General features: G+C 41.3%; 2 protein-coding genes and 1 long non-coding RNA gene across 3 annotated transcripts; all 3 read right to left on the bottom strand.

Moving 5' to 3' along the window:
• Positions 1-17,992: 17,992 nt before the first annotated feature.
• Positions 17,993-28,978, bottom strand: LOC127020313 (uncharacterized). Its single transcript, XR_007767054.1, has 3 exons — positions 28,940-28,978; positions 18,972-19,043; positions 17,993-18,566 (listed from the first exon to the last, which is right to left on the bottom strand). It is a non-coding gene; the product is annotated as an uncharacterized LOC127020313 (long non-coding RNA).
• A 14,711-nt stretch (positions 28,979-43,689) lies between these two features.
• Positions 43,690-45,237, bottom strand: KCNE4 (potassium voltage-gated channel subfamily E regulatory subunit 4). Its single transcript, XM_050902568.1, has 2 exons — positions 45,210-45,237; positions 43,690-44,785 (listed from the first exon to the last, which is right to left on the bottom strand). The coding sequence occupies exon 2, from the start codon at positions 44,757-44,759 to the stop codon at positions 44,271-44,273; it is 489 nt and encodes a 162-aa protein (XP_050758525.1). The 5' UTR covers positions 44,760-44,785; positions 45,210-45,237; the 3' UTR covers positions 43,690-44,270.
• A 31,510-nt stretch (positions 45,238-76,747) lies between these two features.
• ACSL3 (acyl-CoA synthetase long chain family member 3) lies at positions 76,748-128,527 on the bottom strand. Its single transcript, XM_050902409.1, has 16 exons — positions 128,470-128,527; positions 112,311-112,414; positions 108,280-108,701; positions 101,628-101,805; positions 95,346-95,455; positions 93,946-94,084; positions 91,916-92,066; positions 91,188-91,311; positions 90,836-90,907; positions 90,185-90,324; positions 89,276-89,448; positions 88,103-88,177; positions 86,873-87,064; positions 85,472-85,586; positions 80,606-80,763; positions 76,748-78,316 (listed from the first exon to the last, which is right to left on the bottom strand). The coding sequence occupies exons 3-16, from the start codon at positions 108,670-108,672 to the stop codon at positions 78,153-78,155; spliced, it is 2,184 nt and encodes a 727-aa protein (XP_050758366.1). The 5' UTR covers positions 108,673-108,701; positions 112,311-112,414; positions 128,470-128,527; the 3' UTR covers positions 76,748-78,152.
• Positions 128,528-144,179: the final 15,652 nt, after the last annotated feature.

The raw sequence follows: 144,179 nt of genomic DNA, 5'->3' as shown, positions 1-144,179 counted from the left end.
CCACTCAGTGGATAAGGAATTGGCTGGAAGGGTCGCACTCCAAGAGTTGCAGTCAATGGCTCGATATCCAAGTGGAGACCCGCGACGAGTGGCATTCCTCAGGGGTCGGCATTGGGACCGGCACTGTTTAACAATTTTGTCAGAGACATGGACAGTGGGAATAAGTGCACCCTCAGCAAGTTTGCTGATGACACCAAGCTGTGTGGTGCAGTCGACACGCTGGAGGGAAGGGATACCATCCAGAGGGACCTTGACAGGCTTGAGAGGTGGGCCCATGTGAACCTCATGAAGTTCAACAAGGCCAAGTGCAAGGTCCTGCACATGGGTCGGGGCAATCCCAAGCACAAATGCAGGCTGGGCAATGAGTGGATTGAGAGCAGCCCTGCGGAAAAGAACTTGGGGGTGTTGGTTGACAAGAAGCTCAACATGACCCAGCAATGTGCGCCTGCAGCCCAGAAAGCCAACTGTATCCTGGGCTGCATCAAAAGAAGCGTGACCAGCAGGTCAAGGGAGGTGATTCTCCCCCTCTACTCCACTCTTGTGAGACCCCACCTGCAGTACTGCATTCAGCTCTGGGGCCCCCAATATAAGAAGGACATGGACCTGTTGGAGTGAGTCCAGAGGAGGGCCATGAAGATAATCAGAGGGCTGGAGAACCTCTCCTATGAAGACAGGCTGATAGAGTTGGGGTTGTTCAGCCTGGAGAAGGGAAGGTTCCAGGGAGACCTTATAGCAGCCTTCCAGTACTTAAAGGGGGCCTACAAGAAAGCTGGAGAGGGACTTTTTACAAGGGCATGTAGTGATAGGACAAGGGGTAACGGTTTTAAACTGAAAGAGGGTAGATTTAGATTAGATATTAGGAAGAAATTCTTCACTGTGAGGGTGGTGAGGCACTGGAACAGGTTGCGCAGAGAGGTTGTGGATGCCCCCTCCCTGGAAGTGTTCAAGGCCAGGTTGGATGGGGCTTTGAGCAACCTGGTCTAGTGGAAGGTGTCCCTGCCCATGGCAGGGGGGTTGGAACGGGATGATCTTTAAGGTCCCTTCCAACCCAAACCATCCTATGATTCTATGAATTGGTTGCAAGCAAAATAACCAGTTATTGTTACTAAAGGCAAGGACAACAGAATTAATGACTAGAACTTCATAGAGAAAGACCACATGGAGCCAGTGACGTCCCCAATTAAAAGTAAAGGATAGGATAGCTGGAGAAATTGGGAGCCACTCTAAGGTAATTTTCAGTTTGCCTTTAAACAGATAGAAGTGGATAATAAAGCGCTTGTTCAGATAAGCTTGAGCCTCTTTTCACAATTCAATTCCAATTAAAAACATACAAGGAAGGACAACCCTTAACTAACATGGAATGACGCATGGTACCTTGAGGGGCAGGGAAAGCAACACAGGTACTGTAATAATAGAAATCCTTAATCCCCCCCCTCCTCCAATCAATGAAAATTCACAATTTAAAAAACCCCTCTATACTGCACCATGTCACTGTGTAGTTATTAAAAGCTTGATGCACCAATGTTTCTTAACTTTTGGAATAATTAATTCCTCTGTGAAAGGGGTCTGAGGCACAATTAAATTCCAAACTGAAGTCGACTCAGGCTTACTAGAATAGCCTGAACTTTTTCCAAGTTTCAAAATTTAGGGAAAAACTTATCAAATCCTTCTACTTAATTCATAAGCTGTGCATTTTTCCTCCTCTTTCTCAGACTGGTTTTGTTAGAGTTGTGCTCTACTACGATATTTTACTCCAGTTGCTGAGTAGCAATAACTTATATTGATCTTTCAGGCAAGGCTCTGGCTCTATTGATTTTGTAAGAACTCACAAACCCAGAGATCAAGCCTTTGCCTTGGCATAAGAGCTGGAGGGCTTTTGTTTATTTAAGAAGTATTAGTACTAGTTGCTGCTGGCCAAGGGATACACAAGACCGCCCACCTTTGCTGTATTCTTTTAGACTTAGTTCTCTTGCAAAACTTCACCAGTATTCAGATTCCTAATTCAAGGAAGACTTGTAAACAACTCCTCCTATCAGCATCTTTTCTAGGTCACAGTCAGGCTTTCACAGACATCTTCCTGGAGGGGGATGTGTTGTTGCCATGGCCTTTCCTTAGAATATCACTTATATAACAGCGCGATCTCTGCAGTGACGCAAGCCTCTCGCATTCCCGGCCACAGCAGGACAGTGTGTGAAATGTGCACCCTCCAGGAAATAACAGTTCAAGTTATGATAATGCTCCACTTGGGATCTCAGTCTGGAGATGGGCCTGAGCTAAAACAGCAGACGGATGCATGTAGTCTCTGAAGATCATGCTCATTTGTATGTACACAAAGAATTGCCAGGGTTACTCCAAGGTTTTTCTTCTACTTCCAAAACAATCTGCTCCCAGTTTGACAGAATCCATTTCTGTGCCATGGTTTAGGCTGATCAGCCTTGAAAGCCAGAACTTTTCCATTAGTACAAATTTATCTGTCCTTCAGGTTGGTCATGGGGAAGGGCTGGAACGGTAGAGACAGAAATGTCTCTGGTCCATTATTTCACTGTCAAATTGTTTAGGAACCAATAAATATGGATTCTGTTCCTGCCTCCTAGCATTCAAAAAAAAGTTAAACTATTTAAAATAAATTAACAAGAAGGAGGAAAATAGAGGCAACTCCTTCCCATTCTAGAAGCTAGCTAACAGACAAGCTCACATTGTGCTTACTGTGACTAAAAGGTATGGTTTCTGTCTCCTTTGTATAAACATTAATAGTCTTGAGCAGAACAAAAAAAAAAAAGAGGTTCAAGAAACTATCATGTTTACCAAGAGCAAGGCATTTTGGTATAAAGTATGTTGATTTTGATAAACAGAGTAGTTTCAATAAACTCCAACATTATATAGAAGCTTTTCTTTTCTGATTTTTTTTAAAAATTATGATTTACAGCACTCTACATAGTCATATTATAGCACTGTATGCTATGGTTTAATAGACATCAAATTTAAGGAAGATAAATTTGTGTTTGTTAAGCTATGGATGGGCTCATCCACATTAGGCAGGATTCTCTAAATCTTGTCCGATTTTAGGAGTTTTATAATATTTGGCTGGGAGACTCCTAAAATCCTGGGTACCCTATGCACAAGCCAAGCAGGTCAGCAGTTGGCAAACATAAGACCACAGGAGTCAGATGAGCTGGTAAACTCCACTCTGCCTCACTGCCAATCCTCAGCTAATGGATGGGGGCGGGTGGGGAAGGAGAAGGGAAAAAACAGTGAATAAAGGAATGTGTTAATTATACAGACCAGATAAAAAAAAAAAAAAAGATGTTTGTGGTGTGACATCAGAGACACAGAAATGATACTTAACACTCTGTGGGAATTTCTTGTCTTCGCATAAAGGATTAATTCTGGCTCCCAGTTTACCCATTAGGAGCCTTTGGGGATATTATTAGCTGCAGTTTTGAGGGAGTTGGTTTGGTTTTTTAAAAATTCTGATGCATCTTTACAATTTCTATTAGATGATATGAAGAAAAAGCAGAACAAGAAAAAGGAAACTAGAGAAATGTTAGACTAAGAGTACAAAATGGTGCTATATCAGAGAAATGATTTATCTTCATCTGATGGAATAAGTTATTCCCATTTAGCTTGAAGATAATTTTCCTCCTAGTTCTGCATAAAAGAGCTGAACTACATTTTAGGTGACTATTCCAGGGCAGATTGACATAGTTTTTAGGCACAACAAAAGAGAGAATGACAATTCTGTTCTATTCAGGCATGAAAAAGTTAGAAAATTAAATCCACTAAAAATTTACAATTCACTATATAAGATGAATAAACCACTAAGTAAAGTAACATGAAGACAGATCTATTATTCTTCCAGGGCAAATTTGGAGCAACTTCAATGACTTTTTACTGAGGAAAAGGAAGCTTTTTGCAATACAGCCTTGCATGGCGGGCCATTTCTATTCTACTCCACAGATTTCTATAAGAAATAAGTGAAGCTGCAACAGGTTTTCTCCAGTACAATGGAGAGCAGAACCTGTCCTGACTGTTTTTGCTATTCTGTTCATTAGCTTTATATTAATTTTATTTCAGAAGTGACAAACAGCCTTTAAGACTTTCACATAGGCAATGCATAGCTGGTACCTCATTCCATTTTGTAATGGGGCGGCTCAAGTTTTCACATATGTATGTTTGAATGTGCCCTGCTTACACATAGGCATTGAGTTTTGAACATAATTCTTATCACATACAAGCCAAGAGACCCTTTTTAGGGGTCTGCAAGCTACAGAATCCAAAGAACGTTTGAAAATCCAAATTGCAGTGTTTCTCTTCTGGTTCTGAAAATGAGTTTTTAAAACTAGGCAGTATAGAGAACATACAAGTGGTTGGTTTTCCCAGCACTTGCCAGTTCACAAGAGGGAGCATGATGCAAAGGAAGCCTTCCTCATAGGCCTGTATGGAGATAAAGTGAGGTATTGACTCCAGGTGATCTAGAGAGGCATCTTCCCATCTAAGGTTTATTACAACTAATGAGAAGGATTGCATGGCCACAGAAACAACCAAAGGCATTCTGCATTAATCTGCAAAGCCTCCCTCAAGAGAGACCTTCCTCTGGTCTTAAGTTTCCCTCTCATGATCTCCTTCTCCACAGCAAGATTACAGAGCTCCCCACTAGAGGGTCTCACAAAAATTTGTTCCTAGGACTACAGCCCACCATAAACTTGCCTATGTTGAGTGACTTTGATGACTGATAAAGCCAGGAAAAATGGAATAAATCACTATGATGACTTGCCATCCTCTTTTAGTAACAAAGAACCAGAGATTTTACTTTGTTGAGTAGCTAACGTGAGAACTGGCAACCGAGATGCAGTGGCCCTTGAAACCCTCTCTAGATAAACTGGGCCCCACTGTGACGGGCATGGTCAATAGAGAAGGCTGTAGAAACCACAATGAGAAACTCTTCTGGAAAGTTCAAGTTACAGCAAATATGGGAGCCCAGGGAACTCTTACTACATTGCCAAAGCTGTAATTTAATGTTCAGACTGAAGTCATTGCACTGTGCATTGGGGAGACAATGTGGTCTGGAGGTTACAGAAGAGGGCTGGGAACCACAAGTATCCTCTTGGGATCCTATCCAAAATGAGTTGCTCACTGCGTGACATGAAGGAAGTCACTTAATCTGATTTCTGTATGCCTTAGTCAATTTACATATGAAACTGGACAGAAAGCAGAACAAAGTTAAATTTCCTGGTGCTGCAGTCAGACCTTATCTATGCAGAATAAGTCCTTTTGACACAATTCATTATGGGAGGGAATATCAGAGAAGGGGACCCAGAAACAGTCTGGTTTCTTAACAAGAAGCAAAACCAGGCACAAAGAGTAGCAGCGTTTTCAAATATCGAAGAAATGTACACAAATAGTACAGGAAACACTACAATGCTCACAGTGCGTGGCTTTCTAGAGAGAGGAAAAAAGTCTCAGAAGTCTTATTGGCATCATATCACCCATTCATTAAAAAGATGATATCTGAGTGATCAGATTGGCTTTGCTGGTGCCAAGATGAGGGTGCACATTTGGAGTAATTTGATCAACAGTTTGCAGTATCCACTTGTGAGAGAGAAGCAGAGAACATCAAAGCTGTAAGTAGATGTGCTACTCCACTGATGATCTATGGAAATGGACAGAATAGTCCTACAGGGTCATATGCCTACACAGTATCCAAAGCCACTTTGCAGCTAAGTGAAGTGGATCTCTTTTTACACTACTGCCAGTTTGAATGTCCAGGATTTTCTTACTATAGTTGGAATCAGATTATTAGAGGTCTGGATTTACCACACTCAGGGCTTCCTGGAAGCTGTTAGTCTGTTTCAGCTCTGAACTTAGAAGATCATGAAAGAAAAGTGGTCTCCCCTCAAGATGGAGGGAGAGCTAGATAACTGTATGATTTTAAAGCAAACAAACAAAGCAACCAACCCCGACTACCCACAAAGTGGCCTACATACTGAAACTTCAGGTCTGGATCCACATCTCAAAATATTCTGAAAGTTTAAAGGGTTTTGGACTGGAAAACTACTGACAAGAGACACATGTGGAGCCATCACTCCAAATACAAATTCAAGAAGTGGAGTCAAGCAGAGGAATTTGATTCAGGTCCCTATTTTGTACAGGAAGCATTCTGAACACAAAGTATACCAACAGCTCATCATCATATGGAGATTTTAGCCCCTGGAGTTTCAGTTATGCTATATTCTAGCCCCATTTTCTTTCTCCTGAGGACAGGCTCCTCAGCAGAGTAACATGTGCCTGCAAACAGAGAACATTACAGGAAAGCTGTTGTGACTGGCAGGGAGATGTTCAATTTGGAAGGTGTGCAGGAGCCCAGGCATCATCCAAGGAAATTTTACTCGAGTAAAGAATCCTAGACAGAGCTTGAAACACACCAAACCATTCAGTTAATCTAGCCCAACATTCTCCGAGAGCTGCACCAAGATCCAACCAAATTGACTATACATTGAGCCAAAGAAAGGAAAGTCTTAGCTACAGCAAGATTGTCCCCTCTCAGTTTAATATGTAACATATCGTCACCTAAGAAAAGTGTATAATATATTTTAATTGCATTTTTATTATTTCTATGTTATTTTAATTTCTTTAAAGCATACTTTTTAGTATTTCCTTTAAAAGTTGTGTCAAACAAATACGACAGGAAAACATTCTGCAATAAGTATGCGTTCTCCCTCTGCTCACAAATGGCTTATAAAATTCAACAGTAACATTTTGGCAATCAGAACTATTTACATAGGAGACATGACTAGGCATGGGAAAGCAGCCTTTTGTTCACATCAAAGGATCACATACAAATTCTCACATGGTACATATACTCATTTTTATTTACAGAGAAGAAAGATTGAGCAACTTGATACAAGCATGAATGGTGAGAAGTACAGTAGGTTGAAAGGGAGAGAATGCTGCATTACTTGCACAGCATAAGGAAAAGTTGTCTTATTGCATCATATAGGAAAGTGTTGGCTCAGAGTTCAGCCTGGAGGCACAAAAGCATGGCTCCTGCACCCTCTGCTCTCTTTAAATGTCCTGCAGCAAAAAGGAAGTTGCTAAGTGACATTTCTCACTTCAACTACCTCAAAAATAGGTCCTACTATACTATTAAGGATTTCAGAACAAAACAATAAACCAAAGAGCCTGAAACAGGAGACTGGCTACAGCTATCTCCTATAAATGCTGCCTCATATCAATCACCTTTCTCATTACAAAAAGCCAGTTCGTTCAAGCAACAAAATTTGGCCTAGAAACCCACTTTTAAAGGTTTGGAAAGAGGTATCTCAACAGGGTATATTGTGTTTAAGAACTGAATTCTGCAGCAGCACTGAGCACAGCAAGCTAGCAGCTCCAAACTTACTAGTTCATACCTCCAAGGCAACCTCACCTTGACTGAAGAATTTTTAGGAGTCTGGTTATAAATAAATACATGTTGTAGCACAGAAGTGCTTTTAGTGATCAATAAAAGGACCAATAACATACTACCTGATAACACAATACTGTACACGGTACTCATCATTACTAATACTACTACTTTTTTTTTTTAACTCTGCCATTTTTTTCCCCCCCTCCCCTCAAATGGTTGCTGTTGCTTTTGACTAAATTTGACCCTCTCGCCTCCAAGAATTGCATCAATTTCTAAACAGCTAAACAATTCTTTCATGGCAACAGAATGTAATATGAACATATTTGTTGGTCACCAATTGTGAACCACTGAAAGTTACACTGGCAATTAGCAAGCAATGACAGTTCAAAATCCATAGTATTTCAACAGTAAACTATCACCTCTGCATGTGCATGCATGTACACATTAGTGTGATGTTTAACTGAGAAACAGGCATTGGAGGTCTTATGGTCTCAATACTCGCCTTCAGACCATCCACAGCTTATGCCTAGAACGTCTAGAAGGTTATTTAGCTCTTGTAAGAAGGACTGGGGTCAACATATTCATTCCTCAGGCGTGGTGGAGCTTTATACAGTAAAGGCTAGAGTTCATCTTCTCTGGAGTCAGAAGTCTGTCAGGGACAGTCAGTGACCATGGAGAAAATTGCCCTAGGAATGCAGGATCATCACAAGGCTCACTCCTTCCTATTTTGACTACTTTTCTCATTGTTCCTTTTTTAACACAAATATGTAGCAATGTGTATTTAATAAGGACAAACACAACCAAGACACTTCACTTCATAGATGTCTCCCTTTAGGAAGAGGATAACGGACACACTATGGTGTGGCAGAAGGTAGTCATTATTTAACATGAGATATTCGTACATGTGGTAGGATAAGCTATGAAGGGAAGTGTTACTACCATGTGAAATGAGAGAGGCAGACACCATTACTTCCTGCAAGACCATTCATTTTTTCCTCCCTAGATCTGGTGTATTCCCATGGGCTTTTCTCTACTGACAAACCAGCACACATCAACCCCAGTCTGGAGAACTGACTTTAAGGGAGTGACAGTTCAGACTTCTTGCCCACTGAATTGCCAAATTCTCTGTGGCCATTATTTGCCTGGCGTAGATCTTTCCCAGCTACTCGAGCATAGTCTGAGACTACTGAACTCCAGACAGGTACGCAGTCTGCTTGATGACAGCATTTCTAATTACTGACCATCTGCTGTACGCAGACTACAGAGCTACAGCTTGTTTTCTAACTCATTGGCAATAGTAATTTTTACCTATTATTTTACCAACTGTAAACCAGCTTCTCAAAATAAGGTTAAAAGTAACCTGTGGCTTTAAATTCCACGTAGATAATACGTCAGTATTGTTTCAGATAGTTTGACCTTCTCTGATCAGGGATGAGTGACTTGTGGATGGGAGGAGCATTTTAAAGCTAAACATGCATTTAGAAGTAATTCATACAAATTGTTTACCAACGGAATAGATGTGTTTACTCTACAGTCAATACTACTTGATCTTCTTAGAAAAAAACAGCTCGTAAGGAAGGAGATTAAATGACTCATTAAAAGTTGCAATATGCATTTTTTTTTCCTATTCCCAGGGAATAAAAGTTTCTCTTATTTTATGACTGATACACAAAGTTCTGGACACGCATACTTCTTTCTTTGTTGCTAAACTTTTTTTTTTTTAAATGCAGGCTACTGATCTGGGAAATGAACTTTCTATCTTTACTGCATAGATATAAGTATCTGGAAACAGTCAAACACTATCTCAATTTCTGACAAAGAAAACCCTCAAAACTAGAGCTTTTTTCCAGGTATCAATTGCAGTAATAAGGTACAACCGTTGCTATAGAATCTTTTATCAGATAGAAGATGCTGCTTTATATGCAGGTCACTTATTTGCAGAACAGTTTTGACTGGAAAAATGTTTGGAGAAGGTGGAATGCTAAACTTACTTTTTTCACATTTGTGATGGCTGGAAGTCCAAGGATTAGCTAGACCATTCTGCCACCTTATAAGGGACCCGTGTTTAACTTCTTCAGCTGACTAAGGGGATATGAACTTCCAAAAAAGTTTCCCAAACATTACAAGGTGTTCTACACTTCCTTCAGCCCTTCCTGTAGGAGCCATGTTGGTTTGCATAACATACTTAGAAAAACAAAGAGCATAATCCTCTTGGTGGTCAAGGAGGTGCGATGTATGATTTGAGCTCAACTCCTTCAGAACAGTTGTGAACTGAACTTGAGTGGTTTGGACAAAAAGGGAATAGCAGCTCTTTTTCAGATCTCTGCAACCATCACAGGGAGACAATTATCTTAACTTAGTCCTTATTTCAGAAACATTTTCATTTGAGACCTTTCATTCAAAAGGAAAAATTTTCATTATTGCTTTGGCAAATAAAAATCAAGATATTTTAAATCTAATTTGATCTGTATAAGAATTCTTTCCAGCTGTCAAACATCAATTATTGTTAACACAAACAAGAATGTCCTTTACCCTTTTGAGATTGTCTTGCTACTGGGGCAGTCCAGGCACATGTTAAACAAACTTTTCTTAGGTCTCAGCAGTTGTTCAACACAAGTAAGTTAGCCTTTCCTCTAGCTTTACAAGTTAGTAAGTTTTAAGTCCACAAATAACGCCTAATGAAATTTGAAACTGAGGAGTTATGACTCAGTGCATACTGAGAAAAAAAATGATTTGGAGATGCATCCAAATTTAGTGTGGGAGGATGATTAGGTCCAAGATTCTTGTTTTCCCTAAAAATCTCATAAACCTCTCAGCTTTTGGCATGACACTTCAGTAGTGCAGTGCTTCAGCCTGCTTGCCCTAAGTAACTCCACTGGCATCCACACAGGTGGAGTAAGGTACTTTTTGGCAGCAGAAACATTTTCCTGGCTGAGAAAGACAAGTTTATGACAAAGCAATCTTCTCTTCTTTACCTTTTTTTTAAAGGAGTTGTATGTAACAAATTACAATGCAAACATTTTCCTAAACAGAGAGAAAGGTTTCACAATTTTGACACTGAAAAATAGTATCACTTACTTTCTCTTGCTCAGTGAAAACATTTTATGCAAGAACCAATCAAAATAAAAAACTACAGTCAGGAAATCAAATGTTAAATTATGGTGACAATTTAGTCAATTTTACATATGTTCACTGAAAACAAAGACACTAGCTACTTATTTAACTCTACTTAAAAATATATTAGTATGCTAAATAAAAAATGCAGCCTAAGATATAAAGAGAATTCTAGGATAGCCCAGCCATTTTTTGCATCATTTAGTATTTTTATTGATTTTGGTTTTTTCCTGCCAGCTATTTAGTTCTGTTGTTTCTTCAGACAAACACTTCTTTCTTACTTTCTTCTTCAGAAGAAACACTTCTCCCTTAGGTAATTGCAAATAGGAATTTGAAGAAATCTGCTGACAATCAGATACCAGTAGACCTTATGTGAAAATCTTTACTCACTTCTGCCTTAAAAAATATAAAATAATGTGAAAACTTGTATGTACTTGATCAAGAAACATGGAAGTCGAACCCTGTTATTGATTCAGAGTTGGACAGTAGTGCAGTGTTCTTGCCTCAACGGTATTTAATACTAGTTTTAGCTAAGCCTGAAAGCCCAGATAATGTGAATATATAACAAGCGCTGTTTCCGTAGTGCTACCCCACGCAACCATTCCCCTTAGTTAAATTCTCTCTTTCACACACCCAAGCCCATGCACTGTTGCCAAAGAAAATATTCAGAAATCAGCTGGAGTAATTTCTTAATGGAGGTAAAGTTTCCTTAACTGGTTGAGCAGTGAAGTTTTGCTATTTTCTCCTTAATTTTTAGATATTGTCCATGTCTATATTATAGAAAAAAAGATATAAAAAAGGCTATATCATCCTAGTTAGCTCCTCTGAATATACAGTAAGCCAACTAGCTCAAGTTAAATATTAGCTAAGACAAAATACATGAGTTAGTGGATTGCATTCAAGGTAAGAGGGAGGCAGATTTTAAACACAGGCAATCTTGTCTCCTCTGCTAGTTTATCAAAGGCTTTTTCCTCTGTGCAGTGTGGATATACCTTTTCATTCAGATTCCAGGCCAACAGAGAATATGCAAATTCATTCACTGTGGGCCAGCTTTTTTTACATTTTTTAATTTTATTACTAATTAAGCTTAGGGTCTAGTCCTAGACCATGACTCCAGATGGGTTAGCTACCACTGACTAGAAAAAATAAGCCTACCTGAAGTGTTCCAAATTGACGAGCAAGTTAAGATCCAACAGCAGGGTCCAGAGAACCAAGCACAGAGCAACAACTGAACAGCTTTGGGAAGGACATCCACAGGCAATCATAAGCCACCAAAAACAGAAGAGAAGGCATGTGCAAAACAACTGGTTTCCAAGTCTACAGACTATATTGATCTCCTGCCATACAGAGGTTTGATGACTAGTCTAATTCAAAATAATATAAAAATAATTCTGCTTTCCTGCAGTGTGGCAGATTAGCTCATTTCACTCCCACCTTTCTCCCATTTCCAGGTGTACATAACATGTGCTCACCACAATTCACAACCTGATTAGGTTGTGTTGCTGACCTGCCAGATCAAGTTTAAATCTGGTACACAGGCTGACCCCCAAGGAATGCCCAACACAGTACCAGGGCAATCGCTGCAAACGCACAGAAGAGTTGTAAGTAGTCAGAATGACAGTGTGTCAGTCTTGGGGTAACCATGGTTATGCAACACTTTCTGAATGCATAGAAGGTGCTTATCTTGATTCCTATTCCAACTTCACCTTGAGTATGTGCATTCAGCCTCCATAACACCTCTCTGCTGTTGAATTTTAGGACTCTAGTCATTCTAGTCATGGATTTAGCCATACTGCTGAGAGGCTACAGTTTTGGAAAATAAATCTCAGGGTTTTCCTCCATAGATTAAACAAAAGGAAGCTGTTCTTCACATGAAGAATAGTTAAGCTGAGGAACTCCACTGTGGGATATAGTGGATGCTAAAAGTTTGCAAGCGTTTAAGGGAAAACAGGACATGTTCATGAGAGAGATTTATTGAATGTTACTAAATACATAGAAGCTCTGTCTGGCTCAGGAAGTCTCTGAGCTGAAAATGGTGGGAGCCTGGGAGAGCACTTGCAGGGAAATTGTACACGTTCATTTTGCTCCCACACTCTTCCCTAGAAAGTCATCCATTTTCAGTCATTGTCAGAGACAAAATGCTGTGCTGGATAGGTCTTTGGAATGAAGTGAAGGTTCTTATGTTCTTGTTTCTTGTAGACTGGGATTTCTTCACCTACTGTCTTCTTAAGCTGTTGTTTACTGCCATTATATACTGTTTCAAAAACTACGTTCCTCTCAGAGGCTTTGTGTTTAACTGTTGAATATATGATGACCATTGGGTATATAACGACTACAGTATATTATCAAACTATTTTACAGACCTATACGCAAGTCCTGATCAGGAAATAATGAAAAGCAGTATCTGCAGATGTTATTCCTGGACTCCACTTCAGACAGTATACACAATACAAAATTATGCATGTGCCTTTCCAAGACAGCAGAAAATTGAGCTAGCTAATAATGAACAATTCAGCTACACAATGTCTACCATAAAAAAGCTAGACGTATTTCATGTTTTGCACAGTTATGTAATTTTCATTACCATCACTGTAATTCTGCCTGAGAAGTGTCAAAGTTCAGTCTAGTTATCCCTGGCAAAAGACACTGTTCAATTCATTTCACAACAACAATTGTTTATTTCTCCTTCTTCCTAATAACATCAGCTGCTTTCAGCTCTGTTGAATGATGTAAATTAGTTATTCTATGCTAGAAAGTCAGTGAGCAAATTGGCCTTTGTTTGCGACGGCCTCTCCAGCAGGAACCATTTGCCGGAGATCATAAGATGAGCAGCTAATTGTGGCTTTCTAAAATGCCTTTCATTATCTCCACTACAGAAGTTCTATTTCTGCTTTATTTAACTGATAAACACTAGCAGAACTGTCCCTGTGGAGATGGGTTGAGCTTCAATGCATTGATCTGAGCTTTCTCAAAAGCTCAGGCATTTTCCAGTCTGAGATTTTGGGTTTTTTCCTTTGCAGATATTGAAGTCAGCTTCAAAACATCAAACCTGATATGTAATATTTATCATATTTAAAGCAGGGCATTATATTTCAGAAGCATTTTGGGATACTATGATATCAAGTAACATGTTTTCTAAGGATGACAACAAATATTCCTAGTGGAGGAGGTCACAGTATATTTTAAACAGTTACAGAAATCAAAGAAAATGGATGCTTAATGCCACAGGGTATCTCTTGTTTGAAACACTATTCCTATATAGACTTTGCCTACAGTATCCAACTAAAGTATAGGTGAAACCCAGTCAGGATGGCAAAAGTGACCACAGAACGGTGCTGAGCATTAGAGAGGCCACAAAGACTGACAAGATCGGGAAACTTCAGCTACCTCCATACTGACTGGATGAAACTCATGTGGTGGCATGATTCAGAGCTTTAAATAAGCATAGAAATAACCTTTTAAATAACCTCAGAAAACTCATAAAAAGTGATTCTCAAATCAGCACAATATCTAGTTCAAGCTGAATCACAGAAAAATTGCTGTTTGATGACCACAATATAGTCAATTCTGATAACATTATAAGAGAGAAAACACTTAAGAATTCCACCACAGGAATATTAAATTTTATAAAGGAAGTTACAGAAAAATGAAAATCATAGTTAAAAGAAAATTCAAAAGATCAGCTACAAGAGTAGGGTGATTGCATGCAGCAGAGAGGCTATTCAAAAGTATTACATAAAGGCTCTCAGCTCACAGCCACCTGACAGAAAAAGACTCTGAAAGTAGCAATAAGAAGAAAGACAGTGTGGTTAACCATCTGAGTAAAGACTGCTATTAGAAGTAAAAAAGACATTTCAAAATGTGGAAGATAGGGCCGGATGGACAACACAGAAAAAAGAATTAATTCTGTCAAGTTAAAAGTAAAAGCATATTAAAAAAAATCTTTTCCTCATTGGCATAAAGTACAACTTGCTATAGGTATAAAGACTACTAATAAAAACTTTTCAAAATACTGGAAGCCAGAAGCCTACCAGAAAGTTTCTGAAACCAACAGATCATAAAGATATAAACACTTAAGAAGATAAGCCCATTTCAGAAAAGCTAACGAATTCTTTCCATTTGTGTGCAGTACAGAGGAGGTCAGGCAGGTTCACCCACTAAGCCAGTCTGCCCGAGGAATGAGTCTAAGGAACTGCCTTAAATTGAAGTGTTAAAGAGGCGGCTTTTTCCCATCTCTGTAAAATGAACAGCCATAAATTGCCAAGACCAGAGAGTATTCACCCAGGAGTTCTAAGGGAACTCTAATATGAAATTCCACCGAGCTACTATGGTGCGTAACTTGTCACGTAAATCTCCCTCACTTGCAGAGGAGTGCAGCACGCAAATGTCTCACAAATCTTGTAAAATGGCTCAAGGGTATTCGTGCAATTAACAGCCCAAGGAATTTAACTTCTGCTTATGTGGGCCAGTAAAATATACAGTAAAGGTCAGAATCAATAGATACTTGGATAAATATGATTTAATGAAGAAGAGTCAATGAGCTTTCCAAACACAAAGTGATGCCTAGTAAATCTTTCAGAATGTTTTGAAGAATTCGTCAGTGTGTTAATAAAGGTAACCCACAGTATATGGTGTACTAGGATTTTCCCCCAAAGATGCTGACTTAGATTTCTGAATGGCTTTCACAGCCACTACCTTTCTCTGGGCTCTCTGACTTCGCTATTATGATAAAGCGGTGTCTTTCAAGAATTAATAAGCTGTTAAATGACAGAAACAAAGATTTAGTTTTCAGATTGAAAGAAGTTATAAGAGGGGTCCTCCAAGAATCTACACTAGGACCTCTGCTACTCAACGTTCTCTTAAACAATCTGAAAAGATGAAATGGGGAGAGAAACAGAGCAAGAGAGTTTGCTGATCATAAAAAAAAGAAGAAATTCTCATTCTGGATAGTTAAAACCTAAGCCCAATTATGAAGGATCACAAATTTCCCTGTGTTAGATAACTAGGTCATTAAATGGAAAATAGAATTTATTGTCAATAAAAAGAAAGTAATGCACATGGGGAAAAGCAGCCTTAACTGTTCCTGTGCAGTGAAGATCTTGCTTTTTGCTCTTAGTATTCACATCCGTTATCCAAGTCTTGCTGCAGGTAACACCTAAAATAGCAGATAGATTGTCAGAAAGTAGCTAAAATACCCATTCAAGTGTTAGGAATTTTTTTGACATAAAGAGGTAGAAAATGTGTTCTATTCAAAACCCACTGTTCACATGTTGCACATCATATTTAATTTGGTATTCTCTTTCCTTTTTACTCTCCCCTATCTCAAAAAGGAGACAGAAAAATTGGAAAAGGAATAGGAGAGCATGTCACATGAAGGATCACCCAATGTATGCCTTGGGGGGGGGCAGGGTTGGTTTGGTTTTGTTGTTGTTTTGGGGTTTGGATTTTGTTGTTGATTTGGTATTTTTTTAACTACTACTTCCACAGACATTTATGCACTCCAGTCAGAGGATACCAGGCAATGGAGACTGGTTCTGGTTCTTCGTGGCAGTTCCTATGCCCTGCTTTTAGTTTTCTGGATCATGCACACAGGTATGGCTGGGTCCACAGCCCTAGTTTGGCCAAATACATCTTCCAGGGGGAGGTGGGAGGTGTCAAAAAAGGAATTCCACCTTTTTCCTTTTATTAATGCATCTTTGTTATTTATCAAATTCTTATGTTAAGGGTGGCTGAGAAAACCGAAATATGAGTTTCGGTACAAGGCCTCTCTCTGATTCAATGCACTTTTGAGCAAATAAATATGCCTCATCTACTATGACATTAATAGACTCCACTTGCACTGCATTTAAGTAGGTACTCACTGCTTTTTGATATAATCTGGGAATTTGATTATTTCTCAAAAAAAGGCAAGAGATGAATTCTCTCATCATATATTAAGTTTGTACAGGTTCTAAAAGCCTCTTTTCACCATACCAAAATGTTACTTATGACTAGGGCAGACAGCCAGAATCTGTATCCTTGTGAAAACATCTCGTAACATCTTTCTGTGGTGGCTGCACTGTTGACTTCACTGGGACTCAGATTTTTTGCGAGAGGAGTGGGGGCGTAGATGTCTTTATATATAAACAAAGATTTTCTGAGAGGTCCTCAGCAATATCAAAACCAGTGCATTTCAAAGGTTACCATCTTTTATACACAAACTGCAACTCATACAGCACAGAGACAAAGGGAGTTGCCACCATCTCTGTGGGGAGTTGCCATCTGTGGGAGCAGTTGCCACCATCTCTGTGGGAGCAGTTGCCACCATCTCTGTGGGAGCAGTTGCCACCATCTCTGTGGGAGCAGTTGCCACCATCTCTGTGGGAGCAGTTGCCACCATCTCTGTGGGAGCAGTTGCCACCATCTCTGTGGGAGCAGTTGCCACCATCTCTGTGGGAGCAGTTGCCACCATCTCTGTGGGAGCAGTTGCCACCATCTCTGTGGAGCAGTTGCCACCATCTCTGTGGGAGCAGTTGCCACCATCTCTGTGGGAGCAGTTGCCACCATCTCTGTGGGAGCAGTTGCCACCATCTCTGTGGGAGCAGTTGCCACCATCTCTGTGGGAGCAGTTGCCACCATCTCTGTGGGAGCAGTTGCCACCATCTCTGTGGGAGCAGTTGCCACCATCTCTGTGGGAGCAGTTGCCACCATCTCTGTGGGAGCAGTTGCCACCATCTCTGTGGGAGCAGTTGCCACCATCTCTGTGGGAGCAGTTGCCACCATCTCTGTGGGAGCAGTTGCCACCATCTCTGTGGGAGCAGTTGCCACCATCTCTGTGGGAGCAGTTGCCACCATCTCTGTGGGAGCAGTTGCCACCATCTCTGTGGGAGCAGTTGCCACCATCTCTGTGGGAGCAGTTGCCACCATCTCTGTGGGAGCAGTTGCCACCATCTCTGTGGGAGCAGTTGCCACCATCTCTGTGGGAGCAGTTGCCACCATCTCTGTGGGAGCAGTTGCCACCATCTCTGTGGGAGCAGTTGCCACCATCTCTGTGGGAGCAGTTGCCACCATCTCTGTGGGAGCAGTTGCCACCATCTCTGTGGGAGCAGTTGCCACCATCTCTGTGGGAGCAGTTGCCACCATCTCTGTGGGAGCAGTTGCCACCATCTCTGTGGGAGCAGTTGCCACCATCTCTGTGGGAGCAGTTGCCACCATCTCTGTGGGAGCAGTTGCCACCATCTCTGTGGGAGCAGTTGCCACCATCTCTGTGGGAGCAGTTGCCACCATCTCTGTGGGAGCAGTTGCCACCATCTCTGTGGGAGCAGTTGCCACCATCTCCAAACAAACCAACTCCTGGAGCATTTTGGTGTAAACAAAGCAGTGCAAGATACCAGCCAAAAAATCTTGGAAGTCACAAGAGCACTGTCCACAAAAGCTCTAGTTCCCTGAATGAGCTCAGCGTTTCTAATTCATAAGCATCTTTGGACAAGGAACAAACAAGAAAATCTTAAGTAGGGGAAAGGGAACACAGCCTTAATTTTGGAAAACCACAGCAGTACAGCAGATACACAGATAGCTTGCACTTTCCTCAAATAACTTGGCAGCAGGCTTTCTAGCTGTCCACAAGCAACTACCCCGAGCCACATCACACAGCCCCACCAAATCCCACTTAGAGAAGTACCAATCCAAGCAATTCTTCCCAGACTCTAGACAGCTGTTTGACCACCACCAAACCTAGCTGAGAAAAATCAGGTTTATTATGGTCCTCGGAGACAATTACAGCTTGATTCCTGCCCTGTGAGCTCTCTCATACTGGAGAGCTCAGAAGTTTGAGCAAAACCTCAAGTGCTTGGAGCCAAGTCCTTTCTTCTTCTGAGTCGCTTGGTAAGCTCCCAGCTCAGCTGGGTCCAAGCCGCAGCACAGGTACAGCCACTGTGAGTGACAGTTCCTCTTCAAATGAAGTTCTGTAAAGCATCACCTTTCCACACCACCAGTAGAGTGAGTCAAAATACACCAGAGCTTCTCAAGTGAATCCTTTTGCCAGACTGCATTTTGATTTAATCTGTGAATACTAATATAACAGAGATACAGTAACACGGAATATATCCAGCTTAGCTCCCTCCCCCTGCACACCAAAAACAAGAGCAAAAGAGATGGCAAATACAAGTCTTACTGCTAAAATACACCTCAGAGCACTCAAAGCCATGAGGACTGGGATATAAAAGTCAGAATGATTTGAAACATGAACCTTTGTGTTCAGGCATCTCATCAAGGGTCTGATACGACAGCACGTGAGATGGATGGGAAGGGAGTAACACACAATGACAGGTTTTTGCTGGGAAACTTTTGTTCACCTTTCGCACAATCCCTAGATCTGGGGGACTGAAAATAGCCTTTTGGCAGCTCTTTTGCATAGTTGTGTTTACCTACTGCCCAAACGTGATTACAGCCAGCTCTCTTGCACCACCATGCTTACCTACTGGCAAAGCGAGATTACAGATCAGTCACCTCTCGCATCCTTTGGAGAGGCACTTGCTGCCCCTCGCACCTAGCCAAATGCAGGAGGGAGAGCTATGAAGCAGCAGCAGCAGCAAGCCAGGGCCCACAGCTCTTGAATTTAAGACACACAAATATAAAATGGGAGTGCCTGACAAACAAGGGAGACCAGTATCTTTTCCCTTTACCTTTCAGCATGCAGGTAGGAAGACGGACATAAGGAATGTGAAGCCATCCATTTTCCCCCAAGGCACACTTTGTATGCAGACTGTGTGTCAGGGTACAGCAGAAGTTTCATGCCATAAATATACCTCACTAGGGAAAACAACCTGCAATTTAGATATCTTCTTAAATAAGCGTCATTCTTTACAAAACCTTGTCAAATAATCAGTGAGGAAATCTCTCTTAGAGATGCTGTATAAACAAACTATACAAAGTAAAAACTTTTAAAGTTTGTTTTGCTTCCAAAAGAAAACCTTGCTCTGATTGATTCATTTCCCCTTAAGCTCCAAAACCACGATATTTATAATTTCAGTTAGAAACCAGCACGTAGAGCCTTTCACTGCTAAGTCAGTTAATTTCTGTGGTGGGTGGCACAGTCAGGCTTCCTAGTTTACACCTGCCCAGAGTTTCCACAGCCTCCCACTCAAGAGGTGCACACAGCACATACAGCTTAGCCTGCCCGTTCCAGCTCAAGACCCCAACCACAGAACTGGCCTTTTGCAGGAAGAGCAACACAGCTTCCAGGCAACAGCACCTGAAAGCTGCCATCTGAAGGTGCAGTCACATACTGAGCTAGTCCACACAGACAATCAAAAAGATATTCTCTTCCTGTCAGCTAATATTCTTTGGAAATTTGAGGTATTTGCCCAGGGGAACTTCAGAAAGAAGAGTGGTAGTACAGATTTCCTCAGCCCGACTCCAACCAGAGTATCAAAGACTACTTGGGAGGGCTGCGACCCGCCTGGAGAGGTAGCACAACTACCACACTCGTTAAAACTCCTGCTCATTGTCTTAGCTGCATTCCCATCAACGTCATGCTGAGCATTCAAATGTATGGTAAATTAAAAGTGTATTGGATTCTGTTCCCAAAGATAGCAGATCCAATTACTCATCTGTTTTTGATTTCCAGAGCCATTCATCAAGTTTCTAACCAGAGCACAGATGAATTTTAAGCTACCAATTTAAACATTTTCCATATGGTATTCAACTACGCAGCTTGGATTCTTTTCGTTTGAAGCTGGAATATTTGAGTATTATTAGGGCTTTTTAGGAATAGCACATAGGAAATAAAAGCTAATTTCCTCAAAAGTCAGGGACAAAAAGCAGTCTGAGTCACCTGCCTCAACGAATCTGCATAACTAATTATCACTAGTGTTCATGAAAACATTAAAAGTAACTGACTCTCAGAAGTCCCCACTGTGCTACATGCTGTTATCATATATATAAACACACCATTACTGTATGAAGATTCCAAAATCCCTGTGTTCACCCATGCTTAACTTTGCTCAAATGACCTTTTTTGCTGAAATTTTCCATTTTTGGATAGAGGCAGAACTTTTTCTGGAAAGTCTGAGAAAACTCCTTTCAGCTGTTTCAGAAACATGTGGGAATTAAATTCCCCTGTTTAAAAAAAAAAGGGGGGGAACCCCAAAACCAAGAACACCCACACACACTCAACCACCCACAAAAATACCTGTTTTAAATTATGCTAGATACAACAGCAGCACCATAACTGAAAAATCTTGCATATCCTTCAGTTAATAGTTTAATTTTATTAATAAGACAGATAATAAGCTTTTGGCATGTTTGTTGTGCTGAGCATCACTCCTAGGATATGTGTCTCAGAACCTATAATTTGGGGATAAATGAAAAATGAGCTGGCAGCATACTCTCTCTTAAAAGGGTACGTTACTGCAGTAAGCAAACCTGCTGCAGGAGCAAACTGAGAAGCAAACAGTTTTGCTCTGCAGCTACTGGACTAAGGGAAATTCCACCAGGCTTAGTCTATTTTATCACGTTGCATTAAGAAACCAAGAGGTGATATGAGCTGCCTTCTTTTGTCCTGATGTGTGAGGAGACCTGGCAGGGGACACTGAAAATCTCTTGCAGGAAATAAGAAAATCGCTTTTACTTTCTTGTCTTTACATACATCTACAGGAGCCAGACTTTCACAGGGCAGAAATCTGGAGGAGGACAGGGGCTTCCTTGGAATATACCAGGGAGATTCCCCAGCAGCACTGCACGTACAGGGTCAGGTCAAAGATCCATCTAATCTGCTGATTTTCCCCCGCCACAGCTGGGATGCCTAGAGAAAGTAGCACAAGTATAAAATAATATTTCCCTAGCGTATCCTCCCAGCTCTGAACTTCCTCAACCAGAGACTGTATCTACTGTTCAGGAGCCCTTCACGGATTTTTTTCTTCCATTGATTTGTATAATCATGGTTTGAATCATTTGGCCTTCAAAACATCCTGTGGCAAGGCATGCCATTGTTTAATTATGTTTCTATAGAAAAAAGGGGGGTTTGTTTGTTTTGAACTTGTCAGCTGGTTATTTCATTATACACTTACAGTCCTCGTGTCATGAGAAATATTGAGTGTGCCTTCACTAGTCACCTTTTCCATACCTCCTCTGATTTTATAAAATGCTATGATCTGCCTTTCCCACCCTCTAACTCACATCATATCTTCCAAGTTTAAGAATTGCATGTCTCCACTTCCTACATCTTCACGTAAACTTCTGAACACTGTGAGAGGACCAAAACCACACAGACTAAACAAGACAAGAACAAACTATGAAGTTAGTGGTATGATGATGCTTTCTCTTTTATTTTTGTAGTACTTTTCTTAATTTTATTTTTTGCAAATTTTATTACTGCCAACCACTCCACCATGAAAAACTAATGCTTTACTCCCAACTCAATCTCAGTGAGGAATTTGTTTTGGGGCTTTTTGTATGTTTGTTTGGGGTTTTGTTTTTTTAAGAAGTTCTAGTACTCTAACATGAGACAGACAGACTTAGCCACTTAATTATTGAGACCTTACAAAAATATGATAGATGTGAGGCATGGCTTCTTTGTCTAATGGCTGTGTGAACCTCTCCTCTTCAGTGTATCCGTATGTCTACTAATTCTGTTATTTATTATAATTGCCTAATAGTTTTCCTCTGTAGAAAGTCATCCTTACCCATCTTAAGCTTCCCAGATCCCCTAAACAACTGGCATCCATTTGCTATCTGCTATTCCTTTGGCACCAAGGCTAATTGAAGTCATATATTACGCACCACAGTTAACAGCTCAGTAATTTCATATTTGAATTCCTTCAAAACACCTGGGTTATACCATTTGGCCTTGACAATTTGTTACTACTCGTTTTTATGGATTTCTTCCAAAAACTTCTACTGACATCACAATTTGAAAGCATCACAAAACCTCTGTGAGAAATAGTTCAAGTCAGTTAGACCATGTCACACCAGCACACACGCAAGAAAGAGCGGAGACTGTCCCACAGAAAAGGATGTGGGGAGGGTTTGGAGCCATCATGATGTATTATGCAATTAAAAGACAACATTAACCTTAGAAGTGTAAATGCCAAATTTGGAAAGAGTCAAGATCTTTCCCTTCACCCATGCAAATATTAATGCTGACACCATTTATAACTCACCAGAGGAAGTTTCCAAGCTGGCTGGTAAAACTTGTTGCTAGTCCTACATGCTATAAAAGTTTGAAGACTAAGCATTACATTTAGCTATAAGCAATACCTAGTAGGATCACATTACTTGCGGCTAGGGAAAGTACAGAACATCAAGATTGATGCAATACCTTTCCAAAGGTAAGCAAACAACTGGTTTGTCTTCGGGGTTTTTTTTTCAGTTTTTTTAAAAGGTTGCTAAGCTTAAATGGTGCGTTACCTAAAACAATGTAGCAAAGCCAAAGACCACACATTTCCAGGTCTAAGTTTATGTTGTAATGTATGTGTCTTATAATATGAAAGCAAAGTTTCTTAAGGTTATATAATGAAGGTTATTTCAGACAGAAAAAAAAAAATTGAGCTCTGTTCCCATAGGCATCCTTCTTTTCCTCACACCCCATTCTTTCCACCTCCCCCTATTTCTTATTTAAGTTCCTTCTGCTTACAAACACATCTCAAGATTGTTTCTTTTGCTTAGTCATGGGGTTTGGATAGAAAGAACCAGCACAAGCAGAGCAACAGCTATGCTTATTGCAGAGTTTTAGCTAATGGAACAGTTCCTGTTAGAGCCTCTGTTTTCCCAACAGATCCTGGAGTTTAACACTCCAGTTTAGTGTTGTTGCTGCTGTTTAACTGATGTTTTAGTCACTTACTAAAACTGATGTTGTAGTTACTTACTCTGGTAGCTATCATGCCCCTCCTGGACAGGCATGGCTCTTAGCTCTGTCTTTGTATGAGACTAAGGAAAAAAAACTGAGGACAACCTAGCTATGAGATAATACTTCAGTATCTAGAAGCAAAAAGAACAGTGGGATTTATCCCTTATCCTACATATTTGTTCTCCAAATGCCATAGTATCCCTGCATGAAGTAAAACCACTTTCAAGCACTGCCCCTCTGCCTGATCCCATGGCCAGTGATGCCTAGTCTTCAGAGGAAGGTGACTGCCAGGAAGGGCAGGGAAGAATGAGTTGCCAGCACTGAATAATCCCTTTTTAATACATTACCTCAAGGATCACAAGTAGATCCATGCAAGAAAAACAAAAAACCCCACACAAACAAACACCAAAACTATCTCCACATGCAAAAAAATTGTGTAATTTCACTAAATCTAAAAGTCTCAATCCTTAGCAAAATAACTTTTCACTAAGGTGAAATGACATTTGTTTGCCCACAGAGGGGGCTGGGAAAAGAGAGGATTTCGCATCCTCTGACTTATTTTGTCAGGTTGAATTTGATCTTACCCACATCATCAATTCAGACAGTGAACACTGAGAGCTCCAAGGAAAAGGGAGCCGAACAGTTCATGAGAAGAAAAAGGATCTTTTAAACATGAATATCACTGAATATCCCATCCTATCAGGCATGTACATATGCTAAAGGTATTTACCATCCTCAGCCTGATGTAGCTTCCTCTAAATTGCTGCTGCTTAAAGAGCACCATCTCCTCCCCTGGTTCATACACTGTCATTGTCTTCCCCAGTGGGTTTCTAAAACCTAGAGCCCCAAATAAACTGCTTCATATAAGGATTCACAGAACCCAGAGCTAAAGCTACAGCAACTCAACACGAACCAACATCCCATCCCCAAAAAGAATCCATCTCCTCTATCAGAAGGACTGTAAAAGACAACAACCAGGGAGTACAGAGTGCAACAAACCCACCAGACTTATTCCTTCTCGTTGCACTGATGTACCAGGCCTGGCAAGTAGAAGGCTCAAATTTGACTCTATGAGCATTACGACAACCTAAAGAGCTGCCATCTTACAGCTCTACAGGGACTAGCTGGCAGTGAATGGGTGATCAGGCCATTGTTTCAGCAATGTGCATTCCCATGACATGCACAACGCACTTCTCTATCCCTCCCTCGGGAATTCAGCAGTCAGGCCAGGAACTGAGCGAGCAAGGGAAAACCAAAAATACCTTTCTGTTCCAACCTGGAGATAAAAAAGTATCATCCAGCTCCTTTCATTAGCACTAAGACTCAGACCTTCAAATATGTTAGTGTGCTTAATTCCTGTTGAATTCTTTATAGGTCAGGCATTTAAATACCTACAATCCAGTCTTGATTGGCTGAAGTGATCTATAGGTTTTCTTTAGACATTTAATCAAGTCTCTGAGTCATAATACGATAGAATAAAGAAAGAAAAACAGAGCCACTCTTGTCAGGCCCAGCAAATTGAATTCTTCAGGACTGCTGCACACAAGTAGAGCAATTCCACAAACACTGGCTTTGGGGCAATTTTAGAAGTACTAAACCAGTACACCAGGGACCTATAGCACAAGCTTTAAGTTACTATTAATGAATACCACTTTGAGTAGCCCTTCCCCAATTCTGCCTTGTGCTTACACAGTGCACAGTCAGTGCATCCTGCTTGCTTGGCATCGTTTATACCCACAGAACAATAAACTGTTGGAGTTATCCAGAGCTTGGAGAGGTCATGGCCACCTAAATTCAGCCCCTTTACTCACCTGAGAGCCTTCACAGAGGACCACAAGGAACCTCTCTCAGCATGCTATGATTTGCAATGGTGCCAGGACACACCAAGCACTTGGCAAACAGACCCAGACAACATGAAAGCTGTGACAGAGGGCACATTTTAGCAGTACTCATTGCTATGGTAGTCTCAGCATGCCAAGATCATCTAAAAATAACTTGATCAGAAATTTCAGAGTTTTTGTGGAGGCAGAGCTCCTTAAATTCTGTCCTTAAGCAGACCTGAAGGCTTTGACTGTGGTGATATAAACCCCTTTTATAGCAAAGACAAATATCTAGGTCCTTTATTTACACGCACGTGATAGACAAACCCAAACAATCCTCCTTCTTCACTTTTAAACAATGATTTCAGTCACACTGAGGGCAATATGCTTCAGCTACTCCTTATGACTTGCATCTCTACGAACTGACCTATTTTTGAAGGTGGCACATCACAAGGAACCGCATCCCTTTTTGGAAACAAATGACTAAAAAAGGAACTTAACAGTTTAGGCAATCTTCATAATATAGACAAACTGAAAATCAGTTCTTAATTCAGACAGTACTCTTCCCACCTCTAAAGCTCTTTATCTAAAAAAAACCTTTATCCACAGGCTTACTAGTGGGCTAAACTCTAGCAGTGTCATGGACTACCTGCTTTCACTACAAGTGTGACTAGCTTTTTTCTCCCCATGACCTGTTTTTTGTTGCATCTGCATTTCTGTATACCTGCAAAAGGTCAAACTGTTTGAAAGTCATGGCTTACTCACATAAGCATTTATTTGCAAAGCCGGTAACAGCTTGCAAGTCTCTGGCTCATGCACAGCAGTGCTTGCAGGAGCTACTTTCTTCTCACGTAGATACAATTTTACTGCCTCATGTGCTGAGCCTTCAGCCTTTTTGAGAGTGACTCAGAAGGTCATCATTCTGTGTTTCCATGCATATCAGCTCGAGAATTTCAGCCACCAAGTTCTGCTCAGCTTAGCAGTACAACATGAAGAATAAATGTTTCCTTCCACTTTTGCAGAATACAAGGATGCAAACTGCACTAGCGGAGAATAATCCCTTAAGTCTAAGTGTAATACCATAATGTGATTATCCCAGAAATTTTAGCAGCTTACAACATCAATAACACAATATCTCAGTCCATTATTGTAACTACTTTAATAAGCTTTTTCTGTGTAAGTAGCTCCCCCCCCCCCCCCCCCCCCCCCCCCAGATAAGGTATATCTGTAAAGGTTAGGAAGATAAAAATGGCTATTACTTGATAGACCAGAAGAGCCATCTAGCACAATATCTCCAAGAATACTCTATAATGGGTGCCTATGGAAGAGAATAAAAGCATGGGAAGCACAGAATAATACTTGCCCAGAATAGTCCCTCAGCATCCTGACATTTGTTGCTTAGCACCTTTCTCAGCCAGAAACCACAGTGGTCAGTTTAATAACTTCAAACCTTAATAAAAATCTGCTTACAAGAATAAAAACAGGGAATGTGCCCCTAGCAAAGTGGGATTTCAGCTGTGATTATGGTTCCCAAAAACTATGCAGTGCTTGAAAACAAGAGGAAAACTAAGAATACAAGTCAGGAGGAGCACCAGCACCTGCCTCTGTGAGAAGCAGTAGTTTCCCAGACTACAAAAATCTTGGCAGCAACTCCTACTTCAGACAGGGACAAAATGCCAGCCAGGGCTGTGCTGCCATTACACAGTGAAAGGGGCAGGGAACAGAGAGGTTACAACAGCAATAGCCAATTTTACTGAATCATCTCTAGCACATCTTGATGCCAGCTTATACCTGCATGAAACAGCAGCTCTCCTATCTGCAAGGGACTCGGGGAGAACATGGTGGCACTATGCTCGCTCACATCAGCAAGGGCAGTACAGCATATTCCTTTTATCTCCACATACTGCTCCGGTGCTATGGCAACACAAACAACAAATTAAAGAGCAAGACAATATGAACTTTGAGCAGAATTTGCTATTTTCATAGCTTCTGATGAAAAATATCTTTGGGAAATTTTTAGTGATCTTCCACATTTCCTTGAGCCTCTTTTGCCAGTAATTCAATAGATCCTGAGACTTGGTCTCTGCCTACACATTGCTTGTCATGGGCAGATCCCCAGGTAATAATTGTGCTTTGGCAGTTTTTTCCAGGGAACTTTTCATGTGTCTTTTACAAAAACAGTGCCCAAAGGCCAATCCACTGGTGATGACTGTTCTTTGCAATTTCTGCCTCCAGTTCCAGGTGGCAGCTGCTGCCCTGAGACAGCAAGCAACACAAAAGCCTGGGAAACAAAGCAACAGGAAGGACCCATTAATATGCCCCGTAGCTTCCAAGAAACAGATACTTGAAAATAAAGCTATGTATTCTTTCCACCTTCAGTTTGCCACGTCTCGGGGTGTCTGCTTATTGTGCTCCAGAAGACTTTTGCTTCCAACACCTCCCAAAGGCAGCATGTACTAGAGATTCAAGAAATTTGTTCTCTGCCACAGAACTACCATTCTCACAGACATTGATGTTCCATATGAAACATCAGAACACAGCAGCATACTTAAATTGCCACCTTGGTTCTCAAATCACCCTTCAGCTTTTTGCTGTAACCTTCCCCACTATCAGAGGTTTTGTTCTTGCACCATATGTCCATACATGCATATAGACGAGTGCATACACATGCATGTGCAAACACATATAAGCCAAATCTACTGAAGAATCTGAAATCCAACTGTAACACCTTTCACTGACTTTTCTGCTTAGAACATTTAAAGTCCTTTTAAAGACTAGTGAAATATTTATCCACAAAGCATCTCCCCAGGTTTAGTGATGATAGCAGGGACTGTCAGTGAAAGGGAACTCCTGCCAGTGAGTCTACATGTCTTTCTGGCTTTCCAGGAAAAAAAACCACAAAAAAAGTCACCAAAAAAACCCCACTACGGTTTATCTTTGATTTCTGGAAGCTGGACTTAACCTAGTGCAGTTGTGGCAGCAGGGTTATTGTGTCTGTGTTGTGGTATCTGCCAGTCTGCCTCCTGCTCCCTCTTTCCCTGCACTTCACTACTCAACTGAAGCAAACCTCAGAACTTTGAGTGCACCACCATGGGACGTTTTGGCCAAATCAAGGATTGAAGCAGTGAGCCACAAAGCTCAAAAGCATGAACTCTTCCTGCTAAAACACCAGGCTCTCAAGCAAATGTGTCCCATATGCACGGCATCCTCTGTGAACTGGGCACAGCTGGGGATACACACCACATAACACGCCCACACACTGGTCTGTAGGTCACTCAATAAATATGTGGGACAAACAACTGAAAGCAATGTTTGAATGCAGTGAGTCATATCACAGTTTTCAAACCATGGGTTTGCAGTGCAAAGAACACATCGCCATGCAAAACACTAGAAAATTCCCAGCCACCCCAGACAAACCAGCAGCAGAATTCAAGTTCCATGATCTCCTAGGCTTGACTCACCCTAAAGAAGCTACCAGGGTTACCCCTTCCACCCCCTCCAAGCAGCCCATGAGATGGAAGGCATGTTTTCCTGATGTGTCACAGTCATCTACAGAGAAACATCCCTAAAGCTGAGCAGGACTAGGAATCTGTAAAGCTCTTGTCCCATAGAGATGGGTTATTTACCTGCCAAGATACCACAATATATCTCACCACACTTCCAAATTCCTCCACCAGAAGACCCTGACTGCTTTCTTACTGCAACAGGATATTCCAGTCCACATAAGATAAAAAAAAAATTGCAAATGTAGGATACAAGAAAGAACCCAAAACACACCTTGTAGCCACAGAAGCAGTACCTAAAGCAACACCTTCCTCCCTTCCATCGTCTGAGAGCAAACAGGAGAGCCGTGGGAGAAGATCTTAAAGCCCTGAGGGCACTAATAAGCCTTAATTGCCCTGACCAGCCTCACCTGGGGCCTCACCCACACCTGCGTCTATGGCCCAGGAGCTCCCTCGCAGCCTAGGTTGGGGCCAACAGTCCCTGAGCACACCGCAGGGACAAGCCCCCACAGTTGGCCTGGGCTGTCCCAGGCCCTGAGCCCAGCGCCCACAGCCTGGCCCAGAGCTGTGCAGGGACTGGTGGTCCCAGCCAGGGCTGCACTAGGGGGGGTCCTGGGCAGAGGTGGGGGGGAAGGCCCCCAGGGAGGCTGGCTGGGGAGATTAAGGGTGATAAGTGCCCTGGGGCCCTGGAAGGAGAAAAGCAGCTGTGGCCTCTGGAAGACAAAAAGGAAAGGATCTCATCTGTTGATAATTGTCCCTGAGCCATGTGTCTTAGTTAAACTCCCCTTTGACTAACTTGTTATTCTAGGCTTCTCTTGAATTAAAAAAAAAAAAAAAAAAAATTAAAAAAAAATCCTGTGCAGTCTTTGTGATGCACCTGTAAATGACTTGTCCAACGGGGTTTGTACTTTTAATCAGACAGGAATATTAGCTACACAGTGCTAGCAGGTAAATGCATTTAGTGAACTTTGACACTTCTGCGGTGCCATAGGATTGGGGATGTCAGTGGTCTGGCAGCTAACAAGGCAAATCCTGTGCATTTACTCACTGAATTTATAAGAACATCTCCACTGCAAGCTGCTGCTTTTCTCTTGCCTATATTTGTTTACAGAGAAATTCTGGAACTGCTGATTATGCTGGCTCCTGAATTCTTTCTGTCAACCAGCAACTAAAGCAAGCCACGCATTCATTTATAGATGCAAAGCCAGAATATTACACATTCCCCTTCAAACACCAGCACATCCTAACATACACAGGAATTAAAGTTCAATGGCTGGGCATTAACCTGCAACAAATCTGAGATAGCAAATAGTAGATATCAATTACTATGCAAAATTCAGGCAGACACCGGTGTGCACATGGGGAATGATTAGGCACCGGCTACTTCCACTAAGGCTGAAACTGTTTAATAGTTTCCTTGAAGACATTCACATGCAAAATGTCCAAGCTGATGAGCTCTGGACCATTAGTATCTCAATGAACTCTTTGTGTCAGATACAGACCTGTTACTGTACGCAGTGGGGCTAAGATGGTTCTGTTCCTGACATGTACAGATGACCTCTGTTTCTTGTTAACTATCAAGGACAGAGCAGGGGCTGGTTGTGTAAACTGGTCTACTTCTGTTGGCTCTGGTTCACCTTCCTGGTTTCTCTAGTGATCAGACTTGACTTTGATGAAAGACTGAGATGTTTCAAAGTCTCAACCCAAGACGTCCAAACCAAGAAGACACCTTTTTGTCCTGATCACTACAGCTTCATCAAGCTAGAAGGGGTCAGCACTTTTATAGGAGACCTCAAAATGAAGCAGTGTGTTGTAAAATGAGAGCAGATTTCCTAACTACTTAGCTCACACTTCTGCTTTTGTGTTATGCCCCGCCACCAATTCACAGCCATGGGGTCCACCTCCTCACAGGTCACAGACGCCCAATCTTCTTTCAAGACCTGGCAGCTCAGACCAGCATCTTCCTTTCTATCCCATGATGAGACTGAGTGTCTTTGTCCTTCATACAGGGATTCAGAGTATATAACCCACCATACAGTGTCCTGTTTGCTTTGCCACCACACTCTGGGCCATTCTGCCTCTTCTTCCCAGTATGATAGTGTGCAGGCAGACCCTGCAGGGATGCAAAATCTGCTTGTGAAGTTTCTGTTCAGTCTCTACCACACCTTCCATGGGGCAACTTTTCAGCTGTTTGCTGCAGGGGTCAGACTGGACAGGGGAGAAAAGTACGAACACTTTGAGATGTTACTGCAGCACGATGAGCTGGCCCCATTAGCTAACTGGAAACACCTGTAAAGGCACAGCTGAAATTCAAGCCTTCTTATAGGTTATGCCCAGTATTTTCATCCTTCCTGACTTTGAAAGGAATTTTATTTTGCCCAGTAAAAACAGATGTATAAGGAAATGAGCAAAACTGCAGAGACCTTTGTGAGCAATCTCTCTTTCTCAAACTGGTCCAAAGGCCTGTGCTTAACAGTTGGTGTTTCATAGGATTTTTCCCCTGACACTCTGTCCACTGCACCTTCCTCAGTACTAGCAGCTACTAAGAAAAAGACAGGACATATTCTCATCAAAACTCTTAGGTCTGTTTCCAGTTAAGGGTGCAGTAAAATAATATGTCATTTATAAAATCAGATGGAAAAACCCAAAGAACAATTTAAAGACAGGCTGGTTTCTTCTCAGAAAAATAAATGTCAGCCTAGCCCCACCTTTTCTTCTATACACGGGACAGACTGAGAAGAAAAGAGGTCAAATGGTTCTTTCTGTCTCATGAGCTGAATATTTCCCTTATGCTTGCACTATAAAAGTTTATAGTGGCTTTAACAAGGACTTTGAAGCAGTGAGTGAGATCCAATTATTGTCTTCAGGTTGTTTTTAAATATTAACACAGTTGCCAAATGACTAATACCTGCCTATAGTCCATTGCCCACATGACCCATGTCACCCAAACTGCATACCAGATTACTTTGTCTCATCTCTGTTTACCACATCTCCTCTCCTACACTGCAAGCTCTGTGAATTGTGCTGCTTTTTTTTATCCCTTCCTTTAGCAGCTAGGAAATGAGGCCCCACCTTGACAGATTCATGAGAGTAACTGCTTTTAGTCAAAAAGATGATTTACAAATTTAAATAAGTTGATGTTTCTTCACCAAAGTGAGCAAAACCAACATGGCTTTGACTTGAAACCCAGTTGTTTCAACAAAACATTTGCTTCTTATAAATTGCAAAAGAAAAGAGAGGGTAGGGTATTTAATTCCCTGGTTAAATCCAAGAAGCAATGGATGCAGGCTGATTTCTACCCAGACCCTGAGGGAATCCACATCTCATACGAGAGCACTGTGGCTGCCAGGCTACAGGATAGCCAAATCTTAGTGTCATGATGTTCTCGTACAATTTTATACAAGTTATAGTCACCAGAGCAGGGACTGAAATCCAGTGTATTCTTGCCTCTGTGTATTGGCTAACCACTGGGCTAGGGAGTATTTGTCATTTCTTTTTCTCTAGATCAGGAAATACATATTTTATACTGTGGGGACACAGGTCCAATGGGAGAAACTGCGGCTGTACTGCCCTTTCTTCCTAATATACTCAAAAGTGCTGGTAATTCAGTGGGACTGGATTATCCAGCTCCACCCAAGCACAGACTGGAACTGGCTGAGGGATTCCCAGTTTCTGGGCAAATGCATTAACCCCTGAGTTAAGTAAAAGGGAAGAATGACTGTGAAGAAAAATCCATTCCTGGAAAAAAAAAAAAAATCCCAGGAGCAACTAGTTAGAGAATTTGACCTGAATCATAAATAGTTTTCTGATTTCCTAAATATCATATTCCCAACAAACTTACTATTCACCAGAAATTTTTCTTCTGATTTTGCAGGCCAGTTGGCTCATTTGGGGTACCTCACTATAGGCATTAAATAACAGTAAACTCAAGAAGGTAAGGTTTTCTTTTTATACAGCTTGGATAGAAAGGAACTCACTATGAGCTTCCTTACTCCACACTTAGAACGCTGTAGTCTGGTTTTCTAGAGTGGCCATCATCACAAAATTATCACTGCGAGGAACACAGCAGACAAAATGACCAGAGTCATCCTCAAGAACAACATTCTCCCAAATTAAAGGTCACAAAATGCCTGACAGAATTGCCCTTTTCATAAGTCACTGGAAATATTAGAACTCCTGAGAAAAGAGGACGACACGGTATCATCCTCAGACACAAAGCAAAATGAAAGGGCACCTAATTAGAGGTTTCACAAATATCAACAAAGCAAAGTTGAAGCAGACCTCAGTCTGTGGGAAGGAATTGCTTTTCGATTACCCCGTGATTGAGACCACGGCTGTGATCGCCACTGCCACCACAGACTGGCCACGTCCTTCCTCCACCTCCATGAGCACAGCCACCAGGCGGTACAACCCCAGTAACAGGAGGAGGCATTCACCAAACTTCTCCACACTCGTTTTTATCCTTCAAAAAGGAGCTTTGTAAAGGACAAGTAGATGTCAGAGCTATCTGTATTAAAGATGCAGCAAAGATAAAATATCCATTGGAGAAACTCGGCGCATCTTTCACCAGGCTTTTCAGAGCTGGAAGGCAAATGCTATCGGTTAATAGGGCTTGACAAGCCTAGCAACCGGAGATGTTACTCAGACTGGGGATATGTAATTAAGCAATAAAGTGTACTGTGCCACGGCTGCTGGGGAGTAATAACGTGCCTGAGGGGGTATGAAAGAGCATAAAGCTGTGAGCAATGGCACCTGAGAGGTGCAATTATGGAGAAAATCCCAGGATTTGTTATTCTTCTTGTGAGCCTGGCAGCTGTTGGGCCCACGTGGTGCCCTCCACCCCGGCCTGGCCCAGCGGGACCTTCCCTCAGCCCCATGGGGAGGCTGTCACCACTGCCCCTTGCCATGGTCTTGGGCCCACCACCATCCCCAGGCTCCCCCAGTGCAAATGGCCTCGGGTGGAGACATTGGGCTGCTGTGGGACTGAAAAACCACTGGCTCAGGCTTGCCCCCACAAAAACCTCTCAGAGATCCCCCATGGGGGGCTGCAAGCCCTCTGCAGCACTCACAGCCCCTCATTGAGCTGCACGCCACTCGCCACCCTTGCTCTGAGGCAGTAATTCTCATTTTACGGCTTTTATCACCTGACAGTTTCTTCTGAGAGTCTATCGGCGTAATTAAGAGAGAGTTTTTCAATAACTTCCAGTTGCTTCATGCACATAAACAAAATAGCTGGCGGGCAGCACAGAAACACTGTGCGAAGGCAACCGCGTGGCCATGACAAGTGTCTGCCCTGTCTCTGTAATGGTTTTCTTCATCCCTGACAGATTCATCCCCCATGGTGTGTGGAAGGGGGTGTTGGGCCACCCCAGGGCCACCAGCCTGCCCCGCATGGGGCAGGGCTCTGGTGTCAGGGCAGCCCGATCCCTGCCCTGCTGAGCCAGGGTCTGGTGGGGAGAAAAGTGCAAAAAAAGGCATCTGTGAAAGGCAGGTTAAAGGCAGGCTGCAGCTTAACCCACCTTCGGGGACATCTGTGACTGAAGGCAAGGAAACTGGTGTGAATTGGACAAAAAAACCCCGAGGTTCAGTGTGAGGAGACTCCATCGGCATGCCTGAAATGCTGGGGGGGGTCCAGGGCCACTGGAGCTTTTTAGGGCCATTCATAGGGGAACCCCCTCCAGCAAGATGCGCGAAGAGCAAACGTGCTCCTTTATCAACTTGACAAGAACTATACGAAGCTAAAGAAATAGGTTTTATTTTACTACTTTAATTTTACTTCTACTGTTATATACAGAAAGAGACCCATGGTGCTGGGGGGGGGCGAGGGAGCCCATGGAAACTGGAGTACTGGGGGGAAGATGCTGGATCGAAGGTAACGGAGCGAATGGTTATGTGTGTGAGGATGAGCTGTCCTAACAAATCTTCAGAGCTTCTATTTTAAACCCTTAACCGAAGAAACCCATTCCTAAACAAGCAAGCTGTGGCATTACAACTCTAGCATTCATTTTTCAGCTCTGTCTGTGCTTTAACATGCAGGTCCCGCAATTGCATGGGGAAATAGTGAACTTCAGCCAATTTTCAATAATTAGGGGAACAATGACAGTAACTGTGCATGTTAGCTGCATAGCTAACCTCACAACACTTGGGGTATAGACGAAGTCATTATTTCCACACACAAAAAATATCACCAATAACGGATCTCATGATAAAGATCAGGAGAGCAAGGGGGAAAAAGGCTGAGGGGGGTAGCTGACGTTAGAGCAGGGTGCTGTTTTCACTGTGTCACGGCTCAGCTGGCTGTTTGCAACCCAGTCTTTCCCTAGGGCTTTGTAGCACAGCCACTTTTATGGACCTGTGCTTAAATGGAACAGTTTGGCCTTCAGATGCAACAATAGCTTACGTGCAGGACTCCCTAAAAGCGCAGGTCCCTGGAGAGGAACATGAGGATGTCTACAGGAATGAGCTGGCTGTGGCCCGAAGCGGCAGAGCAGATTTGTGTAATCCTATCCCTTATAGACCAAAGAGAGGAGTTAATCATTTTCCAGGCAATGCTTCAAATTGGATCACTAGGGATATCTGTGAGGATTCCAAAAGAAATGTTCCTGACGGCCATTAATGTGTTCCCAGTGACGTACAACATGCACACACATACACACACACACGCACAAACAAAGCAGCAGCTAGCCTGGAAAAAAAATCAACTTGTGTGCGAAGGTGCACTTAAAGCAAATCATATCACAAGGGACTCATTAATTTCCAGGCCAAATAATGACTCCCACTGCCCTTCCACGTGTGCTCCCAGCAAAGGGGTGCAGGAGCTGCATGCAGGGCATGTGTATAGCCCAGCTTCCACCCTTGAAAACTCCAAGGGGCCACGCTCTGTTTCCATAACACTTTTTACATGCTTACTTTTATGGGTCTCTTGATGACAACCTAAATCCTGCCTGTTCTTCAATAAACCATTAATCTTCCAGATAGAGTTCAGGGAAGTTGCTGTGTAGCAATAAAGTGCATGTTTCCAGAGTCCAGAGGGAACAAAACAAAAAAAAAAAAAGTGAAAGGGAGTGACATTGTTTTTGAAAGGCAACTTCCTGGCTCGGAGGGGTTGGGGGGCATGCAGGGTTATCTCCCCAAATCCCACCTGGAGCCTGCCCCTCCCCTCACCAAACCCTGATGCCACTTTGCCTGTAACATTTGTGAGAAGAAGGTCCACCCCTCCAAAATCAGGGTCAGCATCAGAAAGGGGCTGGTCACCCCCTGTACCTTCCACCCTGATGGCCCAGGAGCCTTTTGTGAGTGGTGCCAGCTGGGACTGTGCTTTGGTGAGCAGATACCAGCAGGGGAGAATCAGTGCTCATCACCGCTCCCCTCAGCCAGCCAGGCCTGGCTTGGAGGTCAGTGGGGAGTGGGGTCCACTGGTTCCCCACCAGCCAGCGATTTCAGTAGCTAACTCATATCACCCAATTTACAGGCTTGCTGCTGCTTTTGCAGAGTGAAGCATAAAATGTCTCCTCTTTGGCTTCAAACGACTTCCTTTCGGTGTGCTGAGGGTACCAGTCTCACAGAGCCAGTGTCGCAAAAGCCATCAAATCCCCACACCAAGCTTGGCTAGTCCTGTCCTGGGTTTGCATTTGAACTGGTGACCCACAGTAGAAGTAACAAATTCTGTTCCCCACTTTATAACAGGAAAAATTAACACAATCCCTTGCACTTCCAGGCCCCTATAAAATTGATGCTAACCATATGTCAGTGTGTGAATTGTGTATAGCTGTTAGGAAAGCACGTACTGCGCTACTCAAAAGAGATGGTAGCAGTCAGCATTAGAAAGTGCCAAGGAATAGAAAAAATCATGTTCAACCTGACTTAAGTGCCCTAAGCTATGTCTTTTATGCAGAAAGGAAAAAGAAGATAGGGAGAGGCCTGAAAAAATAAATTCCCTGGGCTACAGTCCTATAGAAAAATGGTAGTGAGGGGGAAAAAAATAGGCACATCAGGAACATACATACAGATAGAAGTCCATTTATTGGACTCCCTCAGTTCAAACTGGCACAGCTCTCAACAGAAAAATGAGGGAAAATTCACTGTCTGTCTAGACATCATAAATACAAGGACTCAAAGGGTCTAGTACTTTTACTCTTAACTCCTGGGTCTGTGATCCTTCTCTGGCACACATGAATCTCACTAATATTCCTTTACAGGACAGTTTTAATCCCAAAGCTCTGCCTATTCCATATGAATGCTATGTTCTCTTCTTTCTATATGAATATAATGTTCTCGTCATTCCTGATGATAGTACTTCACAAGACAAACTACAGGTCATGGAAGAGAAGCTGTGGAAAAAATTCTTTTCACTGACAGAAAGAGTCCTGTGATATTTTGAATGTCCTTCATGAGTTTTATTATAATAGTAATGCATAACTAATTATGTAAGTATCCACCCAAACACTACATACAGTATCTATAGATCACCTGAAGCAGTAAAAATCTTGAGCAGCCAGCCCTAAGGCAACATTTTTGCTTGCCACTGCAGCATGATGACCACTGATGACGGTTAGCTCCATCAGCAGCCATTTGCACCTCCCGAATGATGGCTCCCCGCAGAGGCAAGCTGCACAATCGTTTTCATCGGGTATTTCATTCTTGATAAATATAGGAGAAAAAAAATTTACAGTGAGAAGCCATCTGAGATACACATCCTGGCCGAAGAGCAGCTAATTAGATGTGACTGAAGTTAATTATGTCTAACACTGAACAGCTAGACCCCGAGCAACAGAACGTGACAGAGCTGTTGCTGCTGTTTCCTTTGGTGAAGGCACAATGAGCAGTTCCTCGGTAAATATGGGTAGCTGCTATCATCACTTCACCCGTGTGCCTCACTGTCATTTCTTAGATAACACTCACCCTTCTAACCAAAGTCAACAGCATCCTTTGGGGTAAAATCCTGTGCAACTGATCAAAATTAACACATATGCAGAGGATGCATGCACAACCCTAGACTTGCCACAGTGCTCTCATACAGTGCTGTGTGTGGAAAGTCACATCTGGAGAAATGTCCCAGTGGTGCTTGGGCTTTCAGCAGTCCCAGCACCGTTCCATGCTTCTACAAGTGTCAAGAGTGTTCCTGGCTTCCCAGTGCGGCAGAAGCACAGTGCTAGCATGCTGGAAAGCAATTACTGACACTCATTAGCCTGCTGTTGCTGACAGGATTGGCAATAGCAACGGGTCGTTTTGTAGCATCAGGTATTTGTAAGGAAAATGATGAGATGGTGCTCCGTTAAGGCCTTGAAAGAGGCACCACCAGGGCTTGTCTGTGTAACATTCGAGGGTAGTCTCTCTGTTACTACTTAGCTCCATACATATTATTAAAAAATAGTAGCAGCAACGCTTTTGCTCTTCCTCTCTTCTCTCTTACAGGAAACCTTGCTTGATCAGTTTATCATGTTCTGAAGAGAGAGAAGGGGGATATACATCCTTAGAGGCGCATGGTTTACATTTCCTCCTGAAGAGAAGGAAAGACTAGTCTTTTTTGTATTCTCTAGGACGGAATTCAAAATCTCTTGCGAACACTGTGTGTCTCACATCCTCTCGCCTGCACTGTTCAGCTAACATTTGCATTGCTGGGATGAGACAGAGCTGTCCCAGGGAGGGTAGGCTGGGGACCAGCACCACAGCAGGCTTGCTCCGGGCCCAACATTATTAGGTAAGCTGCAGGGGATGGAGGCATCACATGCTGGCCCTGGCTAAACAGCTGGGGTTCACACCAGAGGAATTTCTTTAATTTTGTGGTTCCTTCTCCGAGTACAAAGAGTAAAAACTCATCTGTCTTTTCTCACTTTCCGTCAGAGCTCAGCACCCTGAAATTCTCAGCGTGGTTATTCTCACATCAGCCTTAGGCAGTGAAGATATGTTCTTCTTTACGGTTTATAGATGAGAGTCTTAGCCAAAGCAAGCAGTACCAGAGTACCACAGTGAACCTGGAGCAGAAAAGGGAACTGAATTTAGTCTCCCACATCCCAGGGCTACTGCCCTGCTCATCAGTAGCTCCTCTCTCATATCAACCGAGCGAAAAGGCCCTGTTACATGGCTTCTGCCAACCTGAGGAGGTCCAGTAGAATGAGCTGCATTCTTCCAGATAGTCACAGATGCTAGCAGTTGTCATTTGTTGCCAGTGGCTACTCTAGCATCTAATAGTATTAAGGAGGGCAAAAAAGTTTGTTGTTCCTAGGTGGGCAAATACTTTGTATTTATACCATATCTTTCATGTGAGAATCACAAGCATTTCATATCTATCAAGAACACATCATATTCTCACAGACAGGAATATAAATAGCATCATCTGATAATCAAGTGAAGCACAGGACAGTTAAACAGATTACCCAGGCAGAGAGATGGGAACATAGCCTGTAATGCACCATTCAATAGCCTTTACTATCCTTCTTTTAGTCACTTATTTGGATGGCAAGAGCCTCAGTCTAACCTGGCCTAATACAAACAGGAACCCTACCCAAACCCAAACTAAAACAAAATTAAGCTTTCAAACACTCTGGTTTTGTATTATTTTCCATTTTCTTCCCTAGGTGAGATGAATACAGAACTGTCAATACACTAAGAAGGTGGCTCATCTTGCAGCTATTTTTGGCTGTATGCAGTAGGAACTGCAGAGGCGTGTGAAAATGGAAAAAATACAAAAGCAAATCAACCAAATACGCAGAGGCAAATATGATCAGTACTTAAAAACCAATAGCCTAAACAATTTTATTAACTTTTATGCCTCTTAGATCCAAACCTCGTATTTTAAATCTAAAACGCAGCTGTGAACTCAGGGAGAAATCATCTTCCCACTAGAACAACAAGGTCCAAAAAGATTATAACGCAAGCGTGGTAGGTCAACAACCGCAGGAGAGCGTGGTCCAGCTTTGGCACAATTGCATCTGGCGCAACCAACTATACTGTCCTGCACGCCACTTTGAGCATCTCTGAGAATGCTCATCACATGGCGGGGACTCCTTCCGTCTTTGCAGGGTCTTGAAATTTTTAGATGAAAATTAAAGGCAGGTGGTTTAATTTTCTCTTGGTTGAAATGGTTGTGATAAAAGTGCAGTCTGCGTTGGGGACCTGTGTGCTTCTTGTCCTCGAGCAGTACACCTATCCTTGTCCAACATCATGCACTGAGGACTTAGAAACAAAAATGACTGTTAGAGTTCATCCGTTTCCTTCCTTTCCAACCCTGTGAGAACTGATTTGATTATTTGGGTAGGTGTGGGCGCATGTCTGAGAAAGGGACAGATTCAGGGGAACCCACTGTGAAAGGGCCAAGCTGGGGAGAGAAGTTTTACAATGAGTTGTAACACGTGAGGCTCCTGGCCTTACTTACCACGATCTGTGACCTGCGCTCTAGTCCTGGGAAAGTGGATTCTCTCATATTCTTAACCTTCACTCCCTGGTTAACTCTTTCCCTGATCCAGAGCACAGCAGTCCTGGGAGAGGCTGGGAGATCCTGTGCCTGGGGAAGAGAAGAGTTCTGCACTTCCACTTCAATTATTCAGCAGGTTCAGTCTGTTGAATGAGTAACCTCACAGGTGCATCTGTATGTGATCCACTGGTAGGATTTAGGATTGTAAATCAGCCAGCTAATATCACAGATCCCAATGTGGTAATCTTGAGAGCTGGCACTTATATTTACAGTAGGTCCTGGAGCCTGACATGTACACATGCCATATGTGGCCATCTTTTTCTGTTCTATCAAAGGTGATATGCATTAACTATTCCAGCCAACGTATGAGGTATAGCACTGTCAAGAAATGGGAGCCTGATTGCTGTGTTCTTTTAAGAAAGAATGCATTTGTAAAAATAAAATCATCTCCATTCAGTCAAATTACAGTCAATTATCATTGCCCTCAAGCCAAGATCTATTAGCTCTGAATCTGATTTAACTGAAGCACACTGGAAATGTCTGTCATTTTTGGAAAAAAGAAATATTATTACCTTTTACTCCTTAGTAGTCAAAAGGATTTTGAAACAAGCTTAATGGGGGCAATTTTCTTCCTTTCATCTGTAGCTTTTCAAGATCAACAACGCTTCTTTTATTTTGGAATAACAGCTACCTCGTAGTCTTAGGTCACTGGGCTGTCTTCAAGGCATCATTGCATTCAGCTGCACATCCAATTCACTTTTATAGCTAAAAAATATTTTTGCTTCTTTTTTTTCCCCTAATGCCATCAAAATACTAATTTGGACAAAGACAAATGCCCTAGGACAAAGACAAAAACATACCAAACTATCACATGTGCTTTCTCGAACCCCATGGGCCAAGGATAGCTCCATCACAGTCTGCAAGAAGGTGGCCACACTTTCATGCTTACTAGCTCACTTGTAAATAGACCCCAAAGCACACAGTGTTTCCCTTTATAGCAGCTCAATTTAACACAAGAAACTGCTGGAATAAGCTAGCTTTTTGATCCATAAAGCAGAGCTTTATTTTACATTTTGTTCTGTTTTTCCTTCTTATCACCAGTGCTGTCAGAAGTCTCTTGATTCATTATTGTGGCAATGGAAACACTGAAACACTGAGACAGCGGCATGGGTAAATGTGGAAGATGCAACATTACTGACCCGCTATTCCAGGACACTGTGGGTGTCCCGGGAGATTACATTGCTGGAGGGAAACGCAATCTTGCTGGTGAGTAGCTTGAGGTCCACAGAAGCTTGTGAACAGGCCCCAGAATTATTTAATAGGGAGTGAGTGAAGAGAGCAGAGCACAGGGGAACAGGTTTTATGGGAAAGCGAGCAGATATAACTTTACAGCAACCTGATTTTTTAAACAGCCTCAGATTACCCCATGCAAGTAGGTCTCAGCCAGTGCCTGTGACCCTGTACACACTGCCACAGCTTGAAGGAGATATGGAAATGCAAAGTTGCCTCTAAACACTTCTGCCCTGCATTGGGAGCCAGAATCCCGAAACCTCCCCTATCCCTAATGCTGGAAATGACAGAGCAGCAATGAGACCCAGGGTCAAAGCCTGTGACAAAGCCAGCTACATACCATGGCCAAGCACCGGAAATCCAGTGGGAACAGAGACCTGTGTCAGATACGTGCCCATAACCTCAACCCTAGCCCATCCAATTTGCTACAATGCAAATTTAAAACCAAAACTCAAAATGCAGACTTCTCAAGAGGCTGAATAAGAGACAAAAAAGTTTTCATAGCAGCTTGTCAGTTTTGCCAGCCTCCTCAATGGCTCGCCAGCACCCTCAGCTCTTTGCAGGAGGACTCTGGATATCCCTGCGGCCCTGCCTGCACATGGGCAGGAGCTGAGCACGAGGAAGTTGCCCAGTGCCCCAAAGAGCCAGCACAGACCCAAGGCAGATCAGCAGCGCCTGGCTCAGCCCTGTGGTCAGCCCGCAATGCTGCAGTACTGTCAAAGACAAGGAATCATTTCAAAAAGAGGCTAAGAAAAGGATCCTGTAGAAATTTTGCCCACTCTCGTTACTGGAAATCTATTTGACGTAGTGAACAAACATGGAAACTTTTCCAGTAAAAGTGTTTCTTTATTTAAATAAAAAATAGTGCCAGTAGAAACAATAAACTTTAAATACATGAGACAATTATATACAACTCAATGTTAGGAATTATATACATCAGTTTTTTACAGATCCAAATACATTTATACCAAAAGTAAAAGGACGAGGGAGAAAGCAATGGAAAATGTGACAACTCGTGCGTGTCAGTCTCATTTGGAAAGTTTCAGGATTCAAGTGATTCCAGGCAAAGTGCCAAACTTAATTTGGCTTCTTTCAAACTTAAAACAGCCCCTTTTGGAGTAAATCTACCAAAAAGCTTTACATGGTCTGATCCAAAGTTCACTGAAGTCCCGATGGAAAAACTCCCACTGCCTTCACTCTGAACTGAATCAGGCCCTTTCTGAGCACAATGGAGCCTTTCTTCTGCTGTGTTTAGAGAGAGACAGTGATACCTCTGCAGGCTACATCATATTGACCCTCCAAGCCAAAAGCAGAGTTCTCCCTTCTAAATGGCAGAAGTACAGCAGACTCTTGCCTCAGTTCATTTCTGCTGTTCAGCGTTCATATTTTTCAAGCTGTCTCTCAAGCTCTAATGCCAGTGGATAAATCACAGAGCTATTTTAGCGCAGGAAATATGTGGAGACATTTTGCTAACATTTTGCTGTGCAATGCTTTAGATTCAGGCTCTTCAGCCCTCATGCTTCAGAACTAATCTGAACATTGTAATAAGTTATTATAAAATATAAGGCATGATTGAAATATTCATTCTTTTATTTTTATTCATTCTTACTTCTTTTAGCAGTGCAATAATTTAGTAACTAATTTTATGAGCATTTGAAAAAAAATGACAGTACCATTAAATTAGGGGGGGGAAGTTTCTGGTGGTTTTAAAAACTAGTTACTAATGATTTTCTAGAAATGCATGCATCACATGTGAGCTGATTAAAAAAAAAAAAGATGTAATGCAATGTTTATCTACACTGGCTTAAATAGAGCAGAAAGTCTAGATTCTTTAACGATGTAAATGGGTACAGTTGTACTGACCTCAAATGGAGAATTTAACTCCCACAGAGAAGCACAAAATCTTGTGCATGTCCCCTGAAGTCAGGAGGACGCAGCTGATGACTTCAGTGGGGCCAGGATTTCACCCTTGCTAGGTTAAATTCTATTCTGAATTCCACCTATTTTTCAAGGGGGCGTAACAGAGCAGCATTTGTTCAAGCCTTTCTACGTCTTACACCTTGTAACAAAGATCTTTTAATGTCTTCTTTAACTTACAGATCTTCGCCTTTAGTGATCAAATGTACATATCTTTAAAAAATACAAAAGCAAAAAACAAAACCACTTTTCCTACTAGTAACTCAGTCAAAGGCTGGATTGCAGCAGAAGTTGGTGAACCTGACCCAGCCAGTACAGGTACAACTTAAGCAAAGACAGATACAGTGGCACGGATCTGAAACTGGGCTTTACAAACCTCCTAGAAATTTGGTGCCCCCCCCCTTTTTTTTTTTCTTTTTCTTTCATTCTTTCTGTGCCTAAAGTCAGTCTCCAGCCACGCTGCAATCTCCCTTCAACTACAGCAGCGACAAATTTTCAGCTTTTGAGGCCTCATTGAGCAAATCTGCTGTTGGCTGTGGTTTGTTATAAGAAAAACACAGTAAAAGTACTTCTAGTCTATCACAGTTTTGTGTGAATGAGCATTACCCATTGTCTTTAACGAGGCACTTGCGTCAGGCTTAGGGAAGTTACCATTTCCCAGATATTTGCAGAATTCCGAAATATGCAGAGACATGCCAGTAATAGTTACCTCATTAGAAAATATATATATATTCTCCTTGTTCTTAGCTCTTATGGTAAGAAATAATAATGGAAAAATTAAAATAAAGCATCCCAATTATGTGCAAGTTACACTTTGGAGTTGGGTACCGCTGCTTCCTTGTCCTGCCAGCTCTCAGGAACACCTCGGGCCCAGGGGCACAGATACCTGTTCAGAGTTCATTGGGGAGCAGGAAAGTAGAACCACAAGTTCTTAGTGGGAGCTCCACTCACGCTTTGGCAGCTGATCAGGGGAGCCCTGCAAGTGCTAGGAGTTCTTGTGGATGTTTTCCGCAGATCCCTCGCTGCTCTCGTTGAGGAGCGTTTCTGACACTTCCCCCAGTTCAGCATCCAGCACTTCCTCCTGGATGGTGAAGTGCACATCTGGGGAGGAGGATTCGGAGCTCACACTGCTGCCTTCCATCGAGCAGATGGCACAGGACAGGGACGGCACCATGCTCTCCTGAAGCATGTTCAGCATCATGGGGATCTGGACAGATTTCAGCCCCGAGATGGTTGGTAGAGGCTTCACAGCTTCCCCCCATTCTCTCTCCTCATCTTTGTAGAGCAGAAGCAAATTGGTCTTCTTCTCTTTTCTTTTGGATTTCATGTAACCGAGCATTATCCCTATCAGGAAGATCCCGTAGAAAGACATGACGATCAGAATGTAAAAATACTCGTTGCTGTTGTTCTCCGTGTTGCGGGATTCAGTGCCAAACACGGCTTGGGTCATGTTTGCATGGTCCATCTTCTGCATGGAAAGTGTTTTACCACAACTACAGCCTGGAGGAGAATGTGTATGCATACGTAAGATCAAACTTCAGATCAAAGACGTAAGAGAAACATCTGAAAAAAGATACCCCCAAACTATTCCTTGCTACTTGTAATTTGTAAGCTTGCAAAACACACACCTGATTGAAGCTTGCAGTCTATCATACCTCTGCATTAATATTGTAGGTGAATGAACTGTTATTCAGATATAGAAAACATTAGAGGAAAGAAAATAGGTAATATTAAATCATGTCGGGTTCTATGCTGAATTATAAAACCCCCGATCCATGTGATTAAAGAAAGAAAACTATATAGAAAAACTCTGCTAGGCACTTAAACATAGTTTTGTGCTACTTGACCATGTTTCCATGGAGGGGGGAAGTTAGAAGTATTATTTTATTCAATGATGCAGGAAAAAAATCAAAAAGCAACTTACGTCGGTATGCAAATAATTCCTCCTTTTGCAAAGCTCAAGAGACCTTTCTTCTACCAAATGCCGGGTGTTCTGAAAACTTTCCTCTGCTGCAGTTGGAATAAATAGCTCTCAAGAAATGCTTCATCACGTGTTTTAGAGGCACAGTTTATAATAGTTTTGTGTTGGAGTCAACAGATGAACTTGAAGGATTGCAGTTCAACCCACTGAACTCTTAACAGCTGTGAAAAGAAAAAGAGTTGGGAATTCAGATTTTACTCTTTCCTAACCAGTTCAGCACTGGCTCTTTCAGCTTGTGAATCTGTTCCTTTCACTGCCATCCCAATTGCTAAATCTGACCTGTTACCCTGAGAGCTGCTATGCAGAATGGAAAACCTGCAGACCATTATTCTGTGTTTGTCATAAAATATAGAAAAATATACATGTGAATTTTATAGTAGACACTGTCAAGTTATTTACGTGCCTGCTATACATAGTTTTCCCTGAAGAGATGGGGGAGGAAACGGGTTATTTTCTTTGCCTGGGACTAGTGACAAAGCTTTACAAAGTGTGTGCAAAACAAAGCGGTGACTTTCAACTCATGCTGCAGCTCCACTTTGCCACAAGGAGTGGGGCTGTGGAGAACTGGGCCCTGGGTCTCAAGTGAGTTCTGGATGGAGGGGTGGCTGGTGCCACCTAACTTGCCATCAAAGCAGCAGCTATGGGATTTTGATTCCCCACGTAATCAGCAGAAGGGTGCAGACCCCTCCAGGGAGCACTCAGAGCTCCTGAAATTAGCAGCCCCCTTCTCCCACTGTTTGCAGAAGCAGCCAAGAGCTACGTGGCCTGCATGCTGTTTATGCATAAATAGACCAGGTCCACTGAGTTAATGCAGATTTTAGTATGAAGGGACATTAACAAATTCCGGGCGGAGGGACTCTGCCCTCTCTGAGTGACTGCTGGAGGCTGTTGCAGCTGGCTGCTGGGCTGAGCAGGATGCCTCCCAGACCGCTGGGGAGGGCAGAGTTAGGATGCAGGCTGGGTCGCAGGGCCCGCAGAGTTCCCAGTCATCAGCTCAGTGGTACAGGAGGCTCTGAGACCCCTTTGCAACACGTAAGCAAGAGTACAGGCCATGGGAAGAAGGAGGCCCAGCTTGCACCTTGGGGATTTCACTTCCTTATCCTCTCCATCCCCATTCTTCACACACAAAGCCCAATTAGTCAGGCCCCACATGTGAATGTCACCCCTTCTGCAAGGCTTCAAGGATGTTTATGTAACAGAACACTCCGCTTCCAGAAAGTAGTCGACTGGTGCTGGAGTTTCCCAACAGTAGGTCTGGGGTTTTTTTCTCCTGCAGTCACTTGTGGATTCTTTGCATAGACAGCAAATTCTTTTCCAAACTCTGCCCTCACAATCCCTCTGAGGTAAAGGCAGATAGGATTAACCTCTCCTCACATGTAGGAAAAGGCAAGAGAGAGAAGTTAAGCAACTTTAAATGAAGTGAAGAATTCAAGAAAAGACAGAGTTGTATCTGTGTTTGGAATCAGGATTTTCCATCATTTCTCTGAACGACTCCTCAAAGAAAAGAAAAAAATTACATTAGCTCGATTCCCTTCTCTGCCCCTTAAAACAGAGGATCCACCCTTTAGGATGTTGGTTTTATCTCCTTGTGCATTCCCATGTGATAGCTCAGGAGCTGTTGATGTTGGACTAATGTCTACTGGGATTTCATCTGACAAAATCTGTCTGCAGCACCAGCTTGCCAAGTCTGGATTCTTCTTCCCTGTTCCCGACAAATTACTGAGCAGGCAGCAAGAGCATATTAACTGGTAGGGTAAAGCATAACCCAGAGCAAGTCTCTGGATTTTCTAGCTAACTTTGGGGAATTTTTATTTCACACCTTTCTCAGCTCCATGCAATTTTTGCTCCTCCAACCAGCTGTGGAAATTTGGAATTTGAAAAATTAAAGACAACGTGTCAGGTTTTAGTAACACCCTTTTACGCAGGACTTTCACAGAATGGTAAGGAAACCCCCAGCATTGTTGGGTCAATGAAAATTGGCTCAGTATAAGGAGAAATCCCTTTTCTGTGCCCTTGTCACCCTGTGAAACCAGCTCTGAAGCTGCTTGATCCTGGGAACAAGACCACCTAAAGCTTGTCCTGCTGCCTCCTGTCATCAGTGTTACATACAGGTCATCACTCGCCTTGACACGAAGAGCACTTTCAGACACCTGGAGGTGCTGACACCCCACAGCTCCCACCAGTGAGCCGGCAGAACAGAGGCAGACCAGCTCTTCTGCAGGTGCCCACAGGTCCGAATAGGGTCTCTTATTTGCTCCAAAGCCTCATATTCTTCACGTAGGTGAAGCTCCGTACAAAGCTACCAAGATGAACCACAGCACCCAACAGGAGCACAGGAAGACTGGTCAGGTACATCCATAGATTTACGCAATCCCCCGGAGTTCAACTGAAAGATGACTGAATTGCATAATTATGCATAGTTATTGCCGAAAACTTTGCAACTATGTTTACTTTGGCTAGCTGATGACAACTCTTCTCCATCTGTTAGCCCAAGATTCTGAAAAACAGTCTAATTTTAAAAAGGCCTGGAAGGAATCCCTGAGCCTTCTATAGACATGAAGAGGAGGGATAGGAAGACACTAGGGAATAGCCACCTGAAAAACATATGCCACTTGCTTACTGGTGCCATAAGTCTGCTTTCTCAAGCTGTACCCTGTAGAAACTATATTTTTGTCTAAAACCAAGACCTAGAAAATTGAAAATTGGAGCCTTTTAGTTTTGTGTTTCAAAAATTACTTTTGTTGCAAATTATATTGTAAAACTGTTGATCAAGGCAAAAATACCTGCTTAATTTGAAGTAGTTTATTTTTGGAGATAAGGTTACTAGCTATTTCTTTTTTGAAGTTCCTTTCTTCCTTTCAGATCAATTTTTTTTCCCCCCAAACTTCACAGAATTTCCCCTGAAATTTCACTTACGCTTTCAGCAATTGCCTCTCACATGTGCCTCTTCACCTTCTTTGCATCAATCCCAACCTAGGCTGTAACATTTAAGAACAATCCTCATGCTGTTGCTCCACCTTCCGGATTCCTCCTTTGGAAAACATACAGACTAATAAAGCAGAGCAACAGCCAGGCACTCCAACGATGAAAAGGTCACAACATAGCTGCTGATGCCAGATTTTTTTTCTCAAGGTCCCTGTCTCCTAGAGAGCCTTTTGTGGCAGCAACCTCCGTCACCAAAGGACGCAAAAGTTGAGGCTTGAGGCATCCTGTGGGGCAGGAATTCTTCACAACATGGCTTAAGGGATAGTGTAATGTGAACCCTTTCTCCAAATAAGAATTTGAGGACAGTCAGAAAACTGAACAAAGACAGAATGCATTATGAAGACAACATGAAACGTCCTTAGAGACTTAGATGGCTCTCTGCAGGCTGCCATGGAAAATATATGCTTAACCCTTCATTACGGGCATAATCCACAGTCTGATGCTGCATTTATCTTTCTTTTTCCAGTTAGTGAGTTAATAAGACTAAAGGTACACGACACAACTGTTAAAGGGCTAGCTCCTATGGGAAGCTGACCCTGTTTGATAAGTGTAATAATCAGCTGAAAATCTGAAAAAAATTGAAAGGAGAAATGGGAAGGACAGAGGGGCTGGGGTTTTTTCTTCCTGCACATGGACCTTTAATGGAAGTAATGGTTGGGAATTTACCACTAGGGAGAAAAAGGAGGGAGAGTTTTGCCATGCAAATATTGACTTAGTTATGATTTAGACCTTCCAGACACTGCAGTTGGGAAAGGACAGCAAAGATGATCAATATTTTTCACTCACATATATTTCAATTAAAGTAAAATTAGAGATCAAGAGCTGCGTTTGACATCATAAAAGAAGACACAATGAAAGGGATGTTTGTGCCCTTGATTTGGTCTTGTGTTTAAAGGCCTGCCATGCTGAGATGTACGTACTGACTTTTGGTCCCACTGCAAAACACACACCTCACTGAGGACCTGATCCAAAGCTCCTTGAAGTCAAAGCCCCTTAAAGTTAACGGCAGTGCCTCACCTAAAGCAAATGTCAGATCAGGAATGGCACCTGCACCTTTCAAGTTCTGTGCAAGTCAGTCAATTTTCAGTGAAGCTTGTGAGTGTGTTGGAATAGCAGAGCCAGTTCAAAAGCAGCAAGCAAGTCACGCACTCATTCCCAGAGTAGGGAACGAGTAGCAGCCCAACACAAGCCACGTGCCTCCTCGCTAACAAGCGTACTTACAGTATGAAATTTATGAACTTTACTATACACTCTTACCGCTTCTATGCATCAGTTCACCCACTTGTGAAATGAATCTCATAATACCTACAAATCACGTGTGCTGTGAGGGTACAACACGGTCATGCACTTGCAGATCACTACCTGAAAAGGTAATAATCGTTGTGTTCATAAGTGCATCAGCATTACCACGTGGCTGGGCTGGCATCTGAGCAATTCTCACACAGCTCTAGGTTCAGGGTCATTTTCCATCACTCTTCTTTATTTTTCATGCTGCAGAAATAGATGACATTTTTTATATACTTCACACAAGCAATTTCTAGAGGAAGATGGCAATTTTCTCAGTGTCATCCACAATATACCGTGTTACCATCCAGATACCAAATGGAAGTAACGCTTTGCCCAGTTATGAACTGAAAAGCTTAGCAAAATACTATAGCTCTGCCTTGCTACCTTACAGTCTTCACTGGTGAAAACATGCAAATATAAGTCCAGAAGATGCATGCATCAGCCTTCTCTCCAACTTCAGGGTTTAGTTTGCTTTAATTCAAATTTTATTTAACCTTCATAGCAGATCCCCATATCATGAAATGTCAAGTTTCTCAGGCATTCCCTGCACCCAGAGCAGCAAAACCTTTCTATTTTTATCAATAGTAGCAAATACGGGGTTCAGCAGCACCTCACAGCCCAGGTGGCCATCTGCCCTAGCGCTCCCAACTCTAGCAGTGGCTAGAGATTTCCCAGAAGTCACGTCTGGAGTATTGCAATTGCCCTCCAAGCACACAACAAAGATCTGTAAGGCAAATTGGTTTCTGATCCTAAGAGATGACAAGCAACAGAAAACCTCAATGATATCTGTAATAACAGTTTACACTAAATTTAGCATTTACTGTAAGGCATGTGTTGTGGGAGTCTTGGAGTTTTAGGATAGGCATTTCTTTTCAACCTCTAAACTGAATTTCAGAAAGCTATGAGTGACTGGAAACAAATAGAGTGGAAACAGGTAACTCTCATGATAGCAATAACAAGAAATTACACTTAAAAAATAAAGATTTTTCAGTGGCTGATATGAGAATCTGAGTCCGAAGTCATCACATCCTCAATTCTCTTTCCTGTAGCTGAGACATGTTACGAAGTTATTTCTATACAATAAAATGAAACTTAAACTTCATATTACCTTACCTTTTTCCTTTGATGTGGCACAGAGGATGTAGGTATGTTTGATTTGAAAATGCTTTTTCTTTTCTTTTTCCTTTTTTTAAATTTTAACTAGAATTATCTGTTGGATGCACTACCTTTAAAAACAAAAGAAATTAAAAGCTTTCTTTGCTCTCAGTGTCAAATGCTAGATTCAGTTGCACTGTATGGGATCAACTGGGTTCGACATGTTTGCTTCTATTTGGGATTTAAAGCAGCTAGCAACATACTAAATTTTGGATGCCATTAGAAAATAAATCAAGAACCTCTAAATTTGATTAGCAGTATTTAGAAGACATTCACTGACAAATCCAAACACACATTTCTGTTTCTTCAGCGAAGAGACAGTGCTTACTCTTCCAACCATGGAAAGGTGCCCTATGTAGGACCATTCGTCCTCTCTCTGAACTGCTTCTGACTCTGATCTGCTCAGAATTAGCACTTTGATTTACATTAGAGAAGGCTTCTAACAGGTGAAGATATGAATGACTATTTAGAGGGTTTTTGAAAAATTCCTCTGCACACAGCATGAAGATCTCTCCTCAGTTTTCTATTTTTTTTGTTCATTTTAAGATTCTTCATGATCTGAAAAATTCAGCATATGCCAGTAATTGAGAAGCATAAGAAATAAAGGGACAAAATCACTGAAAACATTCAAGTGCTCAACTTGAACCCTCACCTGACTACAGATCAGAAATTAGAGAAAGATCTTTGGGAAAGTTAAGAGATGCTTGCACAACGTAAGGCAGAAAGCTTATAGAGACATTGATAAATGTCTGGCTATCCAGTGAAACATAACTGAAGATCAAATAGGAAAGCATGCATTCATTCCCTTGCGCCAGGAAACATTTTGTTAGGTTGCATTCTCTTCAGTTGGGAGTCTGCTGCCTTCTTCACAAGGAGCAGCTACCCACTACCTATTGCCACTCATGCAAGTTCATGCCTCCCTCCAGTTAATCTCTTTCTGCTTCTCAGTTCTGCTGGCTACATGGAAGCCCAGCACGGTTCGGTCATTTTGCTTTGGGCTTTTTTGAAAATAATGCTTGGAAACCAAGGAGAACAGGGGAGCAGGATGCTCCCTCATGAAATGAACAGGGCAAGGTTCACACACCCAGTGACTTCACTTGCACTGGCACAGAGGCGTAACACTTCTCAAAGTCCACCACACTTGGAAGAATTTGAGAAGAAAAACAAAGAGACAAAAATTTAACCACTGGGGAAACCACAGACTCTGAAGTCAAGGAGACAGTTGTTGCTTAGTCTTACTAAACGGCAGCATTGCAGTTTTCATTTTCATACATCAAGAAATAGTAAAGACCCCAACATTTAGATAAGTGAGTTCTGCCTCAGGTGCATGCCCAGAACTCCCACTGAGTCCAGCAGGATTTTGGTGAGTGTGAAGAATACAACCGGTAATACAGAGCAAGGTACCAGTCTGGTTTCCTGCGTGGACTGTGTCAAGTTTTCTGCCCAGAGATTAAAGTACCTGCCAGTATATAAGGGGTGTTTCATATTAATCTCCACTAACAGTGCTCTTGAGGACAGGGTTGAATACAGAGTGTTCAAAAAAGAGATTGAAAAAAGGGAAGGAGACCATCATGACATTTACCACAAAAGCAATTCTACCCCTTGAGGAACTCGCAACAGCATACAATAAAGAATACAACACAAGTGTCACAGTGATCTTCCATCCTCCCGAGGAGAGAAAACACATGCAGAGGTAAGTTCACTCTCCTCTCCCAGAAACAGGTATAGAGCAGAGATGAAAGGGACAGATAGCACTTTCAGTGGCACACATCCAGCCCAGCTAAAGGGAAAGCACTTGCAAGGCCTTAGAGGAACAAGCTACATTTCTCTTCATTATTATTTTTTCCAATCCTGGAAAATTTGTTCGCAAAGTAAGAAGTAGCCCATGCTGTTTCACAGCCATGTCAGTGTAGCATCCCAGGTCACTGTGACCTTCAGTGCCTATGGGATTTTTCACTTTCACATGGATACCAGATGTTGAGCCCTCTCTTCCTCTGATGTTCAAGGCCCTCAGGCTTTTGTACAACATCAGGCACTCAGCATCATGTGCGTTTGTAACACTCCCATCGAGTTTTTGTTGTGAAACCTCCACATTTACCGTAGCTGTTGCAGCAAACATCACACTCCATTAATTTCTGCTCTCAACCCTGTTGACCTGAATCTTCACGGGATTGCAAATGCAGTTTAGATTTCATCACTGCCTTTTTCTACAGCAGTCCCCTTTCAAGCTGAAGCAACTAAGACAGCACTTCAGTTTGATTTATTACATCTTGGCATCTGTTGACTGTACTCAGTTTTAAAGCATGAAATACTCAGAACAGCTATTTGTGTTCTTATTCCAAAAGTCTGCTTTGGAAAACACAACACAAGCACAAAATAGCGATCTGGGGTGTAAATAGCATCAACTGGATGAACCTCAGGTTTGCAGCAAAGAGGACAGAAAGTATACAAAAGAGGCAGCAACAGCACATGCATGCTCTCTAAGGGAGGGATGCTGCATGGTAAAAGAGGGAAAGCACAAAGCTGTGATTTCTGAAACACGAGACCGAACTCCCACCTCAAATGATGAACCCATCTGCAGTTTGCCTTTGGTTCCTGTAAGATCTGGATTTCCCCTTTAGTGCCTGGATACAAGAAGTTAAGATGATTCCTGAAAATGAGCTGAGATCTGTTCCTGTATTTCTGTATTTCGGTATTAGTCCACAGAGCCACAGCTGTGAGTATGCAGAGGACAAGTCCCTAAATGCATAATACAGAGAATGGGTTGTATGCAATGCAGGGTCATGCCAGCTTTAACAGAACAGGATTTCTTCCTTCTCAACTGATAGAAAAGCGTCATTTCTTTCAGTTAACACAAGCCCTCATAATCCAGCCTGTGTGGACAACCAATGGAGCTCGAATGGTGTAATCTTCCATTACCAGGACCCTGATTGCTGTAACAGCCCCCAACACCCTCCCATACCTTCTGCATGAAAGCTATTTCAAAAGAGCTCCAAGACACCTGGGAAAGCCCAAGGAGAAGCCTGGCGGGAGAAGCCCTCCTGACATTTCGCTCATCAGCGCGGTGAGTTCACACCCTGCAGATTAGGTGCGCCCCGCCAGTGCCCATGGCATCAAACTGAACAGACAGAAAGCGTGCAGCTCTCTGGGAACCACTGCCGTGTTCCCCATGGGGTCCACGGCTACACCATCCCATGGAAAACTGTCCTCATGTCATGTGTTGAACAGAAAGAGGGGAGAGAGCACGCATCGACCGTGCAATAAGGTTGATTAAAGGAATCAAAATTAACTTCCCAAATTAATTTTTAAAAAGTGATACCAAAGAAAATAAACTTAGTAACATGTAAATGCCTACTCTAAGCAGGGGTGGGTTACTTGCAAATGATAAAAGAAACTGGAGGGGATGTATTTTTCAAGTGCAGGCATTTATATCTCAGTGGGGAGACATCATCCCTTCTTGAACGTGTTTGGTTAAAGCAAAGACAACCATTGGTTTGATGGAATTATGCTTTTAGAACTTAGGGGAAAGAAAACGCTCTCCTCTCTTGGCTGCTTGTAACATGTGAATAATCAGCCCAAAGTAAACATGTGGTCTTGTGTGGTCTTTTTGCTCTTCCTATGAGGCTGGTATTTCACTCGAATCTAGGAAGCGACAGGAAGTGGGGAATTCTGCACAGATACAGGAGATCCTGCACTTTTCTAGCAAGCTCTGGAAATGCAGCATGTTTGGGAAAAAAATTATTGCTGTTCCAGATGAGAAATAAAAAAAAAAAAATACATCTAGACACACAGAATGAATTAATACTCCTTTGAGTCACATAACTAAAGAATTTTGATGTAGCCACATTCACAAAATTTCCTGACTCTTTCATAAGCATTGGAGTGTTCAAGCATCAATGGAGTACTAATCAATTCTTAAATTGAAGCATTAAAGGAGTTCCTGAAAGCAACATAACTGCTGTATTATTTGTAAATCTAGTTCATGGTGTGTGGTGGTTGCTCACAGAAATCATCCACTTAGGGAAGAGAAATAGTGCTCCGGCAGATGAAAGGGCTCAGCACAGCAGGGTCGGTGTTCCCTTTGCTGTTGCACTGCAGGCAAGGAATCCATTTGCTGCTTTCTGCAGCAAGGATCCTGAAGAACGACGACTGTTTAATACACTGCTACCCATTTTCAAATTAATATGGGGTGTGGAAAGTTTGTGTTGCTTTTCTTAACTATCACTTGCTCACTCGACCCCAGCACGCCCTGCCTGCACCCGTCATGGTAGGGGACGCACACAAACCATTTACTCGGTGTGTCTTCCACTGCCCGCTCCCTTTCCCTACCACACAACTTCTCTTCCACATGACCCATCCATGTCCCCATCTCTCGGACCCTTCCTCTGCATGGTCTTGACCTCCACCCCACCAAGCCATTCAGGCCAGCTCAGCCAAAACCCAGGAGAGGTTTGCTACCTCCAGCTACCTCCGCGTGATTTGGCTGGCTCCCTCTGCCCCATGGGCTCAGCTTCATGCTCTGGGTATTGCAAAGGCAAGAGGACACAGGCTACTCTCGTATATCAAATCCTTTATCTGTGAACTGAAAATGCAAACTGGAAGCCGTTGCTTGGAAAACTGGAACTCATGTAGCCCCTACCTACATTTCAGGGCTTACCTCCTTCTGAGTTAAAGCTCCCTCCACCTTCTCCATCCGTGACTCTTGTCCCTCTCCTTTGATTTCTCCCATGTTATCTCATTTTCACCATCAAAGTCCTTCACAAACCAGGTTGCCAAAGCCTCTGCTTCAAAACCCTCTAAAATCCACCTGCTTGCCTATAGGGGCAGGGAGGAAGGGGAGATACAAAAGAGATTTTAAGAAGAGTCTAAGTAACACTAAAAGACAATGAAAAATAGTGACATGCACGTGTTCCTCAGCACCACACATCCATATTACTTGTCCATGTCCCCTGTGGCTTTTCTTTGACGTTTCTGGTTATAAACATAACATGTCATATCAAACCACATTGCTGTATTTTTGCTAGGGCAGGACTGTGTCTGTCTGTAGCGAGATACCTCGCATTTTTCTGAGCCCTGAAATAGCAATCACACCCCATACATTTGTGAAGCATGCTCAGCTGGGACAGTTTTGCAAAGCTCCAAGTGTTTTCCCAATACCTTCCTGCAAGAAAGAGCTGCCAGAACTGGTATTTTCCTTCTCCCAAAAGAGAAACTCTCTTTGCTGCATCTCCCTGGAGGTGCAGCTCAGCCCCCTGCGCCCCGCCGGCAGCCACGCTGGGGCTGGTGCAAGGCGCATTCCAGGAATGCTTGCAGCCAGCGCACCCTGTGCTTCTAACTCTCCTCCTTTTCCTAAACATTCAGCCGTGGTTTAGTCAGACTTGATTTTTTTTATTTTTTTAAATAGTTGCTCATTCTCGAGCAGAGACGGGTGCATCTATTCTGGAAGGTTCCCTGCCCAAATCCTTGTTGCCTGGTGTATCTTACTTGGGTTGGAGACCAGACCTAGAAAATGTTCATCCGAATTCATTTGTGTTTGTAAATAACAGATTGAAATGAAAAAGTGGATGCAGATTTAATTGCTGTGGGTATAATAATCTCAGCATTAGGATTAGCTAGCAGCATAAGCAAAAAAAAAAAAAAACCACCAAAAAACCAGTTATCTGGGATTAAGGAATCTTGACGATTAAGCTTTATGATTGCTGCTGAACCAACCAACACATCTAAATACGTCATTATTTTTTCCTAAACCCAAGAACTAAAAAGATAAAACAAAACAAATTCCCATCAGTGTTTTAGTCTATTATAAAGTTTTTTTTTAGATATCAAGCTGACTCTCTGACGACTACTGCAGAAGATAACTAAAGAGTAGGCAGCACAAAATCACCACGAAACTGGGTGATGAGCTGTGCCAGGCTGTGAGCTTGGAGCAGTGAGGGCAGAACAACCTTGTTTTGGTCTCCTGTGTGATGTGGGAGCGAATAAAGCAAAATTAATCTCTTCCAGTTATGAGAAGGATAAAAAGCAGCTGCAAAATCATTCAGAACGGGCATAGATTGGAAACCCCTGAGGATGCCACACCACTTTTTTTGAATCACAGTTTCTAGAAATTCGGCAGGGGTCAGACTTTTGTTGTTGCTGACTGTTGAGGCTGAAAAGTATGCTACTAAATCGGGAGCTCAGTTGCCAGAGAAGCGGCAGATTTAATGGTGGATGCAGAGGCCGATTACCTTTGGCATTGGCGGGGCTCTGCCCTGCCTCTGCTGCAGCCCACACTGGCTCCCGTGGCTCTCTCTGGAGGCAGGGCCGGGCTGATGGACCTTACCGGATCCTGAAAGCTCCCGGTAAGAAGCTCACAGCTCCCGTGCAGCCTGAGGAGTGCTGTCTCACAGACACTCGCTACACTTGATTTTAAGGAAAGGAGGTATTTGTTCTATTACAGCCAGTCAACAAGCACAAGCTCAGCCTGTGAACTGCTCAATTCCGTTAGACACAGCAAATCCTCACAGGGGTCGTTTCTCACTGAAGTCGCTAGGTTGGTTGGTGTTTCTATAAGGTGAATCATATTCTGCCCTTTGGGCTTCATACTTAAATCCTTTTCTAGATAAGATTCCCACTAACTTGGCTCTGTAAGTTGCCAGCCTCATAACCTCATATCCCATCGAGGTCAATAGCAATGAGGGTTGGTCACCTCTTCGTAGTGCCCCAAAACACCGTATTTGTGTTACAACAAATCCGTCCCCTTTGCAGACATCACTGTAGCACCTCCAGGTCTCATAGTTTAATGTTTGTTGGTCTCTGGTACAACCCTGCCATCACAAACTCATCTGGACCCTCTCTTCGGTACCCAGCAAACCACAACAGGCTTCAATACTTCGTACAGAGGAAAGCCGTAAAAAGTTCTGTCTCGTTGTTGGAAAGTTCAGCAGGGGAAGCCTGGGTGATCGCCAAAACACTGAGTTGTCCTTGTAAGTTTTTTGGTGTTTGGTTTTTTTTTTTTCTTTCCCCCTTCCCTCTCATGACTGGTTTCAGGGTCTGATGAATCTCAAAAAGGAGGAAAAAAAAAAAAGATACAGACATTGATTCAGGTATCCAGTGCTGACACACTTCAAATAAATTGCCCAGCTCCTCTCTGTAATTTAGCTCAGGAAAGCAGCCGATTTGTTAAATTAAAGATTTTAGAAGTCTTATGAGTAAAGCGAGCCCAGGCTTTGCCCCCTCATTTATTAGCACTTCCATTTCATTTCTCTTATCTTACTCAACCCTTCATTTCAGAACCGGTCAAGTTTCAACCAAGTAGGTTCATTATCACATGGAAAAACCCACGTGCTAGACTAGTGCTATAGACAGCACTAGCGCCCTTAAAAATAATAACTACAGCGGGAGCGAGCTGCCACATCCCTAATGTGGGCCAGCTCGGACTTCCCTGTCAGCCCACGTTGCCATGGCTATGAGCAATGCTCAGAAACCAACGCTGCCACGGAGATGAGATTGCCATGACACTGAGGCAAGCGGGAGGCTACGCTGGGCAGGTAACACTCTCCGAATACCGGATGTCATCATTTTGATTAATAAGGGAATATAATGTAGCCGCTTACAGGTAGGTAATGCAGAACTTTAATAGCATTTCTGTTGAATTCAGCTTAGGAGAGGTTTTAATCTAGCTTTAAAAACAAATGGCAAAAATGCAAGATCTTGTTAACAAAACAAATAACAGACAAAATATATTGGATTTCTGTTGTTATAACAATAAAGTGGAAACAATTAATATGCACTAAACATAAGTAAAAACCAAATGAGGATCCCTTACATCTATATTAACTACATATCACTGCCTTTCTAAAGATGAAGGGTAAAGGCTTCCCAGGAGTCAATTATAGTGCAAGAGAAACCAAGAAAGAAGCAAACTCCTCTGTACCAGGATTTTTAATACTGGAAATTTGTCCATGACCGGGGGCGTACAGGACTCAGCCTGTGTGATCCACAGGCACCCTTAAGGAGGACCCACGTTATCATCTCCCCCCATTTAACTAGGTACCTTGCAGTACTGAGATACTCATCTCATGCTATTCGGTTGTTGCCAAGGCACCATTCACACTTCTGATTCCCCATTAGCATCAGCTAATAATCTTCTGCTGGCTGGTTTTCAAAGAGCTCCAGAAGGATTCAAGGCTGCTATAAGAAAAGAACAAGGCAAGAGAGAAAAGCTGCTTGCCTTTGCAGTCAAAGGAAGAAGTTCAGCCCATGGCTTTTGCATGCCTCAGATAACCAGGAAACCAGAAAATAAAACCCCAAGTCCATTACTTTCTTAAGTCTAATCATTTGGGGATCTGAGTTGTGATTTTTGAATCACAAGTTGCTTTGAGTTAGCAAGAGCAATAAACCTTTAAAAATGCAGACATGACCACAAGTTCCCCTGTTTGCACCCTCTTCTCCCTCCAGTGTTAAGCAAGCTTTCTCTCTGCTTGCATCCACAGCTGGGTCCCTCCCGCTTCCCTGGAAGTCCACAACACCGCACCTACATTTCTCAGCCGCTTTCCCATGTTGTTCAAAACATAGATGATTTAGGCAGAGGTTCAGACAAGGGCACAGAAATTGTTCATCCTTGGCAAAGCTTCGGGGAGCCGCGTCCCAGTGCCGGGGCTGGGGGAAGCCCTGCTGCAGAGGCCAGCCGGCACTGCTGCAGCATGCAGATGGTAGGGTTGGCATGGACGAGCTCAGAGACACTGAAAAATTCCAGCCAGCCTGATCTCACCCCATTATTTTGCTCTGACTGAAACAGAAACGCTCTTATCTTTGACCCCACTCTCCTTTGAGGATGCAAGCAAAGCACTTCTGAAATGCTGCTGCTTCTGCAACAGTATATCCACAGTGGGGAAACCAGTCCCCATAGATCTCAGAGCCTGAGCAAAAGCTAAACACATTACTAATCACCATGTTTATAGGGCTGTATACTCTAGGCTTTGCGTTGCTGTAACACTCGATACATGTGTTTACGACTCGGCAAGGAAGGTAACGGTGGCAGAGAGAGATTAACACCAAGGCTAGCAGGAAGTCAATGACACAATAATTGCCCAACTGCCCAATCTCTCCTGTAGCAACAAGACTATTCTTAGCCTCAGGTAGAGATTAGATTCAGCTTAAATTGATATTACCCTTCAAAACAGTTTAAAAAAAAAAATCCTTACATCTATGAAAACACTATTGCAGACAAATGAAAAAGGTATGAGAACCCCAAGCCAATACGTTTTGTTCTGAGATCGGTGTGAAGATACCTGGGCTTGAGAAGTGGAAATTTCTGATTTGCGCCCTTCATTCGGTCTCTAGGCAAGTCACTTGCTCCAAGACTGAGAGGCAGAGTGCAACTGGGTCACTGCCCACAAGGGAGATGGCCTCCAGGGAGGTCAGGAGTTCCTCCCTACAGCAGGAAAACTACAAAGGATGGATTAAAAAGAGAGAAAGATTTTTTTTTTACTTTGTTTTGCTGTTGTGAAGACACTCAAAATATTTTCAAAATAAATAAAGTAGGACTGGGGAGATAATTCTTTGCAATACTTGGAGGTATTGCTTTTTTCTAGATCCAAAATGCAAGGGAATCGGGTCAGAACCATGGGGCTTTGCTCTTGCATGAGCTTCTCAAAATCACAGGTGAACAAACGTCACTGCTGTTCACCAAGTCATCTGTTGCACACAAGTGTGATTGTAACTGAGTCATTGACAAATTACAAACATTCGACACAATGTATTAGTCCTGTAAGGTTTTTTTTTTCCTCTAGCAGCTGAAAAGAAAAATACTGAGTCAGCTCTGGCACAAAAATCTACTCTAAAACCCTAGTGAATGGGATGAGACTTAGGCCCTTGTGGGGTTTTCTTATTTACCCTGAGAAAGTAGGTCTACAGCTCTGCAAAGGCAGGTGCTGAGGACCACGATCCCTTTGCGGCAGGTTGGGCCGCAGGCGCTGGCTGGGTGCAGCTTTGCACCGGCGACACAGCGCACAAATTTGGCTGGAGAGAGAACGGAGCTGCCCGCATCCATCCGCACAGCCAGGAGGAGCTTGCTTTACTTCTCTCTGCTCACCTAAACTGCCAAGGATTAGATTTTACAGATTGGGCTGCAGTGGCATAAAGCATCCTTCCTCTACAGGAGAGTCACTCACTCGGCTGCTCTCCTGAACAGACCCACGTAAGTGGGACCTACAAGGTCTGGACGAGAAGATCCATGGTGGTCATGCCGAGTCTCCCCTGTCTTACAACAGGCCCACAGTGCTGGGACAGCCCCACCGCCTGCTTCCACCAGCAGTGGAGAGAGAATCATGCTCCGCAGGTGGAAGTCTCCTTTCTCCCTTGATACGTTGTGCTCGCTTTGATGGCAATTCTTGAAGCAGATTTTTCTAGAAGCGATTAAGTTTTTGTCTGTGTAGTTAGCAGCCTTTCTTGCTCAGCTATCTCCCTGTGAGACTCAGAATCATCCAGAACTTGTCAAGATATAATTTTTTTTTTGGATGTTGATGTACATTTAATATTTAGATACATTCCTCCCCTCCCAAGAGCACACTTGGTGGGATTGCGGGAAGACGGCTGGTTTGAAGGGGTTAGGCACTTGGGAGTGTTTTTTATGCCTGGGGAGCATCAGCTCACCAGCCTTGCCCACCCTTTCCCTTCCCCGTCACGGTTATGATTCATCCTCCCACACGGATTCTCCTGCACTCCCAGGCATCACTGGTTAAAAGTAACTCCCACATCCCAATTTATATAACCCCACTAGCCAGTTCCCTGAGCAGTCGGTGTGGCTAACAAACACAAGCGTTTTCCTTTGCCCCCCAGATAAACGTGCGCTTCTTGAAGTCTGCGCCACCCCGGCTCCCTTCCTCCAGCAAGATGTCTCACCTGCAGAAGTGCTGGTTATGCTCCACACCGGGGTTTTGCCAGAGGTGCTCCAGGGACGATCGCCGAGTCCTGAGGGCTCTCTCTCACGGGCAGCTTGCAACTATTGGAGTATTTAGTTTACAGATGTTTTAAGCTAAAGTTGAATACAAAGACTACTTATTCTTGTTTACATATGCATAAGCCCCCTTCAACCTTGAAACAAAGCTGTTTAGGACCCTAAACAGAATATGTGTGTCGACATATTAATAAATAATAAATAAATAGGTAATTTGCAAGAATCCTACCCCAAAGTGACATTAGCAGAGAGACTGAGATCTTACCCAGAAGAAAAGCAAATGCCGTTCGAATAGCTCAACAGTGAAAGTAGGAATCGTACGCAGCAGCAGGGCTCTAGAGGCGGCTGGGACGTGGCAGGGCGGCAAAGCTCCTGCCTGCAAGGGTCCGGGCGGATGGCAGGACCTGCAGCAAGGCTGCGCCCGCAGCGTGGGCTGGGGCCGGGCACGGACCCTGCTCTGCCGCACATCCGCCACGCTCCCCGGGACGGCCCCGAAGCCGGGCAGCGCTGCAAGGTGAAAGCAGGACAGACACTGTCCTTAGAAGTAAAACAAACCAGAACAAACAAAGTGGGAGATAAACACTGAGTTTATCTCCATAACATAACACTGTGTTATACATGGGAGCAGAGCAAAGCCAGTCACCGCTTTCCAGGCGCCACAGCGAGCGGCTCCCCGGGCTGCCAGCCCCTGGCACGGGGACACTGGTACATCCCGCTGCCCACTGCACGCACGCCTCTGCTCACACAGCCGAGGCTAAAATCAAGATAAAGCTGTGAAGAAAGCAACATGAAAATTACCCCCCCCCCCAACATTTTAAATATCACTTAAATTATATTTAAATAGTATAAGTATCTATTGCGATCCTTCATACCTACTGTCAGCCGTATTTGCTTACACGGCAGTTTCAGGGTATGAACACACTCAGATTGTGCCCCAAGATATTCATACAGCTCCCATTTAAGATCATCACATGGACCAGTAGAGAAAAATCAGTAGAGATTTTTGCTTTGAAACTACCAACACTTCAGTTTATTAGCCTGGGAAATTAAAAAATAAAATAATACAAGTTAATTAGCCCAACCTCAGATGGGCTGAGTTTTTGATTCCCTCCAGTGCTACAGGAGTATTCACTCCCAGATGAGCTGCACTGACAAGGGGCTCCATGATACTTACTTGCCGATCTCTCCAGCATCACACGCTGGACTAAGGCGGGCAGCCTTTGCAGTTGCAGAGGAGCTGGGCTGCTGCAGCCCACGGCTCCCGCCTCTACAGCCACCTCCAGAAGTGATGCCTGGTCACATCAAAAAACTCGCAGAGATGGCTTGAGGTATCAGCTCCAGAATAAAACAGGCCAGCAGATGAGGAGAGGGGGTAATGAAGCGAATTCAAGTTTCACTCAGAAAAAAACATTGACAAGAGTTCTGTCTACTTGTTTAATACAGAAAGTCTTTTGCTGCAGTCCATGCATCCTTCCTAATTTCAAAAGATTTAAAAATTATGGGTAAGATATCAGATGTGGAGATGCTACAAGTGTTTGAGATGTATCAATCTTTAAAGCTATTTGTTTGTCTCTGAAAACTATGAGAAAGGTCTTAGCAACAAAATCAAAAAATCATAGTAAGAAAAAAATAGGGCAAACAAGATACCAATGGGTTTCTTAAGTGGAGCTGGAATGAAAGTCAAAGCTGGACTATTTTAACAGTGGAAGCTGGGTATAATTTTCTGAAGCCTCTTCTAAATGTTACCACAGCAGCACCCTTCACTGTATAAAGTCACTGTTTAGGAGTAAGGAGCCCTTACAGAGCTTAATCCAAAGGCTCCTGGTGTCAGGAGGAAAAGCTCCCTTTGCCCTGCTGGGCTTTGGCACAAGTCCTGACTCAGCAGCTGGCTGCACACAGGGGTGTGGAACAGGGTGAAGCTCCAGACCACCTGCAATACATTGATGACATCATCGTATGGGGCAACACAGCAGAAGTTGTTTTTGAGAAAGGGGAGCAAATAATCCAAATTCTTCTGAAAGCTGGTTTTGCCATAAAACAAAGTACGGGGAAAGGACCTGCACAGGAGATTCAGTTTTTAGGAATAAAATGGCAATATGAACGTCATCACATCCCAATGGATGTGATCAAAATAGCAGCTATGTCTCCACCGACTAGTAAACAGGAAACGCAAGCTTTCTTAGGCATTGTGGGTTTTTGGAGAATGCATATTCCAAATTATAGTCTGATTGTAGGCCTTCTTTATCAAGTGACTTGGAAGAAGAATGATTTTAAATGGGGCCCTGAGCAACAACAAGCTTTTGAACAAATTAAACGGGAGACCGTTCATGCAGTAGCCCTTGGGCCAGTCTGGGCAGGACCAGATGTTAAAAATGTGCTGTATACCACAGCTGGGGAGAATGGCCCTACCTGGAGTCTCTGGCAGAAAGCACCCGGGGAGACCCAAGGTCGACCTCTAGGGTTTTGGAGTCGGGGATATCGAGGATCTGAGGCCTGCTATACTCCAACTGAAAAGGAGATATTAGCAGCATATGAAGGAGTTCGAGCTGCCTCAGAAGTGGTTGGTACTGAAACACAGCTCCTATTAGCACCCCGACTGCCGGTGCTGGGCTGGATGTTCAAAGGGAAGGTCCCTTCTACACTTCAGGCAACTGATGCTACATGGAGTAAGTGGGTTGCACTGATCACACAACAGACTCTAATAGGAAATCCCAGTTGCCCAGGAATTTTGGAGGTGATCACGGACTGGCCAGAAGGCAAAGATTTTGGAATATTGCCAGAGGAGGAGGTAACGTGTGCTGAAGAGGCCCCACATTGGGCACCAAAAAGAACTGATGTGGTTTAACCCCAGCCGGCAACCAAGCACCACACAGCCGCCCGCTCACTCTTCCCGCCTTGGTGGAATGGGGGAGAGAATCGGAAGAGTAAAAGTGAGAAAACTCGTGGGCTGAGATAAAGACAATTTAATAGGTAAAGCAAAAGCCGTGCATGCAAGCAAAGCCAAACAAGGAATTCATTCACCACTTCCCATCGGCAGGCAGGTGTTCAGCCATCTCCAGGAAAGCAGGGCTCCATCACGCATAACGGTTACTTGGGAAGACAAACGCCATCACTCCCAATGTCCCCCCCTTCCTTCTCCTTACCCCAGCTTTATATGCTGAGCATGATGTCCTGTGGTCTGGAATATCCCTTTGGTCAGTTGGGGTCAGCTGTCCCGGCTGTGTCCCCTCCCAGCTCCTTGTGCACCCCCAGCCTCCTCGCTGGTGGGGTGGGGTGAGAAGCAGAAAAGGCCTTGACTCTGTGTAAGCACCGCTCAGCAATAACGAAAACATCCCTGTGTGATCAACACTGTTTTCAGCACAAACCCAAAACACAGCCCCATACTAGCTACTGTGAAGAAAATTAACTCTATCCCAGCCAAAACCAGCACAGAGGGCAAATGCATAGGCAAAGTTCTTGAAAAGAGAGGATCAGGAGTCCATCCACTGCCGGTGTTCGCCGTGACATTGCCAATGCGGCTGGCTCCGGTCAGACCCGGAAGGCGAAGGGGATACCATAGGAAACCTAGAGGTACAGCCAGATGCAAGAAGAAAAATAAAAGCATGGAAGAGAAACAACTAAACACTTTTAAAAATAAGTCTTAATTAAACAAAAGTTGATAGAAGCCAGGGAGTACACTGTAGTCTCAGCCCGAGGTGGGAAAGGAAATGTGAAATGGTGTCAGCCTGTGGTCTCAAATAGACTTTCTAAGGCTTTGCTGCACTGAATCAGCACAGGAATCTGCAAGTCACAGTGGGCTAGAAATTTCTAGCACAATAAAGCTGTTCTGAGTACAACTGGAGCTTTCTTGAAAAAGTAAATAAACAAAGACAGACAGATGGAAATAATTATAATCTGAATGCTTGGAATTGTTGGAGCGCAGTTTTCAATTAACCCAGATTGACCTGGGCCCTAAAAACCCATCCAAACACCTAAAGCTACGAAAGGGGAAAAAATTGACTCCTGGAATAGGCAGGTGGGAGACTCCTGGGCTCTCAAACACCAGCGAGGCCTCTGGCCTGCAGCCGGTATCAGCAGCAAAGCCCACCGAGCACACAGGCAGGGCTTCGGCACGGGCACCCATCCCGGCACGCAGAGGGCTGCGGAGGAATGCTCCGTGCTGCGAGTCCACGTGACGCAGCCTGGGATCCCCCGCACCCCCCGCCTCACAGTAGGGCTGAGCCCAGGGAGTGGGACCTTGCTCCCTGCCTGGGGGGTAAAGCCAAACTCAGGTACCGCAGGAGAAGTTCCGGCAAACACCTGCTGCCTGGGGGCATCCCAAAGCTGCTCCTCTCCTCCTGCCCGCTGGTCATCCCTGGAGCAGGACTGAGAAGTTATTCTACCTACATTTCCTTCAGCTGCATCAAATAGGGAATTTTTACTTTAAAAAATAAAATACACAGCTAAGTACAAAAAAAAAAAAAAAAAAAAAAAAGGCAGCAACTTCTATTCCTTCCTATATGCAAGGAAAAAACCCTGTGTTGCAGATTTCTCACCCAAACCAGTTACCTCCAGGGTGCCCATTGCTGTTGCTGCTGTCACTAATGACACCAGTTCCAAAAATCACCTGAGACACAAGCAACTTCATGGGGCATTTCCACAAAGTCACAGATACTGTCAGGCGGCAAGTAACGCTGAAGTACGGAGAGAATCGGGCACATGCCTGATGGCTAAGGGCTTGCTGGTGATCAGTATTGGGGTGGTTGGGTTTTTTCGCGATAAACAAAAACACGTGAGCAGCACCAAACGACCACAGCTATTCCGCTCTGGGCCCTCAATCACCCTTGAGCCGGCCAGTGCCACCAGCCCTGCAGCCCCCACGCCCAAAGCTTTGGGGAGCACGATGTCTGTGAGCCCCCATGAAGCTCAGCCCAGGCTCGGTATCCCCCCCCAGGGGCATCCCCACACTTGCTCGGCGCAGCCTTGCCCCAGGCCACAGCTGAGCCACCACACAAGTCCCCGGGGCCGGGGCAGGGACATGCCGGAGGTCCCAAAGCACATGCCCAGCAGGTGGGATTAGACAGATTTCTCTATTATTCAAAGTATCTCAGCTTCTTCTTTCCTAAGGAAAAGAGTTGATGTAAAATACATTTCTTCTCACACCTTGGCCAACCCTTCCCTTCAAAGGGTTCTGTCAGGGTGGGTAATTTCCAAGCTGCTTAAGACTGGATAACTCTATCTTCTGCTAACTCTCCACTTTCTTTAAAAAAAGTCTATAGCTGATCTAATTATAATATTGAAAGGTTTATTTAGGCATATTTTCCATTGTGGAAAACACAGGGAAGCTCTGAAAAATTGGGGGGGGCAGGGGTGTGTGTGTGGTTTACCACCATATACCAGCTACTTATTTGTGGTGGGTTGACCCTGGCCGGATGCCAGGTGCCCACCAAAGCCGCTCTATCACTCCCCCTCCTCAACTGGACAGGGGGAGAAAATAAAACGAAAGGCTCGTAGGTCAAGATAAGGGCAGTTTAATAAAGCAGAAGCAAAGGTCGCGCGCGAAAGCAAAGGAAAACAAAAGATTTTATTCTCTACTTCCCATCAGCAGGCGATGTTCGGCCACTTCCCAGGAAGCAGGGCTTCAGTATGAGTAGTGGTTGCTCCGGAAGACAAACGTAAACAAACGAATGCCCCCCACTTCCTCCTCCTCCCCCTAGCTTTTATACTGAGCAGACGTCATATGGTATGGAATATCCCTTTGGTCAGTTGGGGTCAGCTCTCCTGGCTCTGTCCCCTCCCAAGATCTTGCCCACCCCCAGCCTACTGGTGGGGGGGCAATGTTGGAGAGACGGCCTTGATGCTGTGGGAGCCCTGCTCAGCAGTAGCCAAAACACTGGTGTGCTATCAACACCGTTCTAGTTACCAATACAGAGCACAGCACTATGAGGGCCGCTATGGGGAAAATTAACTCCATCTCAGCTAGACCCAGTACATTATTACAACTTAGTAATTTAACATTTTTTGCCTACCTGATATTTTCCAATTTGTCCACATCATTCTTGTGCAAAAGCCTGTCATGTTACAGTAATTTAAATAAACTGCACTCCATGACAGCAGGCCCAGAGGTTCAGAGCACAGCAATTTTCCCTATATACCTTTTTTGGCTAGAGGGAAAAAAAAAAAAAAAAAAAGATCTTTACGGAGAGATGGCAATAGCAGCTCATACCTGGGGCATACCAGCAGCTCCTTCTTCCCCGGGTATGTGATTCACAGAGGAGGCCGCATGGCTGTGTGAGTCCCGGGCTCCCATCGCGGACGACAGCAGCACCTCCCAGCCCCCGGGCCAGGGGACGAGCATGGCTGAAGCCAAAAGGGCTTCTCACGAGAGCTCAGTGGAGTGAAACTCTGATGTCAGCACAGCTCATCACACACGTAGTGGGCCGATAAACATGGGCTTGGGGCTTTGGGTACTTGGGTACTTGCTGAGCATTAATTCCCCCACTTGGCATTCGAGCATGCAGCAGCCTCGCCAGCAGCACTCCAGCTTGCCCGCCTCCGTGCCCAGCGGGGAGCCCGCTGAGAAGGAGAGCTGGACTGGCATCGCACCTTGGCAGACGGGCCCAGGAGCGGGGAAAGCCTCTGCCCAGCCAAGCCAGCGCTCTCCATCCCTGCCCGCCTCTGGAGCGCACTGGCTGCCTGTTCCTGCTGAACGCCCCATTTCAACCGACAAAGCAATAAAGTTAGACTGCCCTCTGCGTTCTGTGCCCCTACTCACAGACCGTGCAGCAACACGCAGCGGAAAAGCGTGAGCAGGGCAGGGCGGGCGGCAGGCCGCAGGCCGAGGGCCCCGCTCCCGGGCACAGCCGGGCAGCCCGGGCTGGGGCAGGCTCAGGGCAGGCAGGTAGCCGGGCCAGGGAAAGACGAGGCACGCTGGTTCTGCGCTGTGTGAAAGACGTATGACAGCGCTGGGAGCAAGGAAGGTCTCTAGGGGAAAGAGGAGGGAAAAAAAAATACACAGGATAGGAGAAAGCCGTAAGCCGGCAAAGCCAGCAGGTCCCCGGCAGCACGGTGCAGCATCTCTGCTGTGCGCCCAGGGAGCAAAACGGCTCATGAGCGCTTCTGGAGGTGATTAACAAAGTATTCACTGTTGTATGGAAGGGCAATGAGCAAGTGCAATGGTTTATCAAACCCGTCAAGGCTGCTGCTGCCAGCAGAGGAGGGAGGCGGCTGGTGCCCCCCTCAGCACAGAGGATAATGGCGAAGGGGGCGGCATCCTTTCACCAGGAGCACGTCTTGTAGCCATTTAAACTTTAAGACATGACATGGCAATTCATTGCCTTGTTTAACTATGGAATATTTAGACTAATGCAAAAAGAAAGGTGTCAGGATAATGTAAAATTTGATTCTTTTTTTTTTGTAATTAGTTTTTTCATTTCCGACTGAACCGGGGGCTGCTGCAGTCCAGCAGCACTGGCTATTCACAGACCCTCGAACTCGGGGCTGAGGACGGCGAGCCTTTGCTTCCACTGCAGGGACTTCCCAAATGGGGTCCTTTCTCTCCACCCAAATTAGCAGTGGGCCCACCCTTCACAAGGGCCAGCAAAGGCAGGGTGCGGTACACACCTGCGCGCCGCCCTGAGCACGGGCTGCTCCAGGCGACAGTCAGCAGTCACAGGCTCACTGTTCCAGGATTTTAGAAAAAAATCGTATCTAGAAATCTCTACCAGTCAAGATTTACAGAGAGCATCATGCCTCCTTTGCAACCAATCCAATGTAGCTACATCTAATATAGTCCAAATTTTGTAAAACAATTAACAAGGACAAAACAGCAGTTACGGAAAAGACCACACCAGAGAGATCTGATCAGTGTGTGGTATAACGGAAAGTAACTGGTAGAAAATAAAGCTAATAGAAGTAAATGGAAAAATAATTTAAAAACAAGTACCCCTTCATACCACCGGGAAAAATTCTGGAGAAAGTCCCACATCTCATCTATTTATGAAAACATTAGGAAAATTACAGCAAAACACGCTATCAGTGGCATATTAATGAATATAAACAGAAGCAAATACAAAACAAGCAGACTGGGGTACGGGAGAGCATGTGAGGGCACAGAAACTTTTCTGCGTGCTCAGTGGAAACACCATAATTGCAATTGGAAGGACAACTACATTTGAGCAAACTGAAGTTAGGCTATCCAGAGCCCACAGCGGCTCCTTGGGTTTAACATCGGAAGGAAGCAAGCCCTGGGGAAGCACTCCCCATCGGCAAAACGCTGCCTACAAGGCCACCCGTCGCCTGCCACTCCTGGAAAACATCAGATAATCCATTACTAAACACATGGAGGAATAACTACATGGGAAGTATTTTCAAAGAAATATTTCTGAAGTTTATCAAGATTTAAAATAAAAATAGGTCTCTGAAAGAAGTATTAGCACATTTTGCTCATAACATCCTTGGTGAGACATAAAGCAGTTAGGCAGAAACCACCATCCTCCAGAAGCTCCATACTGGTCTGCACCAGGTAGGGACAATCCAAAATCTTCTGGCCCTAAATCCTGCCGTGTTGCAGGTCACCTACACATTTGCCTGTGCACGTCAGGGAGCATGAGTGCATATGCACATGCAGATATCCCAGTGGAGTCGCACTAAGTCACAAATTTATCAGCCCATTTTGATACAGAAATTATTCTGGAAAATCTACCCTCCCCCCCCCCCCCAGTTATATGGCTCTTACGCAACTTTGGCAAGAAGGGGGAGGGAAGAGGATGTGATGCTGAATAGGCCAGATTGCTCACTGGCATTCTCAGTCTTCCTGATAACTTTATTACACTACTTTAGCTGGAACCGACCAAGTCCTGAAATGCAACACAATGAAGCAAACCCGTTTCATTTCCAAGAAGCCTGGCAGTAACACCCAGTAAACGTGGGTGAGATCCAGAGAGAACTGACGAGACAAAATTATTAACAAGTTTTAGCAACTTGTTTCCTTACAGCTTGTTAAACAGCCACAACCTACCTTCCAACTACACTAAATAATGGAAACTATGCTTTCCAAGTCATTCTTAAATCATACACTGAAGCTTTAAAGACAACTATAGATACATATGGTACTAGGAAAGGTATGACAATTAGCGAGTTTGCAGCAAGATCCCTGATGCAAACCTTAGTTAGAAAAAAACTGAACTGCATCTGATCTGCATCATTAAGGTAAGTCTCTAAATCAAAGTCTGTATTAATTAGCTAAGCATCCAGGACTTCTTACCACGTTGGGATACAGTGAATTTTATGGGAAATGGATACAATAGTCACTCTCTTTTGCTATTAATATTTTCATATTTCAAAATGATGCTACTTTCTCCCTCACCCCCTCTAGCAGCCTGAAGTAGCAAAAACTCTATGGAAACGTACGGATCTATGTCAAGATCTTGCCATTTCAGAGGGATTAAGGACACTATCCACCAGGTCTGCTGCCAAACACAGTTACTGTTATTGCATATCAATTGAAAGTCATATGAACTTTTCCATCAAAACCATTAATGTTCATAAAGTTGTCTCTCAATTATCTGGAAATAATTACAAAAAACCCCCAGCCCTGCCACCAATAGGAAGCATTACAGTTTTAGAGAAAAAAAATAAACACACACTTGTAATAAAGTAGGAAAGGGCGTATCAGAATACATGGATATTCAGGGGCTGGGGATTAAAATGCAGCACGTGGCTTTTTTCCTGCTCTTGCACTTGGCAATGCTGCATAACCCTGAGGTCTGAAATAAAGCATCTTTTTGACATTACATGCATAGAATATTTCATCATAGACAGCTGCGCCACTCTTCTCAGGCACACGTGTTCACAGCAAACATAACCCACCTACCCCAACAGGGCAACAGTGTTTGCTTTTCTACTAGCCATCTCATACGGGGGACCAGGCAGCAGGTTGGGGATGCCCGTCCAGGACCACACGCAGACACGAGTGGTCCAATGCCCAGCCCTCTGCGAAGGCTGCAAGGTTTTATGTTAGGCAGACAGGCAGTTAAAGCTAAGCAGTGGTTTCCACGTAAAGCAGGAATTAAATGCTTGGTTTAAACCAATATATAATGAAATTTGGGATTCAAATCTTACAGACACTACTTGCTGAAAGTTACAGGTGTCTGTTTTAATACTCAGTAGCTTCAGCAGAGAAAACATTTCCAAATAGTCTGAAATTCGAGCTACCAGCACCTCCTGTCCCTCCAGCCACAGCGGCTGGATCCCACCCAGACAGGCACAGGCACGCACATGCCCACCAGCATCAGTTCTGGCCCAGAAGTTTGGCTTCAGGTACCCACGTGCAAAAGCTCGCTCTCCCAGGAACATTCAGTAATTTCCCAATTTCCACTGGCACCTCAGAAGGCAGGTGAAAACCACTCAACCCTTTCATCCCAAAAAAGAAGTATTTCTACCACTGGCTCCCCAGCACAAAGAAAAGGCCTATCTATCATCTGTTCTCCCCTGGCTTGCTGAGTGCAGACAAATCCACTTTATACGTATGATTGCTAGGGAAAGACGGTGGTAGTTTTCCGCACCGTTCGCCTTTCATCTGCTCTCGCCTGCAAGAGAACTTTTAAAATGGGAGGGCAGGCAGACTGCCTCACCTGGTTCCGGCTGGCCAGGGCGCCCAGCCGCAGCCCCGGCTCAGGACAGAGCAAGGCCAGTTCTAAACTGTTACCACGTGATGCACGTAAGAGCAGGTACAGCTGGAGAAGTGTAGCACAGGCATTGTTCTTCATTTAACTTTTATTGCCAAGATAGAAACTGTATATACACAGAAATATTAAAAGATTTTCAAAAATATTATTGCGAAGTTTTTTGTTTGGTTGTTTTGGGTTTTTTTTGTTTTTTTTTTTTTTACAAGTCACTCCCTTTCCCTGCTGTCTCCCCTAGATTTTTCTGGTGTGGACAACAATAGCAACTCAGGACTTCAATGTTTTTATTTGCAATTTTATTGTATCTATTATTTTTTGGATCCTATGCCTCTCTAATGGCTTCCTTAACATAGTATTTTCTGAAAACTAAGGCTCCTAAAATGGTTACATGTTTATTCTTTCTGAAATTAGTTGCTATAATAAATTACCTACTATAATAGTTCAGAACTTGTTTACTTCTCTTCATTTTATTAAAGAGCCCCCAAAGGCATTTTAGCAGCTGTGGATGCCTAAGGGGAAAAAAACAACAGCAACAACAACAACAAAAAAATCAATTAAAGTGTGTCATATTATCCTAAATGAATTGGAAATAAAACGTTTTCAGTCTTAAAAAAAAAAAGGAGTATTTTTGAAGGAAAGAAAACAAACAACTACTTTGAATATAACTGAAAATCAGGAGGAAGCTGGAGCCTTCTCATGGCTGATTAAAGGGATAAAAATAAAGATCAGCTATGCAGCAGGGAAGGCCAGCACTACGACCCTAGGCATCTGGGGAACCTGGAAAGACAGCCCCAAAAAAAAAGCAGAAAGAGAGGCATCTGTTGAGATGCCTCCAGGTTGGATGGTTACCAGCAACGGTTTGTGAGCTTGTAATCAAAACCTGAAATTTAAGTGCTCAAGACCTCTTAAGAAGTCCAATTGCAAGCATCTAACATTTCTTTGGGATCTGACCCTTCAGCCCACAAACTTAAGGAAAATTAAACACCAAATGTAACTCCTAGTACACCTGGATAGTAAAAAAAAAAATGTCAGAAGCTTACAGCTTTGCATAAGGTATTACCACAGCCAGTGCTCTTAAACAAAAAAGGGTAAATGGCAGATCATATGCAAATAAAATAGACAAAGCAGATGGTAACTTCCCTGCAGTGGAAAACCAGGCTAACTTGGTAACTAGTGTTCCTGCATTCATCCTGAAACCATCGCATTTATTTGGAATATTTGACAAGACTTGAAATTATAGTTTCAAAAGACATGAGTTGGCTAAATTCCCACTACACCAGGTAGCATTTCTACTCCTGAATTAGCAAGCCTTGCCCATAAGGGTGATTACTACCCCGTCCAGATACATAAACTCACTGCCAACAATGTTAACATACAGAAAAATACATCAGCAATATCTGTACAGCACAAATCGCCAAGTAGTCAACCAGAATATTCACCACCTCCAAAGCACAAGCACATGGCTATGAACACAGAAAACTGTCAAGATACCAAACACGAGCAATGCAGGGATGGAGCCTTTTGCAAAAGGTTACCAGCAACGTGAGGCAGGGAGCAAAACAAAAGGACATGCCCACCATCAAACAGGTTTCCCCGGCAATGCAACATTTTGAACTATCCTAACCCACTGCCCTTCTTAAATAGCCACATACTCAACTAACGTGATTTAAATGTACTAATTTACACGCATAAATTATCTAGGCTCAGATAGATAAAAATGAAATGCCACTTAAAAAACTGGACATATGGGGCCTCATTTGTGAAATTAATTTTATTTTTGAAACATGATATCCAATTACAAATAAATAATTCATACAATATAACTCAATTAGGATATACAATGTTCAGGCAGTTCATAGTTAACAAACCAAGATCACACTGAAAATGAGTTTACATTAAATAACCAATTACAATAATATACAACTGGTCATTCAACTAATGTTTCAGCCTGGTCCAAGGTGTATGCAAGTTGAAGATTGTTCCTCTTACCAGTAAAGAAACAGATGTACACAATTTTATAGCAAGTCCAAAGTAGTTAATACATCACAATAATAAAAATTAAAAATGCTGCATTGCCTAAATGTAGTTTTAGTACAGAATAAAAGCTTGTGAGTTTTAGCAGGATAAAGGTTATTGCAAAGGAGTCTTTTGTCCTATAGCAATTTCTGCATAAACTTATCAGCTTTACAGGACGTTTTTAATGTACGGTTTTAATTCCATACCCTTCTCTGCATCCTATCTATAAAACCAGTATGACGTAGGTATGCATTACGTTCTTAGTTTCAGTTGCAGATTGTTTTCGCTTTCATTTCAGCAAAATATTTTACTGCTAAAATACAACTTCCCATTGAGGTATGGTCCTGCTTGTGTCTAAACTGCAGTAACAGCAGCATCAGTAAACTTGCAAGGTCTTTTCTGACATGTAATTTTTTAATTTCCTAACCTACTCCAGAAACACTACTCTCTGCAAAGAACACTTATGACATATAGATTGAATTTAGCCTAAGGTCCTGAAATATTTTTAAAGAACTGTGGGAATTTAAAGGAGATTCACAGCATCCTTGGAATTTCTTGGTCAGTCATTTTTTATAATGAAATACATAAATTTTCACAACAGAATAAGTAGTTACAATTTGGAATGATTCAAGAGTCCTGGGAAGTTTACATTTACAAAAGCTTTGTTAAAAATCCCCCCCATTTTGGGGTCGCTCAGGTGAGGTATATGCCCCTTGCTCTTAGTTTGAACTCAGAAAGACCGTTTAAAAGTTACGGCTCTTTCCATTACAAAATTCCCCACGTGACGGAGACCATTACTTCCAGCCACGCACTTTTCCTAATTTACTCTACAGCTGTCCGCAGCTTCTGGGACATGCGTAACATATTCCAGCAGGTACTTTTGTTGTTCTTGTTACACTGGGCATGGGAAGACACCAAAAAAGAAAAAGAAAAAGAAAAAAAGAAAAAAAAAAAAAGGAGAGAGAGTAGGTAAATTCCTGGCTGGCACATAGCACACCTACGCAGGGTTTCAACAAACTCCCCTAAAGTTGTCTTTCTGCTCAGCAATGCAAGAGCATAGGGTGAGAACATGATTAGCAGCCAGAAGAATCTCCCAGGCACGGCAGTCTACGAGTGCCAGAGCAAGGAAGCCCTACATCTGAACAGCAACTGTGAGGTACCATCCCGTTATAGCCCTGCTCAATTAATGAGAAGCGTGGGCACCCACGGGACAGGCGGCCTCAACAGGACATGGAAGTACTCAGAATCTACCAGCATTAAAGTTTGTCTTTTGTTATAAATCAAAAGAAAAAACATACTCATTACAAATATTTTAAGCCTAAATACATATTTTAAAAGTCTTTCTATCGCCAATGCTGAGACTAGAATTAATGAATTGCTTTATTTTCACATTCTGTAGAAGAAATAAATGTCCACAGTGAATCTGATGTCTAAAGAAGGAGGAACAATACATATTGACATCCATTTTAAACATAAAAAACCTGAACCATAAAATCAAATGCAGTTAGACTGCAACCCCATCCTGTGACTGGATTAGAAGAAAAATTAAAACTACTATTTCCAAACCATTTTAAAAGTTTCATTTATACAATTTATCCAAAAGTGGATTTAAATCCTTAGCAGAATAAAATACTAACTTCAGATTTCTTCTGAATTAACCAAAAGCAGATTTATTTTCTTAAACCTGCTGCACAATGCACCAAGTGATATACATAGTACTTCAGCAATTTATTAATTTTCACTAAGAATCACAAAAAATGTTTGAACAATGTACATCCTGCGCCTACTGCAAACTATTTAAGAACCTGTGGATGGAGCACAGATACCTATTTAAGTATTAGTAATGTCTAATATATGGTGTGACACTTCCCTACAGACTTGGCAATTTCCACATTTGGATTCTTCAGTCATTTTCCACCATTAGTCTTATCGCTATTTGCCAGAAGGTTTTAATTTACGATCTAGATATCTGAAGGCATTAATCTCATAAATGCGGTTCTGATTTCTTTTTGTTGCTTATATTTCCATTTGACTAGTTACACCAAAATTCAATAAATGGTAACAGTTTTTCATAGACAGCAGCAGGGGAAAAACATGAATAGTGGGAGAGATGGTAATGTAACAAAATACAGCACAAATCTTCTCATCGTTTCATCAAAACTAAAGTACTTGATAACTCTCAACTCCTATGAAACTGCTTTCCATAATCAATGGAAAGTATTAATTTAAATAATATTTCAGATTTTTTTAAAATGAGAATTTGCATATCAAACATCTCCCAAAACTCCCACATCACAAATGCTAACAGCAGGAACTCCCTCCCCCAAGCAAAGCTTCTGCCATTCAGAATTGCTATATGCTACCATAGTAGGGTCCTAAGCGAGCATCAAGACCTTGATTTTTAGTACAAGTAAATGATACACGAGAGAATAATCTCCAAGTTAAAGCCATTTTAATATTTGCTCCATCACAAAGTTGACTGAAGTATGCCTTTTCACATTCTCATGTAACCCTGATTAAAACATTCTGTCTAGAAATATTCTGAAAACAAAATTCACATCTGAAACAAATCTAAACACTCTCACTGAAGAAGAAAATATCCCCCATAGTTCTTCAAACAATATTCACATATCTATAGTAAAACAGAAACTGAGACTCCTTCCCAAAGTAAGAATTGGGCGTAACAAACCAAGCAACATAAATAACTCTGGCTGACAAATACTTCGAATATCTGTTTTTAAAACAAAAAATGCTAAACAAAAGAACACAGAATTAAAGGGAGATTTTTAATGGCAGAAAGGGCAGCTAGGCACTGTGTGAGCTGAGAACATAACTGTCATTATGACTTTAAAAATCCCCCCAGTAAGATCTGGGTTGCAGCTAGGGCAGAACAGGGGTCTTGCCAGACTTTCACAAACAACGGAAGAGCAAACCCAGTGTAATATCCAAACCTAATGACAAAAGCCAGAAGTTGTTACAGTCCCCCTGCTAAAAACTGTCAAACTTACAAAGTGTTAAGTGAAATTAACGCTGAGAGTTCTTATTAGCTCTACACAATTCAACTACTGGATGAAATGGTCATGAGCTATTTAAAAAAGGAGTTTCTGTATTTGAGAGATTATTCGTAGGTTTAACTTCTGCTGTGTTAATAGCATCTTTTGTATTAAACAAGCTTTAACTAACACCTGCAAGAGTACCTGCCTTTATGCAGAGCTGTGCCATGACCATCTTTTCATTTTCAGATAAAAAATAAAAGTAACCATTAGGCACAAACCAAAGGTCTATTACACAAGCTGGAATGTCAAACATTTTCTCCCTCAGATTTACACAGAACAATAGCACAGCAGCAAATAACCTGGTCCTCTGTTCACCAATGATCTCGTTACAAGCATTTTCAATGTAGATAATGTCACAACATCAATACCTTCTTATCTTTAAATAATTAGGTAAAAAAAGGCCCCCAGTATAACCATTTCTTATATAGCCAAGTTCTCTCTATATACATCCGAATTTTAAAGATACAAATAAAACATTATACAGGATTTATAAATGTTTAAAAACTTGAGGCTTCAGAATCATGGTTTCCCAAAAAGACTCAGGAAAATCCACAGACTGACAAGGTAGCAGAGAAAACTGGAAAAAAGGAGACAGACACAAGTTTGCTGCCATAACATTTTACTAAACTTGCCAGTCATCATGGTGACGTTATCAGAAATAACAGTTTAGGCTGCAAATGAGGAATGGTGGTGTTGTGTGTTGATCTCAAGTGTTGAGACAGGCAATTCAAGTATTTCCTATTTGATCCGAGCTCATTGTAGCAAAGTGGTGCAGAAAAAAGAATTATTTTACATTTTTTCCATACATTCGATCAATGTCCATTTGATAGTATGCCGTAAGCTCTTTGCGTTTTAGTTTGAACGCATCTGTCACTAGACCAGTCTCAGGGGTCCAAGGATCAGGGCTCAAACGAATTTTTACTGGTATTTCAAACTTCTCCAGATTAGCTGTAAAAATAAACATTTTTAATACAAAATGTAAATGTAACGATTTTTCTACAATTAAGCACAAAAGGAGGAACTGTATTCTCACACAGAAAAGCATGTGACATAAATGAAGAAGTGCTCCTCAAACCCCCCACGTTAGCTTTGAAAACCCGTGTGGTCACAAGCAGAGTGACAGGATCCACTAGTAACTGTTCTCCAGTCTCCCCAGAAATACTGCAATAAACCCCAGCTGTTTGGGTATCTGTGCTGCTCCCTGACTTCAGAAAAGCCTCAGTGCATGGAAGTGATATCCTCAAAATATACACTGTTGTATCAGTGTTACGATACTCATCTTCTGGAGATAAAGTCTTAAAATCCATACTACTTAAACTTGAAAAAACGGGGGGGGTTGTGTTTTTTCCTGATAGTCCTAAATCGTTCAAGAAAGGTAAGTTCATACGGTAGCTGTTCCCCTTACTGAAACAGAACAGTGCTCTGCATGTTATACCGTCAGCACAAAACACTGTATCATTTGCAAGAGCTTCTGCTATGGCTTCAGACATAAGAGAAGAAAAACAACTAAGAAAAGTAATCAACAGATGGGTAATATTAAAAAAATCTACTTTCAGGTTAAATAAAAAACAAACAATCCACAAATGTATAATTATCTGGTGCAGCCTGCCACTTCTAGATTTTCCTGTACCTTTTACTCCCCTTGACATTAAATCACTGGGTTTGGATTTTTTTTGCAATTTAGCACTAAAAATCATAATTTTACTTTAAAAGCAAAGCCTATGATACCAAAGTAAAAAACAAAAATATTAAAAAACCCATCAAAATGTGTAAAACTGCCTCAGTATTAAATCAAATATTCTGTTTCATCAATTTTAACAACATATTTAATTCTCTTTAGAATAGTTAGTGCTGCACAAAAACGAGAAGGAAAGCGACTTTGTACATGCTCTCCATCACAGCAGCTTCTTAGAATGACTTTGCCCATACGCCCCATGCAGTGAAGACAAATGGACTAGAGATATGGGGCAAGGGAAAAAAAAGTCTGCTGCAGTATTGAGACTGAACTCATCGTAACAGTATGCGCCTGTAACAGAAGTCTGCAAATATACTAATCAGAGTTTAATACATTCACAAGTAATATGGAGAAGAGATGAAGATTAACAAGACAAAGATTGTTGGAAGTGTAAAGTCATACAGGGTAGACAAGATGAGGACAAATTGCAAAGAGGTGCAGAAGGACATCATGATACTGAGCGATTGCAAAACAGACAGCAGAAAACATTCATTGCAGAAAAGTGCATAAGAATGCCTACGAAAAACAAATTTAACATCCACAATGACCATTTAAAAAATATTCTATGGTCATAACTGACAGCTTTATGAGAAAAGCTCAGTGCTTAGTAATGGTCAAAAGCAAAAACAAGGCAGAAATTATTATGAAAGAACAAACAAAATATCACTGTGCCACTGCTTAATTCTGCACCAGAACAGCTAAACAGACTAAGGCCAATTAGCGCGAAAAAGATACAGCTAAGAGGGAAGTATAATAGACACTGCAAAAACCCATGACGGCCATTGTGACTGTTCACTGCCTCTTCCCATACAAGAGCTCGGCAGAACCGAATTGAACTAGCAGAGGGCAGGGTTAAAACAAACAAGAGGCATTTCTTCACATGAACACAGCTGAGCTGTGCAACTCCGCCACAAGATAGTATGGATACCGATACAGAATATTTACGTAACTTTAAAAAGGAAGAAAAGTCTACTGAAAATTATTAACTACAAAGACACTGCTTTCAGTTTAGGAAATCCCTCAGATGCAAGTCATTGGAAGCTAGGAGAGCCCCTGTCACCATGGGCTTATTTCAACTATGCATAGGTATGTAGCATGTGAGACTGTATGATACCCAAACACACATACCGTGGATCTACAGATGACCCATTCTTTTGGATCAGCAGCTAAGGCCAAAAAGATACTACAGGACATCTTAGAGAGCATCAGATAGACACACACACACACACATATATATATATAGGGAACTGAACCGAGCTTGTTAAGTTTGCCCTGTTTTTATATTTTTTCCTCAGCTATTGCCATGGTAAAAAAAAAAAGTTATATGAACCAAAATGACTGACCCAACTCATGTTTTGTTGTTGGGTTTTTTGTATTAAAATTTCCCTTCATATGTGTTCTATGAAATATACACGTTCGAGGAAATATTTTTAGGGCCTATGCTTATCTGTTTCACCGACATTATAGTTCACAAGGTTAATACTATCTACCCAGCTACTCACCTGCCATTGCAGCCTCAGCTAGCACCTTCAGTACCTCTTTTTCCATCTCAGGACTGTTACAGATCTCTTCCCAGGTTCCTTTAAATCCTTTCTTTCGAGCTAGTTCTATGAGCTCCTTTTGATTTGGCACAACAAATCCAATGACATAAGAATGGAAACTGAGAAGTATAATGTACTTTAGTATGAATTTTGTAAAGTTAACAAGTCTTCAAAAATAACATTTCGAGTTGGGGCGTCTGCACTTCATACAGAGATATTGCTCTTAACAGTTGGCTTTTGTTCACCTGATAATCTTTCTGTAGTAGTATACAAATTACCTTTGCCTGCTTAAAAATAAGTAGAAAGAGAAGCTACTTACCTTACAGCAACTGGATTGCTTCAAGGTGTGCTGTCCATATGCATATTCCACTGTGTCTCATGCTCAAAGCTTTGGGGAAGCAGTACCCATACGATGTCAATGCGCCCTGCCTCTCCTCATGTTTTGCATCCCGGTATGAAGACTGGTGTGCGGCTTCCCTACCTCAGTTTCCTCTCAACTGCAGAATCCAGTTACTGTAGAGGAGTAGAGGACTGCAGTGAAGAGGGGTTGGAGAGCAGGTTGTGGAATGAGCATATGCACAACACATCTCAAAGAACGCCTGCTTCTGTAAGGGAAGTGACTTCTCTTTCTCTTTCAAGTGATTGTCCATACGCTCACTCTACTGTTGGCAATCTTTGTCTGCTCCTGATATGTCTAGAACACACGAAGCTGTGATCTCAAAGTCTTTGGACAACACTGAAGCACAACTCCCCCTGAAACAGTTATTGAAGATTTTTCAGATGGTGTAAAGTTTAGAGAAAATGTAAACAGAACCTCACGTAGCAACTCTACACATTCTAACAAAGCAGATCACAGAATCAGAGTGCTGAAAGCAATCTCAGAAGATCATCTAATTCATTCACCTGCCTTGAAGCAAGGTCAGCTACAGCTAACAGATGTTTGTCTAACCTGTTCTTAAACATCAGACAAACGCTAATGCCAATGCTTCATTATTCTTAGCACTGGTAAGCTGTTCCTGATGGCTTTCTGACTCTTCCTCTCTGCAGTTTACATCAGTCGTATTTTCATACAGCCAATAGTCAGATGTTCCTCTCCTTTCCACAGAAGCCATTTATTCGTTCACAGACTGTTACTTTTTTTTTTTTCCTTCTCACCTTTCTAGTCTTCCTTCCTTTCTTAAGTTTCTTTAGGAATTTAAGCAATGCCCTTTCCTCCTACGTCATGCATCACAGATCTCTGCCCAGACGTTCCCATTTTTCTCCTGGACTCTTTTCAAGAGGTCCACCTTTTCTGAAGTGTTGCATGTGGAACTCAGACCCTTCAATGCTTGGCAGAGCAAAAAGATCACCGTGCATCTTGCAGCCTATACATCTGATTATGCCATATTATTTACCTTCTTATAACAGCATGGCACTTGTTGACTCATGTCAGCTCCTACAGAACTGCTACCAGCTGGTGGTCCTCATCCTGTATTTTTGCAGTTTATTTAGGTGTAAGTATAATTTACATTTCCCCTCTTTAAACTGACCGCTGTTTTCAAGCAAATCTCCATCTAGTCAAGCTTGCTCTGAATTCTAATCCTGTCCTCCACTGTACCTTCGGTCCTGTCCCACCTTAACCATCTACAGATTTATTACATCTTTTCAACTCTCTCTTTCACCAGACAGATCATTACTACAAAATACAGAACCTTAACCCCGGTATGGAGATTACTTCAGCTTATCCTTTAAGGTCTCCAAGATAATTTAAAAATACTAACTCTAAATACCCTTTTGGTTACTGTACATTGCAATTTTCTCCTTTGTTACTGGTATGCATTATAATGGGCATCTGACAGCAGCTGCGAAGACTGCACAAAAGTCCATTACAAATAAAGGCTTCGCTGGCATCATCTGTTGACAAGATTTGCCTGTTGGCTGGCTCGAAACCATCCTCACTTTTCTGTTACTAAGAATGTACTTACAGAAAGACTTCAGATCAGCCTCAGTATCACTTACTGCTTGCATCTCACCTTCTGTCTTTGCCTCTCTCCGATTCCCTCCCCCCTCCCCATGCTATACTCTGTACTGAACCCTTGTAACTTCATCTAGGGTCTACTCTGTATTGTGTATGTATTATGTACGAAGGCATCCAGAACACAAAGAACTCTGGCACTTTCATCCCTGGTTCCTGTAGTCTTTTGACATGCTTAAGGTCATGTCCAGCAGTATCACCAGTGTCTCCAGGGATAAACAGCATATAGAAGTAATCAGCTGGCTTGGAATCAGCCAACTGTCATCAGAAGCCTCTAACTTTCGGTTCATCTAAAATTCAGCCTCTTGAGCAGAAGCATACTTCTTCTGGACAAATGGGTTCATCCAACTATGCTTTTTCCTGGAAAGAGCACCTTGGAGCTCACAGCTCCTGGAACATGTAGCTTTTCATTCTGTACCACTAAGTTAAATCTTCACTTGTTGCAGTTCAAATGCTAAAGCACTGTTTGTCTTGAAAAGTATCCTGAAGACTACATATCCTCTCTGAAGCAGCTACTTCCCTCTCCACTACTGTTCCTGCTGGAGATCTTTTGAATTTACTAGCTTCTTCAGTCTTGGAGGTCGTAACAACAGCATGAAGGAAGAAGTTTTCAGAATTTGGTCCTCAGGACCTCCTTAGTCATCTCCTCCATGCTAAGAGATTTTGCCAAAACGTCTCTCCCACATTAGGCATCCTCATTCCCTTGCTGTGCTTGAGATCCTACCCAAGTACGGCCCTCAGACCTATGGTAAGAGACATATACAGTGGCACTACATGTTCGTATCACCATTTCTATTCTGTAAAGTGTGGTCCTTATCAGTTCTCCTTGAGCTTCCTGCTGAGAACTCCCTTGGTTTTTCTGCCATGTTTGCTCATTCCTCAGGTAGCTACTCATTTTCCTGACATGATGCTTGAGACCCGCTGAATGCATCTTGGATGTGTGAAGTGCTGATAAAGCTATAGGAGTCTCCTCTGAAGGAGCTCTAATCATGATTCCTTTCAGCAAACATTTTATTCCTTATCTCACTGAGTATTTTGTCTGAAGTCATCAATTAATATAGCTTTTGAAGCACCGATATCGTGCAAACACTTTTGATTCCCTGCTACCATGTTCAGGGGAGCTTTGCACTCCAAAAATCTAAGGTCAAATCACAGATTTAACCCATTTGTAAAAGTCTGCCCTCCTTGTCCTTTTGCATGTGGGAGACAGAACAGCTACAAATGAAGGACTCCTCTTGCATACGAGATCACCCAGGCAAAGTATAAGGAGAGACAGGATATGAGAGAGGTCATAGGCACTGCTAACAAAAAGTCTCCGAGCTCACACTGCTGAGGTGAGTATATACCCACAATGAAATGTGCATATGGACAATCATTCAGAGAATCTGTATTACATGGCTACTTACGCCAAATTACACACATGAAAGTATTAAGAAATACAGCAGCAGCAGAAAAACCAATCTGAAGCGTACTTGGACTCTGTTTGTAAGTTACCTTTAAAAATTGCTCATAGGTTTTCCTATTTTTAAGTAATAGACAAGACACAGACTATCAGAGTCAAGTGCCTCTCTGACAAGTGCAGTTTAGCCTCCAATGTTATGTTGACCTGGCAAAATAAACACAAAATTTGATAGTACAATTCCAATAGGGAACTTCAATCCTAGAACAGTAGAAATCGCCATCTGTAGGAACCTCTTTCTCCATAGACTACAGAGGGTGCTCAGAACAGGCACATAACCTCATGCAGTCAAAGCAAGTAAACATGAGACTCACCCAACAGGTCAAAACCACAAATAAAGCTTAATATAATGGAATTTTTCTCAGCAGTGGCATGCTCAATGCCTGTTAGCCTATTGATCCGAAACTGTCAAAACTGAAGTTACAGGATGACTACCATTAATTAACACACACAAAAAAAAAAATACCACAGAGAACCAGGTGAACAACCCAAAAGTTAATTTTCTATTTGTTACCACTGAGCAATTCTCTGGTATGCTTGTCCTGGCCTCTTTCAAAGTTATCAAGTGGGGCTTTTTTGGCCATACTAGAAATCAGAATATTTCTGATCATTCAGAAGCTCCAAAATGACTTTCCAAACATCAAAATGACAACATGAAAAAAAGACCACCTGAAGTATATTTATACATGTAAGTCTATATTATGCACAGGTAGGAAATTCTAGAAATAGAAACTTAAGACATGTTTGAGCCCTTATGTGCCTAATTCAGTAGTACATGTAGAAAGCAAATAGAAAGGACATTTGATCATAATTTATTGTGCGTTTGCATAGTATTTACAGAGTGTTTTCTCTCAAGCTTCAAGGCTTCTGCTAGTGTGCTGCAGGGATTAAAGTATTTTTAATGCGCAAGCCAGCTTCTGGGCTGTTGGTGTTTTTTTCCCCTCGCCTTCCTCTGAAGTACAACAGTACTTCCTCTGAAGAACAGATCACAGCTAAATACAGCAAGGAACAAGGTGTCCTAGGGTTTCTGTAGGTAAAAATCTCTAAAGTGCTTGAGTGATGTCTGTTATGAATGCAGTCAGAGCTTAACTGCTTTTCAGATTGGGAAAAAGGGAATGAGACAGACTCATTCTTGGCATTTTCCAACAGATGATGGAAAAAATGGGAATGGAAAAATAAAAACATACATTTCAGATGTTTTGGTTTTGATAGAGAAAGTTATTCCATTGTATTGTAAGTAAAATCCTTTTTCAACTGGTTTAAAAAACTCCACACGTTGAGTGGCAAAAAATTTTGCTTACGGCTTCAGTAGAACAAAGAATACAGCAATAACAAAGGATCAGCTGCCTCTTACCTGCTTGCATACGCACAAATATTATCTACCAGTGGAACATTCTTTAGAGCTGCTTCTACTTTGCCAAGAGAAACATATTCTCCTGCCTGGAGTTTTACAAGATCTTTTTTACGATCTATTGAGGAAAAAAGGAATTAAGCGTTAATTACAGAACACAAAACTTTAGACATTGATTTTATACTTTTCTGAAATGTATCTGTAAAAGCCAAAAGGTAAGCTGACTCATGTTTGGTGAACGTATCAGAAACATTTAGTATCAGGTTTCCAGACGTCGCATTTTATCAATCTGTCCCTCACTTAAACATGAGACACATTTCAATCTCATGCATTTTCTGCCTTTAGAACAGCATCTCCTATATAACTGCACTGGCATGCGAATTGAAGACAACTAGGATTATGCAAAAGCCAGTGTTTAGCTAGAAGCTTTAGCTAGAAGCACACATTTTGTGCTGTCTGGTCCAGATGCTTAAGGCAGGAAATGCAGCATTTGGTGACATTTTGTTATTTATTCCCAGGCTAAATCCATATTTAAAGAGCAACTGTCCATCTGTTATTTGAAATACAACAATAGGAACCAAAAATTAAGCCCAAATTACTTGAGCTTATTGTACATAGCCCAAATGCGGCAAAGGTGACTACAGGGCCTTACCCACTTAGCTGTGATGGCAGCCAGGAGTACCTTTCCTTCACTATATACCTTCATGCTGCTTTGTGCAACCAGGCAAGGTAGTTTTGTAGCTGTCTGACCTGTTTGACCAGTGCAAGGCAGCTGCAATGGGACCTAAGATTCTTCTCATATAATAAACCAAATAAGCTTAATTTTCAGGATTAAAGAGCACCCTGAATCACCCACTGACTTCAAGAGAGACACCTGGTAGTTTATAGGGCACCTATTTTTGTGCCTACAGGTGTCAGAATTATGAGCCTATCACAGGCTTATGTATAACACCTTTACCTTAGCATATTTTTCCCCCAGTTCCTTTATGATAAAGAGATATTCTTAGTATAAAGAATGGCAAGATTAAAAAAAGGCTTATTTAATTCCTGAGCACATATTACCAAAAGAGCCCTTTCACTGAATCAAATTCCACACTTACAAATTATAAAATCTAAAGCAGCTTATCTAGCTCAATTAGCCTATATTTAACTCTCTAATTACTACCCAGTCTCACTAACAGAGTGGAGTCAATGTTAAGACTGTTTTAAAAGGAAGCAATTGTTTTAAAAATCAACTTGTAAAACACACAATCAAGTTTACATTAACATATCAGAATTTCCCTGGGATACATGGTAGCGCTTTAGGTGGCATGCCAAGATATGGAGATTTTTTTTGGTTAATTACAGTATTTAGCAGCCCTGAAAAATGTGTATATATATGTTTACCTGCATTTATTAACTCACCAATAATTTTTAGACATCCATCTTGATGAAACTCTCCAATGTCTCCAGTATGGAGCCACCTCTGCCCATTCTCATCAACACTGAAATCTTTTTTGGTTCGTACTTCATTTTTGTAGTAGCCCACAGTCACATTTTGCCCTCCGATAAGAATCTCACCTCTAGGATATGGCTTATCAGTGTTGTAATATCCACCTAAAAGTACATTTTTTTATTACGTTAACAAGAATTAAAATATAGTCCAAAGCAAGAATTCCTATTATTTTTACTATTTAAATATAGAACTAAACACTTTAGTAAGTCCTTAGCCGAAGTTACCACTTGCCCAAATAGTTCAGCAAGAGAAGAGGTAGTTCCAATTCTTTTCAGCATATAAGAGAGCTATTTAACATGTGTGTTTACAGACAGTGAAATTCACACACATGCAGAGGGCAAATGCCATCTCTATGCAATCTTTCTGCCAGGACTCACATGCTCTATCAGTTTCATACAGGCTCGAATAAAAAAAAAAAAAAAAAAAAGATAAGATAAATTTCACCTTGTATTTTAGGAAAGAAAAAAACTGTAAGGTTTCACATTAGCCCAGAACACTCTTACGTATTATGTATTTCTACTCTACAATACATAAAAGCCTACAGTGAAAGGAAATCATCTAAATACATTTCAAACTTCATTAAATATATTTTTATATAGCATCCATTAAGCTTCCATTCCATATGCCAATTTTTAAATGATTTTATTAATGAAGACTATTTTAAAATAATTTCTTAATGGCAACAGAAGGTATCATGCATGTACTTCAGTTGAAGTCTCCTGAATCTAGCACCTCTAAGACACAACATACAAGACCTGCACCCTGTCCTGCAAGAATATGGATCTAAATCAGAAAGAGGTACAATGCTGTATACATTTACACAATATGCATATGCAATTATAGTGACTGGAATAGAAGAAATCGTATAGCCAAAGAGAGTCATAATACAACCTAGTCAAAACTCCACTCGCATTAATAGCTTCTGTCTAGATATTTGTAAGTTTAAAAACCACTGAGAAATTTATTTTACCTTTTTTCTCCCCCAAGATCAAACTTTTATAGGTAAAAGTAGCATTTAAAATTTAAAAAGCCAAGAAGTCATCTTCTAATTACTACTACTGAGCAAAGCCCAATAGAAAAACAGCTATATAAAGTTCTTACAAACACACTATAATGTAATAACATACAGAAATTCTCACCTTCTTCCCAGTTCATTAACTTGATTTCACAACAGACCAAAGGTGCTCCCACTCTCCCTGTAGTGTAGTCCCAAACTAGAATTTAAAAAAGAGCATTTTTCAGAAAAAAATTTTACAAAAACTGATTAGAAAAATCTTCGTTGTCATGCATCTTATTTAGTGAAAATTAACTGCTATTTATTTCTGAAATTTAATTCATAGAACAGAACTTCCAAGAAAACCAATGGATCTATCAAGGTAATGCAGATAAAATCCTTATCCTGCAAAGAGAATAGATGGCTGTATTTACAGGTACCTCCAGTCATACCAACACAACTTTGATAGTAAGCTGGCCATGTGGATCACACTTCAGAAGCGGCACAACAACTTTAAATAGTGTTTGCTGGACTCTGAAATAAGTAGCAATATTTCACAATGATTCAGGAATTCTACATTTTGATTCACTTTCCTGAAGTCTCAATCCCAAACACTTCTGCATCTGGGCACCTTCCCAAAAGAGCATCACTGGAGAATACATCATTTGTATTACAGCTCCACTTTTTTTTTTTTTTCCCAACCTACTGAAGAAGCCATTCCCAAAGACCTCTTGGAATAAAAACCACATCACAGCAGTGTGTGGGTCACCAAGGAACATAATACATGTTCTACAATCCAGCATAATCTAGCAATGAACCTTAGATACTCCTCATATGATTCCTAAGTAGATCACATCATTGCCAAAAAATAGCAGCTCTGACTGCTTCTGCCAATATGAGTGAAATTTCAGGACTAAAAGGCAACTAAAACCATTAAGTTCTGTTATATGAAATTAAAATCTGGTGCAGGCTTTTGCATTCCATTTTTTATTTTCCTAACTTCTCAATATACTCACCAAAATTAGATATGATTTATTCAGTTCAAGTGGTAAGTGCAATAATGCCAAGATCCCATTCACACTATTACAGGTTTCCCTATCACAAATGAGAAGATTCATTTTATATGTAGGTCACCAGCTTTAGCGCAATGTGTCAAAATTAGTACTCCTACTGTTTTATACATTTATGATTACAAGTAATTCCCAGGATTCACCAATTATGTTTGGTGGCATACACCAAATGAATAGACTGTCAAAGATGATACGTGCAGAGCACTCAGCACAGATCACAGCACTCAGCTGGATGCACCAACACCAACCTTCCGTGATTGTTCCAGCTCCAGCTGATTCAGTTAGTCCATACCCCTGTCCTACAGGGCAACAGAAACAAATGTTCATAAACCGCTGAGTTGCTGCAGAGAGTGGAGCTCCTCCACAAAGCAGGATGCGAATTTTTCCACCTAGCAGCATTCGTACTTTCCGGAAAATAAGGCTAAAATGCAAAGATAAGAGTATATATTTGTTGCTTAGAAACAAAACAAGAGAGTACCTAATTTTGTATCTGAACTGAAAGTTTCCACCATCTTCAAATAAACTTTTATGGCACTCAAGGACAACTTTGAAGGAGCACATTTAAGTTTTCAAAAACACAGGCACCAATTTCTGAGCTTGTTTCCACATTCTAATTTGAAGATGGGTTAAACGTTTTGAGAATGTAGATTTAGTAAGACAGTACTGTGACTTTCTCCTCAAAAATCATTTTAATAAGCTGTATAAAAATTTTGCAATTATATTTTCCTTTAGTCTCACTAAAGTTGGGAGTTGACTCGATGATCCTTATGGGTTCCTTCCAACTTGAGATATTCTGTGATTCACTTCTGTGAAAATGTGAAGTCTACAATTATCTATAGGAACAGACTTCCCATCTTACCCAAGAATTGTATAAATCCATTATTAAAGTTCTGATGAAAATAATGCAATGAAAATAAATCTCCAATCAGTTTCAAGTTAAATAACACTCACTTAAATTGTATCAGTAAATATTGAAAACCTTCACACAAACTACTGATTTGTTGTTTCCATTTACACTTAATTACAGACTTGTTCATGTTCAAAGTGTCAACATTAAAACAAAGAAAAGCACAAAAAAAAAAAAATCAGGTGGTACTCATGTGGTAAGACTTTGATAAGCATTTTTTTGGTGCCATTAAAAATAAAACTAAAATTACCTATCACAGAGCGGGGTAGTGTAACCTTTGGAAATCTGTTCCATTTTGTAGTTGTAGGCCAATATAAATAGATTCCGCTGGAAACTAGTCATTTCATTCACTTTATTCATGACATTTTTGTAGATCCGATCCATAATTTCCTAGTTACATAAAAAGATTAACTTTAACTCAAAGAAACAGAAATCCTAAATTCAGTACAACAAAAAGGAAAGACAATCTAGGCATTCTAGTACGTTCCAGATGACAACCCAATCCCAGGTTGCTTCCTCTTCCATTGCTAAGAGATAGCAAGATGTTCACAGAAAGGAGGAAAGCAAACATCTGAGCAGAAGCACTAGTTAATCCCAAGCTGCCTGCTGCCAACTATCTTTATTCCATTCATTTACTATGATGGACAATAGATGACTAATTAAAATGGCAATCTAATCCCCATAGCTATTTAAACTTTGAAAAGTGTTGACACTCATATGATGAATGTTTATCCCCAACACACAAATAAATACCAAAAATATTACTTTAAGCTAGCTTAACATCAAAGGTTCTACCTTTTTTATTTAAATGATCATTGCATTAATTTTGTTGTTAAAAATTTGAATTATGAATTATATTTTTAAAATAATTTTTTAAATTATTTATCCTTCAGTTACTTACCGGGACAGCTGCCATGAGGGTTGGCTTAAGTGTAGTAACATCACCTTTGCTTCCTTTCTTTATTTTAGAGGACTAAAGCGAAGAACAAGTTTACTAGCAGACACGTTCAAGATTTTTAACATGAGAAGCAAAATGACATAGCATATCTTTCAAACAATCATTTTCATTTAAATTGTATTTTAACAATTAAAACTAGTCCAGAGCACCAGTCATGACTACCACCAATACCCTGTTTCATGAATTGTTGAAAAGAAGATTTGTTGTAGCATTTTTTTAAGAAATATTACAAAGATCTGATGTAATTTTTTTTTTTTTTTTTTTTTTACCATAAGGGCTAACATCTACAACGTACCTGGTCAGCTAATGTCTGAGGCGAAGAGTAACCAATGCGGCACCCGTGAGACAGACACACAAGTTCAGCACTCAGCTCCAGAACATGGGCAAGAGGCAAATAGCCAATATAGATGTCTTTTTCCCTGTAAAGAATTTTTAAGAGATAGGTTTATGTTGTACCATTAGAGTCCTCAGACGAGTCATTAAGCTAAATTTACACAGAGCTTACTGCAGAACTAGAGAAAGTGGAAAAATGCCTTTGAGGTTGAGAATGTATTTCAAATAATATGGGTTTTGTTTCAAAAATTGCGTACTACATACTGTAGGTTTAAGGCATGAACAAAGTGTGATGTTTGCAACCATAACACACAGTTAATTATCTTGGGATGAGTAAAGGCAACTCTGTGGACAAGATTAAAAACTGCACCAAACAGAAAGAAACCACAGAATTTAACACTAACCAAAGGAAGTACTGCTTAGGGAAGCTTTCAACCACTCTAGTGCAAGGTGGCCTCACAGGCTTGTGTCCCAGTCTTGCCCACATACAGAAGATGAGAGAACAAACAGCACACGAAGTAGTAATGTCATTTAATGCAGTACTGGAAGATGCTCAGACACCAGTGCATAGTACGATGTGTCACAGACAAAGCAATATAAAACAGTTAATATTTTACACAGTAATTAATCTAAAATTATATGAAACTACATGACTCCCTTATTTGCTGGTAAGTAACTGTTGCTACATACCCCAGATTTGGAATCCTCTCAGCCATTCCAGTTATCCCAGCAATTATGTTGCAATGGGAGATCATAACCCCTTTGGGAACTCCTGTGGATCCACTTGTGTACATGATCACCGCGATATCCGAGGGCACAGGCCTGGCCTGCTGCTTGTTTCCTGTAATTTGTGTTGAAAAAAGAGAATGTATAATGTGTGGAGAGCCTATCAGACTGGGAGACCTGATGTACTAACATATTTCAGCAGTCATTCCAATATAACACTACACAACTATTGCTATTACATTTTGCTTTTGGTTAAAAATATTGTGGTCAAGCTTAAGTGCCTTCACAAAGAGTAGGAACTTCGTTGTATTAGCTGAGCAATACTTTGAGTGATTGTCCCAGTCTACCACGACAACACTTTTTCTGTTATGTTTCCCATATTCCTGCAGAGAAGAGTAAAATGGGCAGAGCTTTGGCTTCTCCAAAATGCCACTGAGCTTCACATCCTTAGGAAGGTATGCTGCACTGGTTCCACGCTGCCACAGGGTCAACCCCCATTTGCAAAGCTACTTTCTCACGCACTCCCTGGCAGGGGAACAACACGCTGCCTCATTTGCAACACCTGCAGCAAGGCACTGCTGAGCCAACATGAGGTCCAATTTCTATAAATATTTAAAGGAAGTTCAATTGCTTTAATAGGATTAAAGTGGCTGTTAAATACTTGCACCAAGAGCAAGAAAATACAAAAACAATTGTATTTATTCAGGAGGAAAAACTGCATAACGCGCAATACATGCGGCACAACATATAAGCTGAATGAGAAGAGTGAAAGCATATTTAATAATTTCCCACTCACTGAACCCTGTCCATCCTGCATAATGAACAACACAGAGGAAAAAAACCATAAGCAGCAGCTCATGTACTTAATATAATATTAATTGAACATGCTTGACCACAAACAATTTATTGTAGTATTCCACAATTTATGAATGGTTAACTTGACAAAGATAATACTCCTTTATTACAGTGTATAGTCTGTGACATTTAAAAGACTGAAGAAAGAAGGATTAGACACCTTTTTACATAGCACATAGATTAACAAATCTCAAGGAGCTAATTAATTATAGCCATATTTTTTTCTGCTGTTGTTGTCTGAAACAGTTTTAATAGTACCTAAAACTGGTACATGAAAAGGGGAAAACCATCTTTTAAAGAAATTAAGAGGTCACAATGTCGGGAGCAAACCTGCCATTCCCCTGAACATCAACAGCAGATGGATTAACCAGCCACCCTACTCCTAAAACAAAATTCAATCCAATATTCATGTGCCTTCAGTGGTTCAAAGATTCTGAAAACACAAAGACTAAGAACAGAAGAAAGCAACTACTGATATAATGAAATCTTAAGATATTAGGTTTAGCAGCTCTTCAGAGCCAAGAATAAAATTTTGTTATGATAATAGTTAAAACACCTTCTGAAATTCTGAATTCTAATTCTAAAAATGTTACATAGATTGGAAATAGATTTCAAGAAATTTACATAGTATATTGATACTTTCAGAAATGCAATAAAAGTGACAAAGTTCCATCAGATTTAAATGCTATTTTACATTTTGTTATTTGTGAATTTAACAAAACTTAATAGTAGCGAATTACTGACCTCTTTTGCTATAAAATGCACAATAATTTTCTCTGTGTGCTCTGGATAACCTGGTTTTAATATGTCTGATCATAAGAATGCTTTCTAAGTTTCTATCCTGGCCTAAATGCTTATCCTAAAAATTATTCTTCAACATGTGACACTTGGTTGTGGAGAAGACAGTTTTTATTAAAAGCATTTTACTCTGTTGAAAAACAAACCAAAAAAAACACACCCCAAAATCCAACCACAACCAAACCAAAAAAACCCACAGATTTTATTTAACGAAAAAGCAGATGATAAAAGGTTAATCACTGCATAATTTTTTGAGATCTGCTATTTCCCCAAGTTTACTCAACAGGGTCAAAGTAGGACAACAAGTGAGATGATCCAAATAGAAAGAAGAGATAACCTACCAGTATCTGCCTTGGCCCCCATAGCTTGCACAGAAGCCATAGTGTGAACAATGACACCCTTGGGAAACTCTGACCATGTTGTTGGTTTGCCATCCACTGTAATAATATGTCGCAGCAGTGGAACTTGAGAAACAATTTCCTGTGGAAATAAACATGTGTTCAGAAATCAAACATGAGGTTTGTGCCAACAGAAGGAAAAAAGAAACAAAAAAACCTATCGACTGTATACATTAAAAAAGCACTGACATAAAAAATCTGAGGATTTAAAATATCAGAGGATAAACTTGTCTAGCTCAAACAGCTGCAAAGCTTGAAACTTTCCACATTTAGATTTGCAGGACTGATGGAACTTTCTACTTACAAGTCCAAAAACATTTCCAACCATTTACTGATCTGCGTCTTATTTCAAGAAAAGCCCACAAATAAGACTCCAATGATTTGTAGAGATAATTGACTTTACACTCTCATAGAACACTGAGAGAAACTGGTGACACTGAGCTCACAATAATTATGTTGCTCCTTGATTACTATGCTATTTAAAATAAGCCGCAGTTAAGCACTAGTTAAGCATTGTAAGAAAAATCTGAGTTCTAAAACATTTATCAATGTTCTAGTGGAAGAAGAGATAATTATCATCTCTAGCAGAAGAAATTCATTCTCCTACTGCAAGCTGAAATAAATGTGCATTGTATACATACTGTCATTCTACTAACTTAAAAAAGAAAAAGGTTTGGGAAATTCTCATTCAAAATTCAGCAACAGTGCACAGTTTTTCATTAAAACAATTCACTTATGTGAAAGGTCTATTTCCCCCAAAACACATGATGATGAAACTCATGCAGATTAGTTGTTCCACTTGTGTATTCAATCTGGATCAGAAAGTCAAGAAAGTTTTTTGACTGGTCTAATATTTAATAAGCCTTCCCCCACACTGGAAAACAGCTCTAACTCTTCGAGCACCCATCTTTAGATTTAAGAGCCATTCTCTGCTGGGAAAACATCCAACAATAAATCAGGAGGATGATCACATTAGCTATTCATATAGTGTTTGTACATTTTTCTGTTCTTCCCATTTGCTTCAACTGATAAATTTATAGGCACTAAATCCACCCAGAAACCGTAGCAGTTTCTTGTAAAGGTGTTGTTCCAGGCAGCACTGCAGCTCTTCAAAAGTGCAAACTGCTCATCCTGTTCTCCAGAGTCATTGAGGAGCCTAAATCCCACTGAAGGCTAACTATAGTTTTTTCTGTACATGAAGACAGATACATAAATCTTATTCTAAAAGAAGTGTCTGCCCTATAGAAAGGCAATAAATCATTGTTCCGTACAACAGAACTATGCTTTTCAACAATACTGAACAGATACACTGGAAAGAGATAGACAAAGAACAGTTTTCTGACCTTCAATTTCGTTTGCATCAATTCTTTACTAGTAATGATGGTGGTCACCTCCGTTTCATTTAGCCCATGCACTATTGCTGGGCCTCCCAGAGTAGCATACAGAGTAACAACTGAAACAGAAAATGGGGGGGGGAATGGTGAATCTCTTTGTTACACTTTCAAATATAGTTTACAATAAAGGGCTGAGATTAACCTATTTAAGTTAGGCAACACAGTAAAAATATTTGTCAACTAATATAAAGGCGGTATAGTTTTGTGCTTTAAAAAATACTTATTACATGGGCTTAAATACAGCGTAATTTTCAGTTACTCCCAGACAGAATAAAGAACAACCACTGTCTATATGACCGTTTACTATTTTTCAAGGTCTAACTAGAGGTACCAAAATCACATTACCCTATGTAATTCTCTTCTAGATCTACTCTTGTACCTTCATGGCTTTTACCATTTTAAAAGTAGGCATCTGTTCTCAGTTTAATACACGGTTTAACAGTCCTCTCGTACACAGCAAAGGAACAGCTTTCATTTACGTGACTTCTCTTTTCAGAATTCACATGCTGTTACTAGCCTTTTACAAGTGACTGCTAATAACAAATTATTATAACTTTGTAATACATGTCATCAGCAGATTAATTCTCACACTCAGTAATAATCTGTGACTATCATATTCTCCCATCTATTTAAAACAACATAATAAAGGTTTAATCATCACAATCATTAGACATTGAACTGATATCATGAGAATACAGAATAGCAAGGAAAGAAAATATTTAGGAAATTGACTATTAGAAACACTGTTTCCTGTATTTAAGGACAGCTCATTAGCGATAGAGTGTTAAACCACAATTATTTCATATTAACAATTTTAAAATCATATTTAATTTCCTGCCATTTTTATGGGAACTGCATGAGAAAAGACAGGAAGAGACTGGGGAAGAAAAAGGCAACTCAAAAAGGAAGAAAGGTATTGCTCTTAAAAAAAAAAAATAATTTCCTATTTTCCAAGCAGAATGCTAAACAGGGGCATCTCAAAAAAGTTGTAAGGTCAATCAAAACAATCATTAATAATTACACCACCGGTGCTGGAAGTTTTGTCACATTAGGTATCTGAATTTCTTTTGTATTTTAGTCCGGATTTAGCTGAATATTTAAACAACACAATTATTAAAACAAGACACCCCATTGTACATTAGGGCCGTAAATATACTATGTTCACTGCAGCAAAAATAAAAATAAAATCAAACTCTGTTGTATTCTTAAGATTTGAAATCCAGGGAGTTACTAACCCAGTGCAGCATACTAAGGAAGAACTCAAAAGCAGTTTTCTTACACAGAAAAGTAAATAGTTGACCTCTACTTATTTTTTCCTTGTTAAAACAGTCCATCATAGTTCAGAACTGTTGCAGGGCAAATGCACATGCACTGTGTTTTCTTTAATTTGGTGGGAGCAAAGTCCAGAAGAGTGCCTCTACTAGTTCCCACGAGCTCTCTCTACTTACTGCAGTGACCTCTGTTATATAAACATCTAGCAGAAATTCAGTTTCCCCAAGCCAACAAGCACAACTGAGACGACACACTGCCCGAAAAGAAAAGTATAATCTCTGAAATAACAATTTATGTAGTTAATTACTCATCTACAAATAAGTACATCAAGGACAACTTAGAGCTATATGACAGAGCCAAAGAGAAAGAGAGATACACCATTTATATGATGGTGTACCGATATCATGGAAAGAAAAAAAATGAGCAATGATTCTGAGCTGTGAAATTCTCACTTTTCCACACTGGCACCTAAAACTTTTTCAGGCAAGTCTGAAAGTTTAGGTAATTTTTTTTCTCTCCTTATTCTCTTGAAAACATACCGAGAAGGTATTATCTTTTGTTTTAAACTTTACACATGCAATAGTATATGTGAGTCTTTGATATCTGAACTTCTGCTAGGAATACTGCTCTAAAAGTCTGACAAAAACAAAAATCTGAACACTGTTAAATTTGCCAGCTAATACACAAGAACAAAGCCTTGTCCTAAAGAAACAAATAGAACTTTTGCCATTTATTTCAATGTAACCAAAATGTTTTAAACTGAGTATTTCAGCATCTATCATACATCAAAAATAAAAAGCAAAATATACCTTTAAAGGCTTCAGCCAAATCAATTCTGACAAAACCACTTCTGCTCAAGCTTCAGGAAGGCATGATTGAAAAATGAAACTTATGCTTTCCTATTTATTTCATTATTTGGTTATACACTCAGGTGTTTTATCTGCCCAAACTGCTGAAGAGCTCTTCACACAGATGAAGAGGAGATACTTTGGAAGAACATCTGTTTTCATGTTAGTACTTTTTTCCGTTTTTGAACTAGCAATCCCACTCTACCTCCTGCAAATACAAGACTTAGATAGCTTCAAACAATGTGAAATTTACAATCAAGCATTTCTAACTATAAAACCACCTGTTTGTGCGAGTAATCTATAACTTAAAAATTACTGTCCCCATTTTAATTCTGTAGTGCAAAAGGCATTCTCTCCAACACTATGTATGAAGCAGATGAACTTGGTCTCTTGACATCAGTTCTGGGCACATACCATCAGATTTAATACATTTCACATTCGGAAAGAATGTCACATCACTACCATAGCAGTTAGCTGTTGTGAAACTTGTAAACTGAAAAATGCTAATATAAGTCATTTAGCAATGTCTTGCCACACTACTTCTTTAACATTATCTGAATTTTATAATTCATTCAGCAAACCAACCGTGAATACTGCATAATGTCATCATCTGCCAACACACAAGTCAGTCAAGTTCACGTAAGATGACACACAGCTTAGATGCTAAATACCACGTCAGACAGTGTGCTGAAGCACGTCTCAATAAGGGAACTTAAAACATTAATCCAACAAAACCAAAACCACATGCATACCATTCTGCACACGACATCCATCCACTATCTCAGATTTTTTTTTTTTTCCTCAAATTACAAAATCTTCCTAGGATTTGTAAGTGTACTTCACTTCCAAAGAAAAAAATGATTGATACAAGCCTTTGCATTTTATTCCCAGGATAGTCACTAGGAATCCAACAGATCCCAAAAGTGATAAGAGGGAACTGACACACTGTATTATGAGACATGAAGTTTAAAAGCAACACAGGCATCTCATTTGAGAACAGCCTGTGCAGATCTCTGCTTTGGTAGGCAAGTCAGCAGCAGTCACTCACTGAAGAAAGGACCAAAAATATCACTGAATTTAGGTTGGAAGGCACCTAGGAAGATCACCTGCACAAAACAGTTCGTTACAGCAGATTGCTCAGGGCCATAGCCAGTCCAGTTTTAAGTATCTCCAAGGATGGAGATTTCACAACCATTCTAGGCTCCTGTTCTGGTATTTAACCACCCTCACAATGAAGAAGTTTGTCCTAATATCTAATCAAGTTTCCCTGTGTTTCAACTTGTGCCTGTTGCCTCCAGTCTTATCAAAAGACACCTTTGAGCAGAGTCTGGCTTCATCTTCTCTGTATGCTCCCATTAGATAGTTTTAGACAGCAACAAGATCTCAACTCACTCATCTTAATGCTGAACAGACCTGACTCTCAGCCTCTCCTCATATGTCACATTCTCCAGCCCCTTCAGCATCTTGGCAGCCCTCCACTGGACTCACTCCAGTATGTCAATGTCTTTTTTCCTACTGGAAAGCCCCAAACTGGACACAGTACTCTAGATGTAGTCTCACCAGTGTCCAAAAGGAGGTGGTTTACTTCCCTGGACCTACCTGCTACACTCATGCTACTACCACCCAGGATGCTGTTGGCCTTCACTGCAAGAAGGGACTGTGTACTCATTGTCCACCAGGACCCCCAGGTCCTTTTCTGCAAAGCTGCTCTCTATCCAGTCGTCCCCCAGCCTATACTGGTGCATGAGGTATTCCAGCACACACACAGGAATTTGTAATTGCATTCACTGAACTCCATGAGGTTCCGGACAGCCCACTTTTCCAGCTGACAGGCCCCTCTCTACATCAGCCCTGCCCTCCAGTGTACTGGCTGCTTCCCCCAACTTGCTACAGGCTGTAACCTCTTGTGTTTGCACTCTGTCCCATCACCCAGGCCTTCAATAAAGACATTAAACAGTATTGGACTCAATATCAATCGCTGAGGGCTGGCAACTAACTCTGTCCTACTGATTGCAATCCTTTCAGCCAATGGTCCAACGAACTTTCCATCCATCTTATCTACTTATCCAGTCTTTATCTGAATAGTTTGGCTGTACAGATACTACAGGAGACCCTGTCAAAGGCCTTGCTAATATCACAGTATACAATATCCACTCTCCTTGTCCGCAGAGCCAGTTATCATACAAGGCAAGCAGGCTGATTTTGAAATGGTATTAGCTAGGGCAGCACATCTTGTAACCAACTCCACCCTTAAAATTGAGGCTATAATACAGCACAGGGGTATACACAAAATAACCACACAGACCTGCAGTAAAGACTTATTTAAATGAAAACTGCTGTACACTCATGAACGTATGGCTTCTCAAACTGAAACAGGCTCATGCTTAGAGCAGAGAGGGACCATTTAAGATACAATTTTCTTGTTAGGCTTGCTTCCAAAATCTGAAAAAAATCTAATTGCTATACATCTTTAGTGTAGGTAGGTAGTAAATCAGGAATTTCTGCACATCTGGCTTTTACAGCCCATCTCTTATTGAAGGAAGGTAAATGTGGTATGGGAGAGAAGAGGCCAAAGCCTGTGAGGAACAGCAGCTTCTAGAGTGCCCTGTGGGAAAATGAGAAATGTCCCCCTGAGAGCATCACAGAACCCAGCCAGGCTGGGCTTACAGTTAGGTGAATGACATATTAAGGAGTGATGATGAAACAGACATTTGAAAACAATTCCTACACCATGTTGAGATCAGCACTCAACAGGTTTCTCAGCAAGAAAAATAGGCCTAGAGCTCCTACGCACATCCTTGTGCCTAGGCTCAGACTAGGTTAGGGTATACAGCAGGTTTTCCACCATGGCAGAGATGTACCTCAGACACAGTTGTGGCCCTTTACGTGACTCGAGTGAAAGGGGAGCAGATTTGGCTTTGCATCTGTCTCTGCTCTGTGCTGTGAAGTGCAGCTGTGCAAGGACACCTCCAGCCAGTCTGTCCTGTTCTGCCACTCCTCAAAGGCACCTCCAACACAGCCTGCAACTGCCCAGTGTACACATCCTGCCAAGAAAGCACCTTCTCATCCTCGAGCAGACTCAGCTCTGTCCCAACACAGTTAGTGGTCTCCACAATAAAAGAGCAGAAGACTAAAGTATAAGTAACTAGAAGTTACAGAGTGGGACTAAGACTTCGGACAGAAGAGCCCAAAGGACACTTCTCTTATGGTCGCTCCATAAGAAAGTGAGGAGCACCGTCCAGGTCAGAGAACCTAGTCTCAGTCCACTGCCAGGGTTCAAGATCCAGTTAGCGTATGATTAAAATGGACACTATGAATGAGACTGACTTTAAATAGCTCACCAAAACTAAACAGTCTTAAGGTTTCTGAAGTAATAACTAGGACTCAAGCTTGTCCTTGAGCATAAACTCAAATCAGCACTCAGGTTAAATTAGGATGTATTAAATGGCATGCAATGGACTACGAGAAAAAGTCAAAAGGCAGAGAGAAGAGAGAAAAATACAAAAATATAAAAAAGTACATCAGCTCAGCCTAAGGTTTGAGTTAAGGAATGACTTACAGTTTGGTAAGGAGTTACTAAGCGACTTTTTAATACGAAAGAGCTCTCCAAAATAAGGTCAGGACTTACTCATTCCTTTTCACTTTTTAGAGATAACGATAAACTAACCAAAATCAAAATTGAAGAACTGACAAAATATCCAGTTAAAACAAAACTTACAGGCACAGATGAAGGTTTGATGTCAACTCCTGAAACTGAGTCAATGAATTCATGTGTGATTTTTGTTTGTTTGTTTTTAGAAACTTGGGAATCTGTACTGATTTGAGATTAAAAGAAAATAAACTTCTCACAAATTCATTGAGCAAGCTATGCTTACTGAAACCATACTATATCTGCAAACAGACACAGGCTTCTCTATCCAGTAAAGCAAAAGACTACAAAGTGCACAGTCTCTACCTCATGCAGTATTTTTTTATTTGTAATTTTAAATGTTCTACATAAACTCTATATAGAGTTGTCTTAGTGTGTAAAGTGAAGTAAGAAAAAGGTTTATTTTCAGATTGTGTTGTAAGATCAAAAGACATAAGAATTTTAGGAAAGATGCATACTTACGCTGGTAGTTGCACATAAAGCATGCCTGTGCTGCAATCATCCACTCAGCTCTAGTCTCACAAAAGATAGCAATGTTAGTCTTTGGTTGCTGACCCAATACTGCTAAGCCATTTCCAAAATTAACAGCTTTAATGTATACATCTTCATATGAAAGCCAGGTGTACTTGCCAAGGATGACCTAGTAAGAATAATAAATTCAATTTAGAAAATGAAAATCCTTAACACATGTCCTACTACATCTTCATCCACATGAAGAAACCACAGATGTTTGAAGTAATATTTGCTTGAATTATAACAGCAGTTTACTCAAGATAATCAATAGTATTCTTGCCAAAAACTACAGGGACTGTGGAAATTCCAACACAAATACTGCAATATCTCCATGCATTTTATCACCTCAGCTTCTATTTTCACATTAGGAAAGGACACAATTGCCACTGTATTTCGTAGCTTCAGAAGCCCTCCAAAAGGCCATGGTTATCTGACCCATATGCCTTTAGTTTTTACAAAGGTTTGTTTTATTTTAAGTAAAGGGTGACAAGCACTAGCTAGTACAATACATTCTCTATATGTGCTTTCTTGGATATTTGGGCTACAATTCTCCTACACAAATATGATATTTAGGTGTTCATTCTTACTTAAAAAAAAAAAAACAAACCCACAAACAAAAAAATAGGGAAACTGGAATCCAGAAAGCAGTGTATCAATGGGTCCTCAGTCAGAAATTGTAAAATTCCTTTCCCTTTGTTTGTTCCGAAACAAAGGTCAGGGGGAAGAGGAGTCATCTTTTTGGCCTTTTTTACTGTCAAACACAAGTGGGACAGAAGACTAGACTGGAAATTACTGGCAAATCTCAGTACTGAAAAGTCATGTGGAAAACATTAAGCACTCTCACTGTTCTTCTATATGGGAAAGCTGGTGCACACCAAAATTGGATTTGAATTTACAGGTCACTATCATAGATTTCTATGTGTGCACTTGCATCTTGCAGTACTATTTTCTCACTGAGTGACAGGATACTACTTTGAGGATATCCTAGATATTTTCATATACAGATGTAGTATGAAGATGTTTTACATTGAAAATTCAGACTCTAAATTATTATACCTTACCCACCTAGTTATACAAGCACCTTGACAATTTTGAAAAATATAAATTTTATTAGTCAAGTATTTCAGACATTTCCTTTGACTACATAGCATTAGTAATAAATGCAAGCAAACACTAAAAAAAAGGCTAGAAAGGCAAACTTCTCCCTCCTCCCCCATTCTGTTTTCCACATTTCATTCATCAACTTTAACTAAATTTCAAACTTGTGGGCTGTAAAATCTAACAACTTTTTGGCATGTAACTACATTTCTAATGAGCCTGTATTTCTACATCCACTTCCTTAATAAAATGAATTTGAAAATCTCTCTCAACCTCTAATAGAAAAATAAAATCTAATAGATTTCTTTTATCAAAACACTTTTTCAAACTGCTGAAGTTTACTATTGGGTAACTGAGTTGTACCTACTACAGCCTTGCTGCATATTGCTCATTAACCTACTTCTTTAGCAGGACAAAGCTTTCTTAACTCAGGACAGGTATTATGTGCAGCTGCTTGGAAATTCCACAAATGTTTTCATGGGAAAATATCATTTAACAAAACTGAAAAACAATACTTGCCAACAATAGCAATACCTAGCAATTTCACCAGAAAATAAACATTTCTCACACAAATATCTGCTCAGGTTTTCCTGTTTTATTTACAGAAACTCAGCTTCATTGGCAAATAGGCTGTTTCAGAGCCAAAAACCTTACTGGAGAAGAAAGATCACATTGAATTTCTCTGCTGTAACCGGTGAGAAAATCACAGCAGAATTGCTGCCTGACCACATTCGCAGCACCGCAGGGCAGAGGGCTCACACCGCTACCAGCGCTCACAGCTAAAGCCTCCCAAGGAGAAGGACCTGGGAGTTCCTTTCGGTTTCGACACACCAAGATATTTATGGTGTGGAAAACTTTTACTGCTTCCAAAGAAAACACTGCACCTCTTCCTGTCCATCCAAATTTCAGTAATTTGGAATTTTAATTACAATTTGGGACACGTTTCCCCCAAACACAGACTTGGAAATTCTGGACAAGCTCATCAGTTGAAAACAATTTATAGCAGTGAATCAGGTGACAGCCTTTCCACCATTATACTCTACCCACAGCGTGGCCTCAGGGATACTGCTCTCAAATAATTCGGCCAAGAAATACAAGCAGATTCTTGTTACTGTTTCTGTAAGTTTGCCAATCCGTAAATGAACAGGTTTTGGTAATTTCCACTATTCACCACGTAACTCACTGAAGTTGGAATAATAAATCATTAAAGGGTCAAAATGGATCCTTCTGAATAACACTTGTGATTCTGCTTTTTTCCCCTTTTTTTAAATTCTCTTCAATAATTTATCCTCATTGCTTAAACAAGTTTGAGATAAAGTAGTGAAAGAAGGCCTTATTGGTGCTTGCCCTTCTTAAAAGGCTAGAAAATCCACAGAAAGGAAGTATAGCACTGATAATCATAGTTATTTTTCTATATATAGAAATATAGTTATATTTCTGAAGCACACTGACATGTGAAAACAGATGAGAAGATCTTTTTCAATGAAGCTATTTTGAGTTTTACTTTTCCTACTGCCTTCCACATAAATTCCCATGTTCCCTTCCTCCCCATGCCCAGCATTTCTTCTCTATTCCCTCCATATGACATATTAATATACTGCCTCTGTCCCTATGTCCCTTTCTTCTGCATTTCCCTATATGCTTCTTTTGCAGGACACAGAGCAGGTTATGGTTTCTCTCGTCCTTCCTTATGTTTGAGTATGTCTCCAAATCCATCTCCCTTCTTAGCCCTTCCCTCAGTAGCTTTCACTCATATTTTCCAATGTAGAGTTTCTACTGTAAACAGCTGTTAAGACTGATGTTGTGCCATAATCTTTTAAACGTTCACACACGTTTAATTTTACACCTTTCACAACTTATTTCTGCTAGATAACTACTTACACATGTAAAGAAAGTAACTGTCCAAGAGTTTGCAAGAGAAGGGCCCAAGAAGTCAAGATTATCAAGAACTGATTAAACAGACACATAAAACCAAGCACTAAACCAGAAGAGACAGCACCTCTGAATGTTTACTTTGAAATACTACATTAAATAGAAAAATACTGCCCTCTAGTGCACCAGCTTTTAAACATACTTAAACTGCAAGTTATTAAAAATATTTATCTATTTAATGCACTGGAAAATATTATTAAATATCAGTACTGTATTAATATTTGTAAATCCAGCAAAGTATAGAGACTAAACACTTGCTGCACAGTGAACATTTCTTTAATCTGGATTTTAGGGCAACCATATGCAAATTTTTAGTGTGAAGGTGTCATAAAATGTTCTCAAAAAAGCTGCAGGCACATGTAGAGTCATTAAACTACCTGACCTCCGTTACCTTTCAAGGTCTTCCTAGAAGTAGCTTATAAGGCTTGAAGAACCTTGACTACAATTTGGAAACCAGTGATCACAAATTAAATACATTTCCTTGTACAAAGTATATTAAAAACAATACAAGGAAGGTTATTTGAAATGTCCATTTTTGGCCTTTTTCACATGAAAACATGGATTGCAGCTGAACACTTCTGAAAAACCCACCCTAAAATATTATTTACATAGCACCCTATGTTTTTCAACATCATAAGCTACTCTTTTACTGCTCAGTGACTTGGCATGGCAAGAACCTTCCTGCAACTTCACAGTAAGTGTCAGTATCAGCTATAGTGAGTAATGTTCTGAATTCCCAAGTGCTTGCCCAGGTGCTTATTGCTTCACGTAAGTCTCACAGGCTTTAGATGCATCACCTTCCCATACCAAAATCGTGTTTACTTTTCCCCACTATGTCTTATTTATTATGTTTCCATTAATTCTGTTCTTGGTTACAAACCCTTTTTAAAACAGAACAAAACAGACAAACAACCCCCAAAACAAACAAACAACCCACCCCTCCCAAAAAAACCCAAAAGAACCCACACACAAACAAAGCAAAATCCACATACCAACATATATAAAAGCAAACACATGACAATATAACCTAAGACGATATAAAATAATCAACCAGCAGAATAAAGTTCATCTTTTGGGCATCATTTAAGGTCTGCTTAAATTAATTATTTTTTTCAATTAATTACACCTTAATCTCCGAAGTATTTTCAACATTATTTTATCCTGACTTAAATACATATTTTATGAAATTAATATTAGGTATGCTCTCCATTCCATGTAAAGGGCACTACATAAGGAAACAGAAAAACTAACTATATATGAAATATTACAAAATGCAACAACAAAGTGAGCAGAAGCAAGTATTTGTATTTTATTAACATCCATGAATTTCTGCTCCTTTGGCAACTACACAGGAATAAATAAATCTTTTAAACAATATCATAAAAATTCCAGAAATTACAGATTGTCTGGGATATCACTGTTCTCAGAATAAATTAACGTAGTATCTCATCCTAAAGATGTTAAATATCTACCTTTAAATAATTTTAGCCAAGTGTGAGCTTGGCTAAGTGTGAGCACACTTAGTTCTCCTAAGAATCAGAAGCTTAATTTTTTTTTTTTTTGAGATATATATTTACCCCATCAATGAATCATTAGTTAGGCTAATCTAGCCCATTGCAATTTGCACAGAGAGACATCTTCTAATAGGTAATTCAACTCAGTACACAGACCCGTGATCTACATTCAGATCTGCCCCTGACTTGCAGATGACCTCAGAAAAATGTATCAATCATTCCCACTGTGTTCCATTTCTGAAAGGGGAAAAAAAATTAAAAAGTTTTGCAACTCCTGTAAGGTATAGAAATTATATGCATTATATCTAAGAGCTAAAATTGTCATGCACCTTTTCGAAAAGTTGCACCAAATAAACCTCAACAAGTTGCCTTTACTAAAGGGAACCAGGCAATAAAAAGATGCATGGTATGAAAGACAAAAATCAAAGGAAAAGAACCCTGACATTTAGAAACAACAAGGTATCTTGTGTAATTTTCCGATTTTCCTCATTTGCTAAAACATGTTATGAGGTATTCAGAAACACTGTATTCCTTAACGGAAAAAGAAATTATAAGTAGACTTATGTGATAATGCCACAACTTGGAACAAAATAGTATGAGGGCAAGTATGACAATCGACCATAATGAACTGTTGTGTCAAGCTTAGACAAAATTACCTAACTTAGGTAATTTCTAAGTCTAAATACTTAGAAACAAGTAATTTAAGTAGGTCAACACTAACATTCTTCAGCTTTCCGATATTCAGAACACTTCGCTTACATAATGGAAAAGGCTAAAACTCCTAAGTTCTTAAGCCTTACATTACTAATTATGTTTAAAAAAAACAGAGCACAGATCACAGGCAGCCAGAATTCTGATTTGTGCTCAGAAGCCCACTTTGTACAACATGAACTTTTTGTTTCTTTATAGGGCAATGAGGCAGCAAAATGTGCATCAAGAAAGATTATGTGTACCATTTCTCCCAGCATTTCCTTCATACTGAAAAATTAACTCCATAGCCGGGAGGAGGTTTCACTAACAATTACAGCTTCTATAAAGATTTTAACAGAACTAAACTTCACCGTGTACTGTGATATTAACAAAATCCTACTTTAAACGTTATACTCCTATATCAGAATTAAAACTAGCAGTATTTAAGGAATTCTTTATTATATGAAGAGATACATTTTTCTTCTGCAGGAAAACTAATCTTAACTAAAAATTGTCTTTATAGCGTGTAGTTAACAACTTCTAATACAGAAATGCAGACCTTTAACACATATCCGCATATATACACATATCCTGTTAATGGTATCTTGATTCGCTTCTCCAGGCAAAACTGCATTTTTAAACGCCTCTGAACAAATACAAAGCAGCAACTGACAACACAGGCCTGAACTTAAAAGACTATAAAAAGTCAGTCCCTTGAAACAGAGTTTTATATTGAAATTACATCTCCCCCACACACCATGATTACGATTAGCAGAGAAGTAGTTCACCTTAAAGCAGATTGAAAGGAATAATAAAAAAATAATAAAAAAGGACTCTTCCAATTAAAGTCTGTGCAATCCTCTTCCAAACAAACATTTCATTTAAGCCCTGAATTCACAGGGCAAAACAGTAAATCCTTAAGTTACAATTAAGTTTACTGGAAAGGCACATCTGAGTATAGGCATCCAGTAATTTTTCTATATTTGTCTGGTTATAATTCAGAATAACACAAAGGGAGACTTTTTTTTTAATTCACCTAAAAGGAAAACGTTAAAGTCAGCTACATCATCAGCTGAATATTAAAAACAAATACCTAAAACACATTTGTGTTTTTTCTTTGGCTGAAACCATAAAAAAGGGATAAAAAAGGATATCTACTCAAGAATGCAAAAAGAAGGTTTAGATTTGTTTTAAATGCTAAGTAAAAAAAGATTGGGAACTAGATAATTTAACTCTTGTCACGACTACTTAATCTAAGCAGAGAAACTTATTTTTATCCCTGCTTTGCTTTACTGGACTAGAAGTGTTGCAAAAGAAAGTAAACACACTTTGAAAAAATCTTGAAGGCAGACTGAAAAAAGACTTACCTTTTTAAAAACTTTTCCTGATGGCTGGATTTCATCTTCCTCTTTTAGGATTTCACGTGTTCCCAAGAGTTTTTTGTCCTTAAATTTAGTTTTAGCATATTTAAAAACTTTGTCGAGTGTATCACATCCAGGATATAAAACTGAAGCTAAGCAATGTAGACTGTTAACAGATCTGTACGCACCCCCAGGTTTGTTATTCACAGGTTTAGCTTTAACCTGCTTGGCTTTTGCTATAGCCTGCCTTGATCCTGAAAATATGTACCACGGAATGTACGTTACAAAGGAGTACACCAAGATTATAAAGTTTATAAACTGTAGAAGAACAGGGTTGATGTCATGCTTCAACTTCATTTTGGCTGCTTGCGAAGGGTACAAGGAAGAGTTCGGAAACATGGATCAATTAGACAGGGATCCAAAAAGATCTGAAAAGAGAGAAGAAAAGGTTAGTGGTAAACTCTATAGCTGTTGGCAGAGGGGTTATTTTCAAACATATTATTACAATCTATATCCCAGTAGGTCTTTTTATGCAGAAATTAGGCTAGAAGTCTTAAGCCCTAACACAAACGAAACAAGACACTGATACACGAGGAAAAACTCTTCCATTCCCATTTAACAGACTGCAGTACTTACTAATATTTTTATTTCTTTGGACACTACACAACACAAACACAGAACCTAAGGAATTCAGGACCTGGGTTTTTAATTAAATGACACGTGAATGGCATGTATTGATCTGAAAATGTTACGTGATTATACAATTTAAAAGATTCTCTCCAACCACATCAGAATACCTACATGCATATCTTCACTAGCAATCTTTATGATCTTGACTGTGAATCAACCACCTCCATACAAGCCCTAAGAACACAAGTAATGCCACCACTCTGCACATGGGAACCCCGACCACTAAGTATGTTGAAATGCTTTCCAAACATTATACAGAATGGGACACCTACATAAAAGAGAAGGAAACTGTAACCTTACTCCATGAACGCCCTGTATGCAACAGAATTTTGCTGGTTCTTTTATTCCTAGGGACTTTCCATCAGTCCTACGATTTCAGCCTCAGTACCAGTATGCAATGAGCACACTTGTTATATAAACAAACATGACAATACTGGAAAATGGCTGAGAAACATCCCCAAAATCCTAGCAAGAGCACTATGAAGAGATGTGTAACTTTTTCCAGGGTCCCTAACGATGTCAGGATATTCACTTTGTTTTTAAAGCATCATTTATCATATATAAAGAATACAATGATGCAGCTTTCTAATGTATTCTACTGTGAAGGCAAGAAATCATGCCATCTATCTAGAAGATCAAAAAAACCCAACAAAATAATGAAAATCAGTATGGAAAACAGGGACATTTGTCATAATGGCTGAAGATGAATTTCTGCAACGGTGAATGAGCTATCAGTTATAAAAATCAGTGTTTTGCACATAAAAGCAAAATGAACTATAAATACACTTCACTCAGTTAACTTTTCAAATGTATTGATACAACTGTATTAAAAGCAGTACCATAAATCAAGCAACTAAGAATGTGTACATAAGATGCACAACTTTGATAATTCTTTCTGAACTAAGTAAATTTTCATTCATAAGATACAGTGCCAATACCATATTATTCTTCACTGATGTCTTACGTTCACTGACTCTTTGTTCATTGACTCTTTGAAAACCCTAATGAAAAGAAATTTTAGTTGAAAAAGTAATGTTTAAATCATAAAAGATCCTTCAGTAGTAATGGAAAGAAACTTTGCTTCATGAATCTTAGATTTGTAGGTCCTTTTGGGAACAGATCAATCCAATATCCTTCATTTGTAGGATGAGATTAATTCCATCTTTCCCTAAACCATACAATTTCTTAAAACTCCAAGCAAAAAGATTTCACCATCAACTTCTTCCCCAACAAACTGCTGTAACCTCATCGTTAACACTGTATCACTACAGGCAGTTTGAAGGAACCAAGCAACATCAAGGTCGATTCCGCAAAGCAACCAGAGACATACCTTCAAATAAAGCATAGGAGCTCTTCACAGTAGGGACTGAATAGTTTTTCACTTAAATTAAAATGTAATTTTTTAAGGATAAAAAAGTATCTTTTGCAAATGCAGTTTCTTGCCTTAAAGGCCAAATAAGACTCCATTTTTCTTTCTTTAAAATCTTCTACTTACGAGATAGCAAACTTTAGCAAGAGAGAGTGCTCCTGTGCCAGTGTCTAACAATTTGGCAATTGATTTCAGACTGTGAAATTTACAGAGCATCCATGCTTGTAACTAATTGTAATTACCATTGTAACTGGGAGTGGGAAAATGCAGTCCCTTTTTGAACAAGTAAGAAAATACATTCTAGTATTCTCATTAGAAGGATCAGTTGCAATATCTTTGTAGGGTGATGGTTCTAAAGAGAGCTGAGCCACGACAAAGGAAGTTCCTTGGTGGCAATGTCAAGGCTCCACCTCTTTCCTTGTATAACTGAACACCACAAGATGCATTTTAACTCATCATTTCCTTTGTTTGTTTGCTATGCTGCTGAAGAGAAAAATTCCAGGTAAGCAAAGGAGATGCAGTTTAAAATGCCTTCATCCAACAGATTTATCATCACGTTCCCAGCAGAACGTCATCGAAGTCAGCTAAATGGATCACTAAGCATCCAATAAAAAAAAAAATCACTTTGATGACAATGTAGAAACAAAACTTATCCCTAACTTGAGACTAAAGTGCTAGCAGTAAGACAATTACCTTTTACTGCAAGCAAAACCAATGCAGCTGAACGTGACGATACGTTTTTTGTGGGTTTTGTTTTGTTTTTTTTTAAATAAAAGGTCATTTAACCTCCCCAAAAAACAGTTTTAATGACATTGTAAAAGAAAAAGATTGTTTTCATTAAGATACAATGTTTGCATGTGCATTTTTCTCTATAACAATTGCTATTTTGAGCCTTTAATGTATGGTATTTTAAAAACTCAAAAGCAAAATACATAATTAATAATCAATTTGGAGAACTAATCTGAAAATGAAAAGTTTTAGGGAAATTTTCAAGGTTACATCAAATTTGAAAGGCTTGAAAGGGATGCACTGTTTGCTGTTTAATATTCTGCCTTTAAAAAACCATCGAACAAAAAAAACCTCTGAAAGACTTAGTGAAATACTACACTGGGGCTTTAAAATTTAGTTGAAGTACAATTTGTGGTCACCTCATTAATTTTGGAAGTATATGACTGCTTTTGACTGTAAAAAGAGGGTAAGTAAACCCAATATTTTGGGGCAGAGAACGGAAAGCAGAGGACAACAGGATCCTAAGCAGTATTCATAAGCATCAGTTAGACTATGACACTGCAAGAAAGTCCGCTGCCTTTACGATACTGGAACTTTGTTCTTAGGTAACTCCTGCTTAATCACTGACAAACAAAAACACATGACACATGAAAATATTTTAACTTAGTGGTTCGGTCTGCAGATTAGCTGTAAACACTCAGGTTCTTATAGAACATGCATCCATTCTGGTTTCACATAATCCTGCTGGGGTTTTTGAGGAATCAGTGTTCAAACCCTGACTAGTGATGCAGGAAAGGTTGGCAGGTTAAATCCTGGAGGAAAGAGCTGCTAATTTATGCAAGAATACAACTCATAGACAAACTGTGCAAGTGAATGTTTCTGCACACACATAATAGCTGTTCAGTTTATATGTAATTCTGTTTCATCAAGTAGTCACCAAACAGCAAAGAGTAAGACCACAAGTAAAAAGGTACACACTTTTTCCAACAGCAAAGAGAAGAAGCAACCAACATACTCATTCATGAGTCCGGAGAAGTAAATTGGCAGTTTTCAGGACTGATCCTGCTTAATACATAATCAGTGATTTGGCCTGATATACTACTTATACTAATACTGTTATACGCTTTAGTTTTAGAAGAAAACTTTTGTTAAATGAGAAAAAAAAATCCTTCAAGGAATGTGTTTACTAATTGACCTGCTTATAATAATTACACTACAATAAAAGCATAAATTAACAAGAAAAAGAAACCTTATGCAACTTCTCATCGTGGCAGGTACAGGTACAACAGCCGATACAAGATGTTCCCGTCTCAGTTTACTCAAGAGAAGCTGTCACAGGCAACTGCGTGAAATCTAAAAATGGAAAATCCCCATTAAATATGGCAACTATAAAACACATCCTCCGTTCTTTCACTTGTCTTTTATAATAAATAAATAAAACTTTTGCTCATCTAATACTGCACTGTATCACCTCGGAGAGTCTAGGCCCACTACATCGAAGTTAAAATAAAGCCAACTGTAACACACAACATAGTTAGTCATGGTTCATACTCAAGTTCAGTATAATCAAGGTGGCTGGAAAAGCGTTAGTTAAATTCAGTAGCTCATGCTACCTGCCTCCCTGACAAACTCTTAACTCCCCAGTGTCTTTCAGTGTAACACTGGTTCTACCATTTGGGGTGGACAAAATGTACCTATCTTTGTATATCTACCTACGCAGATAATACATTTCAGCCTGAGTAATAAATATTCCTGGACATTTTATAAAAAGACTACATAAAATATTAATCATTACATTTACTGACTTTGCTCTACTATACATCAAGGTTTTACTTATTGCTCTTTGCAGAAAGAAGTCTTACTTAAAAACCTGTGCCAGCAATTCACATTTAAAATATGTAGCAAAGGTAAACATTTCGTACTTATTATCTGTCTGCAAACATTATTATTTACACAGCTATTCAGTTCTTACCCAGATAATTTTTTCCAGAAAAGAGTTTCAGCGGATTGACTATTTGTTGCTTAAGGTAAGTACCCAGGGTGCTCACTGCCCCATTTCTTGACTTCCATGGTTTCACACATACTAATTAAATAAAACCAAACTCAAACCCAGAGGTTCCAAGATACCCTTGCAAAAAAACATTTCTGTCAACAATTTATAGTCCCAGGAACACACATTAGATTTCTCTTATCAGCAAATCTTGCAAAAAGAAACTGATTTGTTAACATCCACAGAAAGGATAAAAAGGTTATTTATAGGGTTAGGTTTTATTGGACAAAATAACTGAGTATCTTCACGTATTGCCCAATATCTTCATTATAAAAACTAACAGAGTACTCAAGACAATATAATAAAGCCCATAATGTAGAATTTTAACTGTGTCAGAAATCAGCCTCTACTTAAAAAGCAACATTAATAATCCTAAGGTTGCTACCAGGGTTTTTTTACTACATCTGGAATTCTCTCTTAGAGCTGCCAATAAAAACATTTCTTTGCTAGCATTTAGCAAGTGAGCTTTTCTTTTACAAAAAGAAGAGATTAAAAAAACCAAATTACTATTATTCATTTATAAATACTCATGTACTCATCTACATAAAAATAGAAAAGAAAACCAAATGTACACAGAAGCAACAGCCTATGCTTCACAAGGAAACTCCCTTGACTATGAAGCGAGGTAGAGCCTGATGTAATGAATGGTGCTGAGGAAAGAATCCTAAATGTATACCCATCTAAGCGGCAGATCTGTTTTGCAATATGGATTTAAGACATAGTTATATTTGAAAACAGATTTCAAGTATAACTGTTTCAAAACAGCTGTTCCTCACAGCTACAGCAGAAGTGTTTTCACACATTTCTTGAAACGGAGAAGACGGAAATCCCAACAAGCCCTAGAGAATGGTGGAAACGGATGCCTTGGGTCCCTAGAGAAGAGCTGGCGCTCAGCACATTTTCCTGAATTCGAATCAACAGCAGAGTGAGCACAAGGACCCTCCTCAGCTCCCCGACCCACCTCCCCTGCTGCTTTCCGCAGCAAGCCTCTCCTCCCCACCACCTCCCACATCCCCAGAGACCCGCTGCCGCGGGACTGCTCACGGGACCCGTGTCACTCCCCAGGGCCCAGCTCCCTCCAAGCCATCCTGGTGGTCCCCTCTCTCCCAGGCCCAGTGGTTTCCACACAAGTGCAAACGCTGTCCTTGCCCCCTGCTTATCTTCCAGCCTCCCGACCCCTCCATGCCACCCTTCTCCAGGCTGCTGCCTGGGTCTCAGCATCACTTCTAGAGCAAGGGAGACCTTCCACGCACCTCTCAAACGTCACAAAACCCTTCACCAGGCAGACCTGAAACCCTGTTCCAAAATGGACTGCCTCTACTAAGCGAAGTTGGGAACAGATCCGCAGCTCTGTCCAAAAGGGAGAAATCTGCTTGCAACACGGAGGAAAAAAAGTGCTCAGTGCACCAACCCTTCGGTTACCACCACCCACTGGAAACAAACCTAGCAGCGGTACCTTCCTCAACAGCTCTACCTGACCACGCAGGGCTTGTTACAGTTATTAAATAGCCTTTGCCTAAAGAAAGATCTAGGAGAACAGGATTGCATGGCTGTAACAGTCTGCCCTACACTCAGCCGGAGGTTTTAATGAAACTTTTTCAAGCAGGCAGACCCAGAATGAAATTAATTCCCACATCACCTCCAGTCCTTGATTTCTCACTCCAAGTCCTGAACAAGAGATAATCTGTCTCTCCCTGGACTTTGCCCTCCTCGCCGCTACACACGTTATGAACTGCTATTATCTTGCACAGAAAGAGGTATAGTGGGAGACCAATATTACTACTGATTATGGCTTTTCTCTCAAAAGGACACAGATTTTCTGGACATGGGGAGAGTAACTACTCTCTGCAAGCACATCTAGGGTAATTTTGAGCTACTTTGTTCAGATCACCCTGTAGCCTCCAGCCATGACCCACCTCTCACACAACCCTGGGTGAATACTCAGCCTCTTTAAATGCTTCCAGTTGCTCTGCTGGGGATCACAACCACGCACAGGCGGATTGCTGGAGCCACCTCAGCACTCCCACTCCTGCACACACAACTCATCCCCCACAAGGCTTCAGCATAAACAAACCCACAACTGAACTCCAGTCCTGACGGCAACTCAGGCACTTCTGTGCACGAGTGTGTTTCTGAAAAGTACATGAGGGCACACACAGACCATCAGGAAAGACACATCATGACCTGGAAAAAACCAGCTTCCAAGGTAAGTGTTTAACAGACCGCTGGGGCAGCCAGGGTTGCTCATGAACTGCACAGTCTGAGGGTATGGTATCGTTTCAGTTTGGCTCAAGCAGATTTAATGCTGGGCTGCTAATAAAAACAGACCGTTCATCTCCAAAACGTAGTCCAGCTCCTTCCCCCCACTGTACCAACACACGAGTGCCTGTGTGGCTAGGAATGAGTCAGATTAGCTTGCTGATCCAGTTTAAATCCTCTCCTTCTCAGGGCAGAAGGGTGGATTTTCCTTTGTATCAACTTTGGTACTTACTTGAGCCTAGGGTGAGTCATTGCAGGCACCTAAATCAACATAAAACTAGCACTACAAAAGAAGTTACTCTTCTGCTATCTCAAACTGGGTAACCACGAATAGACAGGCATTAATGCCACTGCGAAGAGGGAACACACAGCGGGAGGAGGAGAGGGAAGGAGCCTGGCAGTCATGCTGTAAATCAAACCTCCACTCAGCTGTAGCAGAACCAAGATCAGCATAGACCGATACGCAAAATGCCTTGTGACTTGGTCGTCACCAGTGCCCTGTGGGATCAGAGAAGAGCTGTGGTCTGGAGGATTAACCTTCTGCTCTCACTACTTACTTGTTTTGGAGCTCACCCTTGGTGGTTTCAAGTGCTACAGCCTAAATACCTTTAAACTTTGGATGTAGGCTATTAAACGTTTCTATAAATACAAAGGGGTTTAATTTATGTCCTTCACATCTCAATGCTGCATTTGTAAAATGATACTCCTATTTCCTTAGGAGGCAGCCAGGAGGCATGTTATTAGTGTTGCGAATTAATGGCTTTTTGTTTTGGTTTGAAACAATTAACTATAGAAACTTCACTAGAAATTAATGCCTTTTTTGTTTTGTTTAAGAAACCACAGTGAATGACAGTCTGCTTTGTTAACGGTCCATGAAGGACCGCTCAGTGTTGCCAAGTTTAAGTGAAACTAGGGGAAAGGTAATTCCAGCAGGGGGAGATCACGACCACTGGCTCATAGACCACCGGCTCAAGAAACCCACCGACTCAAAAAGGTTAACGAAGTACAGGTCTCAAAAATCGTAGTGGGCATGCGTAGTAATTTACATGGTAGGCAAAGAAATTTTAAGCAATCATTTAACAGAATAACAATGAATACGTGTTGAATGATTAAATATGTTAACATCTCGTGTATAAAAAGTGATGGATTTTGATGTGAAGGTGAACATGGTTTGGCAGAGCTATCCCCCGTGTTCCCAGTGCTGAATTAAACGAGTGCCTGCTTATCTGCATCTCATTGGTGTTGATAAGTTCTTTCCGTCTCGTTTGGTGACATTAGGATAAATACATTATTATGTACTAGTTAGACACCAAGATATTGTAACAGTAGGAATTGCATGAACCGAAGAAGTCCTTTACCGTAAAGAGAGACTTTCTACTATATTAACTAAATCTTGAGACAAAGGAAATAGTTTTATTATCTAGAAAAGTTTGCAAAACATTAACATTTCCTCTTAGTAGGCCCATTTACACCAAGGGGGGGGGGGGGGGTCACACCTAGTGGTGGCAGACAACAGGGAGACAAATGTGGTAGCACAGAACTAAATTAGATAGAAGCAGTTGACATTTCTTGAGGGCAAAGACCTGCACTTTCTCTTAAGTGGATCCTTGGTATATCCAGTTATTTCTAAAAAGGTAATGGTAAGTGAGTGTTAAAACGTCCATTTGCCATCAACCTCTTCTACGTACTTCCATGCCCCACTTGTATGAAATACCACTGCATGTTGCAGGAGAGTGAGAGGCTCAGGTTTGTAAACCTATCCTCTGCTTTCTAATGAAACAAAGACAGTAATATTTATGAGAACCTGAAAGCTAAAGTGACAATCACAAAGTAAACAGCTTTATTTTGCCCAAAAAACTATGGGACTTTCAATGCACAGTCTGACTGCATGGGCTACAAACTGAAGTTTAAACCTTTGTTACAGGTGAAAAGTAAAACTAAATCAAAATAAGTTCAGCACTAACTCAGGGGCAACACTTAAACAGGCACTCCTTAAGCTACCGTTACCTACGACACAAATACCCTTCCAAGATACTAAAATCAGCTGAAAATGCAAGCCCCATTGCAATTCTGCATCTTAGAAATTTTCCTATTCAAAATTTTAAAACTTCTTTTCCTTAAGTAAGTTAATTTTTTAACTTATACAAGACAGATTAAATATTTAATGGATCGATGAACACATCTTCTATTACTAAGAGTAATAAAGCACAGCTCTAAGGTAACAATTGTTGTCAGCAAACCTGAAAGCACTTCCCAAGAAGTTAACATCACTGTTACTACTAATACAGAGAAGAACACAGTGTGATAAAAACATTTATTCAAAGTCATTCAACAAAGTAATGGCTATGCCAGGAACACAATCCAGTGCTGCTACATCTTTGTCTCCTTTTCTTCCCACTACATAATACCGCTTCACGGCAAACAAGTGTCTTACTCGTTTCAGGCACTTTGATTTATCAGATATTGTCAATACATTGCTTCCATTCCTTCTCAAAAGCATTTATCAGAGCATTTAAGAGATGTATTTAATGCCAAACTAAACTCAATGTTTTCACGTTTGTGTCAGAGAAACAAAGAAATTAATGGATAAAGTTCCTTACTACTGGAGAAGACCTCAGAGTAACTTTGGTATCTGCAAATTAACTGTCGAAGAGAGACAAGAACACCAATTTCCCAAGTATACTGCTACATTTTTAAACCACAGATACAAATTAAACATGGAAGAGCACTTAAACAAGAACACCAATACCACTGCACACACAGTATGAAAAAAGTCTGCATAAAAATAAACCAGAAGCTTCATCATTACCCCCAACCTCTGGCTACTGGAGAAGTGGAGTAACAGCCCAGTTAACGCTGCCAGTTTGTCACTCTCCAAATTCCTACAATCATTTTCCAATTGTTTAAGACAATCCTCCTAAGTACTTCCACTGGGAGGCAGACTCTGCTTTCCATTTGAATGAAAGAGAACGACCAGAATGGTTTGATATGCCATTTTCTACTACAAAATACAGTCTTAGATCAGTTCTCTAATTTCTGGGAAATCTGAAATGCTAAGGAGTGAACAGGTCTGGTTTGTTTCTTAAAAATGAAAACAGAAATAGATGTTCTGTTGCCGTATATTCAATCTGGTTGAGTGCTGTATTCTAGTCATGTATTCATCAGATCAGAACAAATATCTAACATGATACCAGAGATTTTTAGCAGTAAAGGTGCTTCTGGTTTTTTCTCTAGCAGAAGCTATACATGCATAAAAATGTTCTCATTTACTTTTAGATGAATTAGAGTTCATGTAGTGTGACAGTAAAAATTATTATCCATTATCCTATATTCATTTTTTAAAAAATACCAGGTGGCCAGCTCCAAAATCTGGTAAGCCCATATATTTATATTGTCTTTGCCTTCTTTCTGTAACATTTCTTCTTTATTTGATGGGCTTTTGTTAGGGATAACCTTAAGCCAGAACCTCTTTAAAGAACAAGCAGCAGATGAATACACTTAAGCAACAAAGCAAATCTGAGAGAACAAAATGGTGATATAGGCTTCAGAACAAAAAGTAAAGGATTTATTCCAACTCTTTAGAGAAGTTCCTCACAGGAAAAACATCAGCCAGATTAACAATACTTTCAAGAGGAATTTTACAATACATTTCAAAGGAATAAGGACATCCACAGCATGATCAAAGCTATCAAAGTGATGAAGTGGGATGTTTCACCACTTAATTTGAAAGGCCAAGCTGTTGACATTTTCAATACACTTTCTCTTTTGAAGGATAAATATTTTCAGGTTCCAATTGCTTGGGGTTTGGTGTGTTTGTTGTGTTTGTTTTGGGGTTTTTTTTGACAACATCATTGTGTCCTGTCATCTACATGGATTTAGTACAAAAAAAATTTAATGAAGAAGTTCCCACAGGAACATCTGCTTTTCTCCCCCCCACTTCCCACTGTAGTGACTGCATCTCCAGAACAGGAGCAATCTCTCTCCTCTGGCCAGCAATGTAAGTCACAAGTTCCTCAGAGGGGACCACTACCTTTTCAGGGAAAGACTACTGCTCCCAAGCCCACATGCATGCTTCAGACTGTGCTTTGTAACATTCACTCTCAATATAATTAAGAGATCCCCCCCAAGCCACACAGCAGAAAAGCAACAGGAACGTAATTTATAAAAATCACAGACCCAGGAAGTGTTGCCTCAAGCCAACACTTGCACAAAACTCACTGGGTGTTTCATACCTCATGAAGTGAACCTCTCCGCAATGACTAAGCAAGATATATCAAAAGCAGTACTTCACTCCAGCAACTATATAAATGCAGAAAATAACTCGTGGAGCTTTTCCTGAGCACAAATAGAAAGGGAGAAATGAAATTCGCTCATTCAAAGTTCTGTGAATATGCAATTTCCAAGCACACTTTTAGTAATCTTACCTCTGCCACAAGTTATAAATCTATTCTCAAAAACATAGTCTTCTGTTTCTTAGACTGCTTACATTAGTATCTGTGAAATCCCACCTCCTAAACACACAGGTTTACAGACGATTACCCTTGACTCATAAGCTGTTTTAACAGAAATACTTTGTTTAAGATTAGTTATATTTGAACATATACCCCAATTGTACTGCAATGCACAGAAACTGCCCTTTCTCCTAGTATTTTTCAGAACCAAATGCTAAAAAATTACGTGGCTTATTTAACTCCAGATTTCAAAAAGGCTCAAACTAAACCAAACTGTGATTTATAAGACGCTAGGAATGCTGCACACACAGTCATCAACATAAATAGGACTTGAACAAATGTTTCCTATGGATATAAGCATGACATTATAAACACCAAGTTGACAAAAGGAACATCACCTGGAAGCCACTTCCTTCGGAACTTTTCTGCCTTTGTCACAGATGCACAGTCCTGTTCTCTGCAACATCAAAGCTGGCCAAAATGGTTCCTGAACTAAGCACTTTATGAAGTCCAGGGAAGGCTACCACAGAAGCAGGTTTCAGCTGTTAATGCTTCAACCTCATTCCTCCATGTATTTATGGGCAGACAGCACTCTTTCTTTGCACTGAAAAAGTGGGGGGTCACCCACAGGGAGTCACACAAAAGCTTAGGTTACGGAAAGGCTAGCAGGCTGTTTTACTGCAAACCACTTTATAAGGTTTTTATTTCTTTTGGCTGCTCTGAAATTCTAGGGACAGTGGGGAATACAATATTACAAAAGAAATAGCAAAGGAAAAATAAAATATTTCAAATTCAGTGTTTTCCTAAAGAGCTACTTTATCTAGGTTTTATATCTATATTGCTTGGGGAAATGACTCCTTTGTTCAAAATCCAGCACTGGAACTTATTTAAGTACAGCATAAGGATGCCTACTCTGCTCATTTGAGATATCATCCTATTTTCTAACCTTAGAAGTAACAGAGTATCAGGACCACCTCTCTCCATCACACTGGAACGAATATCCTTTTCTCTCTTTTTATTATTCTCTCTCTTTTTTGTAAGCAAAGTAAGGCATGATCAGTTATGAACATGCCCAACAATTGCATAACATGAAACAAACGCAAAACAAGGACTCATTAAATTAGAGGCCATTTTATTCTACATGAAGAAGCATTAAAGAAGCATGATTGTCAGCTCCAAGTCCTTATGTGTCACTCTTAAAAATAAAACTTACAAATGCAGGTGTTGAAAGTCAGAGGACAACATCCAGTGCCCACAGATATGGGCTGGAGAGGATGAAGGTGAGGAGGTAACTAAGTCCTCGCAGGAGATAATTCAAGCCAGTAGCTCAGAATCAGTATACGAACATTACGTAGATAGATGGAGTTTTTGGCAGAAGGGAATCCTGTTTTTCTATTCAGGGAAAACAAACACACCCTTAGACTCTGATTATGTAAACATGACCAAATTATTGAAGTACCTGGCTGGGTAGAGCCTTCACCGCTAAGTTTTTAAAACAAGAACATTGACCTTTTTAAAAAAGAAAGGTGCCATAGTACCAACAGCGTTTGCAGGAATTTTGTGAATATTCTCAGCCAAAATTATTTTGCCTGTGTTATACAGATGGTCAGATTAGATTAATACAAGCTGACAAGCTGGAAGTCCAGAATAAGCTATTAAATATTTCTAGAAGAAGAATATAAATAAAATTTTTCATCTGTTTCATGAACCACTAACATTTCAAAACCCAAAAGAATTGTCTTGCATTTAAAAAAAATCCCCAAAAGAATCATGAAAATTAAGCTAATGATGTAATCAAAATATATACAATTTCAAGCACTGTACTCTTAGACTCTGTTATCTTAGATGTATACACATCTACAGATGCATAGAAAAAAAAGTCAGGCTAGCAGACCTCTCCATTCTTTCACACCCTGGACCTGGCCACAACTGCATATGTTAATGCATAACACAGGATGTGGACAGAATATTTTTTTTTTAAATAAGATTTATTTTATTGGTAAATGACAGATTTTTTGAAAACAAAAGTTGTCACAAGTTTCTTCATGAATGTCTATTTTAGTTAGCGTTCCTGATCAAAAACCCTCACACCACCTTCCAACACCCACTAACAGCCTTGGCTTTGTGACTAGGACACTCACACACTAGCTCACAGCCCTGCTACGCTTGATTGGGAAGTGGATTTGTACCTTCTTCTTGAAAGTACTGGATGTTACGAGGTTAAGCTATTTGTGCAGACTGTAAGAGAACTAGATAAAAATCTCCATCATCATCTTCCCCCCCCCAAGAGCGGGGGGGTGGGAGGGGGATGGTGGATAAAATGTACACAGTTGTCAGCACTGCAGAACTGGAAAATATTTTCTAGGCATCTCAAAGCTGTCCATTAGGAAAATCATTTCTCTATTCACAGCTTCCCTAGAACAACACAGTGCAGCAATACTTCATCAGAACAATTAAACTGCAGCTATAAATGACTGACAAGCCCTGGCAACAGAACTTCCCAAGTAGTTTGTGGACTTACTGCTGCAGAACAGACTGAACATTTTGCCACACAGACAATCAAGCTCCCTGCCTGAGCATTACCAGGACCACTGTCACCATCTTATGCCTGTTGCCTTACCTCTCTCCTCTTCAGCACTCACCAAACATATAAATCGTTACAAAATCTGCAGACAAAAAAAAGCAGATGCATCTCTACATAACCACTTAAATCCTCCTGCAAAGCCGTCACCTCCCGCTTCTCCTGTTCCCTTCTGCCTTTCTCCATACCCACATACTTAAAACACAGACTACAGACATCCTTTTTACCAAACACAAATTACACACACATCTAACTTTTAAAAACTAACACAGATGCTCCACTTTCCACATTTTTCATAGGTTCTCACAGAATGAGCCCATAAACTTTGATTTTAATAACAGTTTGGCGAAACAACTGCAGACCATGCTCCACTGTTTCACAGACTATATTCTGATACTGTCTTAAAACTTTGGTTGGTAGAAATCATACTCTATGTCTGATCCAATAAACCTTATGTCATCATGCACACTGATATATGATACTGCACTAATTGCTCTGAAGTCTTCTGGTCAAGAAGCAAAGAACCCATGCAAAACCTTCCTGTGGATGGTCGAGGTTTCTCGCATGTCTCAGTAGACAACCTGAACAAAACGAGGCACATTCCATACCCTGTCCTGGACAGCAGTAAGAGAAAGGCAGAAAAGTCTTTCCTCTAAACATGCAGAAAAACTGGTTTTATATAGTTTTCAGTTCACAGTATCCTTATGAGATTATCACAGGAGGAGAGAATGTTCTACATGCACAGTAACGTAACACAGCAAATTGACGGGGAACTGGATCTCGCAGTGCAGTACTACTGCTATTCTGCTGCTTCATCTTCAGCAAGTCACTTCTAATCTTTATTATCTATTTTCCCCTTCCAGGTCTCATACTGGTTTCATCTAGTAGATAAAAACATTCAGGGTAAGGATGATATTTACACAGTACATAAAAAAACAGAGCACCAGGTTTCCAATTTTTAAGTGAAATGGGAAAAGGCTTGCAGTTTGTTATTGCTGTTTTCCACTATCAACAGTAAAAATCTGTAAGTCAGTAACTTTCAATAATCTTATCTTCCCTGCTTTTCAGGACACTCATAAAACTGAGAAGCCAGCTTGTCCCATTTCAGATATTGTAATTAACTAGCACATCTAGGTAATTAACAAGACTCATGAATACTGAGGAAACATGACTTCCCCAACGCACATGTGTTGACGAACTGCCACCACCTCCTCCTCCTCCTATGGGATTACAGACCCTAAATCAGCACCTTGACTTCCTGTGAGCTGCAGGCTCACTTAAGAAACAAGTGGACACATGTGTAAGTAATTCCTTCCCAAGGATCAGTAAATACTGTTGCAAGTTTTGAAACAGCCTCATTCTAAAATCATTTTGAATTTTGTACAACTTTTCTCTAATTGATTTAGAAGGTAATACAGAATAAGATTTGAGCTTCCTTCAGAGAGCTGCACTTTTTTTCCCTATATAGTCCTGGATTTAGTAATGCCATTCAAGAGGTGTGATTAGGATGTGGCCTTGTCCAGGTGATTTCCTTCAACATCCTCAAAATCATTAGATCCCAACCTGTATCTTGAAGCAGAGTACTGAAACCTTCGAGAGCCCTTCAGGCCTTACTACATGGCAAACCCTGATGTAGATCAGGATCTCAGGATGAAGAGCAGTTCTTCCAACTCTAACTGCGTAATTAAACAAATAAAGTCCTGCCATTTGAGAGCTGCTTAAGATTGGCTTGAGTGCTTGCTATATTCCTCCAAGTGTGATGAGTAAACCTGCACTGCCAGACCACATGCAGTCCTAAATAAGCTGGCTCAGAAACTTCCACTGTGACTGCTCCGTGGACAGAAACTAGAGTCACGGGATAATTCAGGAGGGAAAGGGCCTCAGGGGGCCTCTGGTTCAACCTCCAGCTCAAAGCAGGGTCACTCATGAGATCACACCTGCTTTCTCAGGGCTTTAACCAGCTGGATTTTGAAAACCTCCATGGAAGAAGACTGCACAACCTCTCCAGGCAGCAAGTCCCACTGCTTGACTGACCTCACGGTGAAAAATGCCTTATAGACACGGACCTCTCCGACTTCAATTCACACCTGCTGTCTCTTGTCCTCCCACCACACAGCACTGTGAAGAACATGGCTTCACGCTCTTGAAAACCTCCCCATAGGTGCTGGAAGGGCCCCCCAAGCCTTCTCTTCTCCAGGCTCAACAACAGGCACAGTTCCTCTGCCTCTCCTCACCAGGCAAAAGCTCACACCTCAAGACAATCTTGGTAGCTCTCCACTGAACTCATCCCAGTTTATCAACATTTCCCTTGTCCTGGGGGGCAGTACAACTGGACACTGTATTCTGGATATGGTCTAACAAGTGTCAAGTGGAAGGGGATAATCGCTTCACTTGACCTACTGGCTGTGCTCCTGTTAATACAGCGCACACAGCCACCCCATGCTTAGCCTGCCGTCCACCACAACCCCCAGGGCCTTCTCAGCAGAGCTGCTCCCCAGCCAGGCTGGCCTCAGGCTGTGCTGGTGCAAGGGGTTACTCCTGCCAGGAAACAAAGCCAGAAAGCCCCCACCCTTAAATAGCTGTTTAAATGGTAAATTTGCTTAGTAATCAGCAGCAGATGAAATGGATAGAAATTGAAGCCAAGTCTTCTTAGTGTTAATACACCTTACTTAGTAGTACTAAGTCGCATCTTAGGGCCATATTCAGATGGCCTAAATTCCACATAAATCCTTCTGCCTATTTCTTATTAGCTGGCTTTCAGGCAGCTCCCCATTCAGTATCTTACATAAACTCTCTGAATTGCTCTCCAAAACCACCTAGATTTCTCCATTGACTGAGAAAAGGGGCTTGAGTGGAATTCAGGCCACCTGAACTTAGTCTTTAAGGTCTGGTAACACGCAGCATCAGACTGCGTTATTCCTTTGGTTGTGTCATCATGGCAGTAAGTAGCAGCTTGTTTGTCAGGACAGGTTTTAGTGTAGTCACTCTTCCACTGGAATGTTATTTTTAAAGAAAACGTAGATTTCTAAACAATTCAGGATTCAGTTCTTCCTGCTACCTTCTGGAAACTTACTCCATAGCTGGATTGTTGAACAAGAATGCTTTATCCATAGTTCTCTAGCATTTTGTCCTGAGCCATGTGTGCTGCTTTGTTCCAGATGTCTGGACGATTCACTGATAAAAATTTGATCTTTAGTATGATTGTGGATCAAACCATTCACTGGCCTACAGGGCCTAGAGGAAGGAGGGATAAAAGCCCTACATCGGCACTAAACGTGGGCTAGGGGAATCAATGGTTTAAATGCTCACCAGTTCAGCAAGAGCACACCATGCTTTAAGTCAAGCATGAAGACATTTCCTCTAGTCCTTCAAAGACTACCAGTTTTCCAATAAATACCATTCTGATTTTCTTAGGCTTCAGGCTGAACCAGATCTCTTGATTTCAGAAATTATTTCTCATAGGCATTATGGTTTTATAAGTGTCATAAATTGAAAAGTTACACATACCAGCACACTCAGCCCAACACGCTCTACTCAGTGGTCTTACGTAATCAGGATCCTCCAACCAAGAGAGATGGAGCAGGGAAGATGGGAACTACCCATAACACTTCTGAAAAGAGGAACCAGATTCAACACACCACAGTCCTGACACCTCACTTCAGGACCTTAGTAGTGCTTTCGTCAAAGCCCCAGAGCGCTCCAGATGCATAGGTACAGACAAGCCTACCCTCGTCCACAGCTGTCAGCTAGATCTCTCTCAAAGTATCACAGTACACCAACAGATACACAACTGTGAAATATACAGAATAATATTGAAGCTGAGGTTTATTATCTTCACAATTACTTTGAGTGGAATGGGACACTTGGAGATGGCACAACTTTCAGAACAAAGTGACAGCTTATTGACGATCAAACAGGCTATTTTAGAATAAATTAGGTAGGTTTGCTTCACTCCAAGGGATTCTGTTTCCATTAGCAAGAAGCTTGGTTTCCTAACCAGCCAATAGGGACTGGATCCATACCACAGGCTGAGCGTGTTATGTGTTTCAGAAGCCTTGACCACATAGATCAGCAGATCCATCACATATACTCAAGTTTGTCAGCCAGCCATCAAAACTGAACACACAAAGCATGAAATTTGGACCTACCTCCTGTTTCTAGGGACTAACAATAACAAACATGCTGAACAACTACAAAGAAAATCAAGTCTTTCAGTCACAATGTTTAGCTTCAACCACTCCTGAAGCATAAATCCACAGGACAAGGAGGAATTACCAGGCTTAACAATGTCTTTCCTTAATTTTTCAAAGCACACAGGACAGGCAAATACAATGAGATGTGCTTGCTCTCTCAGTGGTGCAGATGGTTATGAGTATGAAGTCCTATGAGTGCACCCAGATGATTATCTTTCTCTTAGGACATAATTAAGACCTGATAACGCATCTCCCATTTCTGACTTTTACTTTTTACCCCCAGGAAAAAAAAAAAAAAAGGTCATATGCCACAGTGCATTTTTGCACAATGAGATGCTAAGTCCACTCTGGAGAAAGACTACTTCTACAGCAGAAGGTAAGCAGACAAAAATGCCATTAAGTCTTTTTTGTTTAATTTTGTACTTTTTCTTTACATGATGCTTAGAACAATATAATAAACTTCATGTCAACTCAAATATTGCTTAAGACTTCTATAATATTCTAAAATATTTTTAGTAAAAATTAGCGCCCTTACTCTTAACAGACTTTTAGAAGTACTCAAAATCATTTATCATTGGTTTTGCTCTTTTTCACAAATTCTGTATCGATAACAGCACTTTTAAAGTCTGAGAGTGAGGCTATTTAAATACAAGAATTTCACGTTTGGTGTTATCAAATCCATTTCATAGGCCAAAAAAAGCTATGTTCTAGAATCTGGTACTTCTAAACAAAATGCAGTACTTCTCATTTTAAAAAATTATATACCAGTTCTTTTACATAACTACTACATGTTTTGTGGGGGTTATTTCTTCAGCAAGTTAAAAAAAAATCTAGCAGTGCTTATAAACTACCTCACAACTATTTTTATTCAAGTCACCGTTTTCATTTTTCTGAAAGTTACTGTTTGCTTATTTCCTAAAGATTTTTTATGGGTCCCACCAACTGAACCTCATGCTGTTTATGGAACTACCTGAAATAATCTTCTAATGCTTGCTCCTCTCCCATACACTTCGAGTGAAGAATGTTTCTCTGCTGTCTTTCCCGAGCAAGTCCACAAAGGGAAAAATACCTCAGCACTAAATCTAGCATCAAACCCCTAGAAATCAGAATGAAAATAGTAAAATATGACTGGAAATTCTGATTCGTACCTCCTTCAACCGCGCTGGTTTCACGTTGTATGCACTTACAAACCATAAGCTGCACGTCGAGACTGAAGACTACGCACAAACGCACTTTCAGTACCAAAACCCAAGATTTGGGGTATTCTAGTTAAGCGGCTGGGACACGGCGTCCCCCGACCCTGCACCGGCGGGCGGTTACCTGCCGGGCGGGCGGGCCGCGGCGGGCAGCCCTCTCCCCCCAGCCCCGGCCGGCTGGGTGACTCACGGCGTGCTTTCTCCACCTCCTCGTACGTAAGAGCCGAAACACAAAGAAAAGCAGAAGAAAAAAGCGCCTATTATTGCCTATTATTTCATTAATTAGCCGGCAAGCCGCTCCCGCGCGCTCCGGCGCCCTGCGAGGGCGGTAATCACCTCACAGCGGCACGGAGGCCGACCGGCCGCCGCCGGGGGACCCGGCGGTGCGCAGCCGGGCCGCCCCTCACCGCAAGCCGGGCCGAGGGCGGCTCTTGCTGCCCCCCACCCTCCCCACCCCGCCGGGCCGCTTCAGCACCACCGCGGCCCGGATGGCCGCCGCACTCGCCGCCGCGGGGGCGGCGGGAGGCCGCCCCGCCCCGGGTTGCGGCCCCGGGAGGCCCGGCGGGGCGCCGCCCGCCCGTTCCGGCAGCCCCGCACCACAGCGGGGCCGGACGCGCTCCCGGCGGCGCAGGGCCACGCAGCCACCCCCGCGCCGGCCTCCCCGCGCCCCGCACTCACCGGGCCCCGGCTCAGAGGACGCCCGCACGCCGCGGGCCGCCTCTACCCGCCCCGGCGCGGCCGCTCCTGCCGCCGCGGCCCGACTGCGCGCTCCCGGCCGCGCCGCGCCAGTGGCTGGGCTCAGCGGCGGCTCGGCAGCCCGCCGCCGCCGGGCGCCCTCATTCCGTATGCGGCACGGCGCCTCCTGGTTGGCCGGAGCCGGGTGGCGCGCGGGGCCGGGCTCCCGAGGAATGGCGATGGGGGGGGGGGCCCCGCGCCAGACCGGGGTTACTACAGGTCACCCGCGGCGGTGGGCGGGGCGAGGGTGCGGGGCCGGGCGTTGGGGAGGGGAGGGGCGGGGCCGGGCCCGCCCCCCGTGCCGGGCCGCGTCATCCGCGGCACCCGTCCGCGCTTCAGCCTCACTGCGCCTGCGCGTCCGCCGCCCGGCTCTGCCGCCGCTCTGAGGCGAGGGGCGGCAGCCGCCGCCACCGGCCCCGCGGAGCGGCTGTAGGGCGGCCTGCGGGGCCGGGCGCGGCCTGGCGGGGCCACCGCAATTAGAAATTACCCGGTCTCCTCCTACCTGAATCTCGGTGTCTTTCATCTCTATTAAAACGCCTGTTAATTGCCTCTAATCCGCCGTTAATTTCATTGCTTCGACAGGAGCTCCCGCAGTGGTGGGTAACTGCGTAAATGTGTGGATGATGTAAAATGTTGATTTTGCCTTGGGTGGAGGAATATGCACTGTTACCTGGTTCTGGCTGGAGCCCTGATGCATGGTAATACTTTTTTTATTTTTTTTGGTGAGTCTCCTGATCAAAGTAACTGATGTAGGGTGTTGAACTCTTAGAGCTCCTTCTGAGGAGTCGGCTGGGGCTGCCGTGGTCGCAGCTGGCTAGAGGTGCACGCCTGGCTGGGACCTCGTCCCCGCCGCAGGTGGCGGGCAGCGCCGGGCGGCTCTGGGGGACGCAGGCCGCGGTCAGGCAACACGCCAGAGCCGGTCCCTACCCCGGCGTGCTGGGGAGAGCTGTCCTCTGCCTGCCTAGCTGCTTGGGTCGTCGTTTTAAAATCCAGATCTGCTGCAAGAACTTCAGGGTTTGAGGCTGCTGTTAAGATTTTACTGAGTTTGAGGTTTTAAATGAAGGTATCATTAGTGGCAGTTGCTGCAGAGGTTTGTGACATGGATCTCTGCTGACAGAACTGAATAAAGACCGCTCATTTCAAATCGACTGTCATCAATGCTGGCGTCACTTGGAGCAGGTTTTGGTTAGTACTACTCGAGGCTAGGTTCCTATTTAACAGTTACTGAGGACCTCTTTTATCAATATTGACTCATCCACATCCTGCAAATGTTCCTTCAGAATTAAAGGTTTTAATTTAACCGGCGTAATACAATACTGAAAGACAAAATAAATGACCACCTGCCAAAGATAAGCAAAATAAAAACAACAAGTGGGAAGAAGGTTTCAAAGCCCAGAAGAAAGATTTAATCACAGCGGGTTGTGTGGTTGTGTCTGCAGTGGCGGCAGCCACCATTGCCACAAGGGTTAGGTTTGTTTTCCTCAGTTCGTGCAGGTCAAGTGCCCCTGTCACGCAGCCCTTAGGGCCCAACAGCCCAGCGATCTGAGCGGCACAGCACAAGGAAGGGCAGAGTAGGATTGCAAGGCTAAGGGCAGTAATCTGAACACAACGTTACCTACAGATCAGGAGGCAGTGAGTTACTTTGTACCATTTATAAACTATGCAGCGGACCACCGCACATGGCGTATGTCCCACAAATAGTCCTTCCTTCTTTCCCCTCACAGGTAACGACGTTTCAGAGGAAGAAGCACTGTTTGCATCTATGGTCATCTGCAGAGTCCTCAAGTGGCAGGGAATATATTGACTCTTACTAAAAGCAAATTAACAAGGTACCTACTTCTAATTCAAAGACCAACTAAGTCAGTCACCTCAGTTACTGGAAAAAACGCTTCCAAGTGTTTAGAACTGGAATAGAAGAGATGGCCACTGACGTTTCTGAAGAGCAGGAAAACGTTATCCACAGGAGTCATCTGAGCTACAAAGGTCATGAGCTACCCAAGCAAAAGTGATGCTAACTGAACTACGGGTAGGCGTATGGAGAGGTTATATTTAAAACAGTTTCACGCTCACTGGAAAAAGTGAAGAAGGATAAGCAGACTTGGAAGGAGAAGAAACTCATTTTTCAAAGTTGGAAAATGGGGGCATTTCTGCAACAGGAGGGAATTCAGGTGGCTTTCTGCAAAAGGTTTCACTTACATCAGTAGAGACAGAGTAAACTTAATAAACACAATGTGAATATTAGCACAAGGAAAGGAGCCCTACATTTGTGTCATGCAATCTTTCACATTTCATTCAAGGCAAGGAAGGTTCAGGATAAAACTACAAAAGCGATTTTACATAAAGGAAGGTGGGAGATAAAGCGGCGGACAGCACAGAGCTCATCTGCTTAGCATCGGATCTCATGTTGAACTCCCCATTCTCTTGTTTGCTCCCAGGTAATCACCAGCGACTGAGCAGTAAAATACCTTGGCAAAAGCCTCACTTTGAGAAATTCATGGAATCCACAACTTGAAATTAACTGTGACCCTTATTAAACTGCTAGATCTGAATACTATCAAGTTTTATGAGCAGGAGATTCCAAAGAAACTTTAACTCCAAATACAGATTTGTTGTAAACTTTGTATTTCAGCCTTACCTTTATTACAGGGTGCATGTTTTAAGTTTGCCTGAACTTTTGAGTTACTTGAAATCCAACAGCTAACTGTGTAACAAGCTATATTCATTCCAAATAGACACAGCTATTGGCTGTATCCCTAATAGTCTTCAGGGTAAATGAGGAGTTCATAATGACATACCACCCCAGCAAGATGTTTTTTGAAAAATTGTAAGGCCTTTGGTGTTGATGTCCCCCAGTTCTTACTGACTTTGTCTGGAGTGAGATAACAGCTACGTTATCCAAATAACAGCTACGTTATCCAAATAACAGCTACGTTATCCAAACTAGTACACCATGCCTGCTACTGAGGGGCTTGCAAGCTTGTTACAGGCACCAAAGCAGCTGAAGTGCTTTCATTGCCCTGCAAATACCAACTGTCCAAGCCCACTAGGATCTTCCTGTGTGCTGGACCGCAAGTCAGACATTCATCACAGAGCCCTTGTTATGTCCCAAAAAGCTGTCCAGTGCATTTCATAGCTTAAGATAATTTAGATAGGAGTAAGCTATTCAAGTAACAACAAAAATACTGAGAACTAACTAGTAAATCATAACTGGATGTGAGGCTTTCATTCATTAGTGTTTAAACCAATTTCGAAGGAGTTACGATTAAAAAGACTAAACTGTGTCCAATCCATTAGTCTACAATGACATTTATTAAATTTTCTCCTGTACCGTTTGCTGCTGGCGGCTGCTGGAGATGGTACCCCAGGCTGGATAGCCTGGTCCCTGGCAATCCCTGTGGCTCCTAATTCAGCTCAGCATCGGCGGTGAAAGATTATCTGCAGCCCACGCTGATTAAGCAACTTCAAATATAGAGACACCTAAGGTTTAAAAATATATACATATGTACACAAACAACAACCTACTGATTTAAACAGATTCCTACATGTATTCAGTATTTTCTTGAGCTTCTTTATAGATTCCTGACATTTACATATAGCATAGGAAAAGCTTTTCATGATAGCAGGGATTTTATCACATCTTTTTGCTTAAATGTAGTTTTTTACAGAGCAGGGCTTTGGAAGATAGTGGTGTAATGTGTCATTTACACTGTAACACTTTTCTTGTATGAGTCTATGCTGAGTATCCCATAAGGAAACCAAAGAATTTGGGGATTTATAGTAGACGTAATAGTCACCTATAAAATGATTGATAACCTATGTTTATAAATGTAAATTTAAACTGCACAAGACACATACACTAGTGACTGTGGGAGACAGTGACCTTTCCTATACAAGCTACGCACAATGAGAGGAAATGACAAGTTAAAATAGTAGCTGATTTATATGTTAAATAAAAAGGCAAAATAGCACAATTAAAGGCAGGAAAGAAGTTCTTGTATCACCCTAGAGCATTCAGGCAGGGAAGGAGTATCTGTGAAAACATTCATGGCTCCTACTAACCACATTCATGTTTTCACAAATGCTTGTGTTTTTGGTTTTTTTTTTTTTTAATTTCCAGAAGGAAAATCTCATTAACTATTCTCACTTTCCCTTATAAAAAGTTTCAGGCATCCAGTCAAGGGAAAAAAAAACACTGCCATATGTTTTGATCAGCAACAGAGAATGAATAGCAAGTAGTAAATAGCAGGGAAGATTGCAAGTGATCTTACGAAAATACTGATTTGGAAGTACAGTCAACTGACTCATCAGGAAAGAGAACAGAAAGCCAATGTTATATTTGGCCAATTCTAACTAATATCCAGGGGGAATTAATAAAAACAAAACCACGAGCCACATTGAAAAAGGAGAGTCTATGAATGGGTAAATGTGTGTGGAAGGTTGGCATTAATCTTTGATGAGCAGGCTGCTGCCTACTGATACTCGGGAAGAAGCTAGAGGGCGAAAAAACCCAACAGTCACAGATAGAACAGATGTGAGAGCTTTTAGCTAAAAGTCCCTGGAGGGACACAAAGAAAGTTAAGTGCTTCAAGAAGGTACATATGGTTAAACTAAAACCAAATTGACTTCTGATGTGAAATAACAGAGACAATTAAGGAAGCGCTTGGGTAGGACAAAGCTCGTGGTCTGGATAGAATATATTGCATTGTAGCCTTCAAACTTGTGAAAAATAAATGACTCTATAATAAGCACACTTTCTCCATGACTCATTAAATAATTGAATGCTAGAAGTCAATACAGTATTAGTCTAAACTAAATGAATTTTAACTAAAAAGAAGATAATGGTTTAAAAGTGTTTGCTTAGAACTTATTTTGCTTTACCTACAAACAATAACCAGTTCAACAAAGGGACTCATACCCCTGGACATTTTTAATTAAACAATCAAACTGGCATTGAAATATTCTATTTCTAAAGATATCCTGGTAGTGTGGCATTTTGAATGCCCTCTTAAAACGTAGAGAGGGTTGAGCTAATACTGAAGGGGCAGGGAGAGCCAGCTGGGATGCGGGTTCTGACAGCAGAAACGGCTTCTGTTCCCGAAGTGATCATTCCCAGAACTGTTTATTTTGGGTGTTGTTTTAAAAGATAGAAAAACATTTCTACAGCAAGCAGCATGAGGTTTCAATGCTAAATAGTCTCCGTGTTCATATCAGTACATTTGACTCATTTTTATCCATGAAGCTTTTTGTTTCCAAATAAAGGAACAAATGAGAAAGTTGCTAAGATTAAATTGGGAAGCAGCAAACTCTGGCAACATTCCCCAAATGATTAATTATTTAGTAGAACATTTGGTAATATGGGCATGCCCAGAGCCACTTTTCACAGAGAGAGATTGATGACATTAATAATAAGGTGATCAAGGGTATGATGTAAAATTTATCACCACTTGACACAGTTCAGCTTTGTTAATGGTTGAGTATTTCTTTAAATTCCTCACTTGTATTTTCTCATGCCACAGATACGTTGCCAAGCTACTGTGATAAATCAGAGTGCCATTCAGGTATTAATAGTATGATAACCCCCCAAAACTGAAATTTCCAACGAGGGGAAAGCATGTAACTGGGTTAGGACCTGTAAAACAAACTGCAAGGCGCGCTCTGCAACACCGCCACACCCTGGAACTGCCACACTATGAGAAATTGTGTCACCCATGGAAAATCAGAGGGAGGATTAAAAATAGAATTTATTTCTGCTCTTGAACTTTCTTGCTCAAAAGCCGCCTGTCGTTTTCTAGGCCAACGGAACATTACAGTGGAGCTGACGGCGTCAAAGGCAGCCAAGAGGAATGAAAAGCATCAAACAATGAACAGTGACTCGAGCCTGCAGAAAAAAGGTGATCGCTATGGGCTCTGAAGACAGTGATGTCCTGAGCGACCAGTGTCTTACAATACAATTTAATCATCAAACAGAACATAAAAACGTCCAAGCCCACGTCCGAGTCCACGTCTGAGCCCTCCACACTGCTTGTACACCAGCGCCTGCCCAGACCGGGCTCCCTGGCACCTTGCTGGGTGCCCAGGCATTACTCCGTGGGCACGGATGCTTTGGGCATGCTGCAGCCCACTCCACCGACACCCATTCCAGCCTTGGCTCTCCTGGGCACAGCACAGATTTAAGATTGCTTCTTCATTAAAGCAGCACCAGTCACAGAGCCCTGTTGCTTTTTAGACCACCATAGTAAGACTCACCAGGTTAGTCTGGATTACCCTGTGTCCGCCTGATATTTGAGAAGGAAGAAGGAAAAAAGCCACTTCTCAGGACAGACTTGCTTGCTTCTGCAATTCTGAATAAACAAACACGGTAAAGAAGTACTGCCACAGACAGAGCCAGTAGTTATAAACCCTGTAATGCAACAGTGAGTGGCTAAAACAATCCAAGAGCACTTTCCTGCTGTAGCAGGTGAAGGCTGCAAAGGCTTCTAATAGTTTGTTTTTATTTAATGGGTTTTGTTTAGTCAACTACTGTGCAATGTTTTCATAAAACAAAACCATGTTACTGTCTAAGACTTCAACCATGAAACAAACGTGGCCAAGGGTTTCCAAAACAGAAGCTTAAATCTGGGCTCTTGTGCAAGTTGGATGTTTGGGGTTATTTGAGAAAATTGAGGTAAACTACTGAGTATTGGCAGTTTGGGAAACACCGTGACTTAATTAGGTGCCCGAACGTACCCAAAACACATTCTGGGAAAACATCCCCCATTTATCCTGTCTCCTGTGCAAACTGCATTCATGGTGGAACTTCTCCCTCACATTTGCAGTGCGCTTTTTTGTCTTGAGAGGGTCTAAGTCTGTTTAACAATTTTGTTAAATAAGCCACTACTACCCCATCATATTTGTATAACATTACTTCCAACATTTAAATCTGAGAATCCTAACCAGCAGGAAAAGTTGCAAGCTGAGAAGCAGAAAGAGGGTGAATGAATGCATTTTCTTTCTCTGGGATATTAGGTGGAGATAAACAACAAAGATGCTTCAGAGCAGACCAAATTTCAGACAAAGTTGAGACTAAGTGTAACAGTACTGAATTAATTTATACTGAACTTGGTTATACTGGAAATTAATACAGAATTATAAAGGTAGGAGTGAAAGGGTTTAGAGTCCTGCCTAAACTATGAAGCAAGCTGTGAAATTGTTCAAGCAATGGATGCATGCACTGCAGGTTCATCAGAAGATGAACCTCTAACTATAGACAAGTTTTTCCTAGAAAAACAAAGGTGAATTCTGTATACAAACAGGCAGTTGGGATGTGTAAGAGCCAAAACTATAGTATACATTTTGAAAAAGAAAGCTATTGCAATAGGTCCAGGTCTGGTGTGTAAAACAAAGTGTTTTCTGACTCTCAGACACCAAGGTGCTGTCGATCAAGACACTCAGAGACTGACTATTCAAACTGCATTATGCATTCATACATGAAATTGATTTTGAATCCGGGGTTGTTTGAATTCTAACACCTCCATCTGATTTCATTTTGGCATAACAAATGAATCATTTTAATACCTGTTAAATTTAGTCCACAAAACTTAAGTTCATTGAACACACTTGGATTTCATTTGTAGTGCAGTACAGCAATGCTTCAATAAAATTGTGAAACTTCAAAAGAATGGCTTTCAGTGTGCTTTGTATAGGAGGGAACAACTCCTTTCCCCCTGCCAGAAATATGGAAAGGAAGCCGTCCCACTGATTTCACTAAGCTCAACTAGGGAATCCTTCAAAAGTTAGGGATATAGCAGAGGTGTCCAGTTTTGCAGGCCGTGCTGATCACCGCCAGGCTGTCTGCTGCTAGGCAGCCGCAAGGCGATGGTTTGTTGTACTCTGTGCAGTTTGTCCATCACACTTCTGTAGAGCACTTTGGAGACACTGCACCTTCGCAGCAGCAGAGCAGTAGACCCGAGGCATGCTGGTAGCGGATGGGAGGGGGAAAAAAGTTAACTATTTCCTTAAAGCCTCATTTGTGACATTTGTACATGTGTAAAAACAGGGATTATTCAGGGACTTATATGTCCATGGGCAGCAGAATGTCAGATCTGCTCCATTACACATTTACAGCATTCCTTACTGATTGCATCAGACAATCCGTACAACCTACTGCTTAAGGGACCCTTCGCTCTTCAAGTTACTCCTCAGTAATGATAAGAGGAGGTTTATTTAAGTTTTGACTGATGGACATACTCCTTTGCTTCATAGCAATTACTTAGTGATTGAAAATCTGGTTTCAGAAACAGCAGACAACGAAACAGAACTTCTCTAGCAGCCAGGTTTTATATGCTTAATGAAGTAATTATATGCTAAATAAAGTAATTGCAAAATTCAATAATTCAATAATAGTAATTGCAAAATTCAATACATTTTAAAGTTATCCCACTGCAATACTTGAGAAAGGGATCACTGGTTAAAAAAACAAAGAAAAGTAAATTCTAAATCAAATACTAATATACTTACATACACTAACATTCCATTCTATACTATAAAAGCATATTAGAAAGCATATTAAAAAGTATATAGAAGCATTAGAAAGCATATAGAACTGAGCACTCACAGTAACTAGTAAAATCAGAAAATATACAGAGAATAAAAAGAAAATATGCAGAGAATAGAGGCAGGAGGATTTAAGAGAAAGGTCTCATTCAAGAATTCATAGCTGAAGGTGCAATAATGAAAGTATGATTTTATAATCCTCCTACGTCTTGGCATTATTCTGAAGTAAATCTATGAAGGCATAAATAACTGAAGACAGTGTGATCTCTTTGATGATTAAAGTGATACAACACTCTGAGTTCAGATATAGGGTGCTCTGGGTTTAGGGAAAATAGGCCAGTGATATCTGGGAGCACATGGAGCATTCATCCTCACCTGACACAGGAAAGGTCTAAGGATTAAGATTAAGGAAGACAGTTCATGCATGAGGAAGACTACAACCACGCCTGCTTAACAGCACACAAAGAGGACATCTGCATACCATGATCTGCATCACTGCAAAACGTTTGCTTCATCAGCTAATGGATCATACGCCTGTTCTTCAAAACAACGCATTCTGTACCTCTTCACTCTGATATTTCAAAGATATAAGCATTTCTAAGAAATGAAAGTAGAATATATGCAAATGTGTATAAAAATTAGAAACAACAAATACTTTGTATGTGCAGTGAATATTTTTAAGGGATTGTTCCCCTAAATCTTTCCCTTAGGAGACCAAAACTCTATTACGTTCACAGGAGAACACCATAATTCAAAGAAGTCTTAAGTCCTGAAAGGGTGGTCCAGCTTAAATAGGACCAGTATTTCCTCCTGAATACTGTATGCTGGACCTTTCTGGAGACAACCCCTGCCAAGAAGTTCTAACCCCAGTCCAAATATCCGTTACCTTTGGCAAGAAGACAACGAACATGAATTTATCCTCTCAAACTACAAATCACTCACAAAATACATTTGGGGCTGGTGTGTGCTAGCCAGTGAAGTTACGGAGCCAATATGCTCAGTACTCAGTGTGGACAAGGCCCATGGCGTTCCTGCGCAGCCAGCTGTCAGCCGACACCACCATAGTACAGGTATTCACAGAGACCTCCTATAAACAAAAAAATGTGTGTTTTGAATACATTAAGCTTTCACGCTTATGCCAGCTTGGGGAAAAACTGAACATACTTTAGCTAGTGATCACCTAGTTACTCACTGTAAAATTTTTAAATTGTATCTGCACTTTGTTCAGTGTTATTTGGGTTGTTTTTAAAGGCATTTTGTCTGATCTATTTCTCTAGTTGAGACAAAAGCCTGGAATTTTACATCATAGTCATTAGCACAGCTTACCAAGGTCATGTTCTCACACAACCTGTTTTGCTCCTGGGAGACAGTTCTGAGAGCTCAATTGCATGTACTGAGTCAGCTCCCTTTTCTTCCAGAATAGGATGTTAACACAGGCAATAGCATTATTTTTGCTTGTAGCAAGGTATTGCTGTTTACCATGGGAGGGTTTGGCAAGAATTGCTTCTTATGTAAACAAGTAGAAACGAATGATGTTTTCTGGAGGCCTAAATAAAAGTCTTGTTAATTTCTTGAAAATATGCATGGATGTAAAATATTGGACCTGATAAATATTAAGTCATTATACACTTAAAGTTCTATTTCATCTCTTATGTTAAACTAATAAGAGCAATTAGTTTCGTAGTATGCTGATGTGTTAGAAAGGTCTGCAAACTATAGGGCTGGTTTAGTGTACAGTATTCTTAGCATAAATTAGAACACTTTTTTTCAAGATTTTAAGTCTGTAATAGAAAACCAGACTACTCTGGTGATACTGTAATTAACCGTGATGTAAATGTAACAGTGAATAATGAATGTAGTTACTGAAATTGTGGAATATCTAATCAACGTGTGAAATCCAGATGCCTTTAGGATATGATCAGCTAGAACTGTCATTAGGTGTCATTTGCTTTGTTCCTGCCGAGGCAAAGAAAGCATGATACAAACCATTGAGAACTAATATTTATTAAGAAACTTATTTTAAAAAGCTTTAAACTCTCCTTCTTACCTCCTTATTTTTCTTGTGCAAGGGATATGAGATTTTATAGCAATATTAAGTTTCCTCTGACTATCTCAAAGAACAAAACTCCTGGAAAAAAAGATGCTTAACTGATCCATCTTTATTTCTATCTTTAACAGTTTGCAACACCAATTCATGAAGCCCTTTATACTTTTTTATTACTCCATCCATCTCCTCCTCAGTACACAGCACAGAAGGTAACGATCAACATCATAGTCATTATGCCATGAAAAGAGCAGTTATTTTTTAAGCGAGAAAAAAAATCCAGCTTGCATTTTGATGTTAGAAATTCACTAGTACTATTCTGCAAATATACAAAGAATCATGCAGTGTGGAACAGATTACACCCCATCACACTTATTTAAGAGTTTGATATTATATTTAGGAATATATTTTGCCTGGAGGAATACTAAATAGCCATGCTCTTAATTCTAAGGCACCAAATGATCTCCCAACCTGCTGAAAAGCACCACTCCCAAAGCGCTTCTAGCCCTCATAGTCAGCCTGTGGTTTTCCTGCATTTCATTTACCAGAGTCAAGTACAAAAGAAAAACCAGTCTTCCTCTAAAAAAACCCAGCAAATAAGACATCAGTGCTTGTGTAAACAAATCCTGAAATCTTGACAGGCTCCGAATCCAGAACGCAAAGGATGCAATCTTGGATTTTCTGTTAACATTTTTTAGATTTTCTGTGGCGCAAGTAAAGATTTTTTTAAAAAAACATAGGCTTACAATGTGGCTTTTGAGAGACACTTACTGCCTACAGAACCCAGTTCTTGATTTAGGAAATAGATATATGCTATGATGTCATGGGAATTGGCTAACATAAGTGCCAAAGAAGTCATGTTTGAAGTGCCAGCTGTGGAGCTGCCCAGCTGTGCCCAGCTGGAAGCAAAGGCAGGAGAGTTGCCACTAGCATTTCAAGGCGGCGGCGTTATATTTCAATGACATCTTTTAGAAGAGCACAACAAAACTGGTGCCGGGGAAGGAGAGGCCAACACACAGGTAATCCTCCTGTTGAACTAAACTTTTGGGTCCCCTGAAAATTCTGATTTTTCCCTTCCTGCAAGAACTGTAGTCCTCATGTACAACTTTATCTGGAGCAGGCTGTTCCCAGGACATAACTCACATGCTCCGACTCAGCTGCCGTAACCCCTGCTCTCCACCACCTTTGCCCTTTTTCTTCATCTCCATCGCTTGTTGTGGTACATGGAACACAGCCCTTGATCTTATAGCAGTTGCACTAGACTAGGATCAAAGTGTAGAGGCTGGCAAATTATCATGGGAGACTCCAGCCACAACGAAAAGGCCTTTTCATACTTGAAAAACAACATGCATACTTCTGCTGCCATGTAAGTAAAAACATAGTTATGGTTAGACACGTGATGATGAGTAACAAGGATACAGATTACTAGCTCTTGAGTGCATGGAGATGTGTTCACGCCATCCGAAATGCTGACAGTGCCAGGATTTATCACTTGCTTTTAGTGACACCTCCCCCTACGTACTTTTATTTTCCCATCATGAGCTAAAATTTCAAAATGTGACAGTAAGAGCTACTTATGGATGTCCTGAACTGACAAACAAGCGGTTATCCACAGAAAGCCGGATATATTTAAAAAACAATGGGAAGTTCATGCACCTGTATCCCATCTCGTCAGCACTAATGGTGGTAATAGCCCCTCTTCGTGACAGGTTTAATGGTCACCTCTCAACGGCTGCATTCCCTGCCCCTTAGCTTGGCTAACCGGTGGCTGACCGCCTGTGCCGAAACGAGACAGAGAGGGGAGTTAAAACTGAGTCCGTTTCTCCAGCTCTTGGTGGCTCAGAGCAGCTCTTGCTGTTCATTTTCATTCAGTCCTTCAACGGGTGACGGAAAAGACGGGATAGTGGGACTTTGGTGTCATTCTCAGTGGTAATTCTGGGACCTGCAGCCGGTGCTGGCAGGAGGACAATTCTCACTGGGATCACTGCCGCTCCCCAAAGCCAGTTATTTTAAGTCACATCTAAACAAGGAATTATCAGCTTAAGATCAGCCTTTCTCCCCTGCAGCAGGTTCAATTAGATGGAATACTTGGTAACTAAAAAGCAAAATTACATCCTTCTGGCTTGAGCCAGACTCCTGTTGTCTTCGGTGGGTGTTGGCTCCTGCTGAATTGAACGATTCACAGCCTGGCCGTAGGTATGTGGGTAAATACCTGGGAGGGTGATGTGCCCTGTGCGCCTGTTTGCATAGCTGGATACCAGCCACGGAGGCACAGCAGCCTCATTTCAGGCACTGCTCTGCGCGCTAATTGCTGACATCCTTGCCTGCAGGAGGGTAGGTGACTCCGCACCATTTCTTGTACCACCTGCCTGGCACCACCTTGCTTTCTGGTGGTAGTTATTGGCCCTCTCTCTAGCTTATCCCCTGAGCAAAAATAAACAAACACACCAACAAAAACTATCACCTGCCTCTTCACACTTCACAGCCTGCCCCATGCATGCTCGTTTCCCTCCTTGCTGTCCATACCCTCCATTTTCAGTGGGTATTTGCTGCTCCAGCCATCATGTATTTAGCGGCAGCATATAGGCACCAGCAGTTTGCATCAGGTACATTGCTATAATCCAAGCAGAGGCTAAAAGCCCATTGCAGACAAGGTCTTAGAAACATGAAGAGGCTTGCAATAAGGAAAACAAAACAAAACAAAAATGCTCTTAACATATCTGTGTTTTTTTTCTATGAAGCTATTTTATGGATTTTTTTTTAAATCCATCACTAGGTCACCTACACAGTATTATTGCCCATTAAATAAAAAGATTTATGTACCAAAACAAAAAGACATATTGTATTTGCTAACAACCAAATCCCAGCATCTTTATTTTTGCCAGGCCCAGCTCAGGAAACCTCTTGCTGGGCTGAACGGCTAAGCACCAACCAGGGCCCCCAACAGACGTTTATATTGGAGATGCCACCGGACAGTGACGGCCAGCTCCAGAGTGAAGCTAGGCCCTCCTTTTCTCACTGCTGAATTAAAAAAAGCATGGGTAAATCCCCTTCCCCCACAAGTCAGAGCATTTCTATTAACACCGGTTGGGTGAAGATTTCACTCGATATCCAAATACCTCTGGAGTTCAGGCGGGTGCAGATCCAGAGGTGACAGTCATGTCTTATTGACATCCATGATATTGTTCCTCAGCTTCCTTGCAGCTTTACCGGCCCCACATCTAAGGCTGTGGCTCCACCGAGCATCTCCTCCGGCAAGGGGTGCTCACCCGGAGCCCCCTTCTCAGCTGCTGTGCCCTCGGCCCCGGTTAACCCCCTCAGCTCCTCCAGCTCACTCTGCGTATGTCCGTCTTCTCGGCCAGATTTCTGAAATGATTCAGTTTAGGAAATAAACAAAATGGAGCTTCCCCCCGGGGGAGAGGCATGAGCAACAGGTGAGCAGCGAGAATACCAGCAACCTGCTGTCACAAGACTGTCATTACCTTACACTGCATATAATTAAGGCCGCAATTTAGCCTCGCTGAATTAATTTGTTCAGTCCTCATTCACTTGCTTTTATTGGAGGGGAATGATCTGAAAGCAGCTGAAATCATGGCATTGGGTCACTGCATTCAACTACATGTGGGCTTCGGCCGTGAAGTCAGGCTCCAGATTTGCACTCCAGAAAAAACTCCCATCCAGAGTCCTCTCTAGTTCTTTAGTTGCAAAGGTTTGTTTGAAATTGATGATGAATCAGGAAACTTTTGAAGAATCCAACCAGAACAGAAATCCAGGTGAATTTTGTGTATATATACATTTCGAAAAATTTCACTTCATTTCATCAATATTGCTGTACTAAGCACAATACTTTTGAGAAACCAGGTATGCACTTCATATAAAAAGGTGGAACAAGCCGAGGACTGATGATGAGAGTGCTGATGGAACTAATGCACATTTAAAACGTAAACCCCTTCCCTTCAGTATTAATTTGATCTGGGGTATAGTAGAGCAATGGCAACCCTCAGATTGCTTTATACACCAGTGAGTTAGACTTCAAGTGCTTTACAGGAGAACTAAGAAAGCTCATGAAAAGAAAAGCCATCATTCAAAATTTCTAAGAGCTATTAGGAGTGGAAATTAGCTACAGAATGTTCTATCATTTTATTACATACATGCACACACATGTATAGATGTACATGTATGTGGAACTGCTTATTTACTCATTAATTAACTTTTTACATCTCCCATCCATCGTGGCTCCTTTGCTGCGAGCCCCTGACCAAAACTTAGGGGTGGCTGCAAAGCCCTTTTCAAACATTAACAGGACTTGGACATTATGTTCTAATTCTTTTTATTTCAAATGTTTATAAATTATTTAAATACGAGATCTAGCTAACTGTGCTGTAGAGAAATCATGTTTTACCTAAGCTTAGCCTGCTTTTTTAACAATACCGTTTATTTCAATACCTGATAAAATCAAATGTATTGCCAGTGAACACACAATGGAAAGCTATTTTTCTGTTGAAAATTTAATTGAAAGTTATCCCAAGTAACAATGAAAAACCATAGCAGCATTGGCGTTACATCAATCAGTCCTGGTGCATTAAAAATGTACCTCTGTACTGTTTGTGATCAGAGAAAAGATTAAACGATACAGAGGGTCGGTTGGTGGTTTTTTAACAACTTCTGGCAACTGGGTTACAGCTCTGGACAGTGGCCAAGAGTGCAGTTTTCACGTGCAATCGAGGCTACAGCTTAAAACAGAGAAGGAATCAAATCCCCCTCTGCAGTCAGGGCTGAAGAGGGCCCAAGCCAGCAGGTGGTCATGGTGGAGCCCAGGAACCATGACCGGGGACAGTTGTACGTTACACTCCAATTAATTTTCATATATTTTTTTAATGCAAGCAATTAAAAACACAGCTGTCCATCTGCACTCCCCGATGACAGCCGGTTTTGCCTACTCACAGATTAAGTAAAGCCAATCAGTCTCCGTCACCCATCGAGACCACTGCCCATTGATGTCAGTGCCTAGGTCAGCCCCATTCTCACTCCACCCATTAACTGCGAGCAGCAGGTGACTCCAGTGGGACACCACGAC

The sequence above is a fragment of the Gymnogyps californianus genome, chromosome 10 (genome assembly GCF_018139145.2).
Source record: "Gymnogyps californianus isolate 813 chromosome 10, ASM1813914v2, whole genome shotgun sequence".
In the NCBI taxonomy this organism is placed as follows: Eukaryota; Metazoa; Chordata; class Aves; order Accipitriformes; family Cathartidae; genus Gymnogyps; species Gymnogyps californianus.
The sequence above is the reverse complement of the archived record's forward strand: the minus strand, read 5'-3'. Positions and strand labels throughout refer to the sequence as shown.

Coding starts and splice junctions, on each gene's coding strand:
- ACSL3 (XM_050902409.1), bottom strand. CDS start 108,672: ATGTTTCCGAACTCTTCCTTGTACCCTTCGCAAGCAGCCAAAATGAAG. Junction 89,449..90,184: donor ACTACCCCGCTCTGTGATAG/GTAATTTTAGTT, acceptor TTTGCATTTTAG/CCTTATTTTCCGGAAAGTAC. Junction 80,764..85,471: donor ATTTGTGCGTATGCAAGCAG/GTAAGAGGCAGC, acceptor TATACTTCTCAG/TTTCCATTCTTATGTCATTG.
- KCNE4 (XM_050902568.1), bottom strand. CDS start 44,759: ATGCAGAAGATGGACCATGCAAACATGACCCAAGCCGTGTTTGGCACT.